We start from the raw sequence: 144,179 nt of genomic DNA, 5'->3' as shown, positions 1-144,179 counted from the left end.
CTATGCTCTTGTCTTTGTTCTTTAAGTCCTGTTCCCGAGCAAGTCAGATTTCCGTTGGTAAAGTTATATTTTTATAACCGAGTCCCGGTGAGTCCCGCTTTGCCGCTACACGCAGCTGCAGTCTGCCCTGCTTTGCTCTGGATTTTGGATTTTTGTGGACTACAACGCCCAGCAGGCTTTGTGCTGGTCCCTGTTGGAGGCGGGCCTACATAAGCCTCGAGCCGCGCGCACCGCGCGCGCGCACCCGAGCGAGTCCCGGTGAGTCCCGCTTTGCCGCTACACGCTGCTGCAGTCTGCCCTGCTTTGCTCTGGATTTTGGATTTTTGTGGACTACAACGCCCAGCAGGTGAAATCGACTTCCAAGAAAGCCCATTTCTGTGTGTTTTCTTTTACTTTATACACAAGGTGGACTATATATTACTCATACCTTGTTTATATTTATCTAGGCTTTGTGCTGGTCCCTGTTGGAGGCGGGCCTACATAAGCCTCAAGCCGCTCGCACCGCGCGCGCGCACCCGAGCGAGTCCCGGTGAGTCCCGCTTTGCCGCTACACGCTGCTGCAGTCTGCCCTGCTTTGCTCTGGATTTTGGATTTTTGTGGACTACAACGCCCAGCAGGTGAAATCGACTTCCAAAAAAGCCCATTTCTGTGTGTTTTCTTTTACTTTATACACAAGGTGGACTATATATTACTCATACCTTGTTTATATTTATCTAGGCTTTGTGCTGGTCCCTGTTGGAGGCGGGCCTACATAAACCTCGAGCCGCGCGCACCGCGCGCGCGCACCCGAGCGAGTCCCGGTGAGTCCCGCTTTGCCGCTTCGCCGCGGCGCCGCTCGGGGCTCACCGTAGAACTCAGCGTTTTGTTTACTATTGTTGCTGTGTTCACTCACTCAGCTATTTCGTAACTACTGATCTGCTAGTTATTACTTTAGTTGAAAAATGACTCAGCCACTTTACTCACTACGGACTGGAATGCCAGTAAAATCTGCAACAGATGAATTCAACCCCTTGAAATCGAAGGAACGGACTAAATCTTTAAAATGCTTTTTTTCTCAAAATTGCTCCACTCCCAAACAGTTGGCCTCGTGTCCGCCTCCAGCGAAACCATCAAAGGATTTAACTACGGCGGACACTCGTAACTGTTTCTTGGGCCACTCAACAAGAGGGATGAACCTGTTGTGCCCTGCTAATCAGGTGGGGAAATGTCATGTCGTTGAAGGAGTTGTTTGCCCAAATGCAGTAGAGTTAACTGATTTGTCTTTACAATCGCCTGAGTGTGAAATGCTGTATTTGGCCACTTCAAATAATATAACCTCAAATGATATAATTACAATACCAATAAGTGGTCAGACTCTTCAACACAAAAACCCCAATAAAGACAAAACGGACATAGTGGTAATTGATTTAGACTCCATGCATACTAGTTACTCAGCACAAACCATTTCAGAAAAATTATCATTCTCCCCAAAAATGTTTTCTAATGTTAGTATCGAAGAGTCTAACTCTTCCTCATCATTTCTTGACCCCACCCCAAGGCACACATTAAACAGAGAATCTCAAATCAGGGAAATTATTCCTAGAGACTCGCAGTCCTCTCAGATGGGTAACAGAATTGTGGTCTAGCACTAGAAGCTATGAACACAACTATGAACACACTAGTGAAATTGTTCGAATCACTTAATGAAAAGCTAAATACACAAAGTGCACAGATTGCATCTATTATGGCATGGCAAGCCGCTGTTCAATTGCCTAATCCAAAAGATATTCATTCGGTTGAATCTAAATCCACTTCTCCCATTAGAATCAAGCACTATGACAAGGCATCATCTCCTTTTAATGCTGGTCACAATCGAGAAGAGTCTCTCTCCAACGTGGAGATTCATGATGTTTCTTATGTAGTGCCCTTTTTTCAAAAAATTATTTTTGACCCAATGGCTTCTGTGACTGGAGAATTGAATTCTCCGCCACCTAGTGTAGAGCTAAGCAATAAGCCAATTTACACAATTTTTGCTAAACCTGCTAAGAGCGGAACGCCCGCTACAAAACCTATAAATCAAGACCTAGGTAAACTATACCAAAAACAATTGTAGCTCCGGAAAAAAAGAAATCCAAAAACATAAAAACTAGAAAAGGGGACGTTTCAAACTCTGCAAAACAGTTTATTAATGCACTTACCACCCCAAGTCAAAAATATAACAAGATGTCTACTGCCATTACAAAAAAATATGTACTTTTGAATCAAAAGCGGAGAGCGAGAGGAGGAAATGTAAATTCTCTGTCTAACCCTTTACCTCACTCGCCTTTAGATGGTCTAGTGGAAGCTATTGAGAGTCAGCACTCTTCGATACCCATTGAACCAGTGATTCCCCCTACGATCGATATTGTCCCTTCCAGTGAGTCTACTAGCTCAACTGCCCCTAAGGAGCAAGCCTCTAGACAAGCAGAAATTAAAAGGGCGGTTGAAGCCTACATGGCCAATTTTGTGCCAGTTCCCATATTGGGAGCCAAGCAAATAGTCCCTGTACCACATGTGACCTCTGAAACCATTCCTAATGACCGCGACCCACCCCCACTGAATGATTGCTATAAGGCTTGCTCTAATGTCCTCAAAGCAATTCACTCTGGTGAGGAAGTTAGAAGAGGTGGCAATCCAATTCAAAAAAACAAATTTGAGGATGCTTCATCGGAGAGTTATGGGCTAGAAATAGCCGAAATGGTGCGAGCACTATTACCAAAAACTCAACCGAAGATTACAGCGCAACCAATAGTCAAATTCCAACAAGTACCTGTCCCAGAGAAAAAGCAATCTAAACCTCTGGCAAGGGATAACAACTTGAATTCACTGATTATTGGATGTCGCCCAGCTCCTCATCCACAATTCCTCTTAAACAGAAAAAGTATTCTTGAGATCTTTTCTGATATAGATGAGCTTGAGGATGTGAGTTCAGCCGACATTGAACAAGTAGAATTTATTGAAAAAAACATTCTAACAATCAGTTGCATTAAATTGCGATCTCGTTTAGTTCGCAATATTATATGGTCTGCTAAAAACCAACTTTTTGATATGGGTTTTTTGATTACCCCTGGCTCGTCATTGACGAATGAACCCCACAGGGACCTTTCACAGGAGGCTGCTGCAGTGGTTAACTCGGGAAATGGAGAGTGTGTATCTGAATGCAATTGTAAATGCAACTGTGTATCAAATAGTTAACTAAGCCAACAATCACCTGCCAAGTTAATACTCCTTGCCTCCTGGAACTCTTGTGGTCACTCCCATTTGTTTAACAACTATAGTACAGACCTTAATCAGTTTGACATAATTATGTTGCAGGAAACCATGCTTACCAACTCTCCAATTTGGCAAGAACATACTATACACTTTACTCCTGCCGTACGCGGCGAAAAAGGTCGGCCGATGTCTGGTCTTCTAACTGCCATCAAAATTAGTCCTACCACTGAACTTATGTCAACCTATTCTTCAAACGCATTCATGCAACTAACCATTATTTCTGTTTGCTCAATGTCATATGCTTTAATTAATATCTATTGGAACCATGTTAACATTACTGATGAACTCTTTTTTAAGGAAATGATTTGTATGTTGGACTTTATTGTGATGTCTCCAGAAATCGTACATACTATAATTGCTGGAGACCTTAATGTGCATCTTTTCTCCGCACGAGTCCCATCGGAAAATTCTAGACTAATCCAATGGGAAGCCTTGATGTCTTCACGGGGTTTTTGTATGTTAAATGGAGCTTGTGAAGGAGATGTTCCACCAAGTCACACGTGGCAAAGGGGTGTGCGAAGAGCTACTATTGATTACATATATGTCGACTCAAAGTTGTTCATGAGTGGAGTAACTTTTAAGGTCTTGCCTCGAAGTGACAGTGATCATTTGCTTCTAACTAGTCACTGGACAACTTCCTTGGCAACACCACTAAAGCATGCAGCTACTTACTCTGAAGTGCTTAGTGCAAACTCTCAGCTAAATCGAATTAAATGGTATGACACAACAATACAATGTTACACTAGTTCACTAGTGGCAGCATTTACCCACTCATGACTAAGCAGCTCTCATCCAAACGTTTGCTATTATGACCTTATGCAGGACTTTGTCCCAAGGAGTCAAGACCCCAAACGACAAACAGCTTTGAGAAATCATGTATTTGATATATTGGTAAAAAAGAAAAAAACTGAGTTTCGTACACAAAAGCGAAAAGCTAACCTTCTTCTTCTCAAATATAGAATCCCAGTTTTGACTCGTATTAAAACAAAATATCGAAACTGGATGCGCTATTACCGAGCAAACCTCTATCAAAAAGATGGAGAGAACATGTTATCCATGACTCGGAATCAAAATACAGCTCAGATGTGGTCCACACTAAATTTAGTTTCATCTAATCCTCAAACACTGATACAGTCGCATAATGTATCCGAAAAAAGTTGGATTGCACATTTTACCAGAATATATGCGCGACCTATAACATCCCCTGCGGGGCCTCACTCTGGTAAGATTATGCCATTTCACCTCAATTTCACTAAAGGTGATATATTGCATATTATTTCAACACTGAGTGAATCCAAGGCTCCAGGATTAGATGGGCTTTCGAACAAAACATTCAAGAGTAATCCGAATTTATGGGCAGAGGCCTTATTTCAGATCTTTCAAAATATTATTGTTACACAAACTATTCCTGCTACCTGGAGACATTCTATAATTATACCACTGTTTAAGAAAGGCGATTGTCAGCAGCCTCAAAGTTACCGTCCGATTGCTATACTAGATGCTCCAGGCAAATTGTTTTGTCGGATTATTTTGTGAGAGTTCAATGATTGGACGCAGCAGAAATTCAAAAGGGACCCTTTCCAGTCTGGGTTCATTAAAGGAATTGGCACTGCTCCAAACATGCTCGCACTTAATCTGATCAAACAAAAATATGTTAATGAAAATCGCAATCTTTATGTTGCCTTTGTTGACTTCAGTATTGCATTCGATTCAATTGATCGGCATCTACTATTTCAAAAACTCCATCAACACGGGTGTCCCTCCTCAATTCTCACATTAATAAAACTCTTGCATTCCCACACCTCTTTGCAGGTGAGTTTATCTTTAGAGGGGCTCCTTACAGCTATTATTCCAACTGAGCGAGGCTTAAAGCAAGGGTGTATCCTTGCGGCTACATTATTCAATTTTTTCCTGTTAGACATTGGTATGAAACTTGAGAATACAATCTCCGATTCACCTAAGCTAGGCATTCAGAAAGTTACATGGCTGCTTTACGCCGATGACCTGGTATTACTGTCATGTTCACCCTATGGCCTTCAAAACCTTCTAAATAAATTGCAGGAGTATGTTCTTGAGAACAATTTAACTATTAACCTTGAAAAAACTCAAATTGTTGTGTGTCACAAATCAGCAATCAAAAAAACTTGTAGATTTACCTGGTCTTTGCATAATCAAGAGTTACTCGTAGTGCCTTACTACAAGTACCTAGGTCTTCCATTTTCAGAAGTATTGAACGATGATATATATCGTGTCACACTTGATGCAAAAAATCGCTCGCTAATATCGCAAGCCAAAATTTTACTGTTTAAATACGGCAAATTCACACTAACTCACGTAATTGCCTTTTTCCAGCAAAAAGTAACTCCCATTCTAATCTATGGAGCAGAGACTGTAGCTCCAAAGCCAAGAACTTTTTGGGACCGTCTTGAATCTCAATTTTGGAAAGGTTTGTTGAGATTGCCGCAATCGACCCCAATCCCAATGATTCGTTATGAACTGGGACTAATCTCCATATTTTGTCAAGTTTTATGGAAATTTTGCTCATTTTATCGGAAATGTTTAATTGGTGCACCGTCTCACAATATTCTGGGTGTGCTGGCTAACCATTTGATAACCTCCAAATTGAAATTCCTGGAGAAATGGTCTGAATGTGTATTAGACATACTAGTTAAGGCTGACATCTCAATAGAATTATTGTTGATGAATCCAGCTAAGGCAAAATTAAAACTGCACCACCATGACTGGATAAACACGCGCCAACAATGCTTAGAATATGTAGATTGCGACTTGGTAAAGTATTCGCACAAAAAAATGCGTAGTCCAGAGTCATATCTAATTAAATGTCCTTCAAGCTATATGAGAACCCAGTTGATGCGCATTCGGCTAAATTTGTGTTTAACAAGACAGATCTTGGGAAGGAGACATCTGGTGCCCCAAGATCAAACCTTTTGTAGATACTGCCTTAACTACCAAACAATTGAGACTTTATGTCACTTAGTGGTTGAGTCTGAAATATGTGAGGTACAAATTTTTTCATGCAAAATGTAATTTCTACATAGAATATTCTATTGAAAAAATTTGGAATTACTTACTGACTAGCACGAATTCCTCTGTTCAAATTGCGTTAGTTCAATTTGTTAATCATGTTATCCCTGATCAATCGAGCTAAGAATGAAAGACTTTGTAAAACTATATATTTGTACATTTTAATTTTACCTTTTTGTATCAAATTAATTTTATTCAGATTTACAATGTATGAAACTATTGTTGATGTAAATTTCTCTGTTTGAAAGGTTGAATTATTCAGCCAAATCAATAAAAAAAAAAAAAAAAAAAAAGTTATATTTTGGATGAAGGATCACCTTACATTTGATTTCTGCCTCAATGCTGTAGATAGTTTTTTTGATTTCTTTAGAAGCTTTCCTCTATCACAAGGCCCTCTTTGTAATTTTACAGAGTTCTGCTTCATCCCTGATGTAGACGTTGGTATCGATCTCAACACTTCATGCTCTAACTGTGGTTTCATTAAGATTTTGCATATTTTCTGAGGGAGCTTGTTTTGACTCTCTGGGAGTACGTTTCTCCTAACAGTTGAAGCTTCCTGGGTTACAATTTGACTTCCTCTTCCAAAATCACAGGTAGCTGTGCGTTATCCTTGGATGTATCCTTTTGTTCAGTTATATCTCCCTTCATTTGTGTCCCTCCCTGATAGCCATTCACTTTGGCTGAATCTTTATGAGATATATTTGTCTTGTCTGCTGCCATATCCATGCGACTTTGGGTTATTTTCATAGACTCTGTGTTCACAAGTGGAGAGTTAGTTCCCACAAAGTCAGCTAAGTCAAAAGTTCTGGATGCTCTCCTATGTTCTTTTTCCTTAATAATTGGATCCAGGATGTCATGTAACAATTTGGATACCCTCGCTGTGCTGTTGTCGAGGTTGTTCTGATCCCTGTAACAAACCCCTCAACAAACAGCATCTTTGAGTGCAACATCACTAACATAGTTGTTTGATCTTTAATTCGGTCTGCCATATTCTCATATAGTTTCATAAATGGCACCATTGTCGCTTATAGAGTGAAAGTAGTCCACAAGTTGATTTCTCTGCAGTTCCCCGTGGGCAACCTTGTCTGGTCATCATGTCCCTGTTCTTGATCCATTTGGGTAGATGCTGCTATGGTGATCGGACCCCTAACAGGCCTCTGTTGTTTGTTATATAAGATGTAATCATCTACCTGGAAAATTTGTGGCTGTTGCCAACTCCTCCTGATGCGGGGCTCCTCTTGAGGAACTAACCATCCCCAGGTGTCAAGAGTTTTGGACTTCTGATATGACTCCATAACCCGTATTGACAGGCCAGAGGCTTCCTCTGCCCCATAGCCCTGTGGTTTCTTTGAGTCTTTGATTTAAAAAAATGTTTTAGACTCTGTTGTTTCCTCAGAAGATGGTTGGTCATTCTGCACAGCTCGATACTAAGCTCTTATGAACGTATCAAACCCCCTTTCAATCACCATAAAAGTTTCTAAGAGCAATTGATCAGGTATTTCCTCCTGAGAGTGGGGTCTTTCTCGTGTCAACGAGTGTACTATGGCTGGAGTTCTGAGTGGAGCATCTGCTGGGTCCCGATAAAAGAAACAACGGGCTGACAGCTGATCTGATAATGCGACTCCTATCGGCTTGCAGATGTTTCTTTCTGTTCGCTGACCTAGACTTTGTCTTGCCATGATAAAGGTAGGTTTTGAGCCAACATACCTCCCTTTTGAACCAGGGCCAAACCCTTTGTCCAAGTGCCGGCCCCCTTTGTTAACGTCTAAAGGTTCTCAACCTTCTGAAATTGACAATGCAGGGGATTGGTGATATTTGGCCCAAACCATGGTCTTTGATAGGAACATTCCTTCCTTACACAACTGGGGAGTTATGATTCCGATTTCGAGTCATAGAACACTTCATGCGGGATCCCCCCCTTCCTTATCCTCTTGGTCAATGAGGTTACTTAAATCATCTGGGTGGGGTCTGGGGGCATTAATGGCGATACCAGCTAACTTAGGCTTTCCTGGAGATTTATCCGCTGTTCCTGGGCCTGCCCCTAATGGAGTTTCTCCGTTCCACTTACTAAGTGTCGTCTTTTGTGGTTGTAACTCCTCACCCAAGCTTTTGTCGCTCCATTCTAAGGCCTTATGATCTGTATCAGAGATACGCAGCCCTTCTTTCTCAGAGCAAACTTCACTTAGTTCATGGTCTTGTTGTTCTCATAGTTCATGTTCTTCACTAGACGGGGTAGGGGAGCAGATGTTGACTCTGCTTGCATGCTATCTATAAGCATGGCCGTACTCACTCCATTGATGTTGAACAGGCAAGGTCTTAGTCCCAAAATGTCCTGAGTCAGCCCCCCCCTCCATTAGTAAACTCACCATCTTGGAGACTGGGGGTACTACTGAGGGTAACACAGGCATGCCAGGTATGGCAGGAATCGCATTCTCATCCTGGTGTTTACCTTGTAAAACAAGGAAATATCGAGACTGAGTACCACAAAAGGAAATACACCAATCACAGGCTAGAAAGATTCACAGATCTTTATTCTGTACAGTTACAAAGAAACACAGATAGCTATCTCTCTCTCTCAACACCCTGCAATGAGTACCAGCCCGTCAAAGAGAGGATAGAGAGTGCTGGACATCTACACATTTGTGCTTTTATACAATTTTCAGAAATTGTCCAGCCCCTCTACATCTGCAGTCTAGAGTTTGTGCCTAGTTCACATACAGCTTATACAATTATATGCAGAAGGATTACATGAGTTTGCATTTCCATCAATGTTACAATGGTGATGTATTTTCTCGGATCCGCGGTAAGCCTTAGTCTATATCCCTTCACAATGTAGTTTGGCCTGTGTCCACGCTTGAGATTTACTCTGCATTGTCCCAACATTTACACAGGGATGACTCTTATGTGCGCAGACAATGTTAGGACAACAGTTCATGTAGAGTACAAGGTCTCATTACCTAGTCTAAACAGTCAGCCCTTGGATAGTCTAACCATTAACAGAAGGTCGGGAGGCTTGGTTGCAAGTTGAAAACACAGTCCACCATTTTAGAACAGAGAATGTACAAACAGAAATCAAAATGGCAGCTGATTCTAAAATGGCGGTGAAGTCGATCCAAAATCGGAACTTTGCAACGCGGTTTTCCCCATAGAGCGACTAGGCTTAGGCCAATATAATTCTAAAGGAGGCACTATATGATTTCCCGTTTAACAAACCCTCCTTTTGGCCTAAGCCAAGTGATAAACTAAAAACTAGTCGATTTACGAGTAACTCCACGTCTCAATGTCCATACACCCTGAATCACATTCATCAGATATATCAATCGCCATAAGATCTGCGGCGGAAATTTCCTTCACCACAAATCCGTTGACCATTCTTTCCGGCGCGTGTACCTTTGGCCCTAACGTTCCCCTAGTCTGTGCACAACATCCCCCTAACATTGAACATATGGCAGGAAGGCATTGTATACAGCAACACCAGAACAACAGAATACCCAGAATTATCAATAAGACCGAGAGAAACTTCAATACAAGATCGTAAGGATTCCCAGAGCCAGGTACTAAGGTCCCAATTCCCCTCGGCAACGTGTACTTCAGAACTCAGGACGTGCACATTTTATATTGCCTTAAAGATAGTCGGGGAGGAATCTGGTTCGAAAACGCAGCAAGCGGACCCTACTAATTTGCATAATCCACCACGCTCAGGCAAGATGACGTCTAATACCATCCGATTTTGTAGCGCCACTAATCTGATTGCCTTTTGCTCTAAAGTCATGTTATAGAGTATGTCAGTGGTCCGGTTGATGGTTTTCTCCAGTACTCTTGCTAGTCTCCTAATATCCTCGGAATTCCTAATCTGCCCCCAAAAAGGTACAAAGGATTTTGCTACATCGCCCAGAACTTGTGACGAAGTATCACCATTCTCGTCCCGCCTGGGACGAGCCCTAGAGATTTCAGTGGTACTGGCTACATATACCTACCCCAGGTAGCAGAATTCCCAAATAACAAGTTCCCTGCCAATCTCTAGGTAGCCATGGATAAGTTGCATTACTGCAAACGAAGTAGACAGGTTTGCCTGTTCTCACTGGTCAAGTTTGCAACACTAGTGCAACCCTTGAAATTGCCCATTGACTGAGTACCATTCCTTTGTATGCAGAAAAAAACTGAGTTGGGGCTATGGTTAACAGTGTAGGAAGGTGGCATGGCATCCCTGTTACCTACAGGAGTCATCTTAAAAGAAATCAAAGATTGAAAGGTCGGGACAATCTGTCAGAAGGCCTAATAGAAGCGACATTGAGCTTGCTCCTGTTTGCGAAGAGTGAGCATCCCAGAGGCGTTAGGACTCACCTTTCAAATTCGTTCAAATTTGTCCCATCAAAGTTCCCTGAGATGCTATCATTCCATTGGCCAAAGAATAGTGCCCGTAGAGAAGCATAACATGCAGTAGTTAAGGGCAAAGGATGAATATACCAGCCCAACACTTTTTCCCCATGTTGCGGTAAATGGGAGCCAATCCAGCAGTTTGTTCTGTTCAAAATGGCATGAGTTGCGTTCATTATTAGCACTAGTGTATTATTATGGTAGCTCTGTCTATGTTGAGAGCCTCTAGGAGATAGAGTGTGCAGGTGCACAAAAGGTGTAGATACAGTAGGAACATTCTCAGTAGGCAAAGATGTTTCAAGTGGGTGTACTTCTTCCATGTACCAAAATCCTAAGGCAGCTAATACTATTAAACTGGTTAACACAATTACAAGAAGACAACACGTTTTGAAGGACCATGTATTTGATCGTCCATTGTCATTGTTGGCCACACACGTGACTGTTTTTACCGCACGAATAGGGTCGATAACAGGCATTGTTCCTTAAAGCTCTTCTACGCTAAGTTCCTGCGAAAATCTCCGTAGTCCGTTTGCTGGTGATCTCCTGATCACGCGTTTTCTTAGTCTTTCCCAATCCCCAGCCACCTACTTTCCTTCAGTGCAGAAAGTGGCAAAGGACAAGCTCTGTAATTATTTTCCTGTGGACACAGTGTTATCCATGCAGTGTGACTAGTGCCGCGAATGCAGATTGTACCTTGTGAATTCTGGTACCGTATGATCTGCAAACAGTTTGTCGTTGATTCCTGATGGAAGTGATGAATTTGCAGCATAATCAGACAAGGATGCAAAAGGATCTGCAGAAGAGTGTGGAGATGAAACAGCCATTTCCCCAGGCCCTGCGGGCTCAGGGAGTTTCTCCGAAGCACCCTCAGTGCTGCTCAATGCTGAATGATCGCTGATAACAGAGCAAATAAGTTTCTCCTTATCTTCTTCGTCGTGTGGCAAAGGGAAAGGTATCCTCTTGACATGCGAAGCGTGGATCCAGTGATGCCTCCTTGCTACTCATACAGCAGTCTGTGTGGCCAATAGGACCTGATGGGACCCTCTTCACCGCGGGGCGAGACAGGGTGCTCTCTCAAATGATTTGGTCAGCAGCCAGTCACCAGGTCGGATACTGTGACCTGGCCCCTCGTATTTGGCTGGGAGAGCTTCTCGCACCTGTTGATGAATCAAATACAAATTTTGAGTTAATCGTTCACAATAGTCAGAAAGAAGTATCTGCTGTATATCCCTCAAAGCCCTAGGTTTAGGAAGATTCTAAATGTTAGCTGGCCTCCCCATCACCACCTCGTATAGGGAGAGCCCAGTCCTAGTCTGTGGGGTTGCGCGCATGGAGAGTAACACTATCGGTAAGGCATCCGGCCATTTCAAATTGGTGCCGGCACACGTCTTAGCAAGTTTGTTCTTCAAGATTCCATTGTGTCATTCTACCAATACAGCACTCTGAGCATGTCTGTCCGAATGGAACCATTTATCTATCTGTAATCCTGCACATATTTGTAGAATTACAGCAGCGATAAAATGTGGAGCATTGTCCGACCAGATGACCTTCGGCAAACCAAACCTAGGAAAATATTCCTTAAGCATGGTTTTCGCCATTGTCATTGCTGTGCAACTTTTACAGGGAAGGTTTCAACCCATTTACTAAAAGCACAAATAACAACCAGGACGTATTTCAGATTATTACAATGCTCCATTTCAATAAAGTCAAAGTGAATCACCTCAAAAGGGACAGAAGGCGGACCGAAACTAACCCTTGGTGTTGATGTACCCTTCCCCATATTGTGCTGTAGACAGACCATGCAACTGCGGACAAAACACTCTGCTGTTTTCGGGATGTTAACATTTACCCAGACAGTTTCTAACATTTTGCTAATTTTCCTAGCGCATATGTGAGTGGGACCATGAGCCATTGAAACCATCATAGTGATTTATGCGTCTGGCAGCATCCATTTTCCCTCCAAGTTATCCACCCAACACCCATCATCATCCAACCTCGCCAAGCCCTCAGCCCATTGCTTAGTTTCCTCTAGAGTGCCATCTGCTTGGATATTTTTTATAGAATCAATTCCTTCATTTATAGTACAGACATTTGTGGCTTCCCTTATAGTGTACATATCTGAATAAGGATCAGTAGCAGTTTGTTTGGCTATCTGGTCAGCGAAAGCGGTCCCCTTTCCTACATCATTAGTAATTTTCTGATGTGGCGCTCACTTCATAATTGCTAACTGAGTGGGAAGTGCAAGCACTGAGAGTAGCTGAACTATCAAGGTGCCATATTGGATCTTCGTTCCATGTGAGGTCAAGAAACCTTGTTCTGCCCAAAGTCTACCAACGTTGTGAACTATCCCAAAAGCATACTGGCTATCAGTATATATGTTTACTCTATGCCCTTCGGAAAGTTCACAAGCTCGATTCAATGCAATAATCTCTGCGGCCTGCACAGAGTTATGCAAAATTCTTTTGGTTTCCACAATCGTGCTTAGTGTAGTGATGGCATAGGCAGCAGTGGATGTACCATCCGGAAGTTTGAAAAAAAGGAGCCATCGCAAAACAGCTCCCTTTGTGGATCGTTCAAAGGTGTGTCCCTCAAATCAATCCTGCCTTTAGTTTCTTGCTCTGTGGTATAAAGGCAGTCATGTGACATTTCATCACTGCAAGCAATGTCTTGCGGAAGAGGTAATAATTCAGCCAGATTCAATACACAACATCTCTTAATTTTGATATGCGGTGCAAACAAGATCAATTCGTATCTCGTTAATCATGCGTAAGTGAGATGTTGTGTTTGCGTTCTATTTAATAGAATGTCTGCAGAGTGAGGTACCAACAAGGTTAAAGCATGGCCTAGGACCATACCCTCGCTCTGCTATACAGATGCAGTAGCAGCAGCGACAGCTCTCAGACATCTCGGCAAAGCGCATGCAACAGGATCAAGGGTGGAGGAAAAGTAACCGCACAGCCTATTCTACCCCCATGTTCCTGCGTTAACACAGCCAAAGCACATCCATCACGTTCATGCACATACAACTCAAAGGCCTTTTGTAATTTGGTGTGCCCAAATCCGGTGCTGGACACAATGCGGTCTTGAGCAAATCAAAAGCTTTCTGGTGTTCCAAGTTCCATGGCAATGGCAAAGAAATGCCCTTCTTTGTCAACGGCAACATTGGTTTGATCACTAGTGAAAAGTTTGGGATCCACTGCCTACAGTAAGAAGCCATTCCTATCAAGGCTCTGACTTCCTTCTGTGTATTTGGGACAGACATGCTAGAAATTATTTTAATCCATTCAGGTGTCAATCTTCTTCCCTCCTTTGACAGGAGATAGCCCAAATGGGCAACCTCCTGTCGACAATATTGAAACTTTTTCAGTGAAGCTTTATGTCCATGCTTTGCTAGGTGAATAAGCAACAACGCGGTGCCCTTCTTGCAAGCACCTTCTGAGTTTGCAACTAAAAGAAGGTTGTCGACATATTGAAGCAATGTACAAGTAGCAGGCAACTCAAGTGTATCACGCTGTTCTTTCAAAGCCCTACTGTAGATGCTCGGACTTTCCGTGTAGCCATGTGGCACCCGGGTGAATGTAAACGAGCGTCCCCTCTCGGCTGAACGCGAACCAGTATCTGCCATCCTTGTGTATAGAAATGCTAAAGAAGGCATTCTTAAGATCTACAACACTAAAATGAGTAGCAGAAGCTGGGATCATCGTTAAAGTCGTCGTTACATCAGGTACAATAGGAAATTGTGGAGCGACAATCTTGTTGATATAAAACGAAAAGGAATTGCATTATCTCCTTTATGATACACCAGTAAAATCGGACTATTGCACAATCTACCTGCAATTTCTTCAATTACCCCACAGTGTACAAAATCAGAAACTATACACTTCAAAGCTTGCTCACCATCAACCGAAATCTTATAATCTGAAATATGTGGCAGCTTTACTCCTGATTTCAAAATTATTTTAACAGGCGCAATCTGTAAAACACTGACATCATTGTCATCAATCGCCCATAAACATTCCGGAGCGTCACTAAATTCCGGTGGCAAAGGTCAAGTCAGAAACTGTGAGGCAGAAAATTGCAGTGGTGAAATCGTCAAATGCACTCCATCCGAAGAACAATGAAATACCACATTCAATTCCTTCAACAGATGCAACCCCAACAAATTCTCACCACAGTTTAATTTCAAAAGAAACGGACAGTGATCCGTGAATGGACCCAGTAAAATTGGTACTGGCAAAGAAATCAGACTAACAACTGGTGTACCGGAAAACACTACAGAAACATTAGTTTGCCCTGACAGTGGAATGTCTGGAACCTGTGAATGGTCAATAGAACACTTCTGTGCTCCTGTATCTATCAAAAATAGATGTTTCCTATTTCCCACTATCATTTCAACGTAGGGACCTTTCTGATTAACGGGAATAGGTGTCGGTTCCAAACCCTGCTTCGGGCAATCCTAGCGAAACAATATATCGTCAAAGGGAAGGTCTTCAGAGAGATAAGCAGTAGAAGGATGATCAAAAATGTTTCTATTATCCATACTCACTGGCTTATTGTCTTGTGAAAAAGTCTGAGAATTCTGAGAAAACTGGCTTCTACCAGGACCCCCTGCCTCAGGGCGTCCTCTGGATCGTCTACCCATGATACCAAATGTGTTATTCGACCTCTGCTGGATGATCGGGCATTGTGCTCGCCAGTGACCCTCTTGTCTGCAATAAGCACATTGGTTTGCGTGTACAGGACCCAAAGGCACATTACCTTGTGGAAGATACTGTCCCTGAAACTGTGTACTACCCCCTCTAGGTCCTCTAACAATCTGTTGCAACAACACTTTAGTTTTCAAGTCTCCATTTTTCTTTTCAATCCTTTCCTTCTCATTATTGACTCGGTTTTCATAATACTGAGCTATATGCAACACTTCAGACTGAGACAGTCATAATTTGCGCCTGGATGTCAGGTAACAATCCATGCACAAATTTGTCTACAAATAATCGTTTTCCAGACTGTGCTTAAATCTTGTCCACTAAAATCTGAAAATACTTGTTCAAACCGATTAAAGAATTCGGTAGCACCCTCATATTTTCCTTGGATACAAGCAGTAACTTTGTCCCATACAATCCTTCTCTCAGGAATTAAAGCTTTCAGTTTTGTCACTATTCTATCAGGCAAAGTCAGTATCTGTTACGCTCACCTGACTCCCACGGAGGCGCTGGCCTGGTTCGTGCTGCTGTGACCTCTTCTAAGGTGATGCGCAGGGTTTGGAAGACGGACTGGACCGGGCACCCAAATCTGGCTTGTCTGGCTCGCAGAAGTATCCTTCTGTAGGCGAAAATAGGGGATTAACTGTCTGTGGGGTAATGCAATCAGCCTCCCACTTTCCCCTCTCACCCTCCTTGAAACCCTTCTGTGATTTCTCGTAGCGTCTCACCTTAGGGTCTGGAAGGGCGAGCTCTCCATCCTGCTTCTGATGCAGGGGCGCGTTGGTGTCCAGTTACTTCACTGGATTTTCAGATTGGTGAGAACCAAACTTGCTTGGCTTCCAGATAAGTTTTTTGATAAGAGGTTCCCCTTGTGTCCATGCATTAATGTACTAATGCTAGTGTCTTTTTCCCCATAGGGGCCGGGGTACGGAATGTCGGGGAACAGGCACCGACCCGAGATGAGAGGTGAAATCTTTGTAGAAATCAGGTAAGTCTTTAATGAACGTTTTTTGGTAATGTCTTTTCATTCGCTCATTAACGCTGATGTCTCTTTTTCCCCTTAGGGGCCGGGGTCCGGAAATGCCAGGATGTGGCGTGGACCCGAAATGAAGAGGGAATGAATCAACAGGTAAGTCTTAACATGGAGATTTAGCTTTCCTTATTCCCTTCCCTCTCTCACCTTTTGTTATGGTCATTTTCTCCCTAGGCGCTGGGGCGTGACTGCGAATCCGGATGATCGCTGCTGAACATGGAGGCGCTCTGTAAAGGTGAGTGGAATGCGGCGCTGCAGCGATCGATGCGATGAGCTTTTAAATTAAAGTCTTCCTTTTCAGGATTGTCGGCGAGATGTCTCCGGGATGCGGTTTTTGCAGGTAAGGACTTTTCCTTCTTCTGTTCTCTTCTTCTCTTCCTTTGCAGGTGATCCAGGATGCTGGCAGGCATGGCAGAGTCAGGATGCAGGAGCAGACACGGTGAGCATCCAGCTGCTAGATGCAGAACAAACCGAAGCACGTGTGGCTGTTCGGGTGGGGTTTAAATAGCCTTGGAAGAAGTTCCAGGTATGTATCCTTCCTCCAATCAGGTATGTATCCTTCCCCGACCACGCCCGGATGGTAAATTAGTCCCACAGGTAAAGTAGTTCCTTTCAGGCCTCAAGGAGGCCGGGATCCTGCAGCATGGTCTGCATCAGGTAAGTGCACCCAAGCATTCCCATAATGAGCCTGGCTCCTATGGCGCCAGGACTGATGTCTTTTATGAGCCTGATGCCATAGGCGCCAGGACACTGTCCAAAGGGCCCCTATATGGGGTTGCTGGGTCCTTCCTTGGGGACTGGATGTCCGCTTTCGGGGACGCCGGGCTTGAACCAGCTCCCCGGGAGCGGGCATCATGACAGCACTCCCCCCCAAGGCCCCTCCCAAGGTTGTTCCGTCCGGGGGTTTTGGTTTGTCTGGGAAGAGTCGGTGGAATTTCCTGACTAATCGAGGTGCATGCACATGATCGCTGGGTTCCCACAACCTCTCCTGAGGTCCGTACCCCTTCCAATTAATTAGGTAGAACAGTTTTGACCTAAACATGTTTTAGTCTAAAATGTTCTTCACTTCGAATTCGGGCTCCCCATCTATTAGAATAGGTTCTGGAGGTTTGAGTAGTCGGATTCCGGGTACCACTGGTTTCAGAAGTGACACATGAAAAACAGGGTGAATTTGCATACTAGCTGGTAAATCAAGTTTAACAGCCACTGGGTTAATTATTGCCGTAATAGAAAAAGGTCCCAGATATTTTGGGTTAAAAGTTCGAGGCCCTTTGAGTGGTAAATTTCTGGTAGCTAAACACACTTGATCCCCAATCTGATACAGAGGTGCTTCACTCCGATGTAGATCAGCATTCTCCTTGTACTTTCTCTTGGCTTGTTGTAAATGCGTAGTTGCCTCTTTGAAGGCTTGGGTAATTGTAGAATGCAGATGTTCTACTGCAGGCATTCCGAGGTTCTGAGGTGAGTCAAGGTTTGAGGTTCGAGGGTGATGCCCAAACAAAGTATAAAAAGGACTGTGGCCAGTTCCAGAGTGCACCGAATTATTATATGCGTATTCGGCTATCCAAAGAATGTCTTTCCAGTTGCTTTCCGATTGCTGTAACATACACCGTAAGTACTATTCAAGGGTCTGATTTGTCCTCGCGGTCTGACCATTGGTCTGAGGGTGGTGACTGGTCGATAATCTTACGTCGATCTGCGCCATTTGACAACATTTGCGCCAGAAGTGGGAAATTAATTGGCTTCCCCGGTCAGAGATTAGTATAGATGGGAATCCATGTAGCCGAACAATATTTTCGAGGAATTCTTTGGCTAGGACAGAAGCTGAAGGTAAACCTTTCAAAGTAATAAAGTGGGCCATTTTGGAAAACAAATCCACAATTACCAGAATAGTATTGTACCCCGAACAAGGAGGCAGGTCCGTAATAAAATCCATTGATAGGGTGTGCCAGGGTGCTGGTGGTATGTCTAGAGGTTGAAGGAGACCGGCTGGTCTTTTCTTTTGACTTTTATTTTGGGTGCAAACACCACAGGACATCACAAAAGATTTAACATCTTTTCGCCAAGAGGGCCACCAAAATTGTCGTTTAACCTTTTCCTCTGCCTTGGCAATACCGGGGTGTCCCTCTATTAATGTATCATGATAACCGGAAATAACTAGTTTGTGTAATTCCTTATGTGGCAGGAATAAGCGTCCTTGGAAATAAGGTAAACCTTTATCTATGGTAAAGTATGATCCCTTTTGTATCCATTCCTGTAAGGTTGTAGGGTCCAGGAGTTGTTTCACTCTGGCTTGAATGTCTTCAAGCGTCTGTAACGAAGTCATGCCTAGAATCCTCTGTTCGGGAATTATTGGTACTGGTTCTGAGCTTGTATCATATTCTCCCATTCCAATTCGGGATAAGGCGTCTGCTTTGCCATTCTTGCAGCCAGGTCGATAGGCAATCACGAAATCAAATTCAGCGAAAAACAAAGCCCATCGGAGCTGCTGTGATGACTGAGCCTTGGCGGTTTTCAAATACTGTAAATTCCGGTGATCAGTGATCACTGTGATGGTATGTCGAGCGCCAAGCAGATAATGCCGCCAGGCTTTAAAAGCGGACTTAATGGCTAACAGTTCTTTGTCCGTGATTGCATAATTAACCTCGGGTGCCGAGAATTTTCGGAACCAAAATGCTACTGGATGCAGTTGGTTGGTTTCGGGATCTCTTTGGGACATGACAGCTCCCATGGCTAGGCTGGATGCGTCAATCTCGATGACATAAGGGAGATCTGGACGCAGGTGTTTCAATATAGGTGCGGAGGTAAACTTAGCTTTTAAATCCTGAAAGGCCTGCTCGGCTTCTTCAGACCATTCAAAACGTTTATTTTTCCTCAAGAGTGCAGTAATGGGTTGTACCACGCGTGAAAATTCCGGGATAAACCTGCGATAGAAATTGGCAAAGCCGAGCATGCTTTGAACCCCTTTTACAGAGCTAGGTGATGGCCATTTGAAAATGGCATCCACTTTTCTTGAGTCCATTCGGACTCCTTTGGGTGTCAGGATGAAACCTAGAAACTCGACTTCTGTGGTATGGAAAACACATTTCTCCAATTTAGCAAATAGTTTGTGTTGGCGCAGTTTTTGAAGTACTGCCCTGACGTGTTTTCTGTGATCAGATTCCGAAGAGGAGTACACCAGAATGTCATCGATATATACGACAACACAAACATCGATGAGTTCCCGAAGGACATCATTCATGAAGTATTGGAAGGCAGCCGGCGCGTTACACAATCCGAAAGGCATCACCTGGTACTCGAATAATCCGTATTTAGTACGGAAGGCAGTTTTCCATTCGTCGCCTTCTTTAACTCGTACCAGATGATAAGCCGCCCGGAGATCTAACTTGGTGTATATGCAAGCGTCCTTCACCTGGTTAAGGAGTTCAGGGATCAGAGGCAGAGGATAACGGTTTTTAACCGTTATCTGGTTCAATGCACGGTAATCGATACAAGTTCTAAGGTCGCCTTCTTTTTTGGGCAGGAAGAACAAAGCCGAGGATGCCGGGGACTTTGACGGGCGAATAAAACCATTAGCTAGGTATTGATCCAAATATTGTCTCAAATGCAGATTCTCAGGTTCGTTAAGGGCATAAATCCTGCTACAAGGGGGTTGTGCACCGGGCACCAGATCGATTTGGCAATCGTACGATCTGTGAGGAGGTAACGTGTTGGCCTGTTCCTTTTGGAAGACGTCCTGAAAGTCTTGGTATTCCGGAGGTAGTTGCATGGAGGCAGAGGTTACAGATGCTAGATTAATCTTCAGGTTTTCTGGGTAGCAGGTTTGTGTACAATCCGGGAAGGTTATTCTCTTAGCTCGCCAATCAATTCGAGGATTATGTGTCTCTAACCAAGGGATTCCAAGAATAACCTGAAACTGTGGAGCCTTGATCACATCAAATACAACACCCTCCCGATGGCCGTCGGGACCAATAAGAGTCACCTTAGTAGTGGAATGTGTTACCGGTCCAGAGGCAATTTCAGTTCCATCGACTGTGGTGATGACATCTTTGCTGGTTTTAGGACGGAGAGGGAGGTTAATCCTAAAGACCAATTCACGATCCACATAGTTTCCAATAGCCCCACTATCGATGTATGCCTTTATTGCATGCAACCGCTTAGGCTGTTCTGGATCTACGAGAACCATTGGCACAATGAAATGCAAGGTCTGAGAGTTAGTTTTCAAGCTCGGCAAGCGGACCCCTACACTTGTCGGGCGGAGTCGTTTCCCGAAACAGAGTCTTCATGGTTTTTATCAGCGGCTCCTACCGCCTTTCGGGGCGGTTTTGCCGGGCAATCTCGTAGAAAGTGTCCAGAATTCCCACAATAAAGACATAATTTTAACTGCCGCCTCCTTTCAAGTTCCTTTTGAGTTAAGGGTCCTTTAACCCCTCCAATTTGCATAGGCTCAGAGACATCAACTCCCTTGGGATTAGCATTAGTCTTGACCAACACCCGGGTCTCAAGCCTGGACCGATCTGCTTTTCTGTTTTGAAGTCTGTGATCCAATTGGACCACTAAGTCTATATACTCTGTGCATTCTTGGGGCGGATTTACAACTTGGGCCAAGACATCTTTAAGTTCTCCGCGAAGGCTTCGATAAAACAACGTGACTCTTTTATCCTCTGGCCATCCCGTTTCCACAATTAGTCTATTAAAGTTTGCAATATAGGATAGGAGGTCCTGATTGCCCTGTCGCAGGGATAGAAGTTCGTCATCCAGAGCCTGCCCCTGAGAGTGTCGAGCAAATAACCTTTCCATGCTTGCTTGAAACCTTTGAAAATCACGGAGAATCGGGTCATCTTGAGTAACCAGTGGAACTGACCAATCGGCAGCGCAGCCGCTGAGATATGACAATACAAAGGCTACCTTGGTCTGATCATTAGGGAAGGCCCCAGGTCTGCATAGGAAGTGCAAACGACACTGATTCATGAATACGGTGAATCGTTTGGGGTCCCCAGCAAAGTGTTCAGGTGGGGCCAGCGGCAAGTTTCCAGGTAGAATCATCTGCACAGGGCTACTGGAAACCACAGGAGCGGGGTTCCCTCCGGAGCCGGGTAGAGGAGTTTGCCCAGCTTGACCTTGCAAAAGCTGTCTGGCCAGGTCATCAGTTCTCTCCTTTGATATTATTAATTCCCTCCTGAGGGCATTAGTCTCTTGACGAGCGGCATGTACTTCGGCCCGTAATTCCCCCAGTAATTGGGCCAACTGATCAGTCTCAGAACTTTCCATAGTGCCTGGGTGGGAATTTGTAGGAAGGCTTCGCGTTCTGTTACGCTCACCTGACTCCCACGGAGGCGCTGGCCTGGTTCGTGCTGCTGTGACCTCTTCTAAGGTGATGCGCAGGGTTCAGAAGATGGACTGGACCGGGCACCCAAATCTGGCTTGTCTGGCTCGCAGAAGTATCCTTCTGTAGGCGAAAATAGGGGATTAACTGTCTGCGGGGTAATGCAATCGGCCTCCCACTTTCCCCTCTCACCCTCCTTGAAACCCTTCTGTGATTTCTCGTAGCGTCTCACCTTAGGGTCTGGAAGGGCGAGCTCTCCATCCTGCTTCTGATGCAGGGGCGCGTTGGTGTCCAGTTACTTCACTGGATTTTCGGATTGGTGAAAACCAAACTTGCTTGGCTTCCAGGTAAGTTTTTTGATAAGAGGTTCCCCTTGTGTCCATGCATTAATGTACTAATGCTAGTGTCTTTTTCCCCATAGGGGCCGGGGTACGGAATGCCGGGGAACAGGCACCGACCCGAGATGAGAGGTGAAATCCTTGTAGAAATCAGGTAAGTCTTTAATGAATGTTTTTTGGTAATGTCTTTTCATTTGCTCATTAACGCTGATGTCTCTTTTTCCCCTTAGGCGCCGGGGTCCGGAAATGCCAGGATGCGGCGTGGACCCGAAATGAAGAGGGAATGAATCAACAGGTAAGTCTTAACATGGAGATTTAGCTTTTCTTATTCCCTTCCCTCTCTCACCTTTTGTTATGGTCTTTTTCTCCCTAGGCGCTGGGTGTTAAGACGGATTTCTGAACTCTGTCCTGGTGGCGCAGAAGTTCAGAAGGCCAACCTAATTACTTGGAACAGGGTAACCTCTGGACGAGCCAGACCAATCAAAGTAGCGATCGCGTCGGTCAAGACTAGGTCTCAAGAGGGGTGAGGGTGACTGAAAGCCCGCAATGAGCACACAAAGCAAGAACACTTACAAACTACTCCAAACAGTAGTTATATTAAAAATATGTACACATTTATTTCAAGGCCTTTAAAACAATGATCGTAGCGAGAAAATCACAATATAACGATAGTAAACCAACACATACCATATCAACACAATATATATATACAAATACAACAAGTCTCAAGCGTTATATGCACGAAAGGTGTAGTCCACCTAAAAGGGAGGGAAAACAGGCAGTGCGCAATAATGCTTAGACCCAGTTCGCCTTCAGAGGCACCTAACTAGATGGAAGTACGAGCCCTGCGAAGAGTGGAGCCTTGTGCTCAAAAGTACCTGCACGCGCTGGTGCCAACGGGCAAAAGGAGAAGCTCTTCGAGGGAAATCAGGCAGTTCAGTTTAGTGCACAAAAGAAGAAGAACAAGTTCCGCGACTCAAGCGCAGCCTCCACAGTGGGCAGCAGCAGAGCGCGAGTATGGAAAGGGGTGCTGTTTGATACAGCAGGGAAAAGCAATGGGCTCCTGCAGGAGGGCGACCAGATCCTAGCTATGCTACTCACCGGTCCCCGATGCAAGCAGACCCAGGCTTCTCCGCGTCAGTTTCAGCAGCTGGCAGGTTCAGAAGAGCAGGGAACGCCTCGTCGTCGTGTTGAGTAAAAGACGTCCCAATCGAAGAAACCCGCACAGTTTGTTACCACAGCAGGGCAACAGAGCGGCCGTGAGTATCTGAGCCAAATGTACACTACTCACTTCAGACCTGGGAACGCCAAGTGTACGAAGCATGTGAGAGTGACAAGGACTCGAAATACTACACAACCTGGCGGCGGTTACAGAGCAAGACTCCCGTGTAAGCTGGTCAGTCAGCTGGATGGCCCAGAGACGCTTCCGAAGGCTTACTGGCAGGAGATGGTGAAGATGCCGAGAATAGCTGTTCCCGCTATTCCAAGGGTCGAAGTACCAGTACAGGCCTTCTGGTTCAATCAAAGGTGAAAAGGGTTTCACAAGGCGACAGCAGTGCAGAGGAGAAGTCCTTCAGCGGGTCACCAGCGATTCCTCGGTCCAGCCTCTTGGTTGCAGGATACTTGGCTCCTGTATTCCTTCGTTCGTGAGAACTCAGGAGATCGACATGGTAGTGGTGTTTCCAGCCCCCTCTTATCCACGGTTCCCTTCGCGCCAAAACGGAGGGGACCCAATGGGAGATCCGCTCATCAACACTCACACCATTCGTGGACCAATCACGGACCACGGTGGTCCCAAGCATTCACACCACCCTAGACTCTCTGGCACCCAGGATGTGTATTGGGACCAGACATCCCAACCCACATCCTGGAGGCACACAAAAGACATGTAGAAGCCTGCGAAAGCATCCGTGTTTCGCGGGAAAGTACATGCCCTAATAAGGAAGGCCCCGGGTCGGCTCGACCTGGGGAAGGTGAAGGGAGCAAGACGGTCAGCGGACAGGACAAAGGAGCCTCGTGGTCTGACCATTTTGGGAGCCAGTCCACCATTTTGGGTTAAGCGCGAGAAACACGCTTAGAACGCCAAAAGGAGCTCAAAACACAAGAAACGATCGCTGCCACCATTCCCGTCCCTGAATCACTTGCACCGATCAGATACAATCCTATACGAGTATCTAGGGCCTGTAGAAGGCTAGAGACCCAAGAGAGCTGTAACTTAGCTTACAGTGCCCTCTTGTGTCATGTTGCACGAAAGCCGCAACATGATAAAAGAAACTACGGGAAACAGCGTTCCCCGGTAGTGACTGTCTTAAGGGCAGGTCAGTTTCCCCGTAAGAAAGGAGCAAAAGCCCAGAGGAGTGCGGCAGAAGGCTGCACTTCTCTGGCAAAGTCAAGAACAAGGTGAAAAACAACAGCAAAAAGTTTAGGGGTTGCCACATGGAAGGAAAATTACCTACAATTATGAAATCTTTCCTAACACTGGGGCGTGACTGCAAATCCGGATGATGGCTGCTGAACATGGAGGCGCTCTGTAAAGGTGAGTTGAATGCGGCGCTGCAGCGATCGATGTGATGAGCTTTTAAATTAAAGTCTTCCTTTTCAGTATTGTCGGCGCGATGTCTCCGGGATGCGGTTTTTGCAGGTAAGGACTTTTCCTTCTTCTGTTCTCTTCTTCTCTTCCTTTGCAGGTGATCCAGGATGCTGGCAGGCGTGGCAGAAGTCAGGATGCAGGAGCAGACACGGTGAGCGTCCAGCTGCTAGATGCAGAACAACGCGAAGCACGTGTGGCTGTTCGGGTGGGGTTTAAATAGCCTTGGAAGAAGTTCCAGGTATGTATCCTTCCTCCAATCAGGTATGTATCCTTCCCCGACCACGCCCAGATGGTAAATTAGTCCCACAGGTAAAGTAGTTCCTTTCAGGCCTCAAGGAGGCCGGGATCCTGCAGCATGGTCTGCATCAGGTAAGTGCACCCAAGCATTCCCATAATGAGCCTGGCTCCTATGGCGCCAGGACTGATGTCTTTTATGAGCCTGATGCCGTAGGCGCCAGGACACTGTCCAAAGGGCCCCTATATGGGGTTGCTGGGTCCTTCCTTGGGGACTGGATGTCCGCTTTCGGGGACGCCGGGCTTGAACCGGCTCCCCGGGAGCGGGCATCATGACAGCACTCCCCCCCAAGGCCCCTCCCAAGGTTTTTCCCTCCGGGGGTTTTGGTTTGTCTGAGAAGAGTCGGTGGAATTTCCTGACTAATCGAGGTGCATGCACATGGTCGCTGGGTTCCCACAACCTCTCCTGAGGTCCGTACCCCTTCCAATCAACTAGGTAGAACAGTTTTGACCTAAACATTTTTGAGTCTAAAATGTTCTTCACTTTGAATTCGGGCTCCCCATCTATTAGAATAGGTTCTGGAGGTTTGAGTAGTCGGGTTCCGGGTACCACTGGTTTCAGAAGTGACACATGAAAAACAGGGTGAATTCGCATACTAGCTGGTAAATCAAGTTTAACAGCCACTGGGTTAATTATTGCCGTAATAGAATAAGGTCCCAGATATTTTGGGTTAAAGGTTCGAGGCCCTTTGAGTGGTAAATGTCTGGTAGCTAACCACACTTGATCCCCAATCTGATACAGAGGTGCTTCACTCCGATGTAGATCAGCATTCTCCTTGTACTTTCTCTTGGCTTGTTGTAAATGCGTAGTTGCCTCTTTGAAGGCTTGGGTAATTGTAGAATGCAGATGTTCTACTGCAGGCATTCCGAGGTTCTGAGGTGAGTCAAGGTTTGAGGTTCGAGGGTGATGCCCAAACAAAGTATAAAAAGGACTGTGGCCAGTTCCAGAGTGTACCGAATTATTATATGCGTTTTCGGCTATCCAAAGAATGTCTTTCCAGTTGCTTTCCGATTGCTGTAACCTACACCGTAAGTACTGTTCAAGGGTCTGATTTGTCCTCTCGGTCTGACCATCGGTCTGAGGGTGGTGACTGGTCGATAATCTTACGTCGATCTGCGCCATTTGACAACATTTGCGCCAGAAGTGGGAAATTAATTGGCTTCCCCGGTCAGAGATTAGTATAGATGGGAATCCATGTAGCCGAACAATATTTTCGAGGAATTCTTTGGCTAGGACAGAAGCTGAAGGTAAACCTTTCAAAGGAATAAAGTGGGCCATTTTGGAAAACAAATCCACAATTACCAGAATAGTATTGTACCCCGAACAAGGAGGCAGGTCCGTAATAAAATCCATTGATAGGGTGTGCCAGGGTGCTGGTGGTATGTCTAGAGGTTGAAGGAGACCAGCTGGTCTTTTCTTTTGACTTTTATTTTGGGCGCAAACACCACAGGATATCACAAAGGATTTAACATCTTTTCGCCAAGAGGGCCACCAAAATTGTCGTTTAACCTTTTCCTCTGCCTTGGCAATACCGGGGTGTCCCTCTATTAATGTATCATGATAACCGGAAATAACTAGTTCGTGTAATTCCTTATGTGGCAGGAATAAGCGTCCTTGGAAATAAGGTAAACCTTTATCTATGGTAAAGTCTGATCCCTTTTGTTTCCATTCCTGTAAGGTTGTAGGGTCCAGGAGTTGTTTCACTCTGGCTTGAATGTCTTCAAGCGTCTGTAACGAAGTCATGCCTAGAATCCTCTGTTCGGGAATTATTGGTACTGGTTCTGAGCTTGTATCAGATTCTCCCATTCCAATTCGGGATAAGGCGTCTGCTTTGCCATTCTTGCAGCCAGGTCGATAGGTAATCACGAAATCAAATTCAGAGAAAAACAAAGACCATCGGAGCTGCCGTGACGACTGAGCCTTGGCGGTTTTCAAATACTGTAAATTCCGGTGATCAGTGATCACTGTGATGGTATGTCGAGCTCCAAGCAGATAATGCCGCCAGGCTTTAAAAGCAGACTTAATGGCTAACAGTTCTTTGTCCGTGATTTCATAATTAACCTCGGGTGCCGAGAATTTTCTGTACCAAAATGGTACTGGATGCAGTTGGTTGGTTTCGGGATCTCTTTGGGATATGACAGCTCCCATGGCTAGGCTGGATGCGTCAGTCTCGACGACATAAGGGAGATCTGGACGCGGGTGTTTCAATATAGGTGTGGAGGTAAACTTAGCTTTTAAATCCTGAAAGGCCTGCTCGGCTTCTTCAGACCATTCAAAATGTTTATTTTTCCTCAAGAGTGCAGTAATGGGTTGTACCACGGGTGAAAATTCCGGGATAAACCTGCGATAGAAATTGGCAAAGCCGAGCATGCTTTGAACCCCTTTTACAGAGCTAGGTGATGGCCATTTGAGGATGGCATCCACTTTTCTTGAGTCCATTCGGACTCCTTTGGGTGTCAGGATGAAACCTAGAAACTCGACTTCTGTGGTATGGAAAACACATTTCTCCAATTTAGCAAATAGTTTTGTTGGCGCAGTTTTTCAAGTACTGCCCTGACGTGTTTTCTGTGATCAGATTCCGAAGAGAAGTAAACCAGAATGTCATCGATATATACGACAACACAAACATCGATGAGTTCCCGAAGGACATCATTCATGAAGTATTGGAAGGCAGCCGGCGCGTTACACAATCCGAAAGGCATCACCTGGTACTCGAATAATCTGTATTTAGTACGGAAGGCAGTTTTCCATTCGTCGCCTTCTTTAACTCGTACCAGATGATAAGCCGCCCGGAGATCTAACTTGGTGTATATGCAAGCGTCCTTCACCTGGTCAAGGAGTTCAGGGATCAGAGGCAGAGGATAACGGTTTTTAACCGTTATCTGGTTCAATGCACGGTAATCGATACAAGTTCTAAGGTCGCCTTCTTTTTTGGGCACGAAGAACAAAGCCGAGGATGCCGGGGACTTTGACGGGCGAATAAAACCATTAGCTAGGTATTGATCCAAATATTGTCTCAAATGCAGATTCTCAGGTTTGGTAAGGGCATAAATCCTGCTACAAGGGGGTTGTGCACCGGGCACCAGATCGTTTTGGCAATGGTACGATCTGTGAGGAGGTAACGTGTTGGCCTGTTCCTTTTGGAAGACGTCCTGAAAGTCTTGGTATTCCGGAGGTAGTTGCATGGAGGCAGAGGTTACAGATGCTAGATTAATCTTCAGGTTTTCTGGGTAGCAGGTTTGTGTACAATCCGGGAAGGTTATTCTCTTAGCTCGCCAATCAATTCGAGGATTATGTGTCTCTAACCAAGGGATTCCAAGAATAACCTGAAACTGTGGAGCCTTGATTACATCAAATACAACACCCTCCCGATGGCCGTCGGGACCAATAAGAGTCACCTCAGTAGTGGAATGTGTTACCGTTCCAGAGGCAATTTCAGTTCCATCGACTGTGGTGATGACATCTTTGCTGGTTTTAGGACGGAGAGGGAGGTTAATCCTAGAGACCAATTCACGATCCACATAGTTTCCAATAGCCCCTCTATCGATGTATGCCTTTATTGCATGCAACCGCTTAGGCTGTTCTGGATCTACGAGAACCATTGGCACAATGAAATGCAAGGTCTGAGAGTTAGTTTTCAAGCTCGGCAAGCGGACCCCTACACTTGTCGGGCGGAGTCGTTTCCCGAAACAGAGTCTTCATGGTTTTTATCAGCGGCTCCTACCGCCTTTCGGGGCGGTTTTGTCGGGCAATCTCGTAGAAAGTGTCCAGAATTCCCACAATAAAGACATAATTTTAACTGCCGCCTCCTTTCACGTTCCTTTTGAGTTAAGGGTCCTTTAACCCCTCCAATTTGCATAGGCTCAGAGACATCAACTCCCTTGGGATTAGCATTAGTCTTGACCAACACCCGGGTCTCAAACCTGGACCGATCTGCTTTTCTGTTTTGAAGTCTGTGATCCAATTGGACCACTAAGTCTATATACTCTGTGCATTCTTGGGGCGGCTTTACAACTTGGGCCAAGACATCTTTAAGTTCTCCGCGAAGGCTTCGATAAAACAACGTGACTCTTTTATCCTCTGGCCATCCCGTTTCCACAATTAGTCTATTAAAGGTTGCAATATAGGATAGGAGGTCCTGATTGCCCTGTCGCAGGGATAGAAGTTCGTCATCCAGAGCCTGCCCCTGAGAGTGTCGAGCAAATAACCTTTCCATGCTTGCTTGAAACCTTTGAAAATCACGGAGAATCGGGTCATCTTGAGTAACCAGTGGAACTGACCAATCGGCAGCGCAGCCGCTGAGATATGACAATACAAAGGCTACCTTGGTCTGATCATTAGGGAAGGCCCCAGGTCTGCATAGGAAGTGCAAACGACACTGATTCATGAATACGGTGAATCGTTTGGGGTCCCCAGCAAAGTGTTCGGGTGGGGCCAGCGGCAAGTTTCCAGGTAGAATCATCTGCACAGGGCTACTGGAAACCACAGGAGCGGGGTTCCCTCCGGAACTGGGTAGAGGAGTTTGCCCAGCTTGACCTTGCAAAAGCTGTCTGGCCAGGTCATCAGTTCTCTCCTTTGATATTATTAATTCCCTCCTGAGGGCATTAGTCTCTTGACGAGCGGCATGTACTTCGGCCCGTAATTCCCCCAGTAATTGGGCCAACTGATCAGTCTCAGAACTTTCCATAGCGCCTGGGTGGGAATTTGTAGGAAGGCTTTGCATTCTGTTACGCTCACCTGACTCCCACGGAGGCGCTGGCCTGGTTTGTGCTGCTGTGACCTCTTCTAAGGTGATGCACAGGGTTCGGAAGACGGACTGGACCGGGCACCCAAATCTGGCTTGTCTGGCTCGCAGAAGTATCCTTCTGTAGGCGAAAATAGGGGATTAACTGTCTGCGGGGTAATGCAATCGGCCTCCCACTTTCCCCTCTCACCCTCCTTGAAACCCTTCTGTGATTTCTCGTAGCGTCTCACCTTAGGGTCTGGAAGAGCGAGCTCTCCATCCTGCTTCTGATGCAGCGGCGCGTTGGTGTCCAGTTACTTCACTGGATTTTCGGATTGGTGAGAACCAAACTTGCTTGGCTTCCAGGTAAGTTTTTTGATAAGAGGCTCCCCTTGTGTCCATGCGTTAATGTACTAATGCTAGTGTCTTTTTCCCCATAGGGGCCGGGGTACGGAATGCTGGGGAACAGGCACCGACCCGAGATGAGAGGTGAAATCCTTGTAGAAATCAGGTAAGTCTTTTATGAGCGTTTTTTGGTAATGTCTTTTCATTCGCTCATTAACTCTGATGTCTCTTTTTCCCCTTAGGGGCCGGGGTCCGGAAATGCCAGGATGCGGCGTGGACCCGAAATGAAGAGGGAATGAATCAACAGGTAAGTCTTAACATGGAGATTTAGCTTTCCTTATTCCCTTCCCTCTCTCACCTTTTGTTATGGTCTTTTTCTCCCTAGGCGCTGGGGCGTGACTGCGAATCCGGATGATCGCTGCTGAACATGGAGGCGCTCTGTAAAGGTGAATGGAATGCGGCGCTGCAGCGATCGACGCGATGAGCTTTTAAATTAAAGTCTTCCTTTTCAGGATTGTCGGCGAGATGTCTCCGGGATGCGGCATTAGCAGGTAAGGACTTTTCCTTCTTCTGTTCTCTTCTTCTCTTCCTTTGCAGGTGATCCAGGATGCTGGCAGGCGTGGCAGAAGTCTGGATGCAGGAGCAGACACCGTGAGCATCCAGCTGCTAGATGCAGAACAACGCGAAGCACGTGTGGCTGTTCGGGTGTGGTTTAAATAGCCTTGGAAGAAGTTCCAGGTATGTATCCTTCCTCCAATCAGGTATGTATCCTTCCCCGACCACGCCCGGATGGTAAATTAGTCCCACAGGTAAAGTAGTTCCTTTCAAGCCTCAAGGAGGCCGGGATCCTGCAGCATGGTCTGCATCAGGTAAGTGCACCCAAGCATTCCCATAATGAGCCTGGCGCCTATGGCGCCAGGACTGATGTCTTTTATGAGCCTGACGCCATAGGCGCCAGGACACTGTCCAAAGGGCCCCTATATGGGGTTGCTGGGTCCTTCCTTGGGGACTGGATGTCCGCTTTCGGGGACGCCGGGCTTGAACCGGCTCCCCGGGAGCGGGCATCATGACAGTATCATCTGTGGTGGTCTCTCACCAGCTTTCCTTTCTCTCTCTTGCCTAGCCAAATTATCCCATGTGTCCCCTAACCCTGGTACATCGTCTACTGTCCTGATCTGTTTCCACAAATCAGCAGGTAGAAGCACAGGAAATAACAAGTCTATATCACGCAGATTGAAACTAACGACTGCAAGATGGATTCCATTTCTTTATAAAACCCTGTCAGATTCTTCCTAATATCTGGGATAGATTGTCTAATGGTATTCACCTCCTGTCTTGAGAACCTGACGTGAACAAACTATGATACATAATGTGCATCAATGTCATAGGCGGCTACACCCGCTGCGGCATTAGCAGGAACCTCAACTTTAGGGACAAATGTCAGAGGAATCTCTCTCATAGGCAACTGAGAAGTAGGCAACTCTGAACGCTTACTGAGCAACACAGCCAAATCGAGCGCTAAAGCAGCTGAAGGAGTGTCAGACGAAAGTGCTCTCTTATAGACATTCAATAATTCTGCGGGACAATACATCTTTCTTTTTATACATTCATCCTTCAGGTATTTTACCATAACCTGTATCACTTTCCTCTGCATTTCTGGCGTATACTTACTGTATGTGTCACATACTTCTACGGGAGATATCGACATGTCTGAAATCCATCAAAGTGCATCTCTTGTGCAAATTTGTGTTTCTTCACTCATCGATTTACAAAAAGGAAGGAACCATTTCTGTACAAACATAGCGCTCAAACTATCACCATCTCTTACATCATTCTGTAACCTTTCCAACTCCCTTCTATACTCAAAAACCCTCTCGACGTGCTCATATACCTTCTCTGCAGTATCTCTTGAATATGCTAAAACATTCAGATCCCTCAACCCTTGTGGGATATCTTCATCATTCAGTTTGTTCCACATTACAGATAAATGAATTCCCAGTCCTTCAATAAAAACAGTTTTCTCAGGAAAGCCTTCTAGATTAGAGAGTGTAGCAAAAACATCAGATTGTTCACCTTTCTCCATGCAATGTCTAGCCCATGCATTCAGATCTCGCTTTCTTTCTTTAGAAACTGTATTACGAGTTACAATTTTTGATCCTGCTCCTTTATCAACTGTAAGCGGAACAGAAATACTTGGAGGAGAAAGAGTAGACACATCTTGTACAATAGGTAACAAAGGTGCTATCACTGGTGTAAAAGACAAATCTACCAGACCCATGGCAGCAGGAAAAGGTGGAGGTACAGGTGGAGGAGCAACAATAGGAAGAGGATCAATAGCTAGTGGCGGAGGAGTAATAAGAGGTGCAGGAATTACTACGGGAGGAGGAACAGCAGCACGAAGAGGTAAAGCAACAGGAATAGGTACATAAGGAGGTGGCGCAGTAGCACCAGGCCTTCGTTCATTTAAAAGTTTGTCAATCAGTTCATCTGATGCATGAAAATCTTTAGACGGGTATAGTTTCTGGATGTCAAGTTGAAAAGCCCTATCCATGTTTCTAGCAGACTCTGACTGTTTTTGTTGATCATACAATAACGCTTTCTCTGCGTTCGATATATGTCGGCACTCATGTTTCCCTCTACTTTTAAGCTGCTGCATAGCTTCTTTTTTCCAATTTTGTAATACATCGAATGCTGCAGGTCTAGCTTTTTTCTTTAACAATATAGATTCTAAATATTATATGCGAGAAATCTCAAAGCTACCATTGATTGGCCACCGAAGTTCGGAAGCATGTCTAGTTTGTCTGTGCCAAATATCATTAAACATTATACTGCCAATGCCGTACTTACAGTAGTACATGCCGACGACCCCTCCTGTGGTGCCGGATGGCCAAATTCCAAAGATTGTCTGTCTCTGCGGAATAATGCCCTGAAACAGGTAGACAATTTATCAGGCATATCAGATTTCTGGTGTTACCTGGCAGTAATTGTACTCGCAAGGACAATTCGCCAAATCAAATATCAGGATACTTAGGAATCGGGGCACGACTCACCTGATCAAAGGACTAAGGGAGGTCCAATCGGATTACTAAGAACAACAAAGGACTCTCGTGGTTGGTGATTTCAGCGAAACAGCCCGCCTCGATATATGGACCCTCGTCAAGATGCTGTCTCGGATCGCGTGCTCACCGTTCAGGGATCGGGCCGTGCAGTACTGTTGAGGTGTCACGTTTCATCCAAGAAGGGGCCCCCTTTCTCAACATCCGATCCCGGTCCGATAGCCGCGTCAACACTTCAACTTCAGGCGCCATCTGTAAAACAAGGAAATATCGAGGCTGAGTACCGCAAAAGGAAATACACCAATCACGGGCTAGAAAGATTCACAGATCTTTTTTATGTACAGTTACAAAGAAACACAGATAGCTATCTGTCTCTCAACACCCTGCAATGAATACCAGCCCGTCACAGAGAGAAGAGAGTGTGCTGGACATCTAAACATTTGTGCTTTTATACAATTTTCAAAAATTGTCCAGCCCCTCTACATGTTGATAAACTGCGGTCTAGAGTTTGTGCCTAGTTCACATACAGCTTAAACAATAATATGCAGAAGGATTACATGAGTTTGCATTTCCATCAATGTTACAATGGTGATGTATATTCTCGGATCCGCAGTAAGCCTTAGTCTATATCCCTTCACAATGTAGTTCGGCCTGTGTCCACGCTTGAGATTTACTCTGCATTATCCCAACGTTTACACAGGGATGACTCTTATGTGCGCAGACAATGTTAGGACAACAGTTCATGCCTTGCCTTGCTTTGAAGCGCTTTGAAACACATTGTGTATAGGCGCTATATAAATAAACAATCATATCATATCATATCATATAATGCATAGTACAAGGTCTCATTACCTAGTCTAAACAGTCAGCCCTTGGACAGTCTAACCATTAACAGAACTCAAAGGTCAGGAGGCTTGGTTGCAAGTTGAAAACACAGTCCACCATTTTAGAACAGAGAATGTACAAACAGAAATCAAAATGGCAGATGATTCTAAAATGGCTACGAAGTCGATCCAAAATCGAAACTTTGCAACGCAGTTTTCCCCATAGAGCGACTAGGCTTAGGCCAATATAAATCTAAAGGAGGCACTATATGATTTCCCTTAGTTTTACAAAGGTAGCGGGCGCCCCTCTCTCGCAAGAACAGACATGATAACCTGTTCAGTGGTTATTAACCACTTGAGAGTTCGCAGCCACTGCTTTTACTCACTGTGCCTTTCACAGATGGGAAATATCCATTTGCATATCAGTCTTTGTCCTGCCCAGGGGCAGTCCAGCACCGAAATACAATGGCAATTCCAATCTGAACGAGAGTACCACCAGCAACCCCATACACGTGTTTCACCCTTGTTGGGGATCATCAGTGAGGTGAAGCTGATGCCTCTCTAAGCACAGTGAGAGGGAGACCACGTCTGGTTGCCCCCAGGAGACCTAGGGTTACCAATCCCAGGTTCCTTAACAAATAGTTTTACAAAGGTAGCGGGCGCCCCTCTCTCGCAAGAAAAACTATATGATTTCCCGTTTAACAACCTCTGCCTTGGCCGTTGAGCACTTTTTATCATTCCCCACACGGGGCTCCAGACCAGGCTCCATTTTATCCAATGTGGGTGCCCAGACTGCCACACCTCTGCAAACAGCTCGGTACCAGCCGTATGCTTTGGATATTTAATAATATTTGGGAGTATTAACAATCCCAAACAAATGATGAGCTCCAACAGCTTCCTTAAATAATTGCTTCACAAAAAAAACAAATTAAAGTAATTTAAAATAGGCGTATGCGTTGACGTAGGCGTGCGCTAAGCAAAAGTTTCACTGAAAAGGCTCCGGACGTAGCCCACCATGATATACTCATGCCTCCGGCAGCATCCGGTCGCCTGCACAGACAGTCATAGGGCCATGCTCCATGCTACAGGTTCGAGGTCACCAAAAGGCTCCTAGTGGTCCTAGTAGTCACCTCCTTCGGGCAAACACAGGAGCTCAAGACTACAGGACATGAGGGTTTGTCAGGCAGCGCTGCTCCGGTACTCCATCATAGGAAAGGACCTTGCTTTGTGAGCATACAAACGTGAGTCAAGCCGCACCTACCAAAACAAACGTCACAGATGCCGCTTCCTACACACATCTGACATTAGCAAATCTAGGTGGTATTTATCTTTGACCGATATCCTATTGGGCCCTGTGTAGTCCAGACAAGGATTTGTTTTCATTTTTAAAACATAGTACATTTGCCAGTCCTCTCTTGGGTAAATGAGGCAACCACGAGATTTCTTTCTAGTAAATACCCACTGATCAGGATGTTTTGAAATATACATTCACGGACCTGATTGATAAAAAAAATGACCCTGCGAAAAGTTATAGCTAGCACTTACGGTTTACAAAAAGTAAAGCTTAAAATGCAAGTAAAAATTTGAGGCACTCTTTAGGGAATGCCAGAGCAGATGATAACAAATAAAGGGAGGTTAAATGCTTTCAGAAAATTGAATACAAAAAAAAATATCTGGTGCATTACATGCACAAAGAGGGAGGGGACACAGAGCCACCATATGAGATCAAAACTTGTACAGAAAATGAGCAGAAATGAAACGACATCACACTTTCTTCTGTTTTCCCCACGTTTTTTCTTCAGAGTGCGTAATTTAATGACAGCATCTATGCAATATTGATAGGGTATTTGAAGATGGGAAGTTTGCTGTATGAAAAGATCAGCGATCCTAAGGTAAAAAGTTGAGAACAAAGAACTTCATTCAATGCAAAATTAAGACACATTGAACGAAGAGTCCTAAGTGAGTTTGTGAGTCCTGTTTTTTCCGTTGTATAGAGGAATGTGATATGAGATTGAGTTGTTGACTAACATATGTTTTTGTTGATTGCAAGAGCTGTCAAAGGAAACAAGAAGGGCCTACCCAACCATGCCAAGACACAATATTTTCTCTGTGTCCTGATGAAGGTCTAAAGAAAATGAAGGGGTGCTCGTTTAACAGAGCAGACTCCAATTTTAACGAAATGCACCGTTGTTGACATTTTTCATTTTTTCTAAAACACAGTGCAGTATTAAGTAAATGCAAGTCTGAGACAGGAAACACAAAGCCAACTATTGAATTTTCTCAATTTCTGTGTGTGCCAACTAGGTTTGGCTGATGCAGATGATTTAAGTGACTATATTTAACTGGAATGGCCAGTCATGATGCATATGGCATGTAGCCCAGACAACCTGCAGTGTTAAATGTAGTGAAATATCACCAAAGGAAAAAAAAGTATTCAATTAGAAAGAAATGTAGATGCTCTTTACTAACCCCATCACAATAATCTTTGATCAAGCTATTGACTCTTGTAAAAATTCAATTTCAGGTGGAAAATATATTGTATTTTTTACATAATGTTGCCATATTTTTGTATATGAGCATTTGGGTTGCTCCTGAAAGGAAAATATGGTATGAATGAACAGAAAATCTAGCTATGAGAAGGATGTTAGAGGAATAGCGAGCCAAACTGGGTTCTGAAGTGTCTCCATTGGGTGCTTTGTTTTGTGTCCAGACAAGGATGTAATTCTTTGGTGTTTTTCCTAGGAACGAAAAACAAGGATGCACCTTTGACAGAGCTATGAGTTTGCTCTTGAGGTTCTTATTGAGATACCCCCTTAAGGCATCCTTTTCGGATTTGGAAAGGATATACATTCGACCGAATGGTAGAGTGGTTTCAGGCAACAGATCTATGGATAAGTCTTCAGGTCGATGAGGAGGTCATTCAGCCTTTGGGGTCTCCATGAATACTTCACAAAATCCATGTATTTGGAGAGAATGGATATGATATTGGCAACAGTAAAGTTGCCCTTAGTTTTTACTGGCTCTTTAACAAGAACAGGTAGATTTTGAGGGTATCTTGTGGTACAACCACTCCATCCTGCTCAATTGTCTCAGCAACAACCGGGACATCTCTGGTCAGACCCTTGCCTGGTTGACCTCCTTTCTCACTGATCGACCCTCCCAGGCCCAACTTGGGTCTTTCCTCTCTTCTATCTCTCTCTCTACTTGTGGTGTTCCCCAGGGGTCTAACCTCTCTCCCAGGCTCTTTAACCACTGCCTGGCACCTCTGGCCCACCACATCCCTACTTTCTGCTCTCAGTTACAATGCTATGTAGATGACACCCAGCCTTTCTTCAGGCTCCCTACAACCTCTTCTGCTCCTTCTCTAATACCAGACTGTCTGTCCGCAATTCAGGAATGGTGTGCCTCCAACGATCTCTGCCTTAATGCCAGTAAGACTGAGGTCCTCGTCATTGGGACACCTGCTCCCACCTTCCCTCTCTTACTCTGGCCGCCTACCCTGGGCCCTCTACCTGCTCCTTCTTGTGAGGCTAAGAACCTTGGGGTCATCTTCGATTCCACCCTCTCCTTCTCTCCTAACACCTCAGACGTCTCTAAGAAGTCAAACTATCAACTGCACCTCCTCACAGGTATTCTTCCTTTTCTCACTTTCCTCGAGAAGCCCACTGTATCCAGAGCCCTGTCCTCTCTAGGCCGGATTACTGCAACAGCCTCTTTCTAGTTTCAACTCATCCAGAACAGGACTGAGAGACTTGTCCTTGGCCTCAAGCCCGGGGACCGTATCTTTCCAGCTCTGAAATCACTCCACTGTCTCTGTGTGGCTTCAAGGATCAAGTTCAAGACCCTCTGCATTGTCCACAAGGCTTTCTGGGGCCAGGGACCACACTACATCCAACTTTCTCTTACTAAATATTTTTCTTCTCGAGTCCTCTGCTCATCCACTTCCAACTCTCTGAGGGTCAGACGCTTCTCCAGGCAGAGAGTGGGTGGGGGGGTAGATCTCTCTCTCTCTTCGGCTGGAGCCTCCCTCTGGAACAGCCTCCCTGTCTCTCTAAAACTTGTGCAGGACCATCTAAGGTTACAGAAGCAACTAAAGACCTTCCTTTTCGCTTCTGATTAATCCCTCCCGCTCCCTTGCTGATGTCCCTGTCTGCTGCACACTCTGGTTACCTGGCCACCCACTGAACTTACGGGACCAGGCTAATACACAACCAGTTTCCCTTGCACTGCCTCCGGGCCCCCCAACCATTTAGGCACTGTATCTTCAACCCTACAGTCCATGACTCTCTGCACTTATGAGATGCCTACCAAAGCACTTACAAGCTACTTGCACTCTCCTCACCCCCTACCTCCCCTGGTACTTCTACCCCTCCCTTCCGCCTGGACTTGTGTGATCTGAAAGACACAATCCCTAGTAAGATTGTTGTTTTGTCCTCCTCTGTCCCCCCTTCCTTGTCTTGTCACGCCTAGAAATACTTGTGTACAAGCGCATTATAAATTACCTATTATATTGTATCATACTCAAGGACAATCTTCTCACCCTCCAATCTATGAAGAGATTATGGGCCTCATTACACGGATGGCGGTAAGGATTTACCGGTACCGGTAAAATACCGGTACCGGTAAATCCTTACCGCCTTACTACGAGGTCCCTTTGCGGGTTGGGGGATTCAACGCCTGCTTTTTGCAGGCGTTAAAAACCAATCCGCAAAGGGACCCAGGGAGCTAATTACGGTACCGCAATTTGCGGTACCGTAATTAGCGCCTTCCCCATTCCCATTGAGCCCTATGGGGCAAAAATGGGAATGGGGAAGGGCAATGGTGGAAGGGGGAATTACCACCCCGCCAACCTTGGAATGGGGCGGTAATTCCCCTTTCTGCCAAGGCGGTGCCGGTATTTTACCGGCATGAACCATGGCGCTAATAGCGCCATGGTTCTCCGCCATCCGTGTAATGAGGCCCTATGTCTCTTTAGAACGGGCATCTCTAGAATAACTGGAAATTGGATTGTCTGTATGAAATCAAAGGTTATGTTTTCTACATGATGTCCGATCTTCCCAATATTTGCCATGGACTGTTCCGTTACTGTGCCAGAACTTAAGGGTTGTCCATCCACCCAGACTGTCTGGACCTGCCTCTTGGGTTCTTTGGGTAGATGGTTCTGAGCTGTCCATTGTAGATACATAAACAGCCCTTCAGCTCCACAGTCAACTAGCGCATGAATTTCCAGGACCTCATTCTCACAAATCTTTAGTAAGATATTCATTACTAACAACGTGGTTTCTGCTTCAGTGTCATATTGTGGTGTTTTGGGACCTTCCATATTCTCCTGAACCAGGGTCCCATTTAGGAATGGGGGAGAGAGTTTTCCCACCCTCTTCCATGTGCTCTAGGAGACTCCTTAAAGAGGTGTCCTTGTGCTCCACAATACATACACAAAACCTGTGTCCTTCGCCATCATCTTTCTTCTTCAGAAAGGGGGTTCAAGCTATGCTTATTTGCATAGGTTCAGGAGTGTCCATTCCTGCCAGGGGCACAGGCAGAAGGGCATCAGAAGTATTTCCTGGTCATCTGCGTTCGGCTTCTCTCTCTTGCAGTCTATAGTCCAGTTATGGAATCGAGGTTACGAGTTCCAAAGAAGAAGCAGGGTGTGAAACTCGGGCCAATGTGTCCTTTAAGTCATTCGACAACCCTCTTCTGAACAATATAAATCTTGTATGCTCATGCCCCCTGTCTCTTCAGTGAGCTGACCGAACTTGGTCTCATATGATAAGGCGTCAAGATTTCCCGTGTTGAAAGTCCATTAGGTTTTCTTGGGCTGCGCATGCAGTCTCGGGATGATGAAACATTGTTCTTAGAGTATTAACAAAGGCAGAGTAGCTGTCTAACACTGGTTTACCTGACATGACCAGAGGGGTAACCCAAGATAAGGCATTCCCTATCACATTCGTGACCATGTAAGGCACCCATGAACGGTCCAAAGGGAACTTGTGGAGATGAAAGGGAGAATTGTATGGTAAAATGGTCAAGAAATTCTAGCTTCTTTGGTGAAGCATCATACTTTACCCCAGTAGAAGCTATCCCTGGGATTTCATGCAGTAGGTTCTTCCTACCCATTACCACCTGCCGAAGTGTGGTACTTTCCATAAGTAGTTCATGGACCTCATTAGTCAGCTTCTGTACTGCATCCATCATGGCCTGCATAGGTTCCATGTCTGGTCACAGGTAAATCCCGAACAGAACCACAGTAAAAAACACACTGACCATTCAGTAGTCTTTTCTAACATCAAATGTCATTTTTTTATTTTTGCAAATAAGTTCATAGTCAAGACATACCGTGAAAACATATATAGTGAACCATCCACATTCAAAACTAAGAAACAAGAAGTTATTACCATAGGTGCATTTTTCCATCTTCTGGTGATTTTCTACATATACATCCTTGTCTTCTTAAACAAGGTTACAATGAAACAATACAATGAAACAAGCAATGTTTTCTGCCACTTTGGCATCCAAAGACAAACAAGAGTCAACACAATAATGTTGCTGTATTACCTCCCATGGACTACAAAGATAGGGATTTACATTTTAATACCACCACTTGTAATCCTGTGTTAATGCCACAGGACTGAGCGGAAGTTACAGTAAATGAGTTTGGTGGTAAATTGGCAGATTTACTGCCAATTTACCTCAAAACACGTGGCAAGGTCCACACATTTATAAGGGAAAGAGAATGTGTGCCCACAACTCATATGATCGAATCAAATTGAATGAAAACAATTGTTATTGTTTTCAAATTGTTATTTTGTTAGAGAATGTGTACCTTTTCAAACTACTACATTTTTAGAAAATATGCACGTTTATAACTTTTCAAATTGGTTTATTTTTGTTAAAAAAACTTTTTGGAGAGGGTGTCATTTTATGGTGGAAATAAGTGACTTGGAGCTTGGCAGCAAAGCAAATTTAATATAAAAATACAGTAATTGAGGTTCCAAAAATGCTCCACAATTCGCAATAATTAATTATAAAACAAGTGACACTGCTCTTATAAAATTCTCACGTGTACTTCTTGTATTGTAGACATATTTTCCAATACATCATAAATTGCTCAGCAATACTGCACTTCACGCCAGGATTGGATAATACATTGTGTGAATTTGAGAAACAGACATCCTTATTTATACAGACATTTAAAAACAAACTGTGATGAATTAAAAAAGGCTCCATTCACAATTGTTTCAATGTTAAGAATGCCGATTCTTTATGTCCATAGGATTTCCTTCCAAAGTCCTTAGCTCCTTCCTACATCTTCTTGAGGACCACTTTGGTTACCTCTTAAATATTTCTAATCTATAACCAAAATGATAATCTCTTAATTCTTATGTAGTGCAAAATTATAAATACACAAAATAGATTGCACAATGTTATACTAGCGTTTTGGTTATGCAGGTTCATTTCCAATTCGATGAACAGTGAATATTTGAAGTAATCTCTCTTGGGTTTACTGTATGCTCCTCTGCCTGACAATATTGACAGAAGGGAAATCAACCATCCACATCTTGCCGATTTATATCCAGTCATCATAAGCACTTTTCCCTTAAACTACACTGCCTCTATGAGTGACAAGCCTCAACAAATGACGATTGATGCTTGCTGGTCTATGTCAGTCTGCTCCAAAATACCAGTGGCTCTGTCAAAGTGAATTTCACGGTCTAGTCTCATTTGTCTAGTAACACATTTAAGATGAGCCAGGGTTACAACTAGACCTGGAAGATGTAGCTATAAGCTATATTCTCCAGTCACACATATTTCAGGTGATTCACCTGGGTCAAATTTTGGAAGAAAGTTCCACTGCATAGTTTACACAGGAGGAGCATGTGGTTGTATAGATGCAGAACACAGATTAGTGCACATAGCACAGACATTCCTAAAATTAACAGGATTACGGAATATACAAGTGCGCAAACATGGATACAGAAAACTCACATACCATCACATATATTGAGTACACAGATAAGAAAGTGCCCGCAAGGTGCAACTATCCGAACACAGACGGAAATTGGAAGTGGGACCTAGTTTTCGAGTGGTATTGGTATGAGTGAGCTATGAAACACATAACTTTGTGGTGTCAAACTATACCAATGGTCGTTCTTAGCATATGTGAAGCAACACTAACCATTTAAGCCATTAGGTGGGGTGTGGGGTAAGAGTAAAAGTTAGGGTAGGGAGGGGCAAGGTGGGCTTTGGGGGTTTTTTCGCCGCATTATGAAAAACAAAAACTTTAAAAATTTAATTTCGATTTTCGGTAAAATAGATTCAGTCACTTATCCTTTAGGTACAATATTTGTGATAAAACCCACCCCATCCATCAACAACAGTGTTCCCGTAAGCACAGTTCCTCAGCAGCACATTAGACAACAGCAAGATGTGTTATTTATATTTTGTAACACAATGTGCACTGACTTCTTTCCATCATGCAGCCAGATGGATGCCCATCCTAGAGTAGGGCCTGTGGTATGTGCCCCTTTTGGCCTCCAATTAAAGTGTCTTTGGGACCAAGAAGTGAGCAGGGCCTTGTATAGATCCTCAACTCTCCTTTAGGAGACTTGCAGTTCTAAAAAAGTTGAGAATCAAAATTTAACCTGGGGATTCACCTCGACCAAAACCTGGGGTAAACTCGCGAAATAGGTCATATCTCCCCAAAAAGATTTGAGGGTCTTGTCAGTCCGATTTCAGGGAGTTCACTGATGTAAAGTTACAGTCATCAAAAAAGGTGTCCTTACTGATCTACGCGTTTCTCTCCCAATTATCAGATCTGGAGTCTTAGCAATCTGAATTTTGTTGTGTCATTTGCGCAGTAACTTTAAAGGAACTAGAAAGAAATGAAACGATGAAAGAGAGGGCATTTTTGGGGCGTGCACGTGAGCATTTCAGCTGCATCATTGGTCTAAATTATCATTTGTGCATAATTTCAGCAGTCTTCAGAACTCCCACAATGCAAGGTACAATAAAGCATACTCTGAATATGTTGATGGGTCAATTCAAAGCACAATGAGTACGACAAATGCCATAATACAGCAGGTCATGTTTGTCATGTGACCATTAGATCAAACTATGACATTCCTTAACAATCTTTTTGAATATATTGTATGATGCGATGGGAGGCAGAGGTACTTTACTCAATAGGATTAAGTCCTCACACTGAGACCACAGTGAGAACATCTGGCATCCACATCCAGGGGACAGTAACATAAATCCATGAGGGCCATCCTCCGGGTCACTCCTACTGTTTAACACATACAGGTTCCTACTGGCACAGCTGATACAACAACAATCTCTCCATCTGAAAATGCTGTGTGTGAAAGTAGTGAAAGCAGTAAATGTGAATTGCCTGTTGTGGAAGAACCGATGGGCTAAACACCCTTCACTCACTCGGGCATTGCAATGATTGATCTAATAGCTATGTCCAACTTGCCAGCCATATATCAAGACAAAGGGGCCCGGAAAAAGTAAAAAAGTACCTCCCTCAACTGGGATATAATGGACACAATACATTCAATCATATCTCAACTGGGATATAATGGACACAATACACAGCACCAAACTGGGAGTACTGCTTGAATTACTAGTAAAACTCCTTTTCATCCTTGAACACCCCATGCACACAGCGATATGTATCTAAAATATTTTAAACAATGTATTTATTATTGTTATTTATTGTCACAATTCATACATATTTTTTCCAGTCATGGAAAATTCTTTGATATGTTAAAGTACACAAAACCATTATCAATCATTAATAAAAACATAGGATTTGTGCAGCAGTTAGTAAACAAGTGACATAAAACACTAAGCCCTCTTTACATGTCTGAGCTATCATATTCACCCTTCTACAGGTTAGGATCTAATGTGCTTGTTAGACACATTGGCAACTACCATACAGTTACTCATGACAATCCATCTTGAATGACAGTCTGTTAAGTGCAGAATCACAAATGCACACCTCCACAAGTATGTTGCAATTGTGAAAATCTCAAACCCTTAGTTGAATACTTAAGCTAAATGTACAAGGAAATAATAAACATGTGTTTCGGCCTATACACCACAAAGTCTGACCCAAAAGATCATGCCCATTAGTTCTCCATTAGGCCTTCATCAGGACAGAGAGCTGTTACACCCCTATACAATGGCATCCACTTAAATCCAATCTTTGAGTGACAAATTCAATTGGGGCCTCATACTGACACCATACTCTGAACCTTATTCAGTTAACTTGCTTCACGGCTATCGCATTTTCTTTGTATGTGCTTCAGGGTTCTATCCAATCCAGCATTCATATTTGATTTAGAAAAATCTGTGCTTGTGATGTTAAACTAGCACCAAAATGTAATGCGTATCAGTAGTACTAATTTCTTCACTGCTTCTATTTTCTTAAATTAAAACAGCATCTCATTCAAAGTATTGCTCCTTACACAGCGTCTCAGAAACCGAGTGACTGTTTGTGAGATGAGGGATGAGTTTTAACTTCCTTTGGGATCGCAATTGACAAAATCCCTGTTTTCACCCAACCTATCAGAAAATCGACCAACTCCTGGTATTCACAGGTACTCAAGATGCTCAAACAACCGTACAGAAAAAGCAAAAGCTATGGCAAAAAACTAGACACCATCTTGATCTTCGGTGCACTTCATTCATGTAAACAAGCCATTCTGAAGGATTTACACCTGTAATAACTCAGCCCTTAACAGGCCTTCAATAATCTTTTCAATAGTAGATCATTTCACTAACTTCCCTTGGACCAGGCAACAACTTTTAACTACTGCTGATCTGGCTGATGATTTCAACAAATTCTTTCTTATTAAGATTGACATGAACTGTAATGTCTGATCAAACTATTGATTCATCCATTTCTCCCTGGAAGAAACCTGAAGGTGTCTCCTTACCGAGTCTCAGGGGATCTGTCGTCCAGTTCGCCAGGACATGGCCATCGCAATTGGATCCAGTTCTTGGGGGTGGACCAATGAGGAAGGATTGCCTGGATGGGGTGTCCTTCGGGAGTGGGAGTGGGACACTGACTGGTGAGATGCGATATTCCCCTTCTTTTGCCACCTTTTCCCCATTCTACCACATAGGATATTCCAAAACACCCCCACCACTTTTCCCACACAAACACTTTCGCTCAACATGGAAGACAAAAGACTAACACCAGAGCCATTTACCTGACATGCCCTAATACAAGGATAAGGAAATAGCAGGAAATTGACCAGAATCACACACACCCGACAGCCCTTTCTCATCTCCACAGGGACAAAAGGTGGAGCACAAGAGCACAGGATGAGCAAGGCAGACCGCACGACGTAAGAGCTAACTCAGCACAGCCTTCAAGAGGAGGAGAAAGAGGGCACAGACCGAGAGGGTGACAAGGAGAGAGTCGACCTTGCCTTTCTGACCAAGGCCCATGAAACCTCTGCAGAGGGAATGATTATTTTGCGAACAATAGCCAGCGTGTAATGCACCAGATGTCAACGTACACGAGACCTTCCTCCACTGATTGCCAAGCCGGGGAGAGTTACTTTTCTCTGTGGTACCAACCTTGACTCCGAGGTGAAAGACAGCCAAACAGTTCATCACAGCCACTTAGTTGAGGGCTGTGTCGATAAGAAACCGAACTGTGTTGAATGAAAACTAGCCAAAGGCCAATTTGAACTTTGAAATGCAGAAGAATAACTATTAACAAAGGAGGGGGAAACCAGATACAGAGGAATCCAGCACCACATGGGTGCTCACGCAGAAAACTCTGGGTGATTACCCAACGGTGAAGACTACCATAACCAGAAGGCCTTGGGAAGAGGCAAAGAACCATCAAAGTGGTCATACAGGGGTCTTGTAAAATTCTCTGTACCATCGAAAGTCAGAGAATTGTGAAAGCTAAGGGAAGTGAATCCTGCTTGGTGAAAAGAACGCATGAACAATGTGTTACAAAGTTTGGCAAGAGTGAACCCAATCGAGGGAAGTTCACGCTTCATTGCTTGAAAAGACACTAATATACGAGAAAGCCAGAAGTATTGTGAGACAAGGGGAAGGGAAGTGTCCCCCTTGTCATTTGGGGTCCAACCCTGGCCGAGGGAGATCCACAGGTGGAAAGTCATCACCCAAAGTTCATTGAGAAAGGAACTGTGTAGTTGATTTATTGGATACGACTTGTGAGGGGTCTGCACCCAGAAGAGGGGGACCAGGGGTGAAGCCATCACCCAAAGTATTTGTGGAACAGAACTTTGTGTTTGTTTGCTAAGAATATCAGGCCCTCAAAGGCAAGAGACTTTTATTGAAAAGAGACTTAACCATCGAAGAGCATCGTAGCTGATACAGAACTGTTGGCTTGTTCAGAGAAGGCTTGGGTTTGTGCTGTGCTCCAAAATCCCACCTTCTCCTGTGCTAAAAACGTGAGAAAAGGACCTCAAGGCAATCACAACCTGGCTTATTATTTGTAAACACCTTTTTCTTTATTTGAAATCCCTATCCCACACTCTTTCTCTATTTAGTTGTAAGGATTGGCAATATTTGTTTTTAGTATAGGCCCTTTTATTTTACAAGAGGCCACTAGGTTTTCCTTATTTTTCATGTGATGGTCGACGCTTGCTCCCATCTTAGATTTTGGTTTAGCTTAGGTGTTTTCCCACCCTGCACTTACAGTTTAATAAACACTGTTGAATTGTGATCACTTGTGTCTCTCTTTACTGTTGTCACCATGAGTTCCTTATATATGGTGTGTGAAGTGGGATATGACTCAATTGAAACTAATTGGGGAACCTTACAATTTCAAAACTTAGTCATTGAGCCTTTCTTTTACCTTCAATGAAATCTCTAAAAATGACATCCTACCAATTCTTGTTAAGCTTAAACCCACATGCTCTCAAATTGATATATTGGGCCTCATTCCGAGGTTGGCGGTAAGGGGTTAACGGCGGCAGTAAGGGTGCCGGTGCCGTTAACACCTTACGGCTGCATTACGAGGTCCTCTAGCGGGTCCCGCTAAGGACAGCTGGTTTTACCAGGCGCCCTTAGTGGGAGCCGCTAAAGTACCAGGGAGCTAACAACGGGCCCGTTATTATGAGGCCCGTTGTTAGCTCCCTCCCCATACCCATTGAGCCCTATGGGGGCTCGAATGGGAATGGGGATGGGTTCCCTGAATGGGAAAATACCGGGTCCTCCAAGGTTGGAATGGCCCGGTATTTCCCCATTCAGGGAACACGGACCCGGTAAGCGGTATGGGGGTAGCCATAATAATAATTTGGCATTTATATAGCGTTACGAACCCTCAAGTATCTGAGCGCTGCTTATAATTACTCACGGTGTGTGGTGATCATTTATCGACCTCGGAAGGATGAAAGGCTGAGTTTGGCCCTGCTGGGATTCAAACCTGCGTTAGCAGACTCTGCACCGATGTCAAAGCGAGCACTCTACTCGCTGTGCCACTTGACCGACTTATGCCAATAGCACCATGGCTACCTCCATACTCGTAATGACCCCCATTGCCTGTGTTCGTGACCCAAGCCAAAGCACCGACTCTCTTTGATTGCATCACTGAATGTATGAACCTTTTCTTACAAGAGGGGTTTTTCCTCATAGTCTTAAAAAGCCCTCATCACTCCCTTACTGAAAAAACCCAACCTAATCTCATAGTCCTCAACAAATACCATTGAATAGCAGGCCTACCATGGATGGATAAAATCATTGAGACAGTAGTGACCCAACAACTGGCGCTCTTTGTTGAGGGCAACCGTATTTTCGATGCCCAAGCTGCTCTGGTTCCAGTCTGGAAGCCCTTTTTATATCACACTAACCAAGGCCACATGTCCCTAATAATCATGCTGGACTTGTCCAACACTTTCACCATGGTGGACTGTTCCATCCTCTTATCTAAATGTACCAATTTCATTTGTATTCAAGGTGTGGCACTACCGTGATTTCACAGTTTTCTTGTTGCCAGAACACAGACTGTTACATTGGGATGTATTGTTCCTCTTCAACCACTATCACCTGTGGTTTTCCTCAAGGTTCCTCTCTTTCGCCCCTTCTTTTCAATGTATATATTCTTCCTTTACTGTCCATAATCCAATGTTTCTATGTTCAATTCCATTCCTATGCAGATGATATCCACATTTATACTAATGCCTCAGTACTGAAAGACACACATTTAGCCAACTCCAGCTGTGTATTATCAAGATAAAATCTTGGCTTGCTGGGAACGATCTTCAACTTATTCCATTAAAACCAAAAGTGATGTGCCGAGGCCCAAAACACCTTCTACTTCCACCAATTCTGTTTGGCTTCCCAACACCTTCAGTCACAAAGGTTAAGAATCTCATGGTCGTTTTGGACTCTGACATGGCCTTATCTAAAAAATATATAAAAGCGTCAGATCTGTCTTTTTGGATATTTGACTTATTCGGTACACTCTGCCATATCTCCCACAGTCAGACCACGCTCCAGGGATTAGAGCCCTGGCTAATTCCAGGCTTGATTATGCAAATGATCTTCATGCAGACCTCCCTAACTTCTTGGTTCATTGTCTGCAGCTTCCCCAAAATGCAGCAATACGATTAATTCTCAAATTACACAGAGATTCTCCCATCTCCCGTGCAGGGCATAGCCTTCATTAGCTCCCTATACAATCGCAAATTCAATTCCAGATCTTTTGCCTTGTTTTTAAATGACTGCATGGACCAATGCTTTCAATTGCACCAACCGTCTATCCTGCTTTGATCTTCCAATGCTTTTTTTTACTTACCGTCCCCTCCAGCCGCACACTTCAAGCGTTTTTCCATACTTGGCCAAATATTTGGAACAACCTTCCTTTTTCACTAACATCAATAGACATTCTTGCACCTTTTCGGAAACATCTCACAACTCTCCTTTTCTCTTAACTAGTAGTTCATCAGCACAATGGATTCCATTCACATCGCAAGAACACCCTGATTTATTTCACCAGTGACCAGATGCAGTTGAGTCTTCCTTTGCTATGTGCACTATACATTATTAAACATAAACATAAACATTGGAAAATAAATTATATCAGGACAGAAAATATTTTGTGGTGGGTTCATAGACACAGAAGCATGTGTCATTTATGGTCAAATTATTGAAGCGCATTATAATAAAAGAAATGAACAACAATAAAGAAAGAGAAAATGGTACACATATTTGCAGACAGTGCAGTATGAATTGGGTAGAACAGCAAACAAATTCGTAGAAGTGGGTCTTTGGTGAGATCCAAATACAAACCCTCTGTAGGCAGCTCTATTGCAGAAATTAAAATCTCACAGGGACATGTTTTTAGGCACAAGAGAATTGCTGCATTGATTGTAAGTGCCATGATGAACTAAAGAAAGAGATTCTACATTATATCTATCCTGAGACATACAAACACAGACATCTGCTTCCTACAATAGACCAAGCTATGGGGGGGAAGACATGTCCTGCTTCTTCAAACATAACTGAATACATGATTTGGTTGTATTTGTGCAGAATTCTATTGCTGCCAAAATCAAGCATTGTTTTTATTAATAAAAAGACGATCAGATGGGAAGATGGCTCCTGGGTACAGTATTGATGGGGCAACAAAGGAAGGCAATAGAGAACTTTTATTGCCAAATGCTGATGATTACTCAGCCTCGCTTCATCATCTCAGTACCTTTCTCAGAAAGGACTAAGATCAAACACAAGCAAGACAGACAAGTTACATACCAAGCAAAGCAAATGGATTCGCTGTGTGTTCTTGGACACACAGGAAGGGTGACTTGTCCAGACTCAAAAGGGACGTTTTTCTTTTTCAAGTTTCATAAGCAAGCAGGAACAAAAAAGGAACTTTTTTTGGAGGGGTTAAAGACAAGGAACGGGAAACAAACAGAAATGATGGCACGAGGCCTAGTATTAGAAACAAAGCCAACTGGACTAGGAATACAAAAGGAAACATTTCCAAAACCTTATGAGATGAAGCATAGGTCAAAGGTCAGGGAAATGTTTATTATAAGTGAAATATTGGGTGAACAGGTTGCCTAACAAACAGACAAAAAGTTTGCAAATAGGCATCTAAAGCAGTACAATCTAAATAACTGGCAAAAAGGATCACAAAGCTCCACCCCAAAACCCCCCAAATTATTTTAAAAAAGAAATGGTTGCCTTGCTCTTACAGCTTAACAAAAACCACAATGAAAAAGTGAAAGTGAGCTGGTCTTGCATACGTCTCACAAACTCCATAATGCACACCAAATCTCAGTGGCAGAGTCAATGGGTCTCATTAGAAATGTGGCAGTGTGGTAAAAAATGGTGGTAATGTGGCAGTAATTCCGCTATTGACGTTTGCCGCAACACCATACGACAGGTGTGGCGGTGAGGTGGAGGATTTTCCTCTAGCAAAATTCTGGAGGAGAATCCGCCACCCTACTGCCAAAAAATCAGCAAAATCTGTGCAAATACTATGGCCTCCAAAAATGGAGATTTACGCCACCTACCACCACTTGTAATCCAGCGATAAATCCCTTGGACCAATTGCCGGTAATGATAATTCCGTTTGCCGGTGTTCCGGTGGATTAACTGCTGGAATCCTGCCAACGTTGTAATAACGCCTAGTGACTCGGGTGGGACTGCCAAAGAGAACTAAGTTCTCCTGCACCCAGGACACAGCTTTTGCTACCATTATTGGTTGCCAGCGAGTTCCAAGGGATGCCATGGGAACACCAAATACAGAGAGTTGTATTCGGTTTGTGCTGCAGCAAGCCTTAGTGCATCACATTCTTCCTTTCATTTTTCACCTGAAAATAGGAGGACATTATGCCTTGGTGCAGAAAATCCACTATTGTCAGCACTGCTTGAGTTTTGTGATTTGCTGCAATTCATTTTGAACATGTCTTTTTTTAGATTTCATGTGAGAATCATTGGCAAAACCTTTTCCCCCCTTTCTAATGGGTACAATGGTGTGTCATGCATTTCAAAAACATTTTTAATGGAGTGTAGCAAGGGCATTTGAATAGTTCTATGTTCATTCATTGACAGTGTTATTTCAATGTTGGTTTTTCTGAAAAAATGTCTTCTCAAAAAAAGAATTAAAAATGTGTAGATTTATTTTTGGGCCCCCCAACATCACTCTTCCCTATTAATTTTGCACTGTTCCCGATCCCACCACCCCTTATGGGCACTTACCCTCAACCACCTATATTTTTCAATTCGTTTTTTTAGAGAAAAAAGTATCGGCAAAAAACCCATTAAAAAATACTGTTGATGAATGAATGTCATACCATATGAACTAAAATGGGAAAATATATATCATGTTGAGAAGAGTTTATATATCATGTGGCAAGAATACAATTCTGATCATGAATATGTTGATATAATTCGAACACCACATATACCAGTGAGTGGCCACTGAATTAACCGAAGCAATGTTGCTGGAGGTCCAGCCAGGTGGAGGGGCCCTCTTCTAATCGATTGCATATCCAAGGTTTCACACAAATCCAGAGTTTACAACCTAACCCCCACATATGGGAGTTACCTTTTGGACCTTGTGTCCATGAAATCCTGCAATACACGAGTATACTGGGATCACAGAACTTAGGTTGCGAAAATAAAATATATATATATATATATGCTTTCTTGACACTGATTTCTGATCAGGCAAATCGAGTTGCACTCTTCACGGTGATCATGATAAAGATCTGGATACAAGTTTCTTAAAAATACCATCTTCCTTTATTAGTGTTTCCAAGAGAAACAAACACAGCAAACAAAAAATGATTTAAAAACCATCAGAGTGTGGCACTCCCATAGTGCAGCAAGAATTACTTGGGCTATATATATATATATATATATATATATTTATATATATTCAGTACAAAAACGTTGTTAAAGGGACGTTATGGTTAAGTTGCGCTACTAAAAACATAGGAAATTCACTAAAAAACTTTCTTAAAGGGACGTTATGGTTCCAAGTAAAACCGAAAACCCCCTGAAATTCGCTAGTTATGGTAAGCTAAGCAACCATAACTCGCGCCACCACCGTGCATTGATAAGACTAACACCCAGGACATCAGAGATGACATCACAAATGTCATTGATGACATGCACGGTGGTGGCGCGAGTTATGGTTGCTTAGCTTACCATAACTAGCGAATTTCGGTTTTACTTGGAACCATAACATCCCTTTAAGGAAGTTTTTTTTGTGAATTTCATAGGTTTTTAGTAGCGTAACTTAACCATAACGTCCCTTTAACAACGTTTTTTTACTGAATTTCATAGGTTTTTAATAGCGCAACTTAACCACAACCTCCCTTTATCAAAGGTTTTTTTACTGAATATACATATACATAGTGTGGATTTGATAGATGTTTACTAGGATTCCCTTACTTTATATACATGTAACATAGAATATACTGAAACCCTTGCTAGTGATTTTGAAGTCCGCGGACGGACGCGGACAACATCAACACTACCCAAAAACTCAGAGGGTATCTTAGATTGTTCTATCATGCCATATAAACACTGAACACGTTAAAAAAGCAGCACATAAACACATTATATGTAATAATAAATAAGAAATGGAACCTATACATGTAACACATCCATTTAAATAGCACATGTACTAAAATGGAATATACCAAAACAAAAAAGATATGCCGCCAACATAATTACCTCACAGAAACTGCACAGAAAGAAGCAACAGTAGACCTACACAACATTAACAACAAAACTTACCAGAAACTAGTAAGTAAACTTCATTTTTCTTATACATTTCTAAACTTTCTGTATTCGGTACACTAAAAGTAATATATTTTTTTATACACAGAAATGTCCAGTACTTTGGAATGGCTTGAAGAAAATTTCCCACGTGAGAAATTGACTGAAGACAGTGATACTAATGGTAGACACTTCTCTATATAAGCAAATTAATAATCATTACTTTATGTGTACTTAACATTATTATTTTTTTTTAACAGACCATACAAACATTGAAAATAATATAGCAAAAGAGACATTAGAAAATGCTCTGCAGTGCATGGAACAAAAACTGGATATTCTTATGGAAAATTTCAATCTTTTAAAACATTTTGTGAAGGACCACATACGAGAAAAAATTAAATATCATTGTCCCACATGCACCTGTTCCCCCTCTCCATGTCCCAGTCAACTATCCCCAAACCCTCAGTACCTAGAAAAATGTTATGATGAGACTTCATCCCTTCATCCCCTCCCATCCATCCTCTCCAAACCCCTAATTCCCCTGTGTTTGTGTCAGTTTCTGCTTCCCCCTCTCTTTCATACATTTTATATTTGTATATAATAAAAAAAAATATTATGTGTGTTTTAATTCAGTCCTTTGTGTCTTATTTTTTAAAAAAAGGCAGTTGGGGGGTCCGTGGACAGTGCGGGTGTCTGTCATGTCACGCGGGAGACTGGGGTCTGCCGCTCCCATTTCCTCCTGGCGAGTCTACCCGCGCGTTCGCGTCTGGGGACTCGCCGGGAGGGGAGCAACGGATTACAGGGCCGGCGGCCTTCGGCGCATGCGCGGAGGTCCTCTCTCTCGGTTCCGCGCATGCGCCGTGGGGGCTTGCCTTCCAAGCCTCGTTCTGGGTTCGCCGGCGCCCGGAAACGGAACGGTTTGCGTTCCAGGCCTCTCGGGCGCCGGCGGCCCATAAAAGAGGCCGCTAGTCAAAGCTGCCCGCGTCTCAACGCGGTTTGCTTCGCTTTCCTCGTTGTTCCTGCCCAGCCTTACCTGTGGCCTGTCCTGGGCCTACCTGCCTCCAGCCTTACCTGTGGCCTGTCCTGGGCCTACCTGCCTCCAGCCTTACCTGTGGCCTGTCCTGGGCCTACCTGCCTCCAGCCTTACCTGTGGCCTGTCCTGGGCCTACCTGCCTCCAGCCTTACCTGTGGCCTGTCCTGGGCCTACCTGCCTCCAGCCTTACCTGTGGCCTGTCCTGGGCCTACCTGCCTCCAGCCTTACCTGTGGCCTGTCCTGGGCCTACCTGCCTCCAGCCTTACCTGTGGCCTGTCCTGGGCCTACCTGCCTCCAGCCTTACCTGTGGCCTGTCCTGGGCCTACCTGCCTCCAGCCTTACCTGTGGCCTGTCCTGGGCCTACCTGCCTCCAGCCTTACCTGTGGCCTGTCCTGGGCCTACCTGCTTGCCTCCAGCCTTACCTGTGGCCTGTCCTGGGCCTGCCTGCCTCCAGCCTTACCTGTGGCCTGTCCTGGGCCTGCCTGCCTCCAGCCTTACCTGTGGCCTGTCCTGGGCCTGCCTGCCTCCAGTCCTTACCTGTGGCCTGCCCTGGGCCAGCCTGACTCCAGTTCTTATCCGGGTCCTGTCCTGGGCCTGCCTGCCTTCAATCCTCACCTGGGTTCGGCCCTGGGCCAGCCAGCCTCCAGCTACTACCTAGGTTTTGCCCTGGGTCAGTCTTCCCTCAGCCCATTCCGGAGTTCTGTCCTGAGTCATCATTGTGTAGAGGGGACTTATCCCACACTAGCCTGCATTCCCCCTGTTCCATCTTGGGCACGTTCCTACAGTTCTCTAATTGGCCAGACAACTAGTTCTAACTGTCCTCACTCTTTCCTGTCTTGCCTGACTCCGAATCTCATCCTGTGTACCATTGGAACTATCTGCACCAGCCAAGCTCCTTTGCCTACTACGAATACCTTTCTGCTACACTGGTCTATCTATCAACTGTCGCTGCACTGAGGTTCTTGGAAGATTCATGGTCTGGACAACAAGCTCTACCTGGACTATGGTTCCCTCCATCTGAGCCTACATCCTCTTGTCACGCTTACCTGGGAGAGTGCCTTTGTGACATTGGGGGTTGGTCCATCCTTCACCCAGTTCCTCATTTGGGTGGTGGAGAGGCTGATTCCTCGTGCCGCTATCTCATCAGTTCCTGGACTCCAGACTGGCGACCTCTGCGAGACCAACCACCAAGACTACAGGTACGCGGTCCTCTCGGGCCAATCAGCTTGACAGATTGAGACGCCTTCCTCCTGATTCAGAGATGGATGAATCGCAGGACATGAGGAACGAGTTGCTAGCGCTCAGGGCCGAGATGACCGCCCTGCGTCAGGAGAATCAAACATTACGACAAATGATAACGCAAGGAGCACCTAGTACCTCTCAAGGAGAGGGATCATTGGCTCATACAACACCCATCAAATTCGACGGAGACCCTAGACGGGTGGCGGAGTTTTGTAACCACTGCAGAATACACTTTCTCTTCAGGTCTACCTACTTCAACACTGATAGGGCCAAGATTGGTTACATCTTGGGGAACCTAACTGGGAACGCATTAGCTTGGGCAACTCCGTTTGTGGTTACGAACAGTCCTATTTTGAATGACTTTGCTGCCTTTGAAAAGGCCTTTCTTGAGGTATTTCAGACGCCGAACCTGGCCTCCGTTGCACAGAATCAATTGATGGACTACAAACAGGGAAGCAATGACGTCATCACCTACATCAGCCGTTTCCGACTTTTGGCTACTGACTCCCAGTGGCCCGAAATTACACAGAAGACACTGTTTCGTCGAGGCCTGAGAGAGGAGTACAAGGATGAGTTACTTCACATCCCTGAACCAGAGAGCCTTCAACTCTTGATCGATCAAGTACTCCGTATTGACCAAAGGCTAGCCGAACGAAAGGCTGAGAGACGTCGGCTTGACAGAAGCGGTCCCCGGACAACCAACACACCTGCTGGTTCGTTTGGGTCGACCGAGTCCGGACCTGAGCCCATGCAAGTAGGAGCCATGAGGGGACCTTTGACGGAAGAAGAGAAGAAACGAAGGAGGTCTTTGCGTTTGTGTCTTTACTGTGGAGCAGCTGGACATTATTTGGGTACGTGTCCTTTGCGTCCGCAGAAGAAGAAGTCGGGAAACTAGGAGACCTGTCGTATACAGGAAGGGCAACGACAGGTCCCATTCCTTCCTCAGACCCTTCTGTTATTTGTTCTATACGTCTGCCCATGCAACCAGCGGTACTACAGACCCTGAAGGTCCGAATTAAACTACCAGACAAGAACCTGGAAGTATCCGGTCTACTGGACTGTGGGGCTTCCGGCAATTACATCGACGAAACGTTCGTCACCAGACATAAGATACCACTCGTTTCCAGACACACGCCTCTGTCGGTGGAGCTTATTGATGGTACTCCCTTGTCTTCTGGACCCGTTAGTCAGTTCACAGTTGGACTGGCCCTTCTGATTGCTGATCATTACGAGGAACTAGCCTTTGATGTTATCAAGTCACCGAACTACAAGATGGTTTTGGGATTACCTTGGTTGCAACACCACAATCCTTTGATAGACTGGAGAACCCAGACCTTGACCTTTTCATCCGAACGGTGTGCTCAAGAATGCAAGCTACCCGTTCCCACCAGGACCGTCTCGACTTCTCTAATAACGGACAGCAATGGGGTTCATCTATGTTCCACGTCTCTGGTCCCACAGGAATATTCCGAATTCAAACATGTGTTTTCTGAACCTGGCAACATACCCCTTCCTCCACACCGTTCTTTTGATTGCTCCATTGACCTGCTACCGGACCACGTTATTCCCCATGGGAAACTATATGCTTTGACACGTGACGAGAAGCTAGTTCTTCAGGAGTATTTGTCGGAGAGTCTAGAAAAGGGGTACATTGTGCCATCGAAATCGCCTGCAGGATTCCCCCTGTTTTTTGTAAAGAAAAAAGAAGGTACATTGAGACCCTGTGTCGACTACCGGCAGTTGAATGACATAACAGCCAAGGACCGGTATCCTTTACCCTTAATTCGCAGCATCCTTGAAACCCTGCATACTGCGCGAATCTTCTCCAAATTGGACCTCCGCGGAGCTTATCATTTGGTGCGCATCAGGAGTGGGGACGAGTGGAAGACAGCTTTCAAGACATCTTTTGGGCATTTTGAATACAGGGTTATGCCTTTCGGCCTATGTAATGCTCCCGCTGTTTTTCAACGATTCATGGACTACATCTTTGGTGACCTGTTAGGGTTATCCGTTTGGGTTTATCTGGACGACATATTGATATTCTCTAAATCCTTAGACGAGCATGTGGAACATGTTCGTGAGGTCCTTCATCGGCTGTCCGTCAATAACCTGTTCGCCAAAGCGGAGAAATGTAGCTTTCACCAACCCAGCATTGAATTCTTGGGATTTGTTATCAATCAAGAAGGCATTGGGATGGATCCCAAGAAGGTGCGAGCCATACAAGAATGGAGACATCCACACGATATCAAGGCTCTCCAACGCTTCCTGGGATTCGCAAACTTTTACAGGCGCTTTATCCCACAGTTCTCACAGATCTCGGCGCCCCTCACCAGGCTAACCAGCAGCAAGATCACGTTCGAATGGGATCTCGTGGCTTCCCGGGCTTTCGACGTATTGAAGTCGGCCTTTATGGCTGCCCCGATCCTGCGCCATCCCCAGGAAGAGTTGCCTTACATAGTGGAGGCCGATGCTTCCAGCTTTGCTGTAGGGGCAGTCCTTCTTCAGAAAGATCCTATCACGTTGGTAGAACATCCAGTAGCCTATTATTCTCGCAAGTTGAGTCCCAGCGAACGAAACTACGCGGTGATTGAAAGGGAACTGTTAGCCATCAAGACCGCATTCGAGGAATGGAGACATTTTCTCCTCGGAGCACGCTTTTCTGTGGAGGTGCGGACAGACCATCGCAATCTGCAATATCTTCGCTCTCTGCAATGTCGGACTCCTCGTCAAGCCCGGTGGGCCTTCTTCTTCTCTCCGTTTGAGTTCCATGTTACTTATATCCCGGGAACCTCCAATACGAAAGCGGATGCGCTTTCCAGGTCCCTGGAAAACGTAGATGGGACGCCCTGTCCAGAACAGCCACTGATTTCTCCTCGCCATTTTCTGCTGGCCTTGTCCTCTCACCTTAAGTCCATCGCGGAAGCCACTCGGTCGGATCCAGAAAGAACGTCCCTTCTTAGTCGGCAACTAGTATCAGAACGAGACGGACTGTTGTTTTTTCAAAGAAGACTCTACATACCCAGAGGAGCCATTAGAAGGGGCATTCTACACGGATTCCATGATTCACCCATAGGAGGACATCGCGGGGTCAGAGCCACTCGAGAGTTGATATCCCGACAGTTCTGGTGGCCTGGTTGGGCGACCGAGGTCCAGAAGTACATTGACAGCTGTCCAATATGTGCCCAGTGCAAGGTTCCCAGAAGACGACCATTGGGTTTGTTAATGCCCACCGAAGTGGCTCCCTATCCATGGCATACCATCGCCACCGATTTCATTGTGGATTTGCCTCCATCTGAAGGGTACACCTGTATAATGGTGGTTGTGGACAGCTTCACCAAACTGGCCCATTTCATCCCATTCCGGAAAATCCCTACAGCTACTCAAATGGCTTCAGCGTTTCTGCACGACATCTACCGGTTGCACGGCCTACCGGAGAAAATCATATCGGATAGAGGTACCCAGTTCCTTTCATCATTTTGGAGACAGGTGTGTGGTCATCTGGGAATACATAGAGCTCTAAGCTCAGGCTATCACCCACAGACAAATGGGCTAACCGAGAGGACCAATCAGACTTTGGAGGGGTACCTCCGCTGTTTTGCCAATGCCACACAGTCTAATTGGAAAGGTGGGCTAGATCTGGCCGAAGTATCCTACAACAACACTGTTCATGCCTCCATTGGAGTCAGCCCATTCTTCTGTTCCACTGGTCTACATCCTCGGTTAATGCCTTTTCAACCAGTTCCATCTAGTACTGTTCCCTCTGCTGATGGTCTGGTCTTACACATCCGGGAACAGCAAGAACTTGCACACAAGATCTTAAGTGAAGCCAAGGATCGGATGAAGAGACAGGCAGACAGGAAGAGGAGTGCAGAACCTAATTTCCAGGAGGGCGACAAGGTGTGGTTGTCCTCAAAGAACCTGCCTCTCCGCAATCTGCCCGTCAAACTGGCCCCTCGATATTTGGGACCCTTTGTTATCACCAAACGGTTGTCCTCTGTAGCCTTCCGTCTTCACCTACCCTCTTCCTGGCGTGTACATCCCGTTTTTCACGTGTCCCTGTTAAAACCCTATGTGGTCGATGATTATGGCCGCACCTCTCCTCGTCCGGCCTCTGTTTTGGTACAGGGGGGCCCTGAGTTTGAGGTACACGAGATCTGTGATGCCCGGTACCGTAGAGGGGTGCTCCACTATTTGGTTGACTGGAAGGGGTACCCGGCCTGTGATCGTACCTGGGAACCGCGCCAGCACGTGCATGCTCCCCGGCTGATACGTGAGTTCTACGTACGGTTTCCCTGGAAGCCTGGGGCCCCGGGTCTTCCTGGGAGGGGGCATAGTGTCATGTCACGCGGGAGACTGGGGTCTGCCGCTCCCATTTCCTCCTGGCGAGTCTACCCGCGCGTTCGCGTCTGGGGACTCGCCGGGAGGGGAGCAACGGATTACAGGGCCGGCGGCCTTCGGCGCATGCGCGGAGGTCCTCTCTCTCGGTTCCGCGCATGCGCCGTGGGGGCTTGCCTTCCAAGCCTCGTTCTGGGTTCGCCGGCGCCCGGAAACGGAACGGTTTGCGTTCCAGGCCTCTCGGGCGCCGGCGGCCCATAAAAGAGGCCGCTAGTCAAAGCTGCCCGCGTCTCAACGCGGTTTGCTTCGCTTTCCTCGTTGTTCCTGCCCAGCCTTACCTGTGGCCTGTCCTGGGCCTACCTGCCTCCAGCCTTACCTGTGGCCTGTCCTGGGCCTACCTGCCTCCAGCCTTACCTGTGGCCTGTCCTGGGCCTACCTGCCTCCAGCCTTACCTGTGGCCTGTCCTGGGCCTACCTGCCTCCAGCCTTACCTGTGGCCTGTCCTGGGCCTACCTGCCTCCAGCCTTACCTGTGGCCTGTCCTGGGCCTACCTGCCTCCAGCCTTACCTGTGGCCTGTCCTGGGCCTACCTGCCTCCAGCCTTACCTGTGGCCTGTCCTGGGCCTACCTGCCTCCAGCCTTACCTGTGGCCTGTCCTGGGCCTACCTGCCTCCAGCCTTACCTGTGGCCTGTCCTGGGCCTACCTGCCTCCAGCCTTACCTGTGGCCTGTCCTGGGCCTACCTGCTTGCCTCCAGCCTTACCTGTGGCCTGTCCTGGGCCTGCCTGCCTCCAGCCTTACCTGTGGCCTGTCCTGGGCCTGCCTGCCTCCAGCCTTACCTGTGGCCTGTCCTGGGCCTGCCTGCCTCCAGTCCTTACCTGTGGCCTGCCCTGGGCCAGCCTGACTCCAGTTCTTATCCGGGTCCTGTCCTGGGCCTGCCTGCCTTCAATCCTCACCTGGGTTCGGCCCTGGGCCAGCCAGCCTCCAGCTACTACCTAGGTTTTGCCCTGGGTCAGTCTTCCCTCAGCCCATTCCGGAGTTCTGTCCTGAGTCATCATTGTGTAGAGGGGACTTATCCCACACTAGCCTGCATTCCCCCTGTTCCATCTTGGGCACGTTCCTACAGTTCTCTAATTGGCCAGACAACTAGTTCTAACTGTCCTCACTCTTTCCTGTCTTGCCTGACTCCGAATCTCATCCTGTGTACCATTGGAACTATCTGCACCAGCCAAGCTCCTTTGCCTACTACGAATACCTTTCTGCTACACTGGTCTATCTATCAACTGTCGCTGCACTGAGGTTCTTGGAAGATTCATGGTCTGGACAACAAGCTCTACCTGGACTATGGTTCCCTCCATCTGAGCCTACATCCTCTTGTCACGCTTACCTGGGAGAGTGCCTTTGTGACATTGGGGGTTGGTCCATCCTTCACCCAGTTCCTCATTTGGGTGGTGGAGAGGCTGATTCCTCGTGCCGCTATCTCATCAGTTCCTGGACTCCAGACTGGCGACCTCTGCGAGACCAACCACCAAGACTACAGGTACGCGGTCCTCTCGGGCCAATCAGCTTGACAGTGTCCGGAATTAACCAAAATGGGGGTCTCCTAAGGACACTATACCTGTCCGTACTGTCCGCAAGCAAGATGGAACTGTTCTTAGAACACACTTGGTGTCTGGAATGTCCGCAATTAACCAAAATGGAGGTGTCCTAAGGCCATTACATCTGTCTGTACTGTCCGCAAGCAAGATGGAACTGTTCTTAGAACACACTCAGTGTCTGCAATGTCCGTAATTAACCAAAATGGAGGTGTCCTAAGGACACTATACCTGTCTGTACTGTCCGTAGAACATCTATGCAGATGCGCACCACACCCATAGGTCCTACGAATATCCCGCCTGTCTGTAACTGTCCATCTCATGTGTCTCGCACTTTTAATTAGTTTGAGGACCCGAACACTGTCCGTAGAACACCCGCACGCATGCGCACAATGGTTCTTGCGCATTTGGTGTCCTGCAGACACCCTTTCCATTCGCGGACGTGTTTGCGGCGTCATCATGTGACTGCACCCACGCTGAGCTTGTGTCCTGATTTGCGGACACTGTCCGGGTCCCCGTACATTTTAAAAATACTTTTCTGGACAATCCAAAGTATTTTACAGTAAAAATTCACAATTGCACATGTCCCAGACAATGTCTGTCGCGTTCTACATACTTTTTTAGCTTTTTTGGGGTGTTCGATCTGTCTGCGGACTGCGCGGCTGTCCACGGAGCACACACCTGCACCCCTGTAAAAGGCCATACCCCAGAGCTCATCCTCATTCTGTCTTTCTACTACTGCAGATTGACTTGCTTTTTCTGCTTCTGCTGCTCTTGCTGTTTTTCCATCATCTAACCTGATGGCATCCATGGTTGCTGCTGTTCCAGCTGGTGCTACTTCCGCCTCAGCACCATCCCCACCCCCTCCACCACCACCATCTCCCCAAGGGCCTGCACAGGGGAACAGGCATGAGGATGTAGAGGAGGAGTATGAAGAGGATGAAGAGGATGAGGTAGTGGAAGTCCCTACTACCAGCACTCGCCGTGAGTCTTGGGTGTGGCGGTTGTTTACCACTTTTGGTGGAGTGCCAAAAGCATGTGCGAATAAGGTCACCTGCAATCAGTGCCACATGGTGCTGAGTCGTGGGAGGCCTTGTTCATACAGCTTTGGTACAACATCAATGAAGCGACATCTAAAGTCGTTCCACGGTGGGTCTATTCGCAAGGTTGTACCTTGTGATAAACGTAGTAGGTTCAGTTCCTCTACAACATCCTCTGTTTCCGCTCCTGTCACCACAAGAGACACTCCTGTGGGACAGCTCATCCCTCTAGTTGCCTCACAGGCCATTCATGAGGCTGTTGACCCTTACCTTTCGAGGGTCACAATATTGTGTATGTACTGCGACGCAGTACTCTGCAGGGGGGAGAATCTTCGGAGTGCTTTCGAGACTGCGCTCACGGAGCATGAAAAGGTCTGCTACCTACCTAAATAAGGCCTACCCTACATCTTCCTCTCTCTACCTGCCCTTTCTTATCCCTGTGGTTGGTGTCCCTTCCTTACCCTCCTTTCCCCTCCTTTCCTTGAGTGTCATATAAAAAAAAAACAAAAAAATATAAAACAACAAAAAAAAGTCTCTTTTCAGAGCCGCCTTTCACAGTTTAAAAATAGAAGTGACAAATAAATGGAGCAGGGCCCTGTGCATTTTTTAGAAGTCCGCGGACAGTTCGCAGACATATAACATTTTGGGGTGCTGCCCTATCAAAACCATTGCACTTTTCTCTGGGAGGAAGTGGTGGCTCTGAAAAGAGCATTTTGGTGGTGTGTTTTTGTGTTGAAAAACTTCAAATGGTGAACACCTACTGCAAAATGGATTGCTGTAATTCCAAAAAAGGCTGCAATGCATTTTGTACATTTCTCAGAAAAATCTGATTGCCAGCATAAGTAAGATGGACTTCATCTCTGCGAAAAATGTATGTGCTACGAATTTGTCTCTGCGCAATACGAGAAAACTTTACTTGGGAATTTGAAAACATGTCCATGACCTTCCCAAGTCCTTATTTCATTGCAAATTGCAAAGAAATTCCAGACACATGTCCGAAACTGTTCCCTCCACAATGAATTATAATTATGTCTGGATGATGCTGAGTCTCCAAAGTAGCATAGAGAGGTACCAAGCCCAGCCACTTCATTCCACGCACTCCATGCCAGTGCACTTCCACAAGAGAGAATCCAAGATCTGCAGCTACTCCACAGTGTTCTGCATGCACCTCCAACCAATGTATCAATGAGTCTCCCAAAATCCAGATAATCTTTTTTTATGAAACTGTCACACCGCTTCCTACTCAGCCAAAGACACGCCTCTCCGCTTCTACCGCTATCAGCGCTTCCCGACACACACGCTCCGATTCCTGCACAACATTTCCCACTCACGTTCCACACGGCAGGGCACGGCGTGGCATATTTGGCGGTACAGGCATTTATCGCCCTTCACTGCGGTGGCAAACCGAGTGGAGACTTTTGCAATCCAGGAACTCGCATCTTCCGCAGAGATCAGTGCTGCCCGGCGCGTCACGGACTATGTGACCCTGGTTTCCTAGCAACGCGGCAACGCTTTCGGTTCGCTTCCACGTGACGTTGTCACGTGTGTCCTTTCCCGGGATAAAAAGAGTTCGGAAACCGAAGGCGTTGCTTCACAGCTGTTTCAATCAGGATCACGTGACTCACTCTCTTCGTTCTACAGACCTGTTTTCATTGTCAACCTACGCCTGCTCCACGGATTGTCTCTGCTTAGCCCTTCTCTGACTCTGGAACTTTGGAACTTTGGATTGCCTATCATCGACCTACGCCTGCTCCACGGATTGTCTCTGCTTAGCCCTTCTCTGACTCTGGAACTTTGGAACATTGGATTGCCTGTTGCCGACCTACGCCTAGTACACGGATTGTTTTTGCTTCACCCTTCACTGACGCTGGAACAGTTGATCATCAAGATTCTGACCTCGGATTTCCACGTGTTTCCAGTTGGACCTCGGTCCTACAATAGGTGGTTGCCTGCCATACCATACAGCCTTGTCCTGCCACAGTCTGGAGGTTTACACCTCTTCCAAGTCCTCACAGGTATTTTAGCATCTGCTATTTACATACAAGTAATTGTGTCTTGCTTTCATACTTACATAACCATTGTTCCTTGCCTTACAGCGCTCAAGGGATTCTTCCGGCTGTCCCGCGTCCTGGTTTGGGGACTTCCACCTGTGGCCTTAATAATCACGCTGACAGTATTTTAGGTGTTGTCAGGGTGTTTCTTGGGGACAGAGGGGTAGTTCATACTCTACACGACCAACGGACTTCGTAACAGACTGTGAAGCCTTTTTGGTCGTCCGGAGTATGAATCCTTCCGCCGGGGATCCAGTGACCGCCTTGTTGCAGGCAGTGGCGGCCCTTAGGACCGACATGGTTACCGCCACGACGGCCATACATCACCGCCTGGACGCCTTACAGAGCACGCGTTTCCCATTACCCGCAGATGCCGATTTCGGGGACCCAGTACCCCCAGTCCAGCCAACACCTGTCACGGCCCCTGCACCCACTCCTGTATGGTTTCCTACACCCGTCCCTCTTGCTGCACCAGAACGCTACCAGGGGGATCCCCGGAAATATCGTACATTTGTTAACCAATGCAAATTACATTTTTTGTGCCGGCCCTTAGCGTTTCCTGATTCTGTTACAAAAGCCGCGTTTCTTCTGTCCCATTTGTTTGGGGTTGCGGCCACTTGGGCGAATCCAATGATGGAAAGCGATCATCCCGCTCTGTATGATTTCGATCTTCTTGTATCAGAAATGGCCAAAGTCTTTGATACGCGCTATAAGGCCCAATCAAGGGATCTCGAACTCCTGGATCTTACACAAGGTAAACATTCATTGATAGAATACATTACTAGGTATAATCAACTCGCTGCTGAAACATCCTGGCCAGAGGAGAAGAAAGCAATCGTATTCTATCGCGGCCTATGCAACACCATGAAGGATGCCCTTTCAGTGGTTCCTGCCCTTCCCTCAGTATTTTCGGATCTGGTGGATCTCGCTTTACAGGTTGACGCAAGGAGATCCGAGAGAAGGGCCGAAACTACGTTCTCTAGTCTATCTGGGCCTTCCGTTCTTACCACCCCTGCTGAACCCATGCAAGTAGGCGGTATCCGTAGTCCGATAACATCATCCGAACGAGAACGGCGAAGAAACAATAACGCCTGTTTTTATTGCGGGTTAAACGGACACTTTGTAAGGGAATGCCCCCGACGCCCCAAGAACAAAACTTCGGGTTTTCAGAAGGCTCGCCCATGATACAGGGGGTACCGGCGAGCCTGTCTATGACCCCCTCTGAACCCTTCTTCGGGCCTATCAGACCAGTGGTACTTCATGCTCTACTAAAACCCACGAGGGAGATCGCTCACACAGTTCATATTGTAGTTGATTCTGGGGCCACTGGTTGTTTCATCGATATTCCCTTGGCCCATCGTCTCAATCTGCCCCTGGTCAGGAAAAAGCATCCAGAGCCGGTAAACGCCGTGGATGGCACTTCCCTGTCCTCCGGCCCAATCAGGTTCCAGACTGCGCCAATGGAAGTAGTGATACAAAACATCCATAGAGAAACCATGTCGTTTGACCTCATCGATACACCACAGTTCGGCATCATATTGGGAATTCCCTGGTTAAGGCAACACAACCCATTGATCAACTGGGGAAACGGACAAGTCACGTTTGAATCCGAGGTGTGTCAACAGTTTTGTCTCATCGAAGCTGATCCGCTGTCCACTCCTGCCGCAATCCTTGGTGCCATGGCTGCCACTCATATCGACAACATCGTTCCTAATCCTTCGTCGTCGCACACGGTGGGGGCCGTTACAGCTAACATACCCGCTGCCTATCATGATTTCCAAATGGTGTTTGACAAAGTCACCGCTGAGGGTTTACCCCCGCATAGACCATATGATTGTCCGATTGATCTGGTTCCGGAGGCTCCCATTCCCAGAGGTAGGGTTTATTCATTGTCACAGTCGGAGGAACAAGCTCTTAAAAAATACATACAACAGGCTTTGCAGTTGGGTCACATACGGCCCTCTTGTTCTCCAGCTGCCAGTCCAATCTTCTTTGTGCCAAAGAAGGAGGGCGATCTACGTCCATGTGTGGATTACAGACGGTTGAATTCCATCACCATAAAAAACAGGTACCCACTTCCGCTCATTTCCACGCTGTTGGACAGGTTGACTAAGGCTTCTATCTTCACTAAGTTGGACCTAAGAGGGGCGTACAACCTGATTCGTATCCGGCTTGGGGGCCAGTGGAAGACAGCGTTCTGCTCCCGACAGGGATTATTCGAATACACAGTAATGCCCTTTGGGCTTTGTAATGCTCCTGCGACGTTCCAACGATTCATCAACGACGTATTCTCGGACATCCTGGATACGTTCGTGGTGGTATATCTGGATGATATTTTGATCTACTCATCCTCCCTGGAGGAACATGTCGGGCATGTCAGAGAAGTACTCTCTCGCCTCAAGGCAAACGCCTTGTTTGCTAAACCGGAAAAGTGTCTATTCCACTCAAGGGAAGTGGAGTTTCTGGGTTTTCACATCTCCCCTGGAGGCTTGTCCATGAATCTGTCTAAAGTTCGTGCTGTCACTGAATGGCCAACTCCCGTCACCGTCAAACAACTCCAGTCCTTTCTCGGCTTTGCTAATTTTTACCGGCGATTCATCGCCGGTTTCTCTTCTATCGTTTCTCCTCTGACCGCTTTGACCAGTCCTCTTGTCCCATTCTCTTGGACCCCTACACATCAGAAGGCCTTCGAAGCACTCAAGGCCAGGTTCGTCTCTGCCCCGGTATTGCAACACCCCGATCCCGACCTTCCTTATGTTCTGGAAGCAGACGCCTCCTCGTTTGCCCTAGGAGCAGTACTGTCCCAGCCTTGCCCAACCACGGGTTGTTTGCATCCAGTGGCCTATCACTCACGCAAGTTCTCGGCAGCCGAATCCCACTATACTGTAACCGAGAAAGAGTTATTGGCCATCAAGGACGCTCTGCAAACGTGGAGACATCATCTAATGGGGGCAAAACACCAGACGGTGGTATATACAGACCACAAAAATTTACAAGACTTAGCCTCCCTAAAATGTGCAAACAGCAGGCAGGTGCGTTGGCATTTGTTTTTTGCCGCCTTTGATTTTGTAGTCAAACACAGACCGGGTCGCATCCATGGTAAGGCTGATGCGTTATCCCGTTCTCCTGGCGGGGAGTCGTTACCTCTGTTCCCTGACACACTACTGGGAAAAGGCAATGTTATCTGTATGTGTACGCCGTCTCCCACCATGCTTACCGACATCAAACAATGGGTTTCCCAAAATCCCCATGCACTCACCGAATGGGACGTTGTCCTTCACGAAGGGTTACCATTCATCCAGGGCAAATTGTTCCTCCCTACATGCGACATACGCAACCAGGCACTCGCTTGGTCACATGATGCGGCAATAAACGGCCATCCAGGGCAACAACGCACATTAGACTTGTTACAACGCTGGTGCTGGTGGCCCTCCATGAGAAAAGACATTGAACATTACGTCAACACGTGCTCCATATGTGCCCAATGCAAAACACGCAGGGGACGGCCTTTAGGGCTACTCTTACCGTTACCGGTACCTCCCAGGCCTTGGCACACCATCTCTATGGATCTCATCACTGACTTGCCCCGCAGACAAGGCTACGATACAATATGGGTTATCATCGATTCATATACAAAAATGGCCCGCTTTATTCCCTGCACAGGTATACCGTCTGCCCCAACCCTGGCTCGCTTGTTCTTTAGGGCTGTCTTCTGTCTCTTTGGCTTGCCACAGGTCATCATCTCTGATCGTGGATCACAGTTCACGTCCTGTTTCTGGCGCTCTCTCACTAAACTCCTGGGTATAGATGCCCGCTTCTCTTCGGCCTATCACCCTGAAAGCGACGGGCAGACCGAGAGGGTGAATCAGGCTTTAGAGCAGTACTTGCGGTGCCTGTCCCTTCAGTTCCAAGACTCCTGGTCCAAATTATTGTATATCGCTGAATTCGCGTACAACAACTCCCGCCATTCCGCCACTGGTTTCTCCCCCTTTTATGCTCTGTATGGGCAGCATCCTCGCACCCTGCCGCTACCTGACTTCCCCTCTGCCACTCCTGCTGCTAATGCCTGTGTGCGCGATCTTGCAGCTGTGCATACTCAGACATTGGTTCATCTCCGTGAAGCTCAAGCGGTGATGAAGGCCAAGGCTGACCGTAAGCGGGCGAAGGCTCCGGAATATCAGGTGGGCGATCGGGTATGGCTGTCGACCAGACATTTGCGGATCCCTGGTTGCCGCAAAATGTTGCCCCGTTTCGTGGGCCCTTACCGGATTACCAGAATCTTGAATCCCGTGGCTCTCAGGCTCTCTGTTCCCCTTTCCTAGCGGATCCACCCGGTGTTCCATACCTCTCTCCTCAAACCGTACCTTGCTCCCACTCGTGTCCTTGTCCCGCCTGCCCCGGTCTCTGTCTCTTCCCAGGATGTATTTGAGGTTAGTGCTATCCTTGGCTCCCGTTACTATCGGGGTCGCCTTCAATATCTGGTGGATTGGCTGGGCTATGGTCCTGAGGATCGCTCCTGGGTTCCCTCTCGGGATGTCCGGGCCCCGCTTTTGGTGTCGCGGTTTCATAGGGACAATCCTGCTAGCCCACGTGGTCGTGGGCCCTCGAGGGGGGATTCTGTCACACCGCTTCCTACTCAGCCAAAGACACGCCTCTCCGCTTCTACCGCTATCAGCGCTTCCCGACACACACGCTCCGATTCCTGCACAACATTTCCCACTCACGTTCCACACAGCAGGGCACGGCGTGGCATATTTGGCGGTACAGGCATTTATCGCCCTTCACTGCGGTGGCAAACCGAGTGGAGACTTTTGCAATCCAGGAACTCGCATCTTCCGCGGAGATCAGTGCTGCCCGGCGCGTCACGGACTATGTGACCCTGGTTTCCTAGCAACGCGGCAACGCTTTCGGTTCGCTTCCACGTGACGTTGTCACGTGTGTCCTTTCCCGGGATAAAAAGAGTTCGGAAACCGAAGGCGTTGCTTCACAGCTGTTTCAATCAGGATCACGTGACTCACTCTCTTCGTTCTACAGACCTGTTTTCATTGTCAACCTACGCCTGCTCCACGGATTGTCTCTGCTTAGCCCTTCTCTGACTCTGGAACTTTGGAACTTTGGATTGCCTATCATCGACCTACGCCTAGTACACGGATTGTTTTTGCTTCACCCTTCACTGACGCTGGAACAGTTGATCATCAAGATTCTGACCTCGGATTTCCACGTGTTTCCAGTTGGACCTCGGTCCTACAATAGGTGGTTGCCTGCCATACCTTACAGCCTTGTCCTGCCACAGTCTGGAGGTTTACACCTCTTCCAAGTCCTCACAGGTATTTTAGCATCTGCTATTTACATACAAGTAATTGTGTCTTGCTTTCATACTTACATAACCATTGTACCTTGCCTTACAGCGCTCAAGGGATTCTTCCGGCTGTCCCGCGTCCTGGTTTGGGGACTTCCACCTGTGGCCTTAATAATCACGCTGACAGTATTTTAGGTGTTGTCAGGGTGTTTCTTGGGGACAGAGGGGTAGTTCATACTCTACACGACCAACGGACTTCGTAACAGAAACACACAGCCATAGCTTTCTGTTCTTCTCTCAGGAAAAAGACTTTCTGACAAACTCTCTCCTTACACAACACACCCACTAAACTTTATTGACCAATCCCTTGCTCTACTCATTCTCATTTGCATGCCTCTCCACCCCAAAATTCCTGTATGTAATACGCGGCGTCTGCGGATAAACCGCCATGTCTGCGGACATATCAAAAATCTTGTGCTTAATGAATTTAAATTTAAATAGGGTGCCCCATTTCCCCTTTGAGGTTGGCTCTGAAAAGAGCTGTTTATTTTGTTTTTTTTTGCAAATGCTTGACCTGTTAGTTTGTATTTTCTTTGTTTTTTTCTTCTTACTTTACTCCTAAAATCTTCACGTAAGCTTCTCCAAAGCAACCCTTACATTCCAAAACAGCATGGCATTTCCCATAAAACATAAAGAAATGCCATCTTCTTTAAAATAAACAGCATTACTGGAATCAATATTCTCATTATTACAGAAGAACATACCAGCTCTAAGCATGAAAGCAAACATGCCTCGGTTGATTGCACACCTAGCAATGTTTTGCTGAGGACAAAAAACAGAACTATTGTCCAATATTGCCCTAGGTATTAAACCAGAAAAAAAATACTTTGGCATTCGTAAGGATATTCATTACTGCTGGAATCAAGTATTCCAAATCTGCCAACAAAGTAGGGGCACTGACATACCCCAAATACAAAGCACCACAGTGCAAAACTACCACATGGGGACTGTTCATCCTACCCATATCTTCAGAAACTTGTACAATTCCCTGTACACTGAAATCAGGCACAGTGCTCCACACCACCTCCACTCCTTTAACATCAAAATTGTTCGCCACAATCCTGCATTGAGCATACTGCTGTAAACCATGCACAAACATATCTCCAACACCCTGACTTTCTCCACCTCTGCCATCTTCACTACACACAGCCTCTTTCAACACAAATCCACAACCTCAACACATGATTGGCTAATCACTACAGTCCCCTTTCCATGCTGGATTTGCTAGAAAACCCTGGATGTGGCACGCCCTGTCCGCGGACAGCCCCGGGTGTCCGCGGACCGCGTAACTCTTAGACAACCCTTCTACCCTTTCCACTTCACTCTCTGTGTCATTCCCTCATTGGATAGAGCTAAGCAATCACACAACCATCCACCAATCACATCCAAGACCTCTACATCTAACTCCATCATCAGAGTTCAGCCCTTCGAATGTACTGTTGATCACTCTGAGTACAAGTCTCATATCATTGGAAGGCGCCTACTACAAAAACTACTTTACAAGTCTCCAAAATGTTTTACTTGCAGCTGCATGCATATCCACATGCATGAATACAAACTACAGGTATGCATATTTTATGCAGAGCACATGTACCACTCTTATAAATGCATATAAACAGAGTAACTGCCATTTAGCCTGTATAACCTATAAAATTAACTTACTATTATTTTTCCCATCTGCTATAATCAACTGTCACTTCCAAACCTGTCTGCTATCTAAATATTTCTTTTTACACACACTGCTATCTTAAAAATTACAATATTAAAAGATGGGAGAAATAACAGTATAATTGTAGAAAAACACTTACAGGCCGATTCATGAAATTAATGTGCACTGAAAATTCCCGCGCAAGCAAGTGCAAAAATCGCAGCGAAACCCGCGCACATCGATTCATGGAAGTCTGCGCGCGTGTAAATCCATGGATGTGCGCTGAAATCCTGCGTGGCGCAACGCGTGCGCACACTTCACCAAACAGTGTGCGCTACGCGCACAGTGAAAGCGCACATAGCGCGGCGCACACAACAAAAGTAGGCTGAACACAGGGCGTAACACACGGAAAGGGGGAACAACATGTGAAAATGTGGGTGTTATGGGGGAAGTACAGGAGGCAAATGTGCGTAACACCCACACGTGCGCCTACAACATGTATTCATGGAATCAAACAGGGCTAACGCGTGCATCAAAAAAGACGCGCTAATCCGGAAAAACGTTACGCCAGCAGGAAGCAGGCGTACGCGGACCCGCACAGCATAAAAGTGTGTGCTAACAACAAACAAGCTCAGACGCTACGATGAATATACCGTTCCTCGCAGCAGTGGTCGTGGGATACCGCAGGAGGAGGAGGAGGATCGTCAGGGCCAGAATTCTTACAACAAGGACCAGCCTTTTTGGGATGCCTGATGACCAGGTGGATGGGAGGTACAGGTTTCCACCTCACATAATGCTCGACCTGGTGAGTGGGAGGCTGACCTCACATCACCCACCCTGTGCTCCCAAGCACTGAGCCCCTTGGAAAAGGTGCTCAATGTACTGTACTTCTTGGCTACTGGGTCATTTCAGAGGACAAGTGCCATAGTGGGGGGGGTGTCACAGGCCACGCAGTCACGCTACCTACACCAGGTCTTGGCCATCATGACTGCACGGCCATCAGTCCGCAGGCACATATACCTGCCCAGAACACCTGCAGAGAGGCAGGCTGTTGTCCAGGATTTTTACGGGGTGGCACACTTCCCCAAAGTGCTAGGTGCCATTGATTGCACCCATGTGGCTCTACGTCCTCCCAGGGCGTCAGAGCACATCTATAGAAACCGCAAGCACTAGCCTTCCATCAACGTGCAGGTAGTATGTGATGCCAAGGGAATCATCACCTCAGTATATGCCGACTAACCAGGGTCCACCCATGACAGTTTCATATACAGAATTTCAACCCTAAACCGGGACCTAGAAGCTGGGCGGCATTGCGAGACATGGCTGCTTGGTGAGTATAAATGCCACTGCACATGCATGCATGTCAGATACTGATTAATGTCACAACCCCACTAATGATACCCATCATTACCTCCCCAGGGGACAGTGCCTACCCTCTGAGCACCCACATGATGACGCCAATTCGGAACCCCACTACACCTCCCGAGGTAAGATACAACACAGCCCATATTGCAACCCGGGGCATAGTGGAGCGCACATTCGGAGTGCTCAAGTCACGCTTTCGCTCCCTTGACCGTTCTGGTGGGCAGCTGCTATACGCTCCTCCAGTAGTGTGCAGGATCATAGTGGCAGCATGTGTCCTGCACAACGTTGCAACACGCCGGGGCTTGCCGGTGGGCATGGTGGTGCCCCCACATCCCCAACCACATGCACGGCCGCTGTGCATGGGAGGGGAAAGGGCACGTGGTGAGGCAGCTTGTACGCAGCTGGTGGCTAATTACTTCACCTAAAATCACACCCCTGTGGAGTGCACACAGCCCTGGCACATACCAGCTGACAATCAATGATGATGACATAAGGGACAGTCAACTGTCACAACCATACCAGCCTGAGATTGGTCACCTGGAAGTGTTACATTGTGTGCATCCCTACCTACCGAAAGACAACCAATGTGTGTGTCATTAAAAGACATACATTCATGCTGCATGAATGACTACCCCCTATCAAAATACAACATGAAAATAGCGCCATATCACCCAACCCCTCCTCATCTCTGCCACCCAACACACCATGGCATGTCATGCAATGTGAAAGCAAACAAAGCAATGCACAAGACCTGACACAAGTGTCACAAAGTGCACTGTCCTAAATGGAAACAGCCCACAGACAATATGCTCCCAGTAATCAATAACAAACAGACCACATGACCAAATACTTACCACCAACACAATACAGCAACACAGCATGAAACATTGCAAAAACATGACCGTACAAAGTGAAAGTAGTGGTACCGCTTGGTCGCCTCCCAACCATGGCACTGATGTTGTTGTGCGTATGGGAGTAGCAGTAAACTATTGTCCTGGGCAATTGGGGGTGTAAGGGGTAGGGTACTAGATGGAATTCGTACCCTAGTGCTCTACCAAGACTGCCTCTGACCCCTGGGTGAAGATGACGGGTCACGCCATACACAGGCCCCCCGAAAACAAAAATGAACATGCACGCAACCCCTCATAGACCACGTGCGTGGAAAAATGAACCCGCACTACGCTGTGGCACCCAGAAACACAAAAATAAGCGTACGCGTAATACACGCAGCCTACAATGACCTCTGAAGGGGTAGGCGACACACGAAGCAAGCACAGTTGGTAAATACGTGCGTGACTCACTGTATGCCTGGAAAAAGAATGTGAAAAAGACGCACGTGTGCGCATTGGCAACACCCCCGCCAAAAGAAGAATTGTACGCTGTCTGAGGAAACAGGACAAAAGAAGAAGTGAACGCTGTTTGAGGAAACAGGCCCAACAGAAAAATTAAACGCTCTCAGAGGTAACAGGGAGTACGAACTTGAAACGCTGTGAAGTAATCGCGTGTGAACCGACAAGAAGTACAAAATTCACCCACTTGCTCTCCACGAAAAGCACGTACAAGTAAATGACGTTCTACATGTACCTTTTAAACTGGCCCACACGTACAACGTCACTTATGCGTGTACGCGCTAAGGCCCTTTCCTCCAATTACACGAGCTGACACTCGGACGTGCAGTTTTTGCACGTGTACGATGAACATGCACCCGTGTTGAGGGAAACGTCCTTGCGCGTCACGTCACAGATGCGCTTACGCTCTAAAGGGCCTTTGGTTCAATGAATTTGCGTACGTGCGGTGTATTCACGTGCTGATTCACTATGCACCCGTCATGAGGGAAACACCTGCGCACGTAACGTCACAGACGTGCTTACGCGCTAAGGCCCTTTCCTCGAATTACATGCTGACGTGCAATTTATTTATGTGCCAAATCACTCCGTATCAAGCTGGCCACGCGACACCACACGGAAGACCATGCTCCTGCCCAGAAGGCCGAATTACTGTCCCCAAGAGCCCCGAGCACACTCCCACCTGCCATCTGCTGCTGCCTGCCTGCTGGCCACGTGCCCTGCTATTTGCTGCCTGCACGTCAGCCAGGGGTGAAGTTGCTGTGACCACCCCTGCTGGAACTGAAGACTCCCGACTAGGATACCATTGCTCCCCAGCCCCAGGACCCAGTTGCCCACCCACACCTGCTTCTGGGGTTGCCATGTCGGGCACAACACCATCTGGCACCACTGGCAACCCCCAGCCAGAGAGGCAGAGGGCCACCAGCTTCAGTGCCAGGGAATTTGGTGTCTTGGTGGAGCAAGTCCTGGGGCAGTATGATGCCCTCTTTGGACGTTCGCGCGCCGACTATGAAGGGCGGACCAGGATCTGGATGGACATCGTGACTGCCATCAACGAGGAGGGGGTGGCAGTCCGCGACATCAAACATGTCAAGAAGCGCTGGGAGAACTTCAGGTCCAGGACCCTCGACAAGGCCCAGCGCCTCTTGAAGGCAGCGGATGCCAAGGGGCGCCGGGGCCACCTGTCCGACCACCAAATGAGGGTCCTGGAGCGCATAAGCCCAGCGCTCCACATCCAGGTCCTTGAGAGGCAGACCCGCCCAGAGTCGAGCGGTAAGTGTACATGCATACTGGTTGGATGCTGTGCGTGTCGTGGTGTGCCAGTAGTGTGCAGGTTGCACATGTGTTTCTGTAGGGCCATGTATGGATGTGTATGTACAGGGGCGTGAGGCTGACACATGCGAGTCCTCTCATGTGTGAGACACATGGATGGTGTATGTGTGGATAAGCATGCAGGCCAAATGCAGATGTGGGAGCACACATGTTTGAATTACTGTGTATGTACGTTGGCATGGTTGTGGTGTCACACATGGATGTTGGTTCCAGCTGCATGTATCTGCACTGTGTACATGTGCATGTGTGTGTATTTGACAAGTGTGCAACTGTGATGCAACATGGATGCATGTGGCACTGACATAGTAGAAGGCTGAATGCCAGATGTGACATGGATGGCGATCTCATCACTCTGACAGTTGGTGGACATGTACACAAGTATGTAAGTGTGTTGGTGTTTGTGCATGTGTTGTGTACTCCCCGTGTTTCATGTGACGTCAGGCTCACCTTCGGATGCTGATGCTGTTGTATGTGTATGGATGATGCTGCCTGGTGCAATATTGCTGTGGAATTGCTCATGTGTGAGTAGAAATGACATGTGTGTTAGGGAGTGTGATGCCATGTCTGAAGTTTGACACTGCCACTCATGTGCAACTGTCATGTGTGTATCTGTCCATTGTACAGTGCCCTGATGCTCTATCTCTCCCTGTCTGCAGCATCAATTGATGAAGAGGGTGGAGAGGGTGCTGTGGAGCAAAGCGGCAGGGATCGCACCACCAGCCGGAGACGCAAGGCCCGGCTCCCCTCCCATATTGTCATCTCTTCGTGGAGTGAGGAGTCTGGTGCGACATCCCAGGCCACAGCTGACGAGGGTAGGTCCAAGAGGCGGAGTTTGGAGATGGACTCCTCTGCAGCAGAAGGGGCAGCTGAGACCCCACAGGGTCCGACGGAGGAAGATGGCATGGAGTCATCCAGGTTGGTGGGGGGTTTGGAGGAGGAGGAGGCCGTGGAAGGGACACACACGGGGTCTGGAGGTGGGGATTCCACTGGTGCCAGTGGTGCAGTGCAGGGACAGGAGGCAGCACAGGCTGCCGCAGAGGTGCCTGTGTGTAATCCTGTCCCTGATCCTGTGATTGCATCATCCGGCACCAGCAGGGATGCCTACGTCCAGACCCGTTTTCAGAGAGGGAATGGGCGCACAACAACTGGCCTTCCTCTCCCTGCGGACGTTGCTATCCGGGACCAGGTTGAGTCTGTCCTGGCTGGAATAGCGTTGCGTCAACGGGGCATGCGAGGTGACCTGCAGTGTTTTCGTGAAGACACTGCACGTCATCTCAGATGCCTCTTTGACGGTGTTGACCTACTGGGATGGGTCCCCAGTGCTGGATTCCTCCGTGTGCTGGACCTTCTTGCGACCCCCTCCTCACCTTAACCCCCTACGCACCAGTTGTCCTCCATGCCATCTTCCCACCCATGTATCACCTGGGTACCCTGTGGAGCTGCCTCTGACCCAGCGGCCAGGCTGGTGGAGGACACATCCCTGCCACAGTCGGGAGTCGGACGTCCAGCAGGGGTGGCCACCACGACAACTGCACCCCAGCCGGAGGAGGAAGTGCATGCAGCAAGAGCCAGGGTGCAGGTACAGGCATAGAAGCAGCAGCAACATGGTGGGAGCAATGATGGCTCGGGGCCTTCAACATCGGAGGGACAGGCATTGGCCAGAGGGCAGGAGGACCCAGGATTGCAGGTGTCTTCCGTGTGGCAGCGGTTGGGCCACGCCATTGATGCGGAGCGGCAGCGGGCGGAAGAGGCACGGCTCACAATAGTCAGGGCGGAGAACTCCATGCGGAGGGCACTGAGGCGGGCCGAGTGCCTCGAGGCAATTCGCAGGGAGTTGGAGGTCAACATGTCATCGTCCCTGCGAACCCTCTGGGTCATGGAAGAGGACTGCCTCCAGGGCATTGAGCGGGAGTTCAATGATGCCCTGGCCAGGGACATCAAAAAGTGAGCCGTCGGACTAGCCCGCTGCCATTGTAAATAGTTAGTTAGTTAGTGTTAGGTTTCATTTTGGTTTTCATTTTTGTTTGGGTGTTCTTGGACAATACTCCACATTTTTGTATATAGTTCTTCATTAGTTAGTGTATTTTTGTAGGTTTAATTTGGACAGTTGATTGATTGATTGATTGATTTATTTATTTATAAAGCGCTTTACACCAAGGCGTTGTACAATGGAACAACAAAATACAGAGTAATAACAACAACAAATAACAGTGTGAGCATAGTGGCAACTTGAATCATTCAACAACAAAACAGTGCAAAGAGCAATTTACTAAGAGGGGAGAAGTGGAGTGTGAACAGGGGAGTGAAGGGAGGGGCAGGGAAGGATTGAGTGAGAGTAGAAGGAAGGGAGAGAGAGTGTAAAATAGAAAAGGGGAAGGTGGAAAGGGAGGGGAGGGATTAGAAGAGGGGAAAGACGGGGGGAGTAGAGAGGGCAGGGGGGGCTTCAAGGTGGGGAATGGAGGAGGAAGGATTTAAGGGAAGTGCGAAATGAGATGAGGGTAGTGGAAGAGCGTATTGAGAGGGGAGAGAGTTCCAATGCAGAGGAGCAAGAAGTTGGAAAGAGCGGAACCGGGAGGAAGCGCAAGGGGAAGGAGGTACAGAGAGCAGGAAGTGGTCAGCAGACCGAGGGAGTGAGAGGGGGAGTAGAAGGAGAGAAGGGAGGAGAGATAAGGGGGGCAAGACCGTGAAGGGATTTGAAAACAAGGCAAAGAAAGTGGAATTTTAGTTGTAGGTGTAAAGGTAGCCAGCCTAGTCGAGAGAGCGAAGAGGAAATGGAGTCGCGAGAGGTAAGAAGACAGAGAGTTTGAATGGCAGAGTGGTATATAGATTTAAGAGGGGCAAGCTGAGATGAGGGAAGACTGAAAATTATAGAGGAGCAGTAGAAGAGGCGGGAAAAGATGAGTGAGGAGATTAGGAGCTTGGTAGCATGGAATGTGAGGGAGGGACGGATTTTGCGAATATTGTAAAGGTGGTATCTGCAGGAGCGGGAGGTGAACGAAATGTGTTGCGAGAAGGTGAGAGAAGAGTCAAAAAGAACACCTAGGTTGCGAGCATGAGTGGAGATAGGGAGATTGGAAGGAGGAAAGTGGATGAATGGGGGAGGAGAGGAAGGTGGAAGAGAGTTAGCGGGGAAGAAAAGGACTTCAGTTTTATCCGTGTTAAGTGAGAGAAAGCGTGAGGACATCCAGTTCTTGATGGCTGTGAGATAAGAGGAGATTTTAAGGTGGAGGTCAGGTGTGAAGGAGGAGAAAGAGAGAAAGAGTTGGGTGTCATCCGCATAGAAATGATGGGAGATGTCAAAGGAGGAGATGACAGGGGCAATGAGGGAGGTATAGAGAGAGAAGAGGAAAGGGCCAAGTACAGAGCCTTGAGGAACACTGTAAATCAGAGGGAAGGAAGGAGAGGCCTGGCCTCCCCATGAAACAACAAAGGAACGAGAGGAAAGGTAAGAGGAGAGCCATTTCAGAACAGGGCCTTTGAACCCGAAGAAGGAGAGAGTGTGGAGCAGGAGAGGATGATCAACAGTGTCAAAAGCGGCAGAGAGATCAAGCAGAATAAGTATGGAGGATTGCTTCGCATGGCGAGCAGAGAGGAGCGAGTTGAGAATCGAGGTGAGAGCAGTTTCAGTGGAATGTTTGGGATGGAAGCCAGATTGGAAAGGAGGAAGGAGAGAGGAAGACGAGACAAAGGAAGAGAGTTGAGAGTAGGCAAGGCGTTCAAGGAGTTTAGAAAGGAAAGGCAGAAGAGAGATAGGTCTGTAGCTGGCAGTGAGCAGTGGATCAGCAGAGGGTTTCTTAAGAATAGGAATGATCGTTGCATGTTTGAAAGCAGAGGGAAAGATAGAAGATGAGAGGCAGGAGTTGAAGAAAGTGGTAAGGTAAGGGATAAGAAGAGGGCAGATTTTTGGGATGAGAACGGAAGGGAGAGGGTCAGAGGGGGCGGCTGTGGGGTGGGCTTTGGATAGAAGGGAGGATACATCGGAAGGGGAAACAGATGAGAAAACAGACATGCTGGAAGAAGGAGGAGAGGGGGAGGAGAAGAGAGTGAGTCAGAGAGGGAGTTAATTTTTTGTCTGAGTGTGATGATTTTAGAGGAAAAGTAGTTGGTGAAGTCAGAGGGAGAAAGTGTGGAATTAGATGAGGGGTCAGGAGAGGGAGGAGAGAGGAGGCGGGAAAGAGTTTGAAAAATTCGACGAGGTTGTGAGGCTTGAGACTGAAGAAGGTTAGAGTAGTAGGTGGATTTGGCGTAGCAAGGCAAGAGTTGTAAAGTGCATGGTAGGAGAAGTAGGAGGTTTGATTAGAGAGCGAGGGAGTTTTGAGCCAAAGTCTTTCAAGGCGCCTGAGAAGGCGCCGCATAGAACGAAGATGGGAGGTAAGCCAGGGTTGAGGAGGTTTCTGAGTGGGGCGGAAGAGAGAAAGGGGATAGAGATGGTCAGGGGCAGTGGAGATGGAAGATGAGAGGGAAGAGAGAGCATCATCAGGAGAGAGTAGTGCAAAGTCATGGTGAGATGGAAGAGACGAAGTGCAGGTGTCAGAGAAGAGGGTAGTGTCGAAATCACGCAGGTCACGACGTGAGTACATTGGACCTGAGGGATTATTATTAGTGGAAGAAGAGCGAGGAGAAAGGGAGAACGAGAGTAATGCGTGGTCAGAGAGATAGACAGGGAGAGAGGAGACGGGGAGGAGGGATAGGAGGAGTTGAAGATGAGGTCAAGAGTGGAACCAGAGGAGTGAGTAGGGGAAGAAGGAAGGGGGGAGAGGAGGTAGGAATCAAGGATAGAGAGGAGGGGAGAAGATTGAGGGGGAGAAGGAAGATGGATGTTAAAGTCGCCAAGCACAGTTAGAGGGGAGGTGGAGGGAGAATTAAGTGAGAGGAGGTGATCTAGGTCTTCGAAGAAGGAGGAGAGAGGGCCAGGGGGATGATAGATGATCAGGAAGGAAATAGGGTGGGGAGAGGAGAATGATTTGTAGAGGAATTCAAAGGAAGGGAAGGAGGGAAGAGATGGGGATGAGGAGGAGGAGGTGTATTTGGGGTTATACAGGAGAGCGACACCTCCACCGCGGCCAGAGGGGCATGGAGTATGGAGGAAAGAGGAGGAAGACGTCGTTAGGGAAGCTGGGACAGAGATATTATGAGGGGGAATCCAGGTTTCAGTTAGGCAGAGGAAATGAAGGTTAAGACGAAAGAATAGATCAAGTGTCGCCGCGGTTTTATTACAGATAGATCTGGAGTTCCAGAGAGCAGTATTGATGTGGGTAGCATGTTTGGTAGTGGGAGGATAGAGAAGGTGAGGGCGGTGAGAAAGAGAAGGAGGGTGGCTAGGAGAGCGGGGAGAGGATAGTGGAGGGGGCTAGGCATCAGGAGGAACGATGAGAGGAGAAGGGAGAGGAGTAGAGGGCAAGGGGGCAAGGGGGAGAGGCGGAAGGAAGAAATGACGGATCGCATAGGGTCAGTGGGAGTAGGTAATGGGTAAACAAGTTGGGGAGTCCAAGTGAAGATGGCACAAAGGTGGACTCAAGTCAGTGGAGTGAGACAGCGGGGAAGGGCTAAAGGAGTCAGAAGGTGCAAGATCGCTTGACTGAGATTGGAGGAGACCAGGTGATTGAGGCAGGAAGATGGGGAGGAAGATCTGAATTGTAGCAGGAGGTCACGGGTCTAGTGCTGAGAGTTTACCGGCAGGACCCAATTTGGTCAAAAGGAGTAAGCACTCAAGGGCGTGGTTGAAGAACTGCTGTCTGCGGCGAGAAGGAAAGTAGCAGTTTAGGGCTGCTTTTATAGAGTATGAGCCAACAGGTTATAAGGTGGAAAAAAGGCTGATGCAGAGAGAAGTCCAGCCAACGCCCAGAGATATATAGGAGTAGGAATGTGAGGTGATGATAGGGGAACACCAGCAGACTGTGGTGGGTGGTATGAGAGCAGAATGAAGGAGGTTACCACAATGCCGGGCCGCAGTTCATTCCACCACTCAGGAGGACCTGAGTTGGGCTCATGGACCCAGGATTTCATCCTTGTAAATAGTTGGAGTGTGGATTTGTCGGCATTTTCTTTTTTGATTTTCCATGGAGCAATGGATTTTACTTTTTCATTTCTGTTTCGATTTGCTTTGTTGGAAGGAGACTTTGGAGTCATTTTTGATTTCATATATTTTGGATTCTGATTTCTTTTTTTAATCATTATGTGACATTCTGCATTGTTTTCCTTATGTACATTGTTTGGTCTTTGAATTTCTTTCACCACATTTTTTGTTCAATACATTTGTTCCCGTACTTCAATGTGTGGTATTCTCTCATTTGTTTCATGCATGTCACGATGTGGGTTTTCACATTCACTGGCACCCATTGTGTGTGTGTGACGGCCATGTGTTGATGTACATAAATGCCATTTGGGTTGTTTCATGTAATGGGCATTTCAATGTGGGGTGTATGTTATGCTTGGTTGGTTATTTGCGAAGGGGTGGCGTGCCATGGGATTTTGGTGGCCATGAGGGCCATGATTGTGGGTCATGTTGACATGTTGGGGGGGACATGAGTGGGGGCCTGCTGGCAGGTGCCCCTCACTTCTGGGGGGTGGGGGTGCAGGGGGACCTGAGTGGGGGCCTGCTGGCAGGTGCCCCTCACTGCTGGGGTGTGGGGGTGCTGGGGGACATGAGTGGGACATGAGTGGGGGCCTGCTGGCAGGTTCCCCTCATTGCTGGGGGGTGGGGGTACAGGGGGACATGAGTGGGGACCTGCTGTCAGGTACCCCTCACTGCTGGGGTGTGAGGTGTTGGGGGACATGAGTGGGACATGAGTGGGGGCCTGCCGGCAGCTGCCCCTCACTGCTGGTGGGTGGGGGTGCTGGGGGACATGAGTGGGACATGAGTGGGGGCCTGCCGGCAGGTGCCCCTCACTACTGGGGGGTGGGGGTGCTGGGGGACATGAGTGGGACATGAGTGGGGGCCTGCCGGCAGGTGCCCCTCACTACTGGGGGCTGGGGGTGCTGGGGGACATGAGTTGGTGATCATATTGCAAGGTGACATGTGGCTTGGCTGGGGGGCATGCCCATGGTGGATGGGCTGCCTGAGGGACATGACCAGGGGTGGAGGGTATTCCCCTGTGGTGTGGGCTGCCTGCAGGGGCCGTGGAGGGGGTAGAGGGGACACCTGGGAGGACCCACACTGCCAATTCACGTGTGGGACTCCCCGCGCACCCCACTGGATACACGTACCCCGCTCTGACAGCAAAATCACGTGTGAAACTTCACGCGCACCCCCGAAATACACGTACCCCGCTCTGACAGCAAAATCGTGTGTGAAACTTCCCACGAACCACAGTAATACACGTACACCGCTCGCACAGGGCCAATCACGTGTGAAACTCCCCGCACACCCCAGTAATACACGTACCCCACTCGCACAGGGCCAATCGCATGTGAAACTTCCCACGCACCCCCAAAATACATGTACCCCACTCGCACAGGGCCAATCGTGTGTGAAACTTCCCACGCACCCCCAAAATACACTTACCCCGCTCGCACAGGGCCAATTGTGTGTGAAACTTCCCACGCACCCCGGAAATACACGTACCCCGCTCGCACAGGGCCAATCGTGTCTGAAACTTCCCGCGCCCCCCCGAAATACACGTACCCCACTTGAACAGGGCCAATCAAGTGTGAAACTTCCTGCACAACCCCAAAATACATGTACCCCGCAGGCACAGGGCCAATCGCGTGTGAAACTTCCCGCGCACCCCCAAAATACACGTACCCCGCTCGCACAGGGCCAATCGCATCTGAAACTTCCCGCGCACCACCGAAATGCACGTACCCCGCTCGCACAGGGCCAATCGCGTGTGAAACTTCACGCGCACCCCCGAAATACACGTACCCCGCTCGCACAGGGCCAATTGCATTTGATACTCCCCGCGAGCCCCAGTAATACACGTACCCCTATCGCACAGGGCCAATCGCATGTGAAACTCCCCACGGCGGGGTGTACATGTATTCGGAGGGGTGTGCAGGGAGTTTTACAGGCGTTTTCGTGGTTGGGGGGGCTGTATGCTGGTCTAATGGCCTGTGCGCCATGTACGGGATTTTTGCGCTGTGCATGGCGCACGGGGAGGGGTTGGGGGTGTAAATGGCGCTGCTGCAGGGTCGCTGCGCCACTCTGCGCCACGGCTGGTTTTGGATGTTGAAATCCATGAATACGCTGTGCGCGGAAATGGATTTTAGCGCACACTGTCGCACGTGCACACTGTGCGCCAGCCGCGTGCGCCACTTGTATGCTGGATTCTATGAAGGACCCCGTTAGTAGTGTACTATTAAATTACACACAGCCACGATAAGTTCATGCATCTTTATACACTCACACAGACACTATCATTGAAAAGCTCCCAGCTGAAATAACACCACTGCCTGTACATCACATCCTTCTGCTTTATTACCCACACCTTCACAAATGCATATATTCTATGCTTTTCTATACAGTTTCTGCCATTTACCTTATAAAAATTGCAACATAAGTATATCATTATGTGTTCTATCTCCTAACATCCAATAACACAGCCTTCAGAAACCAAGTGATTTTCATACACTTAGTATTCTACTTATTTGCAAAGCATGTTGAACTAAAATATTGTAAGTAAAATATAAAGGCTGCACATAGTCAAAGGAAACTGTAGGCACACACTATGTTCAGTTATCAAACAACAATACTACTACAAAAAAATAAAAATCAACGTCTAAATTGACATCAGTGTTATAAACACACAAAATTACTAACTTCTTTCTTTTACAATTGCGGTGAAGACCACTCTGCTGAAAAGCAGCAGCATCTGAAGTACAAACAACAACTCAGAAGAAACCTGCTCATTACAAACAGAAAAAGTAAGTACAATACTACCAAAATATTCTTACTGTTACTCAAACACACTGTGCGGTTGCTTAATGGAATTTGTGCGCCGAAAAACAGGGATTTGTGCACCATTCTGCACACAAATCCCCATTTGTTAAAACAGGGATTTGCAGGCAGAATAGCGCACAAATCCCTGTTTTTCAGCGCACAAATTCCATAAATCAGCCCCTAGAATGTTACTGTCAGGAATGGCACTACGTCAAGAGTGGCACAGGGTACCCAGGTAGGTTTTGGGTGGTTGTGTTGAAGTAAGGTAGCAGATAAGCACACAGAGCAGGAAGTTCAAAAGAAAGAAGAGTAGGAAACTGTAGCTGTGAACCAAAAGGGGCAAAAGATACAAAGGTACAAACAAACTGTATTCCCTCTTGGGGTGTATGCTGAAATGGGAAAGAGTGTTCCACGAACCTTAGGAAACTCCAGCCTTCTGCACAGATTGCTATAACAGAGGCCCACGCTGTATGCTCATGGCTGGGAACAACAGCAGTGGGTGTCTGTAACACTGAAAATGCGACAAGGGAAGGGGCAGAGGTTGCCTGCCGGAAACCAACAGGCAAGCTCTGTACAAAGGAATTACATAAGACACATGAGAAGACAAGAACAGATATATCCAGCGAAAAGGAAGTCAATGAGCTATCTGGCAGAAGGGAATGAAGGAAAGGCAGTTAGACTGAAGTAGATAACCTAAGGTGGAGTACAGAGGACTCAAGGAAGAGAACAAGGGAGCAGCAGTCAGGAAAACAGAAGGGCTGTAAAGTAGGAAGCAGGTCTGCAGTCAAGAGTGGGACTAGGTGCAGGCAAACTGTAGTGAACTGCGGAAGACTGTAGTAGGCTGCAAGGCAGGGAGTCCAGAAGAACAGGACAGAGAGAGATTAGTAGGAGGCGCCAGACAGAGAGCCCAAAAGAATAGGGCCGCGAGGTAGGGAGCCCAGAGGAGCAGGGCTGTAGGCAGCAGAGGAAACAGGCTGCAAGGAAGGAGCCCAGAGGACAAGGCTGTAGGCAGCGAAGAGGTGCAGGCTGCAAGGTAGGGAGCCCGGAGGACAAGGGCTTGGAGACAGCCGAGGGTTGCAAGCTGCAAGGTAGGAGCCCAGAGGACAAGGGCTGTAGGCAGCCGGAGTGAGACAGGCTGCAGGGCAGGGAGCCCAGAGGACAAGGACTGTAGGCAGCCGGAGTGAGGCAGGCTGCATAGCAGGGAGCCCAGAGGACAAGGACCGTAGGCAGCCGGAGTGAGGCAGGCTGCAGGGCAGGGAGCCCAGAGAACAAGGACCGTAGGCAGCCGGAGTGAGGCAGGCTGCAGGGCAGGGAGCCCAGAGGACAAGGACCTTAGGCAGCCGGAGTGAGGCAGGCTGCAAGGCAAGGAGCCCAGAAGACCAGGGCAGCAAGGAGTGAGCCCAGAGGAGCAGGCCGCTGACTATAGAGGGCTGCAGAGGACTGTGATAGGCTGCAAGGCAGGAAGCCCAGAGGACAAGGGCTGTAGGTAGAAGGCAGCGGAGCGTGTTCGGTTGCAAGGCAGGGAGCCCGGAAAGGGCACTGGATCAAAACAGGATAATGCAGCAACAGGAACAGCATACAAAGTAAAGGGTCAAGGCAAACAAGAGCGGGGAGATCTCAAGATGCAAGACACCGTGCTCCTGCAGGAAGCTGCTTATAAACAGCCCTGTCCTGTTCTGAGGCAGGCTAATTGACAGCACCTGGAGCAGCACACCTGAAGACAATCTGCCTCCTCCCTCTCTGGTCCTGAGCAGGTGGAAGCAGCACTGGCTGCCAGGGCTTCTGGGGATTGTGGTCCCAATAACGATGAATGAGAATAGCCAGGAATTGAGGACTGCAGCCAGGTGCATTATGGTAAATGTAGTTAATTGAATAAAATAAGAAAGAACCAAAGTTGAGCAAATGGAAATAAAAGACCAAGGCGTGAAAAGGAGTTGTTCAAGGAGTATTAGGAGGATAAATGAGTACCAAGTAGTCCATGATGGTTGCCAATGCGTGCGCCAGCGGCACGGGCATGACAGTTACTATTGCAGAACAAAGAACTGTTTTAATTCTATACCATTTGATTTAGTATTAGTGCTTCTCCTCACCACTAGCTTACTTTCTACTGTCACCTTAACCCCAGTATAGTAACACACAAATACAAGAATAGCCTTCCCAACTAGTTGTAGCTGCCGAATGCACAATAACACACCACCACATACATCCTTACCATCATACTCAGACACTCATGCACACAGCACACATACATTGCAGAACAGCCCAACCCATACCTTCTTTTTTTTTCAACAGACCCCAAAGAATGCCTACCAAAAAGCAAGTCCGTAGAAAACAACGCAGAAGTAGTGCAAATGAAAATAAAAGTGTCCAAAATAAGCATCCATCTCTAGCAGAATTTGTATAAAAAGTGCAAACAAAAGATCTAATAGAGTCATTAAGCGAAACAAAACAAGCTTCAAGTACAAAAACTTTGACTCCTCTTTCAAAATGTAAAACGAAACAGAAAGTGATTGACAAGAATACAGCTTAACCCTTAAAACCTACCGTAGAAAATACATCTTAGAAGCTCTCATGGACAGTGCAATCCTTCTCAAAAGGAAGTTATATATTTTAGTGTTAAACAGAATGAAACCACTAACAAAACTAACTACTAAATTACAAAAAAGACTTCTCAATAAATGGAATGTCAACAAAAATAACTTCTTAAATATCTGTGGAGGTGAATGGAGTCACACCACGAGCACAGAACCATATGTCAATGAAGAAGGATACAAATAAAAGCAAACAAACACAATTGCCATACATAGCAGTGGACAAGGGTATGAAAAACGTAATAATACCATAATGAAACAAGAAACGCTGTTTACTAAAATATCCCCAGAAAACTCAGTATCACCTCTCCATCAGACGGAAACAAAACGTCCACTGTACAAATGGCCGTGCACGTCAATGTGTAACATTGACAAAAAATCTTTCAAATCTTTACGCCTGTTCCTCAATCAATATGTAAAAGGCAAGGACAAATTCAAAATGAAACTTCTACAAAATATGGATACCTGTCCAGTGTGCAAACACACAGGACTAAAAGGACATTCATTAGCCTGCATTTCAGGACCTAATTGCATAAGCACCTTCCATCCTATCAAAATGATATCAACTCATCATTCAACTATAAGAAATCTAGTCCATAAACTGTACTATGCTAAAAGTCCAGCTTTAGCATTAGGCAATTTAAATAACAATCTTCTACATGGTACAGTCAAAGACGTACTCGAAGAAATAGAGCATATCCAGAACAAATATTTTGGAAGTGAAAGTCACATACAAAATGCAATAGCTTGACAACAGACTAGGAACAATTCTACAAATGGCAACCTTCTACTACACACATACAAAAAAGAAATACTAAAATTTAAAAGTACATCTGCTGAAGTACCAAACCATGTGTGTGTGTGTTGCCGCCAAACCTTTTATTAAAGTAGCACAAAAACTGTAGACATAACATACAAAATAGAACACAATGAAGATTCCAAATGGTTTGAATTAGCTCTCTACCTTATAGCAGAAAACAAATACAAAATAAATGACCAATTAATACTTTGCAGTTACTGCACTGCAAAACTTGACAACAACCAAACCCCTTCACATGATATCACAAATAACTTGGAATTATTCCCACTACCAAAACCCTTGCAACAACTCAATTTATATGAGAGCATCCTAATTCAAGCAGTGCATCCATTTCAAGCAATAATACGCCTTCAACCAAAAACAGCAAAATTACCTCCCTCAGAATTAGTGAAAGGCATTTGTGGCAAAGTAGTTTATTTACCATTAGATCTGAAATAAAATGTATACACTCTAGGAGTGCAACTTCCAATAGAGCAATCTTTAATTGTCATAGTAAATGGTGTACCAACAAAAGACAAAATAATTTGGCAACAACTCGTAGACTTACATAAAGTTAGACAAGCCTTGCAATGTCTAAAAGACAATAATGAATACTACAAAGAAATTAATATTGAAGAAAACCACTGAAATAATTCAAGAGTGACCAGAAACTGGTCAATTTGAACTTCTAGATCTTTCTACAGTATTCAGTATTTTAGACCATTATGCAATTCATCCATTACACTCTAAAGACACCATGGATGATGCACTAGAAACATACCAAATGTGACAAACCAAAGGATCATCAATCAGCATATGGGAAAAAAGTATAGAAGCACGTGCTTTTCCTCTACTCTTTCCTCCTGGGAATGGAGGAAGGCACGATGATAGACCCACTCAGATAACAGCATCAGAATACCACTCGTTGCGAATGTATTCTGAAGATCCCAGATTTAGACAAAATGTGGAATACATATTCCACCTACTCTTTGAAAGTGAACTAGCAACTCTATGCTACGGATTTGCACACACATTGAAATCAGGTACCCATTTTCAAAATATGTCAGCTATGCAATTACTACAAAAAGTGCAAGAAAAAGATGAGGTTTTACAATCAGGCATTACAAATCTGTTAGCAAACATGCATGGTATAACTTTTTAAGCCATGGAGAAAAGAAGAAGAGTTACTAGATATCTATGACTCCTATGAAGACGCTTTCAAAGCAAATGAAAGCACTGTAACCAATGTAAACTTTACACAGTACAAAACAATGTTGCACTATGAACAGCAACATGAAGAAGAACTTCAGGCCCAACTAGATAAGGACACTCCTGACAGTAGTCAACCTTCTGTAACAGGAAGCCAAGAACCACTGGGACAGCCACTAATAGCAAATGAGGCAGAATTAGCTATGACAGAAGTAGAAAACACCATGTGTCACTATGAAGAAGATACAGAAGACTTAACTGTACTGCAATCAAAACTGAACAATGAGCAGCATAGAATGTTTCAAGAAGTAACAAAAGAAATTGCACATGGTGTACAACATGAAAATAAAGAATGTATCTGCCAAAATTACAAACCTATACTACTATGTGTCAGTGGTCAAGCTGGTTCAGGCAAAACCTTCTTAATCAAAATCATCAGCAAGTTCCTTCAACAATTGACAAACAACAAACTATCAGATGTTGTAACTGCCCCCACAGGTTTAGCTGCCTACAACATAGGCGGTGTCACTTTACACTGATTACTACTCCTTCCAGTAGAACTCCAAAACAAATTAGAATATTACAAACTTTCTATAGAAGCTGCAATGGAACTACGCAGAGTGCTAAAACAAATGAAAATGCTACTAATAGATGAAGTGATCATGGTCTCCAACCTAATGTTGGCTTTGATTCACCTCAGATTACAAGAAGTACTCAAAACAAACTACGAAGAGCCTTTGGGGGAAAACACATTATTGTTTTCGGAGATATTCTTCAATTGACACCAGTGAAAGGTGAACCTATTTTCAAAACCTTAGTCAACAAACTTTGCCGTAAAACTGTTGGCAGCATAGGAAATGTCAACCTTTGGCAACATTTCCAATACAGAGAATTAACAGAAAACATGCGCTACTCTGCAGACCTCAAATACTCCAACATTTTAAAAAGTATAAGAGTTGGTGTACTACCTCAAGAAGCACAATCAATATTAAAAACCCAGCACATCCATGCACTGTATGGCCATAACTCATGTGCTACTGATGTCATGGAAAAATTAGCACACAAAAATGTCAATTATATGTCCTTGATGCCAACTCTTGCAAGCTGTTCTAAATTCAATGAAACAATGTTGAAAAAAGAAATGCAACTAATAATTGAAATTTGCTCCACAAACTGGACGTATATGGTATGACACTACCCATGTGTCAACAAGCCACAACAAGACTAACTGCCTTATTCATGGAATTATTTGCACAGCTGGTTTGGAGAAAATATTAAAATTATCTTTAAACTGTAGAGTAATGCTTAAAGGTAACCTTGATGTGGAGCAAGGACCAGTTAGTGGAGCACTTGGTACAGTTGTTGGATTTTATACATACCCACGTGACAACAACATTCAGTTTGTCAATATTCTCTTTGACAAACTATCAGAAGTAAAAAGGATAGGACGCTCAACAGCTCGATTCCTTCTTTTCAAAGACATGTATGTACGCAGAGAGCAATTTTCTCTAACTCTAGCATATGCAGTCACCATTCACAAATCACAAGGTCTTACCCTAGATAAAGCATTGATAGATATTGGGAACATAGTCTTTAAAGAAGGCATTAGCTACGTAGCACTATCACACTTGCGTACACTTGACGGTCTATTTCTAATCAACTTTGATGCAAGTAAAGTAAACACTGATATTCCTTGCATTTTAGAATCCAATAGACTATTTTCACTGTACACCCCATCTAAAAACCTATCCTGTTCCACAAAAAGCAAAACGTTGTGAAAGAAAACTACTTCAAACCGAACTGCAACAGGATCTCACTGCAAATCCTCTGAAGAGAGTAAAAGAAGCTAATGCTTCATCAATGACTACACCCAAAGAAGAATCTACTACTCAAAGTAACTCAGGTACTTCTTCAAAGAAGCAACACACACTACAAAGACGTGACTTGGACACAGAACTATCTGGTCCGTTCAAATTTTTAAATATAACTGGTGTAAATTGCTACGCAAATGTAGCAATAAATATTCTATTCCAATTGCCACCAATTGTTGACAACATTTACTTACACAATACAGACCAATTGTGTTTGAAAATGTTAGTCATTCATAGAAATGCAAGCAACAATCCTGACAACACATACAGTGTTCATGGAATAAGACAAGAATTGGACTACTGTGCTGGAATGGTGAAATTCAGTATAAAATCACAAGAAGATCCACAAGATTTTCTAATGTACTTACTATAAGTACTGGAAAACAAAAACATACCTATAAATGAAATCTTCCAGATTTCATACATGTGGAAATATACATGCACTCTCTGCAACAATGTGGCACAGTAACAAATCCCTAATTAACTCTTCGTGTATGTATCCATACTTAACTGTGAATCCGTTCCATTTCAGCAACTTGTACAAAATGCAAACCATGGCAGATTATGTACTACCTGAAATTCAGATAATCGCTCCACCTTACAAATACAAACACATAGTAAATACGTAATACTAATGCTTCTATGTTACAATGCAGATGTTACCAAAAACAACTGCAAGCTGACTGGATTCACACATGGTCAAGTATCACTTGGTAAGAAAATCTTCAAGAAAATAGGTTTAATCTACCACACAGGAGCCACAACCAATGCAGGTCACTACACTGCATATATAAAAAAAATTGTGGATGGTTCGAATTTAATGATAGTACCATTACTCTAAAGCAGAGATTACCAGCTAATCTTATAAACACTTATTTAATATTCTTAAAACCAAAATGTAATAACTAATCTGTGCATAAACATTAATGAAACTTCAATTAGAAAACTATAAACAGTTAGAATACGCCAACAGGCATCTAACTGCCCCAAGATTCTGCAACAACCAAACAGATAAATAAATACCACTAAATTATAAGAAGAAATAAACAGTTAGAATACGCCAACAGGTATCTAACTGCCCCAAGATTTTGCAACAACCAAACAGATGAATCAATACCACTAAAATGTAAGAAGAAATAAATAGTTAGAATACGCCAACAGGTATGTAACTGTCCCAGAAATCTGCAACAACCCAACAGATAGATGAGTAACTTGAAAATATAAATAAAAAACTATAATCAGTTAGAATACGCCAACAGGTATCTAACTGCCCCAAGATTCTGCAACAACCAAACAGATAAATCAATACAACTAAAATATAAGAAGAAATAAACAGTTAGAATACACCAAGAGGTATCTAACTGCCCCAAAAATCTGCAACAACCCAACAGATAGTTGAGCAACTTGAAAATATAAATAAAACACTATAACCAGTTAGAATACTCCAACAGGTATCTAACAATCTGCAACAAGCCAACAGATAGAACATTAGCCAGAAGCAACAAATAAACACTGAAAACAAAGAAAGAAATGTATTGTAACATAGCAAAAAAGTTTTTTTTAATCCAGCATGGATTTCCACAGACCCAATGATTTAAGAAACAAATACAGACACTAAGCCAATTGCACAGTACACTGGTTTGTAAACTACTAAATATGAAGGTCGAAACAATGCAGAAATGTCTATTATGCAATGCAATAACTCATTATGAACTGCCTACACTAACATGATCTTTTCTTTTATCACAGAAATTGAAAAAGAATATCTGCTCCAGTTACCCAAGTCATGAAAAAAAATATCCAATCACAAAAAAATTAAACAGTAAGTATATAATAATTTAACTCACAAATAATGCTCCATAACACAACCATTGAAGCAAACATCTAACCATGCACCACAATCCAAAATGTTTACTTCCATGGATATGTTATACTAAAGTGCTTGTGACCAAACTCTACAATCTTACTTACATGACATAGCCAAAACTTCACATACAAACTATACAAACTGTAGATTTGTGGATATTTGATGGATGTTTGCACCCAAGACTCTAGGTCCTGGCCACAACCACCGCAGCATAACACACCCAAAGAATGAAACATTTTAACTGTGCTATATGGGCTACTTATACAGGATATTAATTACAATCAACGCTGTACTAACAACCCAAAACCAATATCATAGTAAAGTAAAATAGCCAGAAGTGCATTTTTTATGTCTGCGGACAGCCGCGCCGACCGCAGACATGACGAACACATCAGGGGCGCCTGCCACCTAAACAAATACAGCATTTGACTCATCTCTTACTACCCCACCCTCCCCAAGCACTCTTACACACCAACACACTCCCCAAAGTTGTATTTTCACCCGTTCGTCACCTCGCTGTCCAAGATGGCGGGCGCATCAAAACAATACAACGCGCCTCATGCTTCATCCCAGCCAATCAGCAAACACATAGTATGTCCGCAGACATGAAGCAAGCCGATTAGACAAGCGAACAGGGAAATGTGTCCGCGGAGCGGACATAGATATCACAAATTTTTTTAGACCTACTTTTTGGTCATTTTAAAAAAAAACTACTGGATGGATTTCCACTAAAGAATGCTGTTGGGACCAAGCCGCTGCTCCTGCCGCATATTTAGTGCAAATCCGTCCAGCGGTTTGAGATGTAGGCGTGAGCAAAGTTTTTTCCCATTCACTCTATGGGAAAAAAATACATTTTGGGACTTCCTTATAACTTTGCCCCCCCCCCCTGCATCAAACCTCACTAAAGATTCAGAGTGGGCCATATACTTTTATTGCAAAGTTTGGTGAGGAGCCACCCAAAAAGTGCTCTTCCTATGGGATTAGCAATTTAACTATAACTGCACGGCCACTACCATGGGCCGTGTAATATATATATATATACATTACTATGTGTATATATATATATTCACTAAAACGTTATGGTTAAGTTGCATAGCAAAAACCTATGAAATTCAATGGAAAAACGTTCTTACAGGGACGTTATGGTTACAGGTCAAACCGAAACACCCCACAAATTCGCCAGTTATGGTAAGCTAAGCAACCATAACTCTCGCCGCCAGTGTGCACTGCAAGGACTAACACCCATTACATCATAGATGCCATCACAAATCTCTTTGATAAATGGAAGGAACCGTGGTACTATGTATAACACTGCAGTGGAAACAGGTAGAAATGGGTGGCTGTTGAAACAGATGGTTGTGCATGTTGCAGTGGGTTTTCAAGAGCGCAAGTATGCAACAGCAAGCACAAACATTATTTCTATACTTCCAAAAAGGGCAGCAAGGCAATGTGTGTAGAGCGTGCAGAATTCGGAAATGCAGTAAAATCAACAAAGCTATTTATGGGGAAAACTGTTTGTGCTGTGAAACGATAGATTAAAAAAAATGGATCCAAGGTGGGCACTACTGGTAATTCCAATGCAGCCAGTCTAGGCATTTCTTATTGTGGTATGACATTTTTTATTGGGCATCTTCGATAAAGCAAGCATAATAAGTGTTATTATGTAGCTCGATTGGCATTTTAGTACAGCCAGTTTGGACACGTTATCATACTTTGGCATGCATTTTTAATGGTAAAGACAACCGGAGTATGTTCCTACATGGGGATACTGCCATATATTAGCAGAACAAACATGGACATGTTTTCTTATGGTACCATTACTGGTATTATGCACACAGCAAACATGCGTATGGGGATAATAGAGTATAATGGTGCAGTGAACATGGAAAGAGGGCAGAGCCAGTGTGAAAATGTTTCATACTGGCACATATTGTGGGTAAAGGCATCATGCAAATGTGTTGGAGAAATGCTCCTGTGCACTGTTGGTGACTTGCATCTATTGGATTTTTTCATGAGGTACCCTACAAAACCCAATTGCAAACTGTTTGGCTTTTTACTAACTTTTTCTAAAAGGTGTGCTCTAAAATGTACCATGTCCAACCATTATTTAAAGCAATTTCGTGGGGGAGAACCCCCGGACCCCAGCATGAGTTAAATGGTTTATTGGACGTATAAAATAAAATGCAATAGTAATGAGTTTTGCTATGCTTCGAATGTAATTTTAGAGGAATATTGCAGTTCAGAAGTTGATGGCCCTTATCCTACAAAGAGTCATGCCTGTAAAAATAAAAATATTATTGTTCATGATTGCCATGATAGTTGCACAGGAAGCATACAAGTGGGCCCTGCGAATGAGTGAAGAGCCCAAAACTGATTAAAATATATATAACACATATAATTATATCATAATGGGGATGAAAGTGTACATGTTTTGGGAACGGGCTGGTATGGGAAGGACTTCCTTTACAAATGAAAACAACAGGAACGTTTATTTTGTACACTTTGCCATTGTCCCACCCTCCAGCCCCTAGTATTTATAATTTTCCTTTAAATCTTAGCAGATTTTGTTTAAGGCACCCCCATTCCTATTGGCATCAGGTAAGCTAGTTGCCACCATTTTGGACTGCGCATATGCACTGAAAGTGCTGACTTTGGACATTTGTCAAGCCTCAGGATACTGGGGCAAGGCCATCAACTCAATGCCAATGAATCTCACTGGTCTGAACTGGTTCTTACAATAGACCGTTCATCTGCGGCTGTAATTGGTACAGGGGTGGAGACCTATGCCCCTTGCCTTAGGAAGATGTCATCAGAAAGACGCCAGCACTGCCATATTTCACCCAGAACAGGTTAGTCTTGTGATATCCTATAGACATGGACATAAATGATTGGACAATCCCTGGAGCCAAAGTAATCTATTGTTCAACATAAGTGTCATGACCTACAGAACGCGCCCCTTTTGGACTTGCTGGTCCTTGTCTCAACGGGGCTTGCACTCCCTGGTACTCCGAACATGGCCGCGTCCAGCGCGAAACACCTTCCTCGCTCTACACGTTGGACATAGTGTGTTCTATTAATAGACCACTCTCCCCGCAGCTCCGCACATCTCAATGCTATTGCGAAGTAGCGACCAGACGTGTGCTCCATAGCTCGCGGTATTGCTTCCCTGATTCTGTCCCTACTAACTCCATTCCTAGTCCCTCTCCTTTCTTCTTACTTCCTGGACTTGTGTGCTGAGTAGTGCACTTTCTTAATTTCCCGGATTCCTGGATCATTGCATCCCAGAACTTTGAACGCACGCTGGAGTCGGAAGAGACTTGTGCAGCCTTATTCAAGACCCGATTCGTCCGCAAGAAGGCATCGACCAAGAAATCCAGCAAAGATCGGACTCAGGTGAGAAGGGGGGAGCTCCTTGACAATAAGGGGAATTATCCACTGCTTCCTACCTTCTTTTTGGCTAAAATGCACACACACATTCTAAAAATATTCCTTTCAATTCTCATACCTCAGACTTCGGTCCTTCAAGGGCGTTCACCCCAGAGCTCTTTGAGGCCATACCATTGGCATTAGGTGCTATACAAATGCCTTATAATCCAACATAACATAAGGCAAGAACAGTGTACCGCAATGCCTGGTAATTGCCTTTCAAAATTATAGTGTTAGTGGCTTGGGAATGGGTTAATGCTATGATGCTTCATGTTTGACTTGCAAGTCTAACTGTAATGAACTATTTGGCCCATCTTATTGCTGGAAATTAAGACAATTCTTGTTGACATTGGCAGGGGCTGCTCCATATGCCCCTTCTATCCTGGTGGAGGCATTTCAGAGATAATCACACTCTGACAGGACTTTAACGCCCAGAAGGAGTCATTACTGACTGGTCCAGCGGACAGTAAATATTCTGTAATGAATCCCGTAATGTGGTGTTATTTGCTGCATTCTCCATTGCACATTTTTGCTTCAAATTGTAATGCTATTGACAGCACCATTCCCTTAATTCGAGCCACAGGCATACGATTTTCTAACATATTATGGATTATATTTGAGAGTATTTTCATTCACCTTCTACCTAAGCCATCACTGGAAAACCTTTCAATGTTCTTGATTCCTTGATCTTTGGTTCCGGCAGTGTGCCACAAAATGGCATCAAACCATTGCCTTGCAAACAATTCTATTATGCAACTACATATTAATGGGATGGATATCTTGGAAAATAGCAATTGTGCCATAACCACCTGTGTCGAAGATTGTGGCACTAATGGCACTGGACCAGGGCTATTGAGCTCGGCTGGCGAACAGCATGTAATATCCAGTGCAGGAAGTGTATGCATAAGAAGATGCACAAGGAAAGTGACAGAAGGCATGCAAAGTGATGTGTGGACCACGTCTGGCTTGAAAACAGCAGCACCGGATGCAGAAATAGAGAAGCTCAGCAGCACTTGTTATCAATCCTTCCATTATGTCTAAACAGCACTGGGTCATAGGGCCTCCTCTCCGTTTCACCAGAGAAGGATGTGAGCTGTACAAAGGCCTGAGGCAGTGACATAGAATCCTCTTGGAGACAGGAAGCCAGTAGTCCCTTGAAGGCCAAAGACATGTCTCCGAGTATCTCTGATCCCAAAGGACATAATCCATACAGAGTTTAAAATGGCTGCCAAGGCTAGGGCTATGTGGTGCTCATATAGGGTGCTTGCACTGCAAATCTCTGGATTAAATATCTGCAAATTCCCTTAAAGGGATCAAATATCTGTATTGCCAGAGATGATGTGCAAAGTGTAGGCTCTGGTAAAAGTTAAGTGAGCAGCTAGATCTCCGAATTCTTGGTATAATATGGGTCGGATAATCCTTTAAGAATGTGTCTGGAGCCATGCAGAGGGTCTCAATGGAGGCATGTCACAATCCCTACGCTTGAGCATCTGGGAATGTACAGTGTCTAAGTTTTAGAAGCTTTAATTTCCACAAGGAACCCCCTATTGAAGCACAGCACACTGTCATAAAGATTAAACACTCAGTAAACATCCCCTTGCCATGTGTGTCATCTGAATGACAAAAATGATTGTCTTAATGTTCAACGAATAAGCAAAAGGATTTGTTAGGTCTGTTTACTAGACGAATGGACAGCATGCTAGCCTTAACCCATTCCCAACAACCAGCACTCCACACCCTCCAGGCACGTTCTTTTTATGTATTCTGAGATGCTCGACCCCTGAAATTTAAAGAGACTTTTTTGGCACGCTATTCCTGCCTCCCGCTTGAACAAAGATTCCCATTGTCCCCAGGTACTGGACCATCCTCACTCTCTTTATTCATAAGACGTCGCACGGTGATATGCTTCGGGGAAAGATGGCAACTCACATGTACTTCTGGTCACCTCCTCCTCAGGAAAGGGGCATAGGGCCGCCACTCCCATGATGCTTTCCTGTGTCTGTGCGAAGTCCATTGTCAGGTCGTGTTCAAACCGGCGTGATCCACTGCAACCATGCACCAGTAACCTGAGGCAGTCCAAATGGCCATGCACAGCAATATATGCACACATGCATTGGGCCTCATCACAAGTCTGGCGGTAACCCTTAAATCTGGCGGTAGCTCTGAGCTGGGGGGAAATCTGTCGAAAATTTGCGCTCATACCGCCGGCGGGAAATCCGCCTGCGGTATGAGCGTGAAATTTCCCCATTGAGGCCAATGGGGAATGGCATTCCAAATCCGCCAAACCTGTGATCGGGCGCTAATAGCGCCGGTGGGTTTGGCGGTAGGGCAGATAGCGCCATCGCTATTAGCACTGGCGTTACCGCCCAACTCGTGATGAGGCCCATAGTCTAAATTATAGCATCAAGCAATACCTGGAGCCAATAGGGACAGAGGGTTAACCTACCCAAAGTCTGCTGCGATTTAAAAGAAAATAATAAACTCTAGGTTTAAAGGTACGACTATAGTACCAAGATGGGTTAAAAATATATTTTATGTTTTATAATCTGAACATGTAAGTGCTTTCCCCATTCCTGGTGATCATTACATTATTTATTTTTTTTATGTTTCATTAACTTGGGGGTGCACATTACAACAGTCCGCTACCAGCCAAACAAAGGAAAACAAATCAGGGCCCAACATAACATAGAAGGTATTTGAGCACTGCAAGCTGGTAAAATACATTTCACTTGGGATTTAAAATGGTACACAGACCTACACCCACTGCATACCTTCCCTGCACAACCATCACATGCATTGGAAAGCATGTGGTAGGCTATGGCGACACATTGGAAGAAAGGTACTAGCGCTTCCTGATACTCGCCAATGCACCATTAGATGGCCATATGACGACGTATGACTTTACAACTTATCGACTACTCCCAACCCTAGCGCCGCAGTCACCACTACATTTCCAGTATGAGATTTTGAGAGGCCAACCTGTATACCCTAGAGGGCGGAGGCAGGTGGGTATATGGAAATAGCTTTCCCCACCTGGGTCAAGCAGAGGGTGATTGGAGCCTTCAGAGTTAGTAAACACCCAGCTGTGTTCTGGCACTAGTCAGACCATTCCAACGGCAGACTAGCATTTAGGAGACACTTAAGGAAAGAATACAATAGAGCTACTAATGAGCAATGAAACACCCACAAGGCCTTCGCTGCTGCTGGAATACATTAGACATGTGCATATCAAAAGGACAGGGCCTTGTCGTCGCCTAACAGTAGTTTTCAACCAATCAGTCAATTAACAGGTAGCAGCACTGCCATAGTTACTGCCATGGACACGTTTTGTACATTATGACACACAGCACCATGCAATATGGGAACATAAATAAATGAAGGTGCATGAAGACCAGCCCTCTAATACATAGATGTCCACCTGATAGAGAAATGGAAACAGAAGAATCGTTCACTCCACTCACCTGAACCCACAACTCTTAAAAGTAGTTCCCTCTTCACCGCCAATGATTCCAGAAGTCATGGGGAACTGGAAAACTGGAGTGAGAGGCAGTGGAAACTGCCGAAGGTAACACAAAATAAACACACGGCAGTACAGTATCTGCATGCAAGACGGTTGTTTTACAGTTGCACCCAGCACGAGGGGACCCTGAGTAAAATAAATTGATCACAGAGCAGAACACAGGCCATCTTTGGCATGGTATTGAATAAGGTCCCAGATATTGATGTCATGTGTTGTCAGGTGATGAACAGCCTTGACGTTAAGCCTATGTAAATAATAGGAAAGTACTAGAAGGATGTGTTGTTGAAAGGCACACCTGAGAGTGTTGGGTACGCTTGGTCATTAGGATGCACGCTGATTGTGGTCTCCTTTGCTGAGCAGGTGCTGGACAGAAGCATGCTATGCAATCAGGATTTCCCGCTACTGTCTGGATCTGGGAGGGTTGGTATCTCTCAATTCAGCTCTTTGCTGTCCCCTCTGGAATAGGTTTTAACATTACACGTAGTTAGAAACACCAAACTGATCTAGACAACAACTTGCAACCTTATCCTCTTTCCTAAAATCTGGTACCAACGGTGAAATACTTTCATCTGCCCCAGCCAGCATAGTTCTTCAGCTCGTCTCACCAGAAACTTAGCGCGGGTTGGGTCAGCGATGGTTTTGCTTTCATCTGTGGGTAGATTGAGGGTCTAGGGTTTCAGACACAGCCTGACTAAGAATACTTTAATGTTGGCATATGAGGGGCCACAGATGACTTCTTGATGAGGATTAGATGAAATGTGGCCTTTTAAGTCCGGTGAAAACAGGGCTCTGGTGACAGGTGCTAAATGAGGTTCAGATGAGCAGAGATGAGGGGGATCACGAAGAGCTATGGTCTCACTCTGAGGTACTGAGGTCCAGTTCCCCAAGGTATTGGGCGCTGCTTAACTGTCAGGAGGGTCTTGCATGTCCTTATTTTAACGAATAACGAATACAAAACAGAGAATGACTTTAATAACGAAACAATAACAACAAAAAAATATAGAATATTTGTAAAAAATATATATATGGGGTGGGGTAAGGGGTTAAAACGGGCGGGGAGGCGTCTGTGGCGGGTTTAACCGCATAGTAAAACAGGAGGTTTGGGGCCTCCAAATTAAAAAAAAATCGATATTTTTTTAATTATAAAGGTTTTATTGTAAAATCATTCTCTGTAATTTAATTCAGTAAAATCACATAGAACCATCCTATAGAAGTGTTGCATGGGCCACCGGGTCGTGCAGGTTGTACATCCGCTTTCATACTATTCTAGGAACCGGAGTAGATCCTTCATATGTAAGGGGATGGGGGGCAGGGGTAAATGCCCCCCATCTCATTCAGAGCGTTTAATTCAATCACATCTCCTTAAAGCCCCCTATTTAGTTGTAGTCCCCCATGCATGCATTGTAGGTTTCTTCCCAGGTAGTTCCTCACGATATGGATGCATGCAGACACGAGCTATCCCAGTTGCGCAGGCCAGATCTGTGCCCGACCTTCACTCTGGACCTGCCTTGCCTCTCGAAATCCCAAGAGTGCAAGTCATGGCCACACACTCCCCCGCCCTTGCCACACTCACAATGTCTATCGAGAAGTCCGCCCCACTGAATTTTAAGAGTAAATCTGTGAGCTATCCCCTCTTATAATGCCATGATGTCCTCTCTGAAAAGGACTTAGAGAACCTCCAACAGTGTGGTTACTCATCCATACAATAAGGGAGTGCATGGTCTAATTCACGGCAGCAGGGTCTATTATTCTATGGCTACAACTCTGAACTAGATCATACATGATCTGCAGACCATAGGACACATCACAGCGATCTGAAAAACATAATGGATCCATGATGCAAAATCGAAACAAAACGCCTGGCTGCATTTAGAACTTGAAGGGCCTGAATCACAAAAGCACGTTCCAGTGTGAACATCCCATTGGAAAACGCTTTGTAAATCAAGCCCCTATCTCACACGAGTCTTGCCAGCTTTGAATGTCCTGAAACTGGCTTTGACAAATGGTGTGACTACTTGTGACATGTAAGAACGCATATTATGTTGAACCATCTGGCAACAGAAATTGGAGGTCCATTGGCAAATGTCTATGAGCCATATAGATACCCTGGTGGCAGTAAGGGACAATGATACAATGCATTCACTTGAGTATTTAGTCAGTTTAGATCATGGCTGGACTAAGTTAAACTATTACCATTTGAACTATATGTATTTCGAATTACATACTTCTTCCCACCACTTCAAAGCGAGAGGGGCAAGAAAACAATGCATGCTGTAGAGATAATAGCGAGTGTGTTGCATGTTGAAAGGCTGTTATGGTTACAGTGACTTTCCATCTGCCCACATGTTGAACATGCCTCGAATGCACAGCTCATGTGATTGATTTTTTTCCATTATGTATTAAATATACATAATAATAATTTTATAGCCCGAGGGCTCCAAAACTTATTAAGAAAAGAGCAGACCCTGTCTCACCTCTAAGCGAGCTATCAACCTAAACCAGACATCTTCTGAGCCCCTTGAGGAACGTTTCTCCCCGTTTGCTTTCCTTTGGTAATCCGCTGTGTTCAGCATCTGGCAATCATCTTCTGCGCTCTGAAGACCAATGAGTATATCATGAGTTGCAGATCCGAGAAGAGGTTAGCGAAGGCCTAATAGGCTATTGTGTTAATAATGTACAGCTCTATACAGCTGGGGAACTTGTACTGTGAGCTCTTTAATCATTTTCACATGGTGCAATATGCGGCTTATAATCCAGTAGGACTGTTTCAGTTGGATTCAGACTGTGGCGCGCAACATACACCAAAAGGTGGCACCCGCGACAGTATAGTAGACAAAGTCAAATAATCATATTTCAAATATAGTTGATGGAACAAGAATTCTAATTTTAAGCCACGGAAATAAAAGCTGACACGAATGTAAGAAAGGTGTTGTTACATGTAGGATCCAGACCAAACCTTGGACACAATCTTTAAGGCCAGGGTCTGGAACCTGCAGCTCGCCAAATGTGTTGGACTAGGACTGTCATGGTCCCCCACCATTGCTGCTTTAAGGTAACAAACCCAAGAATGCATTAGCCGTGGAAGATGACTGCGCCCAGGGCTCCTCAGTGCTTCCGATAGGCGCTACACCTCAGAACCGGCCACCTTTGTGCTCTACACATCCAAGGATCCTTACGGGATTCAGAAGACTATTAGTACACTACCCTATGGGGATCCTTTGCCTGATCAAACACGGACGTGCTTGTAGCAAAGCTTGATGGAGCTATGGATTGCCTCAAGTCAGTCCTTTTCTGACATGTCCTGAGCGATTATTGCATTGTTCTCTTTATGGAGGCGACGTGTGAGTGGGTAGCTTGTTCCCCTGCAGAGCAGTCACTCAGCATAGTCGGTTCAGATGACATATTTTCCTTTCCAAAACATTTGGATTCATAACTAATTCTGAGTTGTTGAGGATGGTGTTTTTTTGGCGTTAGAATGTGTGTTTTATGCTTTTGTTTTAATAAGTCACTTAGGCACTAGGAAATACATGTGTGGGGAAATGCAGTTGCAAAGGATGTTTGTTTTGTATCAGTGCACTGTGTCTTAATTTAAAGGAGGGATTGTTTGTATCAGTGGTTAGAACTCTACATTGGTATCTGAATAGGAGTTATTCCTGGGCTCTGGATGAAGTCCCATCCAACATGGTTTTCAAATGAAAGTCAAACCCATGTGCAACTTTACTCTTGGAGGATACAAGTAATGGCTTCTGTCTTCTCTGATCCTCCTCATGGTGCCCCAAGGAGAAAATAAAGGAAGGAAGGAAGAAAGGAAGGAAGGAAGGAAGGAAGGAAGGAAGGAAGGAAGGAAGGAAGGAAGGAAGGAAGGAAGGAAGGAAGGAAGGAAGGAAGGAAGGAAGGAAGGAAGGAAGGAAGGAAGGAAGGAAGGAAGGAAGGAAGGAAGGAAGGAAGGAAGGAAGGAAGGAAGGAAGGAAGGAAGGAAGGAAGGAAGGAAGGAAGGAAGGAAGGAAGGAAGGAAGGAAGGAAGGAAGGAAGGAAGGAAGGAAGGAAGGAAGGAAGGAAGAAAGAAAGAAAGAATACAAGGGGGTGTAAGAAGGGAAAATATAGATTAATGATGCAAAGAAGGCAAGAACAGTCAAGATTGAAGGAAAGGAAAGGCAAGCACTAGTTTGGGACCTGTGTTAAGAATGTTGTATTGTCTCCATTTACACGACTGGTCTGCACCCTTTTGCTCACCAGATCTTTTGAACAACAACTCTCATCAGTTCGGGCAACTATAGTCAATGGTGAGGGATTGTGGGAATCAAAGTCCAAAATATCTGAAGAGCCGTAGGTGACAGACCTCTGTTGTATACACTGCACAAATGACCCTGTTTGGGGAATGATTAACCATCCCCACCTCCTTAATCGCATTTAAACAAAAAGGAAGTAAGGTACTGCCTACAGTTATGTAAAAGGAAGCACTTTACATGACCCAGACTGGTGCTCATCAATAGAACAAGTTTGTGCTAAACAACATGTGCTTGTATACTTTATCGATATATAGCTGCTAGCCTTTGAGGAAGAGGTAGACAGACACCCCTTTAATCTCTTGCTTCTTCAAACCAAATGAGAGCAGTGAGTGATGGTTTCACTCCGAATGGAAGTTTCTAAGAACACGCTCTATGCAGCAGAGGATCAAGGGACCATAAGTGGGCTGGTGAAGTGGCCAGTAGCTAGGCTATGATTATGGACACTAAAGATACGTACCTACCCTGACCAGGAGCCTGCAAGGCGACCCAGTTCCCTGCCTCTTCACTACAACATTGTTGTTTCAGAAAATACATGGTTAAGGAAATAGAATTTTTATTTTGTGTTTATTTTATTTATCATTGTTTTGTAAGATGCGAATTGAAATGGAGATGCTTTGAAAAGGGAGGAGTAGAGGGACGAAAGGAGTAGGGAGGAGGGATTGAGTTCTGAACCTTTACATCCTTGGAACATTCAGGAACGGACATGTGCCCAAGGAGGGGGAGGAGGTCAGTGAAATACACGCAATTAGCAGGCAGATAGAGATCATTATTGACCTCCGCTCAGCCAATCAGAATGTTTCGAGTGCAGACAATAACTTGTGGTATTGACTGCATTTGAACATGCTGTCTTCAAAAGCGAACAGGCGAACAACAATGTAATTTCCAGGCACATTCTTTTCAACAAGACACTTCCTCTCTAGGAGGACCTTTGTTTCGGCTGCAACATACTATTATTAACACGAAAGAGAAAGCTAAACATTGGAAAATGCTTTCACTTTCTTATAGAGTAACCGTTTACTTTTACATTACACCCAGTGCATGCGCATGTAAAACCTGTTCCAGATCAAATAAGTTTCAAGTAAAATGCCTAACTTAGGAAGACAACCAAGTTATTTAAATACTACAAAATAAAACCACATTTAATTCGCTAACTCAGTTTTGTCCATTTACTTTACTCCACACCAAAACTCCAAAACATGTATTGCTGCTACCATCATGTGTTATTAACCTTACAGACCCCGGCAGGGGTCAGTATCGCTTAGGATAATGACCGTTCCCAGACTTATGCCTAGCTGGTGGCGGGTCATTATCCCACATTAACGACCCCTCCCTCAGTCTATAGGGCTATATTAACATTACCTAACAAGAGAAGTGCTAGATACCAATAAGTAAAGACACAAACAAGAATAAACATGTTCTTCAAGACAAATGCTGAATACCAGTAAATATAGGCAAAAACAAGTTACAGCCTCCTGCAGGTGGTCTTTATAAGTGCAGAAGGGGAAAAGCTGGGCTCCTGGAGTCAAGGAAGTCTGAATCAGAGGAGAATGAGAGCCTGGAGAGCTTTGAGTAGCTTGCACAGCCAAGGAAGGTTTATATGAAAGGCTGTGTCCACTGTGCTAAGAAAATTAACACTGATCTTCTTTTTCCTGGTGCGTTTCTTGAGAAACCCGGCGCGAACGAGCCGGCGCGGACGGGTTTAGCCAGTCTGTGTCAGTCTGTGTCGGACGACGGACTGGGCTGGAAGTAACCCTTTACCCTTCTCTGATACAACGTTGGCGCCGACTTCGTGCACCATGGGCCTGCAAGAAGTCCTCAGAATAATGGAGGCAGAAAAACAGAAAAGCCTGGCGCGCGAATGCCATGGTATGTCACTCATAAAGAATGCGGGTAGGTCAACCGAGTTAGTCATTTCCACACAGGTGACTACGCGCTCTCCGGAGACCACCCAGGGCTCAACACAGGGGGACCAGGGATCCCACAATAGAGATCATGATTTTATGCCCAAACCCTGCAAAAATCTTATCGACAATACGCCGCAGGTGGTTGGGGAAGTTCCACTTACCATACAACTAGACATGTCTAACACTATTATGCATAATGACCCTACCACAGGTCTGTTAGCAAGCAGTGCTGATCACGGGGATCGAGAGGGGAGCCAGTTGTCCTGTCTCCTTCTCAATACTAGATCTCTTATAAAACACTACAGAACTAGTAGCGCATATCGAAGAACAGGACATCAATATTTGCGCCCTTACAGAAACATGGGCACATAGCGCCGCGGGTCCCTCTCTTAACTTGGCGATTCCTGAGGGTTACTCCATGTTGAGAGCAGACAGGGATGTAGGGAGGGGAGGGGGCGTGGCGCTGATCTTTAAAAAACACATCACCATCTGGGGGAATTCCATTAATATACTGGAAGGTATAGAATCCCTACAGGTGAAAATAGGCATTAATGCAGAGACCACCATCAACCTATTACTGTTATATAGACCCCCCCTCTCACTCTGAGGATTTTGTCTCTGCCCTATCCAACTGTCTTAAACCCCACACTAGCTTCATTTTATTGGGAGATTTAAACTACTGGCTTGGCCATCAAGACGATCAAAAGGGAGCTGACCTCGAGGCCACCTTGGGCTCACACCAGGGACGTCATTTCACCAAAATGCCAGGGGTAGCGGAAGTGGCATCACACGACCCTTGACCCCTGATGACATGACAGGAAGTGATGTCATTTGACCCCACGCTGAAGTGATATCGCGGGAAGCAATGGAACACAACCTTTTACCCGTTGACAAAACAGGAAGTGACATCACATAGCATTGTACACTACGAAAAATATGGTTACGATATCACTATAATGTGATGTACATTTCATGCAAGAATGGATTGCCATATGTACCGTTAAGATAAGTGTGTATAGGCCCATATTATCAAATTACTGTGAATGCAAGCAGGCGTCCATGACCAAATGATAATGATATGTTATTATATAGCACTTATGCTTAAGCGCTTTATATAGAAAAAATATACACCCGATATCATCCAACCTGTGTTTTATTCATTTATACTCATTTATCGACCTCAGAAGGATGAAAGGCTGTGTTGAGGCATTTAAGAACAGACTAAAACAGGGACTCACCCCCTGAAGTGTGCCTGAAATAAACCTTTAATGAGTCTAGCAATTATGTATAGAATTCCAGAAAGGCACATTTATTTGGTTTCCTATTCTTTCTTATTTAGGGTCAGTGCTGAAAGTGTTAGACTTGTGGCACTCCTGTTCTTATTGTTCTTATTTTTTTTTTAAAGGGCCTGTACAAGAAAGCCAGCCACTCCAGGAGCTTGCATTACAAAAAACGAAAAAAAAAATATATATATATATTTATTTTTTTACAGAGGTCGCAAGGGAGACCTCAGAGGTTGCAGTTGCGACCTCTGACGACCACAAAATGACGTCCCTGGCTCGCACGGTTTCGCCCAATTTAATCGTGAACCTTCTCATCAACTAGGACACACTCTGGACTGGCTTGCAGCAAACCATGTATCCATCACTGACCTAACCACTTTGGCCTGCCCATGGTCAGATCATTACTTTGTTAACTTTGCAATTCGAATGCCCTTTCCCGCCAAACCAAAAAGCAAAATCTCCCCGCCAACAAAGGGACGTAACTCCAAATTGCTCACTTTGGAACACATCTTCCCACTAGTTAAACATCTGACTAACAATTTACTCCCAGAAACATCCCAGGAACCCTCCACCATACTCATGGAAACCTTTCATGACATTACCAACTGTCTAGCCCCAGAGAAAGTGAAAAAACACAAGCTTGTCACCCCCAATAAATCCTGGTTTAACCCAGTGCTACGCACTCTAAAAGTGGCTATGCGTAAACTGTATTTTAAATGGAAAATTAATTATTCTGATGACTTGCGTGTGGCCTACAAAGAGGCAGCGAGATTGTATCAAGTGGCCATCCTAGATGCAAAGAAGAATTTCTTTAACAATAGGATTATGGAAGCATGATCAGAGGCCAAGGAATTGTTTAAAATTCTCAAGGAGCAGGAATCGACGCCTGTCCTCGAGGTCAATGAAGTCATAAAAGACAAGAAATGGTGCCAGGCTATCCGGGATGCCATGGCCTCGAAACTACAGGGAATCAAAGCCAATATCAGCCTAAAAAAGGCAAACGCCCGGAATGAAGGTAACACCCCAGAACCTCAGGAGCACATTAGAAGCCCATTAATTCCAGAATTTTCCTTCTCAGCAATTAAGCTGGAAGAGCTGACGGAGGTGGTCAAACACCTGAAAACAACCAGTTGCAGGGGTGATCCCTTCTCAGCCATTATAATTAAAGCATGTCCCCCTTTTTTGTTGGAAGCCATCCTGCAATTTTGTTAATGCCTCCTTTAAAGAGAGTGCCGTACCAGACGAACTGAAACGTTCCTGGGTCACTCCATTGCTCAAAAAACCGGGCCTCGCCAAAGATGACCCCTTGAACTATAAGCCTATTACCAACTCGGCCTTCTTGATGAAGATTCTGGACCGAGTTTTTTATATACAAATAGCTAAACATATAGAAAGCTACCCAATTCTTAACTGTCGGCAATCAGGCTTCAGAGCGGGTCCTAGCACTGAAACGGCCCTCCTGGAACTAAAATCCAGGCTGCTTTCCAACACAGACAAGGGAGTATCCACCATGCTCATGCTGCTGGACCTTTCAGCCGCGTTCGACCTGGTTGACCACACGTTGTTGGTCACCAGGCTCGAACAAGTGGCAGCTTTTTCCACCAAAGCCTCTCAGTGGGTGGCTTCTTTTCTCAAAAACAGGGTCAGTTGTGTATGCTGAGACATAGCTGAAGTAGACACAACCCCGATTGAGTATGGAGTCCCACAAGGAGCAAGTCTTTTGCCCTGTTTTTATAATATCTTTACTGTCCCCTTCTTCTCTATGTTGGTGCATGAAAATATCGGGTTCACTAACTTCGCATATGATACCCAATGGGAGACCACACGGGAGACCACACACAAAGTCTACACCTGTATCGAGAATTGGATGGTACAAAATAGACTGGTGCTTAACAGAACTGAAACAGAGCTGATGGTTGTGGGATCCCCTAATCGGATTTTAAAACTTGACCCCAGGTATAGCAAAATTCAGCTTGGCGAAGTCAAACTAGACACACTTAAAAAAGTTAAGTCGCTAGGGGTGATTCTTGATCAACACCTCTCTATGAATGCTCATGTGGGAATTGTTGTATCTGGGGCAGCCTACTACCTTAAACTCTTCACTCACCTCACACCTATGATTTCTCAAGCCAACACCGAAACACTGGCGAGTGCAAAAGTAGGCGCAAAAATGGATTACTGTTGCAGTCTGCTGACTGGTCAAAAGGGAGATTAATCGGCTGCAAGTTATCCAAAATGGTGCTGTGAGGGTGGTCACTGGCCTCGCCAGGCGGGACCATGTTACACCAGCTAGAAGAGCTCTACAATGGCTACATGTAGAGGCTAGAATCAAGTATCGCCTTATGCTCCTAACATTCAAGAGCCTTCTGGGCATTATTCCCCGTTACATCAACAAACTTATTCTGCCCAAGTGTTCTCCTCGTGTTCTCAGGTCTCAAGATACTGACATGCTCTTAATTCCTAAAAGCAAATCTTTGAAAGTGGAAAGGGGTGCATTTGCCACAGCTGCCCCTATTGCCTGGAATCGCATTCCCCTAGACCTCAGATCGGAACCGACCCTCGAGGCCTTCAAAAGAAAGTTAAAAACATGGCTCTTTGAATAAAGCCCAGTTGAATCCTCGTTTCTCTCCCCCAGCTCTTTCTGCGCATATATGTTTCTTGCTGTCTAGTGTCGTCCGCGCCATCATGCCCATGGGTTCATTGGTGCGCAGTATAAATGCAATAAAGTAAAGTAAACTAAAGTAAAGTGCGGGTGAGAGGGAGAATGAAAACATGAATCTTAAGGCTCCCGCGACGTAGCATTTGGTTTGGTGATTCTCTATTGGAGATACGTAGGAGCTACTCGCAATCCTAGTACACCTGTGGATAGTGCAGAATGTTTTGAATGCAATTGGTTTGTTAAAAAGAAGCCAGTGCAGTGAGATGAGGCTGGCAGTGATAGGGTCTCTTGGTTGCAGGCCCACGATCCGTCTGGCAGCCTTATTTTGAAGTAGCTGGTCTATCTGACCTTTGTGAGGCCCAGGCACAGGGTATTTCAGAAAACCCGGTAGGAGACCACAAGGAACAAAGTAGCCTGAACTTTGTGTGACATATTTAGGTATCGGACAATGCATTAAGCTATGTATAGGTGACAGTGGCCTCATTACGAGTCCGGCAGTAACCCTGCAGGGGCTTCCAGCGGGTTGCTGCTGGACTCGAAACATTTTACCGGCACCTGACTTCCCGGTGCCACCAGGACATTACAAGTCCAGTGGCTGGGAAGTCAGGCGCCGGTGAAATGCTAGCCCCCATTCCCATGAGTCCCATAGGACCCCACGGGAGTGGGGACTCAGAAGTGCTGGCACCGTTGCTAACGGTGCCAGCTCTTCCTTGAAGAGTCTGCCCACCACGGCCGCTGCGCCCGGCAGGGTCAGACCGGTGCCGGTGATCTTACCAGCACCCTTGTTTCTGGACCGGCAATCTTGTAATGAGGCCCAGTGTGACTTCTTTGTGATGCTCCGAACATGGAGGGTAAAGGAGAACATTCCATAGATGATTTAATATGGGATTATGATTGATAGACTTACAATTGTTTTCTGAATATGTTCTGTCAATTTAAAATTAAATAATCATACAATGACATACACCTTGTGTGATTTAATGGCTTAACATGCGTACTGCTTCAGAGCCAGTGTTTCAAACATACGGGACTAAGGGCCTGATTTACAAAGATGTTTTCACATGGGAAAGTCCCATTGAAAACATTGTTGTAAATCAAGCCCTAGGAATGTGGCAGTGCTACCAAACATGTGCAAGGCAACTGCTCACCTGCGTCTTGTTCTTATAGAAATCAGCTGTTTCATTGAGCAGACAGTACTGGAATTCTGATCCTGGTTTTAAGGGCTGCATGCAACATTATATAGAGAAATAATAAAGCACCCATGTAACTTACTTAATAATTGGAATACTTAAATAACTTGTTTTAACTTATTCAGATACAGTTAAGGAGAGTACAGAAAATCGGTTATGTTTTCACTTTTGCATTAAAAACACAAACTTTTTTTTTAAAAAAGCATCTATTGGATAGTCTTAACATTCTAACTAGCGGTCACTAATTTTTACAGCATTTTGAAAACATTTCATAAAGTGTTGGGAAGATCCTCGTTTTCAAAATGAAATACATGAAAGCTAATGCTAAGGAACAGGAAAAGTAAAAAAGCATCCAGCATAAAGGGTCATCACAGGGGTCACTCTAATGGGCAAAGTGAGAAACGAGGCAGGATTCTGCAGCTCTCATCTCATCTCTTTTTCAGAAATAGGGACTCATGTCAATATAGCGCTGCATTAGTCGCTCAGTCTTCACTGCGGTGCAGGTACAAGGGGCAATGTCTAGCTCCCGATTTCTTCCTTTCACTTTGGGTCTCCGGTGCTCCCATGGCGGAGCACCGGAGACCCAAAGTGATAGCCACGGCAGGCAGAAACACAACGTGGTTGTGTTTGAAAACACTGCAGTTTTTCTTTCTGAGTTTCTCAGGCTCCTCCGAGCCGGAGGAGCCGTTTTCAAACACAATAACGTTGTATTCATGTTTGCGGTCGCTTCAAAAGCGACCGCAAACATAAATACAACGTTTTTAAAGCTGCGGTTTTATTTTTAAGTTTTCCGGGCTGGAGGAGCCAAAAAAAAACGTAGCTAGTGTTTATTTTTATTAAAAAAATAGCACTTACCGAGATGCAGCTGCAGCTTTTCTGCCTGTAGTCTCCGGTCCCGTCCTCCGCGTACAGCACCAATGAAGGAAAAGCCACCCAGTGGTAGCTTTTGTTTACTACAGCTGGCTGGCTTTCCTTCATTAGTGCCGCAAAAGACAAAGCGAGCACAGCGGCGGGCATCCATTTCACAAAATGGATGCCCCCATGTGCTATCTTTGAGCTTGAATTGCTCAAAATTTTACATAGGGACTTCGAAAAAAAAAACGCCAATCGTTTTTTTTTATGTTGCCTATCTATTTTTGAAATAAACATTTTTGGGCGAACCATTCCTTTAACAACATGGACATCTTTGTTGAGGCAGCGATGAAGAAAGTGTCTTCTGATACACATCTATCCTCCTCATTGAAGGTGGAAAGGGTGCCCTGATCTCTAGCCTGAAGGTCTATGGAAGAGATATAGCCATGTCTAATAACTGCCAGAATTTTTTTACTATTGTAATAGAAACGCTATCATCTGGCCAGCCCAGGAAATGGGGTAACACAGCTGCAAGATGTGTATAATATAATTCTCTCAAATGTGGTGGAGGCCAAGTGCAAACCGCTCATTGAGACCAACAAGAAATTGCATTCTGAAGAGATCCAGTATGCCATGATGTTGACAGAGCTGTCTCTAGCAGTAGGGCACCCCTCCACACATAGATGCAAGTATCAAGCACCTTCTTAGAGAGGTCATGTAAGACTGACACTGGGCACACCATGTACACATTTTCTGATTTGCCCAGTTCTTTGATTTCGGTATATGAGTAAGTTTGGTTGTGGGTATATAATGTCACAGACAAGTGGGCTTTATCAATGGAGATACAGGAGGAGTTTTGGAAATTGATAGTGGTTGCCATTATCAGTTGGTTGTTAGGTTTAAAAGGTTGTTCAACTGAATAGGTGATATGGCTGGTGGCAAAAGTTGCAGATTTTGAATTTGCTGGTCGGACATGATGGCGATCAGAGACCAATTGCGGTTGGCATGCTGCCAAGAAACATCAGATGCCTCATGCCTGAATCATCCAAGAAAAGCAAGGGAAATAATGCTATGTTCATTGAGGTGCAGGAACAATGCTGCAAGGTTTCAGAACACATGGTTTGCCACTTCCAACCCTCCATGGACTCGTGATGAATAGTTTACCTCCTTGTACATCTACACGCCCAGGGGGCACTATCCTCATGCCCATCATCCTACGCAAGTCATTAAAGATGTTTACATTCATGAAGTCTTCCACAATGATGCAACTAGGGAATTGGTAGGCACTGGACCCATGTGTAGGCACAATGTTAAGCCAATGAATGTTAACTTTATGACCATTGACACAGCCGAATTGTATGATTTGGTAGCAGAGCACTGATCACCGGTATCATAGGGCTTTGGAAAGGCCTCTGGTTTAGCTTTATTTCTTGTAGGCTTACGGGTTTCCTGCCTCTCAGCGCCGAGATGCCCTTGGGCCTTGGTTTGCGCTCCATAAGTACCATAAACAAATAAATAAATAAATAAAAGCAACTGATTGATGATGCCAATGCAACAATCATCTGGGGTGGGGAATTTAGCACCCTCTCAAGCGTGGACATTGACAGAATAGGTAGCCCGGCAAGTGTCATATCAAAAACGGCCCAGGGGCTAGTGTTAATTGCATATTTTTATGGTTTGCTAGATATGTGGAGATCCTGAAATAAATATGGAAAAGGCTTGCCATTCTATCAACCAGTACACGTTGCAACATCGTGAATAACAAATGTCTCCTTGCAGGGAGGATGGCCCACTGGGTTGCTGATTGCATCAAATGTCCCAGGACATGATCAACCCACACTCTGGTGCTCATGGATGCATCAGTCTTGATTATAACATGCACTACTGGGGAGAAGGAGCAAGGGGAACAGGCTTAAAGACTTGGGGCCTGATTCAGAGCCGCATTTTATAAAGTCGCAATCGCATAGGAAAACGTTCGGTGAATCAAACCCCTGGTCTATGGAACTATGAAGCAGTAATACATCTTTAACTCTTTGTCAGAAATGGGGTCTATGTATTCCCGGAGGATGATACTGCAGGAAAGCGTTGAGGCATGTATCACACCCGTTTTTATGGTGAATGCGGATGGGATGTTAAAGTTCATTAGGGGTAGGTTCTGAAGAATGGAGGATAGTAGTAAGGAGCTGGAGTTGGCCACCACTTACTACATTGACTGAGCCCTTCTCGTTGATAAAGCATATACCTCTCAAGATGATCAGTATATGTGATGTTCCTTGGTAGAGGTGTTATGGCATGTTGAAATGATGATCATGAGAGACAAGACACATACGTAGATTACCTCATACCAAGACCAAATTGACCAGGGTTGAACAACAGAAGGAGCCAGGAAGCCCTGGATGAACCTTTGACTGCAAAGAAGATCCATGCAGCCATTGGTGATTTAGCAGGATTCAAGGCCATTAGTCCCAACGTACATTCCATCTAACTCTGCACAGCCTTTTCCAACCTGCTTCTATTACTCCTCATGTCTATGTATAAGGGTGAGGTTGCTGAGTGTTCATCGCCAGATTCGGCGCAAGAGGTACTCATAAACCAGATAGCAGAAAAAGGTTCCTTGCAACACTCTATATCAATGATACAATCAGATACCAAAATGATGACAATAGTAATTGCCAATAGACAACCCCCTTTCATACAATTCCTGGTGACTTCAGAAGACTCAAGGTTTATACCAGGCGAGCCCCATTGCACAAATTAAGGTATTTATTTTTCCTACTTTGCCACGAAGAACCAATCCTGGGCACAGTGGTAGTGAAGTTGGATATTGAAAAGCATTTGACTGTTAGATGGGCATTCTTGCTTGTGGTTCTGAAGTGGCCTGGGGTGGGCATGATTTTGTTTTCCAGGTCACTTCATTATACAGGTGGTCAGTAGCTAGTGCTTGTACTAATGATTGAGTCTCTGAAGCAGTGCCAAAAGAGAGGGACACTGAACAGGGTTGCATGCTCTGGTCATCAATGTTTCCCCAATTCTACCCCTACCAAATTGCATTGCCTAACCCCCCACCCAATGGCATATCCTATGTCCCTTGAGCCCCCTCCAAAGTGCATGTCTCACCACCCACCACTAAACAGCATGCCACGTGTCCCCTGCCAAACTGCATGCCCAACCACCCCCAACCAATGCCATGGCCCTGGTGCCTCATATGATCCCAACCACACGCATGGCCCTGGTCCCCCCTATTCCCTCCCACCTAACACTGCTGGCATGGCCCTAATCGCCCATATCCATCTCAAACCCCACCAATGGGATGGCCCCCCAACAATGATATGTCTGTAGACCCCCTAAAACCACCACCCCCACCAATTGCATAGCCCTGGTCTCCGCACACCCTAGAAATGGCATGGTCCTGGACCTCCCCCCTAAGACTGCCACCCTGCAACCAAACACTATGCCTCATGACCAATGTTCCCTCTAATTTGTTTGGGTTGTGTGCGCCAAAGAATAGTTGTGTGCGGGCTGTTTTTCAGTCATGTGCGCAACTGAGTGATGCGCTGCCAGACCGGTGGTGGTCAGCAGCGGCGCGGCGGCGCGGAGCGGCGGCGCGGCGGCGCAGCGCCCCACCAGTGAGCAAGGCTTAGTGATCAGATTCCACAGTGTGCAAGCGAGGAATGCGAATTTGCAGCACAAAAAGCTCTACTTCAAGGGTCATTTGGGTGCTCTATTCTCCTCCCAAGACTTTAGCTCATCTGAAATTGTGTCCCTTTACTTCTCTAAACATTAGCAAGATCTTTCGTTTTATGATGGGTTGGTACAAGAACAGAGGGGTTCTTGTAGTGGAACACAGATTCTGCCTCACAAATTCACTAAATGTATGGAATATAAAGAAATGCTTTCTATTGGTTTAATGAAATAAACAGTACATGAACATGATTAATGACAAAGAAGACTTAATAGAAGGGGGGGTATGAATGGACATTGGACTCTGACAGTTAAATAAAAAGCGCTGAATCATGTAATCATGTAATCTCAGATGATTGTCCTGGAACTAGTTAACCCGACAGTCTCAGAGTCTTCAAATAAAAGGGTGCCTGCCTGCCTATACGACTACTAGTACAGCATCAAAGAGGACTGTCTGCCAAATCAGAGGTCCAGCAAGAGGCAACACTCTAACAAGGAAGGGTTTATATTATGTTTACTATTTTATTCAACATGAACAATACATTTAAAGATGAAGGAACTGGGGGATCGGATTCATGGGGGACTCTGGGACCGGTACAGTGCACTAGCAGCCAGGTAGCACATAACAAAATAAATTGTTTTACAATCAATAAAGAAAATAAATTAAACTATTATATAAATAACACAGAAAACAAATGTCATCATCACAACAGGACAGAGAGCACCACCAGTTTTGCCATATATTGTAAGCTGATGACATGTTAATACAAGAAAAAATACAAATCTAAACATTTTCATTTAAATGAAGGGATATGTGAATGGCATACATACCAATTGCTGTTCGTTAAAGTTGGAACATTTCAACAGCATAAACAAGTTTCCATTGAAAGCTTCTTTCTAATATGCTTTTGTTTTTAAATGTCAAAGTTCTCTCTGGTGAGCAAAGCATCAATAAGCTCTAAAAGCCACAAAGTGAGAAGCAAGTCAGGCCAAACAAAGTGTCAGCATTGGCAATGGCATTGATGAGAAGTTGACGGTGTCTGTATCTACACTTCAGTGGTGCTACCACTCGCCAATGGCAGTGCACTGCCCGCCGTAGCAGCACTACTGAAACTTGAGTCTTTTGAGCTCCTGTCAGACTCCCCCTGATTCACATGCTTCTCTCTTCTGTCTTTGCCGCTCTTCCAGTGCTGATACACATCATCAAGATTTACTTCATTGTGTAATAGGTACACCTTTGTTCGCATGAGCATGTCAAGGTGACTTTCTTCCAGTCGATTCCTTGATTTGGTCTTAATGCTGTTCATAAGACTGAACCCTCGCTCACACTCTGCGCTTGAGGCTTGAAATGTGGCGCAGATGTCCATGAGCTGTGCCACTACATTGTACTCCATGGCATGTTGAAGTGTGAAATTCACCATGTCTTGAAAACATTTTAAAGAACCACACTTGTTCCTCTCTGCTACCACGTACTTTAAGGCATTATACTGTGTAACGATGGAATCCACCGCAAGCATGGTAGGGTCTGATTCTAAACAGTCCACCTCCTTACAATCTAAAATGTCTTTGTATTTTTCAACAAGATGCTTAACATTTTCTATTCCAAAGTCAAAGCTGCATTGTTGAGTGGCTAGTGAATCAAAATCAAAACTGGCCCAGTCCTTCAGTTCGTTTTCAGGAAACCTTTTCTCCATATGCTCACACACTAAGCCAATAAAGCTCAGAATAGATACAGGACTGAAGTCCTTCTCATTGTCAGAGTATGTTGAGATCAGATCTCTAACTGTGCTGCTCCAGAACACTTCCTGACCAAGGTACTGTCCCCTGATCTGATTGATCTTGCCGTGTGCAAACTGCATGGCTTCAATTGGGGTAAGACTGCTTTTTTGGAGTAACTTGGACAAGTCCGCTAGATCGCGAAGAATATCATTTAACACTGCCAAAGAAATGTGATAAGTGGGGTCAGACAGTTTCTTGAAACAGTATTTCGCTATAGGATCATTTTCCTCCTTCATTTCCTGATCAAAGTATTTTAGCAACACCTCATAATTGCGCATTAATGCATTCACTGCAAAATGCCTTGATAACCACCTCACTTCATTGAGGGGTCGAAATGACAAAGCATCACATTCAATGACGGATGCCATTTCTTCAAATTTAGATTTTCTCAATGGAGATCTGCAAAACACAGAATAAACAGTCCTTAGCAAGGTTTCTACTTCCCTAATCATTGGCACCTTCTTCCAAGCATCCCCGATGCCCAATTCTTCACGGTGAGCTACACAGTGTTGCTCAATTAAATGTGGAACAGATTGTTTAAGCCTTGTAGCAACACCGTTGTTTTTGCCAAGCATAACGGATGCACCATCTGATGTGAACATCACCATGTTCTGCAGACTCAGACCATTGGCAGAGTAAAATTCAGTAATTGCTGAAGTGACAGCTTCTGCATTGCAAGATGTTAACTTGACAATCCCACCGAACACAGTTTTGTACATTGAATGTGGTGTTGTTGGTGCAAGAGATCTGATTTTAAAGTAAATAACTAGCATTTTGCTGACTGAAATGTCAGTGCTTTCATCAACAATCAGAGTGTGAAATGGAGCATTGCGAACCTCTGCCAAGATTTCTGATTTTATTACGCTGCTGATGGACTCCAGGAATTCAAACGCATAATTTTTACTTCTCCAGCTATCTGGTATTTTGGTGTACTGCGCTATGTGATTGTGGATTTCTTGCACAGATAGCATGGAAGTGTTTAATTTTACAGCTAGCAAAACATTGTGCAGTAGAACTTTCACCTCTTCAGGCTTGGACCGTTGTCGCTCCACCATGGCCAATCTATTACCTCTCTCAGTTGACGTTTGTGCCAGCATACTACGCAATCCAAACCCCAGTTTCTCTGCTGAATTCTTGCGCCTGAGAGCCTGTACAGCAGAGCCATGAACTTTTCCAACTAAATGGCGTTTCATGTAGTCCAATTTCCAACCATCGGCCCATTTCTTTCCTGTAGAAAATTCTCCAGTAACTTTAGCTTCCGCACATACTATGCAAATCAGGCCCACATCAGCATTGTACTGAAAAATCTCTCCAAGTCGCACATGTACCTTATCTTGTGATTTCTGGGACTCTGTTTCGACTATTTCCTTTAACCAATCTTCTTTGAAAGCAGCGCAACATTTCTTCTTAGGTGGTGCTGGTGCAGCAGTTGCTGCAGCGCTCCCTTCCCCTTCCTTTGATGAAGAAGACTTGGATCTTCTGAAGTTGAAGAGTTTATCCATTATCTGGTTAAAAAAGAAATAGCATTTATTTGCACTGAAACAAAGTACTGTGCTTCTGCTGTCTATGTGCACGTGGAGAACTTGTATTCATCACACCCCAGGCCAAGGGCAGATGCTTTTATGCCTGGCTATTCGCTTGCATCTTGAATTGTTTACCCACAGGCAGCCACACAAGTACAAGTAGCCAAATGCTTATCTAATATGAGCTACAGAACACTTGATGACTAAATGAGCACCTTACACCTCTCAGTTGGACTTGACTGACTGCCCATAACAACCTGGTCTAGGGAAGCACTGTGTGGACAAGGCTGGCTAGAACTGCATTACCACTGCCTGTTGCGCTTGAAAATGTCTAATGTTGGTTGTCCTCTCAGACCACCATCAGTCCACCACCACACCCATGTCAAGTGGCCAGGTTGAGAGTCAGCCCTCCCCCTCCCTCACCCCCTGAAATGTTGGGTTATGGATTGGTGAGTCGGAGTCTGTTGACATTACCTTTCTGACGTACACTACAGATCATTTGGCAGGCAGGGCACGGACGAAAAACCGTGCTCTCTCCGCAGCTGCACAGTTAACAAAGGCTCTGCAATTCCTAATGTAAAGGGTTTCATTGTTAGCAACCCCATTCATATGCATGCGTTTTTAGGCAATTGATGGGGTTAGTGTCAGGGCAGGGACTGGGTGGGAGTGATTAGAAGGGTACTAAGGGGCAGGAGACAGCTCATTCTCACAGCACTCCTTTACTCTGTGGTTTCAGATGTGAAGGAGAGAGTTAACTGCTAGTAACATTGAAGCTGCACTAGAATAGTCTCATTATAATGTGTGAAGAAGATGGAGGACCCCACACAAGTAAGTTTGCTCTGACCCCACAATCTATGAAGTTGGCACCTCTCCCACATTTAAAGGGTTAGACCTCCTCCCCCCAACATTTTGACTTAGGTACACCCATGCCTCCTTGTAGATCGCTATATGCAATGAAGAGGATATACACAATCGGATAGACACAACAAGTCATGTTGAGATAATAATCAGCAAAGCATAAAGGTGTGGGCAGCCATTATTCCTCTGTATAGAAACACACAACAGTGGTTCACTAAGGGTGACGCGGCTGCGAAGAATCTCCTCCAATCACGCAGTAGCGATTACTTTGTCAATTTTTTTTTTTACCAATCATCACAGGATTAAGATTTAGAGTAATATAATCGTGTATTCCCTTCCCTATTTTGTTTCCGTGTACATTCGACCTATTACACAGTGTCTCAACATTCATGTAAACTTAAAATGTTAGGTGTAGGAAAACATATCCTTGTACAATGGAGGAGAGCGCCTCCCATGGACTATAGATCGATTTACATTTCATTGAAAAAGATACGGCCAGAAGAAGTAGTCTACCCATTACCAGATTATGAGAGTCTATTATTGCCGGATTTTAGGGGAATGAAGGCATTATTCTTGCTCTGTTCTTAATGTCCTCTGTGATGGCCCTGTTGGGCCCAGGGACAGTCAGGGACTAAGACTAACATGGCTGTGCATTGGTGTAAGTCCCATGCCTTTCCCACAACTTGACATAGACACGTTTATCTTGTTGCACCACTCGTATAATGGCATAATAGTGCAACATCCAGCCTACACCATTTTGCATGGCACTTGCCTGGCAAGGCAAGCACTAACGAAAAAGAAAAACTACCTCCATTCCTGTGTCCGAGAATCGTATCTTTCTTTTTTCAACAACATGAAAACTATCTGATGCTGAAGTCAAGTGCCACTATAATGTAAACACGAATCCAGCTGTGCAGACTGGAGACTTTTCGTCCATTCCGTCCCTCTCCACCCGCTGTGTTTTATTTACCAATCTTAAAACTTGCCCTGAAATGGACAGGGCAAGAGGGGAACATGTGCCATATTAAAACTACGTCTACGTTTATGCGTTGAGCAATTGTTCATTCAGTCTGGGCGCTCGACTGGGAGTCGGACCTCGGGTATCCTGATTCCTGACCTGCACCCAGAGACCACGTTACTCCTATGCCCTCACCTGCACATACATGCAAGACTCGGCGCGCGCACACAATCACACCTTTCTTTGCTAGGCAAATTAGACAAATACTGCAGTGCCAAATGTAAGTACGCAGGAACATAAAATATGACATGTTCTCTCCAGCAGTGATCACATTGGTCAGGTCACAGTGTACAACGTTTTTTTGTGAAAGTTCACAGAGCTCGCAAGTTTCTCCCTGCCGTGAAAGAGAACGCCAGCCATGCATGTTTTTACTCGCTTTGACTTCTAGTTTAAAATGGCAAAGAAAAAAAATTCAAGAATCAAAATTTCATGAAAATACAGGACTGGATCACTCCCTGGATTACATGGAGTAAGATGCCAGCTGCCACAGTTAATATTGCTTTATGCACTATGCATTCTTTGGTGACATGCCTGCGCCTTCTTTGGCGACATGCCTGCACCTTCTTTGGTGACACTCTCATGCCTTCTTTGGGGAAACTCCTGTGCCTTCTTTGGGGACACGCCTGCGCCTTCTTTGGGGACACCCTGTGCCTTCTTTGCTGAAGCATGGGCCTATCTTTCTCTTAATTCTGGTGTACGTCCCTTTATGGTGCAGAGATGCTCTCGCCCCGTGTTACTTCCTTACTCTCGCAGAAAAAGGGGAAATAAGCAGCCCGTGGCCGTGGGACAGAACGGATGCGGACCGGACGGAGGGAAAGAAAGAACGGGGTCACGTGCGTCACAGTAAGTACCCGAAGGGGGAAGCGGCCTGCAGGACAGAACGGAGGCGGACCGGACAGAGGGAAAGAAAGAACGGGGTCACTCACGTCACAGTAAGTACCTGAAGGGGGAAGCGGCCTGCAGGACAGAACGGAGGCGGACCGGACAGAGGGAAAGAAAGAACGGGGTCACTCACGTCACAGTAAGTACCCGAAGGGGGAAGCAGCCTGCAGGACAGAACGGAGGCGGACCGGACAGAGGGAAAGAAAGAACAGGGTCACTCACGTCACAGTAAGTACCCGAAGGGGGAAGCGGCCTGCAGGACAGAACGGAGGCGGACAGGGGGAAAGAAAGAACGGGAGGGAAGAAGAAAAACAATATAGCGGTCCTGTGTGGGGGGGGGGGCTGCTCAGTGCTCACTCACCTTTTAAAATCCTTGGCACAGCACTGGCAACAGGATTTTTAATGGTGCCCGTCCCGAATGGAGTGCTGCTCAACTGTCTCTGACACTGTCAGTGAGGTGGTTTCACGTGCCTTCGCGAATTCTGGAATGTTCCAGTGAGCCCGGGAAAACTCCACCTCCTCAAGCTGCAAACCCCACCTCCTACAAGCATGGTGAAGCAGCCCAGCCCACGCGGGGCCCAGGCAAACTCCACCTCCCAGGCCCTGGCAAACTCCACCTCCTCCAGCAGGCCCCTTCCTGAAGCCCTAGATACCGAAGCAGACTCATGCCGAGTGCTGAGTGCTGCTGTGCTGACAGGGCCATCCTCCCGTCCTAGTTCGGCAAGGGCCATCCTCCTAGTTCAGCACATTACCAGCCCAGCCAACGGGTCCCCAAAAACGAAATTTGTTTTATAAAAAAAAAAAAAAAAAAAATGTTTTCATGATTTGCAGCAAAATGAGCATGTGCGCGGTAAAATATGCAATATGCGCGGCTCCCAAATCAAAGGTGCGCGGCCGCACAGGCGCGCACCTTACAGGGAACGTTGCTCATGACCCCCACCCTGCAACCAAACACTATGCCCAATGACCCCCACTCCCCAACCAAACACCATGCCCAATGATCCCCACCGCTCAACCAAACACTATGCCCCATCACCCCAACCCCCAACCAAACACTGTGCCCCATAATCCCCAACGAAGCATTATGACCAATGACCCTCAACTAAACACAATTCCCATGACCCCCCACACCCTTACAAAAGGACATCCCCCAACAAGAGGCCATCCCCATGACCCTCCTACCCCAAACAAAATGCCACCCTATAACCCCCACCACCAACAAAATGCAAAAACCCATGCCTCCTCACCCAATACCCAATAAAATGCCATCCCCATGCCTCTTCAACAACCCACCCACAAAACACCATGGCCCATCACACCCTAACTTGAATGCACTTACCTGAGGATGTCTGTGATTATTTCGATACCGAACATTTTGAATCAGAAAATTACGAATTCAACATTTTCGAAATGACAATAATCACGAACATCACCCTGCAGCAAAATGCAACTCTGTGATCCTGCTCCCTCTACCCCCTTACATACCTTTTTGCAGTACACTTTGCTGTTTGCGCCGAATCCCTGCATGCAATGAGCCACAGTCAGTATTTTTCCCCACGTAGCAAGGTAAACAAAGACTTTCCTAATGGAGGGTGGCCATTGCTGCATATGGGCCACCTTTCATTAGGAACGTCTTTAACCCTGGCGGCCGGGAAAACCAACATGCCAGGCCACACTTGTCCCGCGGGCCGTATGTTGTCAGGGGTGAAGTCCTAAACATTCAAGTGGGGGTACTCTTCAACAAACGCAATCGGATGTGACGTTGTCAGAAATTAGCATACCAAGGTGAAATATGCACATTTCATTATATTGGCTTAGCATAACCACCCAAATTGAACATTACGAAAATCAACACACACACACAAAACCAAGACAGGATATTTTCTTCTAATAGTGATTTTGAAAACGTTAAAAGGTGTGCATGTTTTAAACTCCAAGAACCAATACAAATGTTTTCCCTTGGACTTGCAGTACCGAAATGGGATATTTCACCTTTAGTTATTTTTGATCAGGTTATATAGTGCAAACCTGACGACTGCGGTTTGATCCCTGAGGTCTTTATAAATTCAAAGAGGACATCCATGTTTCTCTTTTAGCTGGGGCGAACTGAGTCCACCCTCTGAATAAAGTGGGGGGACTCCGTCCCCCCGCGTGTAACCTCGACATGAGCCCTGTATGTTGTGCACCCATGCACTAATACATTCAACTTGTGTACCCAAGCCAGACATAACCCAGGCATGCAAGATACCCCACATCTCCCTTCCTAAACTATCACAAAACAAAGCCTAACACTCACACTCGAACCAGTATAATCCATCCAACACATGACAGGATCACTCACATTCTAAAATTGAACACCCCAGGACTTCAGGCCTGCCACCTGAGTAACAAGCTACCCATTTTTAAGAGCAACACATCATCTACACTTGCAACCATCCCGAAAATGTAAACTATTTTTGTCTGGGTCTGCCACACCCAGACCTCAGGCCTGCCACACCCAAGCACAGACTCGCTCTACAATACAAAGCAACCACTCTAACAAACTGAAATCCTGTCACATCTCCAAACAAAACAGGAAATCTGCCTAATGTCAACACTTGGACCACGTGACCAACATCAAATATCTCACTTAAGAAAAAATAAAAGGATGAAATCAATAGAAAAAAGACAAACAAAACCAAGATCACATTTATGAATGCAACACAAGAGAGCAGTGCGTTATGTAGCACACGAACACGGGTTAATTACTCCACATGTTTGCGTGGAAATCTGTAAGGCAATTTTAAGTTGATAAAATGTAAGTATGCATACTATTTGCTAGCTTTCTACTTGTGCGCAAAATCATGAATCCACTATGCTACACATGAACCCATTCACAAAAGTGTTTCATCACTCCATGACCTACACACTACTACTCGTGACACAGAACTCCTACACACGGACCTGAGCACAAATGCTTCATTTCTCCATGACATAAAACTACTTCTTGTGGCACAAATTCCTGCACATCAAGTGCTTCATTATACAATGACATAAAGCTACTTCTTGTGGCACATAGCTCCTACACATCAAGTGCTTCATTATACAATGACATAAAGCTACTTCTTGTGGCACAAACTCCTGCACATCAAGTGCTTCATTATACAATGACATAAAGCTACTTCTTGTGGCACATAGCTCCTACACACCACGTGCTTCATTATACAATGACATAAAGCTACTTCTTGTGGCACAAACTCCTGCACATCAAGTGCTTCATTATACAATGACATAAAGCTACTTCTTGTGGCACATATCTCCTACACATCAAGTGCTTCATTATATAATGACATAAAGCTACTTCTTGTGGCACAAACTCCTGCACATCAAGTGCTTCATTATACAATGACATAAAGCTACTTCTTGTGGCACATATCTCCTACACATCAAGTGCTTCATTATACAATGACATAAAGCTACTTCTTGTGGCACAAACTCCTGCACATCAAGTGCTTCATTATACAATGACATAAAGCTACTTCTTGTGGCACATAGCTCCTACACATCAAGTGCTTCATTATACAATGACATTAAGCTACTTCTTGTGGCACAAACTCCTGCACATCAAGTGCTTCATTATACAATGACATAAAGCTACTTCTTGTGGCACATATCTCCTACACATCAAGTGCTTCATTATATAATGACATAAAGCTACTTCTTGTGGCACAAACTCCTGCACATCAAGTGCTTCATTATACAATGACATAAAGCTACTTCTTGTGGCACATATCTCCTACACATCAAGTGCTTCATTATATAATGACATAAAGCTACTTCTTGTGGCACAAACTCCTGCACATCAAGTGCTTCATTATACAATGACATAAAGCTACTTCTTGTGGCACAAACTCCTGCACATCAAGTGCTTCATTATACAATGACATAAAGCTACTTCTTGTGGCACATAGCTCCTACACACCACGTGCTTCATTATACAATGACATAAAGCTACTTCTTGTGGCACAAACTCCTGCACATCAAGTGCTTCATTATACAATGACATAAAGCTACTTCTTGTGGCACATATCTCCTACACATCAAGTGCTTCATTATACAATGACATAAAGCTACTTCTTGTGGCACATAGCTCCTACACATCAAGTGCTTCATTATACAATGACATTAAGCTACTTCTTGTGGCACAAACTCCTGCACATCAAGTGCTTCATTATACAATGACATAAAGCTACTTCTTGTGGCACATAGCTCCTACACATCAAGTGCTTCATTATACAATGACATTAAGCTACTTCTTGTGGCACAAACTCCTGCACATCAAGTGCTTCATTACACAATGACATAAAGCTACTTCGTGTGGCACATAGCTCCTACACATCAAGTGCTTCATTATACAATGACATAAAGCTACTTCTTGTCGCACAAACTCCTGCACATCAAGTGCTTCATTATACAATGACATAAAGCTACTTCTTCTGGCACAAACTTCTGCACATCAAGTGCTTCATTACACAATGACATAAAGCTACTTCTTGTGGCACATAGCTCCTACACATCACATCAAGTGCTTCATTATACAATGACATAAAGCCACTTCTTGTGGCACAAACTCCTGCACATCAAGTGCCTCATTACCCAATGACACAAACACTACTTCTTTGGGCACACACTCCTGTACATTTTAGCTGCTACAAAACATAGCTTCGAACACGTATTGCTCCATATAATCAAAGTTGCACAAAACATGCACACTTGAACAAATCCTCTGTACACTCTAGCGGCAAACATATAACATGAACTTCAACAACTCCATCTACGCATGTTCCATGGCTCTCAAAACCTTTAACTCACTCACACAACAGTGCTAATAATTCAATGTAAAGACAGGCTACTACAATTCACAACATTTCACATCAAGTGAGGATTGCAACAACAAACTCTTCAAATGCAATGGTGATCAGACACTGCCTTGTTGAAGTCTATATAAACGTACAACCATCCTCTTGAAAGGTCTCACGCTGTCATGTATGTTATGTTTAAACTACAGCATACAGCTAAATAGCTATAGTAAACTCAAATCACTCAATGCACAATATTGATAAAATCACGTCTAATCATCACATTTTTTCACAATCGTATTATAGCACTTAACATATTTATAGCAATAACAATAGTCTCACACTCGCCAATGTTTCATCATAAACCTACATTCGACAATATTTGAACTAATCACAATGCCAGTAACATCTCTTGTGATATTGGCACAATCGCCGTCATGCTCCAACATGTCCTTTGGGGATGCTCTCCATGGGGCCCCTGACATCTCCCGCTCCTCTCAATCTGCGGCACCGCCGGTATCCATGCATCCAGTGCAGTGGGGGCAGTCTTCTTGTAGCCCTCCACCTGGTCACAACTTCACACCGTCCCATGACAGCAGACACAACCTTCAGCATCTCTTTGTCCTACTCTTGGACGTCCTGTCTCTCCCCAGGTGCCTTCCACCTTCCTGGCTCTTCTCCACCTGCAGACACATGGCTCCTCAAGTCTCTGTGGTCTTCATCTCCTCATGGTTTCATATTTCAGCATCCTCGCCATCAGAATATGTTGTATCCTGGGTACCTGGAGGGACAGGAAGCTAGCAGTAACAAAGCAGGGCTCAGGATTATATGAAAGGAAAGTAGTTTATAGTTGCATATTGCAAGATAGGTGGTTATGCAGGAGAGTATGGTATAGCTTCCACCACGCATCAACTCCCTTTGTAAATCCCCACAACCGTCACTCCTGGAATCTAGAGAGCCCCCGATTCCATGTTCCATTAGGCACTCCACTAATACATTCAATTCATGCACCCAAGGTAGACATAACCCAGGCAGGCACACTGGGTATCACACTCCCATTATCGATTAGCAGTAGGCACTGCATAATAAAGGCTAGATTTCTTTATAAGGTCTCTGAAGTCACTAGCGATATTTGTTTAATGTACGACAGGCGGTACATTATTCCTTCTAACACATGGCCACACCATTGTCTCACTTTGTGAGGAATTGGACCATCTGCATGGTGGGTGTGCGCTCGCCTGGGCTTTTTGAAATGTTCAATTAAATGGAATGACGGTAGACCAGCCTCAGTAAAATGTATGGGGCTAACACACACACATTTAACTTTGCTCACACCATGACAAATGCATAGACCCATGTACTCTGGGTGGACACAGCCTACAGGCACACCCTGTCATATTTAGTTGGAATGTGACATCCAGGAGTGCTCCAGGAAGTGGGAGAGCCAACCTTTCCCCCTGCCATGGCCAGCATGATTAACAAAGGCGCTATGGATCCGCCCTGCTACTTTGTTTGGTCATGCAGCGGGTGGCAGTGATTAACATATTGATAGAATGTACTTCAAACAGACCCACATGGGGCATGGCTGCAGAGGTTAACAAAGGAGACAGGAAACCCAACAACCTTTCATAAGTAACTGTGTCAACCTGCAGCCAGCTCCTGCCCTCAGCATCAATGACAGTGAACTGTAATGTCTGAGGCTAGTGTTTACAGTATGCAATCCCGGTAGGGGGACCCCAATCACAAGGTATGAGAATGTGGTCTGCAGGAGCCGGAGAATCTGGTCTTGCCACAGATTCAAGGAGACCTTTAATCAGGAACCACAGAGAGATCCATTAACCAGAGAGACTCTTTGATCAACAATAGACAGGAAGATGGGTGGGACTTAGTATCTCAAGTTTTCACCCCTTTATCTTTCCTGTTGCAAAGCACTTGGGTTATAACTGCACGTATACAGGAGATTGGTGGTAGGGACCCCAGGATTGGTTGATTAAGGTAGGCTTAGCCTACACCAATCAATGTGGTCCACTTGGCTTTAAAAAGGGCCTGAGCCCCTCCTTTGGCAGATCATCTGAAGACTTCACTTGAAGTAACCAAGAAGAACTCAACCTTGGACCCTCAATGAAGGTAAAGCCTGCCTTAGATCTTCTGCCATTGAAGGAAGGTCATGGTATCCAAAGAGGGAAGCAAGATCCCTCCCCTAAACTTCTCCCAGGGAACAGAGGGAGAAACAGAACTGAGAGGACCCTCCAGCAGGTCCAGAACCAGTACCAAGCCAGCACACAGCGGGCCATGCTAGGCTCTGCAGCAAGCTTGCTGGTTAGGAAGTGCCAGAAGGTCTTTGAACCTACAACCAAGGACATAGTCCTCCGCTTTGGGCTGTCCTCATTAAAGGACCACACAAGCCAATTGAAGAAGCTGGGAGAAGTGCCTTGACAAGCATCTACCGCTGTCTGCCTTAAAGAACATTTTCAAGCCCGTCGAGTTCCTCGATACGCAACCCACTGCAACACTGACCATAGTCAAGCTGCATTCACTGAAAAAAACCGAGATGTCTCGACCAGTGATTCAGAACCGCCGATTAGCACTGAGACAACGATTCCTAACCCCATGCCACCGTGTAGGCCAGCCTGCAGCCGTTTGTCCAGCTTCGCTCGCCCAACAGTCTTGATACTCGCAGCTGACTCCCTTCTCGAACTCTGTACCATAAGCCTGCAAAGCGCCCTCTAGTGGCTCGACCCAATCAAGCACCAAGAACACCTACAGCACAAGGGACATTGTGTTTTTGCCCCCCTGGTCCTTCAAAGACCCATTTTTCCCTGTGTGCTGAAGCCAAGTAAACTTAAGCTGTTGTCGTTATCAAATATCGACTATTCTGCTGTCAATATCCAGAGTGAATCCCTTTTCTTACTTTGAAACTGTCTGTCCTTTGCATTCCTTTATAGGGTGGGCTGTATTTTGTAGTGTTGGTAGAACTGTTTATTGTGATAATAAAGTAGACATTTTTAATACAACCTTGACTGGACACTCCTTTTACCATTGGGTAATAATTGTATTGTTGCTGTGCTGCAACTAACCAATGATCCACAACCTTTCCGAGATAAGCCTGCCGTTCTATCCTCGCTACCAAAATTGGACAAGGAGGTTTATAATTTGCTTGTTATTCCAATCCGTTCGGATCCCTACTGTTGTATTAGAGGTCTGGGTCTGATTGATGGTTTAGAAACCGATATTCACCCCTGATACCCTGGTACCGCGGAAGTTGATTTGTCACACCTTTAAGATTGGATCTCTTAGTGGAACCCCGGAAATTGATTCGTCACACCTTCGATCTCTTGACTTCTTGAAATTACAGTGTAATGCTTTGCTCCAACAGTTTACACAAATCTGACAACTGCAATGGCTATGTGTTCTGCACAGCACTCTGCACAGGCACTAACGCATTGTGTTCAGGAGAAGAGCAACAGGTCAGAAGAGTCGCAGTGCTGCGGTGCAAAGCTAGGGCATTGTCACGGAAGAGCGCAGTTGTGAGTCAACTCCACGACTGCTAAATGGTAAATGGTAAAAGGGATGGGCACTGTGCTGTTTATACAGCGGGCTAACCCTTATCGTCCTTTCCACAGTGAATGCATTAGGGCACATTACTGTTCTATCATGAGGTAAGCAGCCTAAACAGTGAAACTCAGAGGCCTCCGCAGCCCAATTCCAACTCAGCCCTTTTATTGTCTTAATTGGAACGCGGCTTTAAATGCTCTTAGCGAGCTGTTACTGTCCTTACTGTGTAATGCCACATGGGCAGCTAAAGCCTTCTAATAACCCTGTAATTTATTGTGTCTATAGTTAAAGCATTAAGCTACAAGCCACCTAATACTTGCAAACACTGTGCACTCCAATTACAGCTCCACTAATGATCCCTCTGTCAACTGGGCGAAAATGCCAGAACGATAAGGCTAAGAACTAAACCACACAGTGAAGCCTGCTCGATAGGAGCGCCTTTACGGCAGCAAACTGCCTCATAAATTATACCTGCGCACTTGTGCTTACAACCTGAAGTGAGGCAAAAGAACGGAGCTTCACGGGATTTCTTCGTCACAACAATACAAAGTGAATGTATCTTTGCTTGAGGGTTGGTCGCTAATTATAAAGAATTAAATCAGTCAACAAGATCAAGGCATTCAGTGTCTTCTGTGCACCAATGCGATGTAGTGCTTTTGGGGGGACTGCTCTTTTTATTTTCAAAACAGTCTCTGTATAGGGAGACAATGCTACCTCTGTTGGCGACGTATAAGAGCTGGTCAAGAGCTGGTCAAATATTTGCCTCCCAAGCCATTTCACTGACCATTCTAGTTATTAAACTTGTCAAATGGCACCCGGTACAACATGATCCCTCTCTTCTGACCCACTTAGACTCAAATGCATTTAGAGTTGAGGCACAGAGGTCTCTCACAGCGTGTTCCAGGAGTATTGTAGACAAATGGAGCAACACCAACTACACCCAGGGCCTGATTTACAAGCACATCTATGCACGCCCTATTACTAAACCAGGCTTAATTATTCTATATTTTGGAGTCAAACTTCAAGCAGCCCTAGGCAGCATATTCTGGGGTGAAGCGTGAAGGATCGTGAGAATTGCAGTCCAAAACCTCAGGCGAGCCAAAGGTTGCAGACCGCTGCAGGCAATGCTAACAATAAGAAGTTTGCCTAGGGAACTACCTTCAGGGGGAAGCTAAGTGCCACAAATGAACCCCTCCCTACTGCCAAGGAAGAGGGTAGCAAAAGGCCACTTTACTTAGGGTGGTAAAAATCCCGACACGACCCATGCAGCACTCAAATTCAGCTTTATTACAGGTGTGTGTAAATTAGACTGCGAGAACGTCTGTGCTTGACCTCTCCATTCACAGTCACATGCTATGACATTGTTGTACTTTATCACACTTTTATACTGCAGTGCCAGCGGTGTAAGGGTGCCTGATAATGGAAAGCACTGCCCTATACCATTCATTAGTCCCCAGTGAGGGTCAATCAGAATGTAACAAGCATTCTGATTGGCCCGCGCCGGGGCATTACCCGGCCGGGAATCCCTCGCACGGACGTCCTTGCCTGCTTTTTATTCCCGGCGGGGGGCGTGCAGCCCCTTAGCCAATGTGGAGGCTCGAAACAGGGCAATCCCCGCTCTGAGCCTTCACAAGGCTGGAGGCTGCCTTTGTCCCACGCTTTTGACTCGGGTATGTTTTTTTTTCTCCCTCCACTGCCCTCCCCTGCAAGCTATCCCCTCTCTGCCCTCCCAACCCCACGTACCTTCTTTTTTCTTCTTTTTCTCGGGAGAGAACGCGCTGGGAACACTTCTGTTAAAAAATATAGGAACAGTGAAACTGAAAAATAAAAAGTATAGGAGCACCGCTCCCGCCCACTTCGACCTCTGGGTCTTGCCTGAAAAACGGGGACCCACACGAAATTCAGACTTGAAACCTGGATCTGCAAGAATGAGAAAACCAGGAAATTGGAATTCTATAACTGCACACCCATTATCACACAATGCATCATCACTGCTAACGGAAAGGAAGACCCACATCTCCAAGACACTGCTAATCAGGGAAGGACACCATGTCACATTCCAGCTCATGAGAACCACCCCTATACCTTAACTCCCCCATTGAATAATCTGGAACCTTCAATCGGTCCCAAAACCGGTGACCCATTGAGGGCTTCCAGCACAACGTAAATGGAAATGCAAATTTCAACGCTACACTCTTAGAGCATGACACTGCCGTGGTCTCTCTGTTAAAACCTCAAACTATTCACTTCATAACTGGTAATTTAGCAGCTACATGCTAGCAGCACTGACGTAGCAGGGGCCCACGCACCCACCGCAGTGAGGAGGGCCCTACCACCACATGTCCTGGGAGGGGGCCCCCACAAACTTAAAAATAAAATGTAATATAATTTTTTTTAAACAAAATTTCGGTTTTAAGTCCTGCAACTGAAATCATTTCTTTATGAAGGCGCAGTGACTCCAAAAATAAACTATCTCTTTTGAAGTCCGAGGGCTCCCACCACCCCATGACATGGAAGCCTCCAGGCTTGAGGCCCCCATGTCATGGGGTGGGGAGAGCCCTATGACTTCAAAAATAAATAGTTTCTTTTTTAATTCACCCTGCCTTCCTAAAGAAATTATTTCCATTATGGTTCGGTTCTTTAACAGAAACAACGTCTTTATGAAGCCAGAGTGACTTCAAAAAGAAACCATTTCTTTTTGAAATAATAGTGATTCCCTCCACCCCATGACATGGAGGCCTCCAGATCCTCTGCACATGATGGCAACACGCGATCCCGGCTGCTGCAGGTGGGCGAAGGCCTCGTTCCCTGGACGAACGGATTAAAAGTAAAGCATTTATTTTCTTGAAATGTGTGTGTGTGCATGTAGTGTGTTTGTGTGTGTGTAGATAGGCACATAATGTAATGTGCATGAATGAGTGAGTGCATGATGTATAGGTGACTGCCTGTGAGAATGAATAGTTTCCTGACCCCTCCCTACCCTTCCAATACCTCCCCTGGCATGTAAGTACTAAACCCACATAACAATTTCAATTGTCTCAAAAATTAAGCATTTTAATGCAGCTACTAACAGTGAAATGCTTTACGTTAGTCATTGCCGGGCCTTTGTTAACAGCGAAACCCAGGCGCTGTTTAACATCAGTGTCTTGTTCTGTTCAGCAACTGCTCTGTAGGTCAGCTAGGTCAAGTCAAAATAGCCCAATGGTGTTGCGCCACTGCTTGTGTTTAATGCCTTGATTACTTATTGGTAATCTTCATTACTCTTAGCCCTATTCTTCCTCTTCCAGTACTTGTGTATGAGGCATTTTGCTTCATACACAACTTCTGGGATGAGGTAGAGAGATATGGAGGTAGTGCCTGGCTTAGTTACCTGTAATCTTCCTTACTCCTGGTCCCACTTTTCCTCGTCCCAGTACTTACCTATGAGACAAGGTGCCTCATACATAAGCACTGGGACAAGGAAGAGGGATGTGGGGGTCATTCTGGGCCGAGGAGCTGATTTTGGTGGTTGGGGCAATGGGTAGGAGGGAGAGATAATTGTGCGATACATTGTAATGGTCATCCATGTCCAGGTTAAGCAGGCATGATATGTGGTATTAGTGGCTAGAGAGGCATTTTGGTGCCACCAGTCTGGTCCTTTCTTAGATTTGCTTGACTTTTTCTGAATAGGCCATCTCTGATAAAGAAGTCCTGCTAAGTGTAATTACCTGGCTAAAGTGGCATTTGGGTGCTGTCATTCTAGCCATTTCGTACTGTGGCAGTGTATATTTTTCTGGGCATATTTGATAAAATAAGCATGATAAGTGTTATTGAAGTGACTGGCGTTTTGGTGCAACCAGTCAAGGTATGTCTAAATTTGGCCTGTCATGCTTTACTGTATTATGTTATTACGTGTCTAGACTGGCCTACGTTGTGCGGCAAGTTGGACATGGTTTCACTGTGGCATGACATTTTTAATAGCAAAGCACAATGTTCCTGTGCACTGTTGGTGGCTTGCATGTAATGGATTTTTGGATTGGTGTTACCCTACAAAACAATTGGAAATGCTCTAGCTTTTAGCCAACTCTTTTCAGAAAGTGTGCTCTATAATGCATTAAAAAGTCAAAACACCTATAATGCATTAAAACACATATGTATATCTTACTCCTAGTGCAGTGTGTGGCGTACCCCTGCAGCAGCACGTTCGTGCGTATTGAACACACGTGCTAATCTACGCCGGCCCAGGGTGTGGCATGGCCCCTGATTTGTTTCTGAGCTGTGGGAGGGCTCAGCATGGCTCGCAGGGGGCCCCACAAATGTTATGATACACCACTGGCTAGCAGTGAGCACAGTGAGCAAGCACCGCCTTAGTATTCAAGTAAATTGGCATCTGTCTTGCTCACCTATTTGAGGCACATGTTAAAGTGGAAAAGGCTAACAGGCTGCGCCAAGCAGGAAGAACTAAGACAGCAAGGCCCAAGTCTCAGAAATTCTGCAACTGTTCAAGCAAAGTTGTGCAACTTGTTTGCACTGCGATAAACAGCGTTTGCACTGCGACAAACAGTTCCCTTGTGTAAATGCATATTGTTTCGATCCATTTCTGTACAAAACCTATTTTAGTCTGAATACATCAATGCACAGTTTCTGGAACATGCACTCAGAAATTACGGAGGTAACTGTTAAGAAAGGAAGAAGGCATACTATGGCAAAAGGGAAAAAGCACGCAGTTGCACTGTGAACAACTCTGAATCTAACAACGTGTATATAATACCCAAGTCTTGTGTATATATGTAAAACCCAGGAACGTCAATAAGGTAAAACAGTATTACCAATCTAGGAAAAGGGATGTGGGGTAAACACTTAGGACCTCCTTATGGCTGAAAGGAAAAGTCGGCAAACTCTTTACCCACTATGCTCTTACAGATACTGACAGCGCTAAACCCACGTAGCGGGCAAGCAAGGACAGATTCTGTGAACTGACAATCTGTAGAATACTGAATAAGGCAATTATAAACAGTACTCACGAGGACCGGAAAGACCACTTGAATGTCAGTGAATTCACGAACCCTGTAGATCAAACAGGGACCCAGAAGGCTGTAAAAGCAAAGGGTTAAAGATAACAAAATACATAAGCCCTAGTAAAAGGCAAGTCTGAATAGTGATAATAAATCGTGAGGAAAACTAAAAGGGGAACACTCTGGAACTTGTAACAACAAACCCACATCTAATAATCAATGGAAAATGAATGCAGAAGTGCAATGGATAAATCGTGAGGAAAACTAAAAGGGGAACACTCTGGAACTTGTAACAACAAACCCACACCTAATAATCAATGGAAAATGAATGCAGAAGTGCAATGGATAAATCGTGAGGAAAACTAAAAGGGGAACACTCTGGAACTTGTAACAACAAACCCACACCTAATAATCAATGGAAAATGAATGCTGAAGTGCAATGGAAAACATGGAGTGGAATCTCAATAAGTTGGATCAGGAGCAGGGAAAATGATATCACAAAAGGAAACCTTTCCCACCCAATCCAAGGAGAAAAGGCAGTAACTAATTCTACGAAAGTAAATAATAATACATCATGCTTTTCAGTAACCAGGGCAGCATAAAGGGACAGAAAACACCGGCAAACTGGGCTGCATCAAATAGTAAAGTACAGAGAAAGGCTGTCTGCAGACAGAGAAAGACAGAAAGGGAAATTCAGAAAGCATAAATCAAATAAGCGCATAAATCCGAAATCCAGGACAGAGGAACAAGATACAGGAACTAGTAACTGGGCACAAAGCTAGGAACAGGAACTAGGTACAAGGCATGGAACTAGGAACAAGGAACTGGAACTAGATACTTGGCACAATATCTATGAACAAGGAACTGGAACTAGGTACAAGGCATAGAAACTAGGAACAAGTAACTGGAAATAGATACTTGGCTCAATACCTATGAACAGGGTACTGGAACTAGGTACAAGGCACAGAAACTAAGTACAGGAAACAGGGACTAGTCACAACAGGAACACTGCTACAATGACCAGCGCCGGACTGAAGCAAACTGAGGCTTTTAAAGCTGCTTAACGAGCACACCCCTCAGGCGTTCCCGCCTGCTGCACCTGCAGCCACAGGTGTTGCCTATCCTCCTCCCAACGTTGTGCTGCAAGGGAGGAGATGATGCAGTGAGCCAGGCATTCTGGGAAGCAGGAGGTGAAGCAGTGAGCCAAGGCATTCTGGGAAACATAGTCATTTGATTTAAATAGCATGCCGGCTGCCAAAAACCAGGAATGGATCCGGAAGGGAAGTAACTGGGAAAATAAGGTTTTAACGCTCCCAATTCATCAGAGCACTGTAGCATAGGGTTCGAAGGAAATGTCCAGTAAGGAATAAACCCCAGAACATGCCCCCAAGTGGCGGGGACGGGAACGAAGGGAGCGAGCCGTGACAGTAACGGGGCATGTAAACCTGGCTGGCGGTTTAAAAAAGAAAAAAAAATACAGTAGCAGTTTTAGAAAATAGGTCGACATTATTAGAAAGTAATACTGACAAACATGGGACGCTTTTTGGAAATGAATAGCTCGCAAACATACATCTTATGTGCATCTTACATTTACTGTTCATTGTACCAGCCGCCATGCATGTACACTTTAACTACACTCGCTCCTCACCTTCTGGTCCTCTTTCCTAGCCCCCTCCTCTCACCACACATTTTAAAATGGGTCATAATAACACAACACAGGTAGGTTACTCCTTTTGTTTAAAATTCTGTACACCGGAAAATGACACTTTCCCTATTAGGCATCTTTTCACTAGAATGGTGGGTGTGTGCAACGCCTGCCTCAAAGCACATAGCATGCGCTCAATCCCTAATTAAATAAGAGAGTTCTATCTTTACTTGTGGTATTATGACGTCAACTTAAATATGAAGCCCAGACAACTACAGAAAACGCCATCTTGTATTTGGCAAACATCGTTTTAGTTAAAAGGAAGTACATGCCGTGTGTCAGCCTTATACATTCTGTGGGAGATTCGTTTTCATTTATTTTTCTGCCCTACGGTCTGTACAGTTCAAACATTGCAACAACACAATATATTCACGCGAACAGTCTCTATAACTAATCTTCCCCAATAAATGTCGACCTGTTTCTGCATATTGTTTTGTTACATCAATCAAGACAAAAAATATTGATTACCAATTCCTCCACAACATGTATGAGCTCTATAGTTCAAGCTAGCATGGTACATTGATATTTTCATTGCTTGTCTTCTCCCCAGCTCGTCTCATTGTTCATGCAGTTTATTTTCTTTGTGCTGCAGCCATTTCTGTTATCATTAACCAACAAGTTACTGTCCATGGGGCAAAGAAAATACACTGCATTTGGACCACCATTCTGCCTGGCCACTATCCTTGAGTGGCCATTTTGGAAGCAGGAAGCTCCCTCATTGGCTCTTCCAAACCTTGTGCATTCAGAAAATCGCTGTCCAGCACCATCCAACGGCCTTGCATCCACAACAAAGGTTGACAGAGACAAGGGCAAGATTTGGTTAGCCCTGTTCGGGTCTAATAAGGCCTAAATCTTCCCCTGCACTGCACACCTCTGTCTTCACCCACACAGCTACACAGAACTGTATTGTAAATTATAATCTACACTTTCTGGTTATTTCCTCCCTATTAAATACCCATTTTCTCTTTTAACTCCATGGCCCTAATGTAGGTCTAAGACCATAAAATGGCTGGATACTTTAAATAATATATTTTGAGCTGTATTTCTTATACATATAAAAGTCGAAATTAGAAATGATATTTTCTTGTACATTTCCTAGATATATCTGTACTTTCATGTCCATTTAAAAAAAAAAAATCTGGCCCTATGTTCCTATATTATTATTTATATTCATCGACCTGCATTTAAAAAATAAATGAATGTGGTCCTTAATGCCCTGTATTATTATTATTGTCTGTCCACATCTGAACTACAGTCTTTAATAAAAAAAAAAAAAGGGATTCTGGCTCCTGGGGTCCTGTACTGCATCTACTCTGCTTTAGAAAACTAAATCTAGCTCTAAGGACCTGATGTATCACTGTCGCCCACCCCCATACACACGCACCCACTGCCAAAACCATCTCAGACACCACCATTGGTTAAAATGGGTAATGATCACCACAAGAACTGTATTTACATAAACTTCCCACCTGCAATGACCTCTAAATATGGATGTAAACACTTCAAAACCGTCTCAACAATAATGCAGGTGCCCCTTAAGGTGACAGCTATAGGGGCCATACCAATAAAGATTGGTGCATTCGCGTTTGCCATTTTTACAAATCACCAACTTTTTCAATTAACCTTTGACACCCCTATAAATGCAAGACTATGCAGACACACAACCATCCCACTGTACATGGACGACAAACTGACAAGAAACACATACAACAATAAAACAATTGTATTCTAAGCTAAAAACTCTACCTTAGTTGCACTTGATGACAGACTGTCCAAAAGTATCAAATTACCCAAGGTCAGTAACATCCTGCAACAGAGCCTTACCCTCTCCCCCCCCAAGAAAAAATGCACCCTACTCCTAATAAACTCAGGAAATCAACCAAAGCCAAAAACCTATGGAAACCCCCATAAAACTGTTCGGAGGAGGATTGTACATGACCTTCGAAAGGTTAAGACCCCACCAACATTCTAGGGTTGCCTTACCTCCTGTACCAGACCCTGCTCCTACTAACAGACTAAACCCCTAGAGGATCACACTGTTTCTCACCTACACAAAAAATCAGAACTGACATATTTAATTTAAACAATGTACGACAATGCATGGAAGAGTTAATTGTGGACTTGCCAGGAATCACAGAAACATGGTTCACGGACAATTGCTAAATAGTCATTGGCCCCATCATAACAGATCACTATAGCCTTATATACTTAGGGAGGGTTCATTATCTCGGGATAATGATTGACATTAGGTCATGGCCCAAGGCTGAGTTCAGGGCCATAAATTGAGGAATGGTTATTATCCCAGGTTATAATGACTATTTACATGGTCTATAAGGCTATTAGCACATAATGGTGGTAGCAATATATGTTTTGTTAAAGTAAAACATTTTAATTTAATAGTGGGTAAAGTAAATGGGAAAGTGAGTTAGAAAATAAATGTGATTTTATATTGTAATATTGAAATAACATAGTTGTCCTAAGGAATTAAGCATTTTTATTCCAACTTGTCTGAACTGAATCAGGTTTGACATGAGCATACTTTTGGTGTAATCTAAAAGTAAACAATTTCTCTAGGAGAAAGTGAAAGCATGTTCCCATGTTTTAGCTTTGTTTATTATGTGCTAATATACAGGAGAAGGAGTAGTACTCACTTACCTGGAGAGACTAAAGATATCCCAGGTGGACACAAATTCCTCTCATAGTGTTGAAAAATTAGTGTGCAAATGCCACATAAACATTAACATCTCTGTGATAGTCATTGTGGTCTACTAACCTCCAGGCTCCAACCCCTGCTACTGCTTAGCAAGCAAGTCATCTAAAAACAAATATTGAAAATTGTGGATATTAACCTGTGGCTCGACCTAGCAGATAACCCAAATTCTAATGTATTCACCAAAACTATGAATAATCTGAGTTTCAAACCCTAGATTAATAAACATACCCATAAAGATGGGCCTGCCCTTGACATGATCTACTCATTTGAGTTAGGCCTCAAACAAACCAAAGGCATGGCACTGTCATGTTCTCATCGCCAATTGTTACCAAATAAATAGAAGATCCATAACGATTACATAGATAATCTAACCAAAAAGGACAACCAAGAACACCACATTTAAATAAGACAAAGGAACACTGTCAACAAATACATGTTTTTAAGACAATTTCACATTGTACAGGAAGGAGAATAATACTGGGACCAACTCACCTCTCTTACTAGAAAACCTGAACACAGCAATCACCAAGGCATTGGGCATCATTTCATCGAAGAAACAAAAGAATCAAAACCATAACCAAAATCAAGAACAAACGGTTTGACGATGAACTGTCATCCCTAAAATGAACAGGCAGCAATATAGAACATACGTAGTGTAAGTCAAATTCACTTATAGACAAACTGATGTGCAAAATTAATAGCAGGGACTAACATAGAACAATTTTAAGAAAGAAAATTCTGTTCCATCAAAACCTTATCACTTCTGCACAATGTACAACTTAAGAATTTTTCAAAATGTGCAGTAAGCTAGTCCATCTACAACAACCTAGTAATCAACCCAAACCCTAATAGGAAATGGCTAATTCTCTTGCTCTCGCTTCTTCATACAACTGAAACACTTCAAGACAACATTGATCACCAGAATCAATTCAACAGGGGAGCCACCATAAACCAGGGTGATAACCCTTCGTTTATGGAATTCAACACCCTAACACCTGATATCACTAAAAAACTAAATTCCTCAGCTGAACAATACAACCCAAACACAGTCACACTGATCAAGGAAAAACATAGCTTACTTTGCGAAATCATTGACTCAATTTTGTAATTAATTATTAACACCAGGTAGTATCCCAACATCCCTAAAGGCTATTGCGATAGCACTCGTGCTTATAAAAAATAGTTCTGACCAACAGATACAGAAATACTACAGACCCATATCAAACATTCCTATCATTGCTAATAGTTTGGGAGAGATAACTACCACGCAACTGGTCCTCCAGTGTGAAGAGAACCTCCTACTTCATAAAAACCAATTTGGTTTTTGATCAAAGAGGAATTCCTAAAAGTACTTCCCCCAATACACTAACAGCCCTACTACTACTTGATCTATTTACACCTATGATAAACTTAACAATCAAACACTAGTACAAATACATATCATCAACAATCAAGCTTATTTTGGATATACATCCATAAAACCATCAAAAACACATTAAATATCACATGCTAAAAAAGTGAAAAATACAATAAAATATCCTAAAAGTAGATTATTAAAAGGAGCACTAATGCATACTTAATGGTTCCATGGTACCTATCAATCAGCATATGAAGTTTTCTTTATTTCCTAGTCTTGAGCAACATCACTTAAAAGCAAAACATTAAAACTAATTTCTTATATAGATCACAGTGATTAATACACTAATTGAAATTAATGCACTGAGTTAATCAAACCACAAAAATAACCCCTTATTTCCCATGTTTTCTGTATGAATGTTCATAGAGTATAGATTATGCAGTATACTTCCATCGCTTTGTGCTCATACAAAGCATCCAATAAGGGCCTTGTATTCCTCATCATAGGTTTTATCCCTATCCTTCCTGGCTGTCCTCATAGAGGAGAAATTAATAATACAAATGGACACCTTCCCCATCCCAAATTAAAAAATAGAGACGATTTGGAACTAACTCAAAACTCAATTTCGCTCTAAAGGCTAATATCGGTACAGTTCCAATGCAAATTTTGATCAATAAACTCTTGACTAATGAGTAGTGGATTTTATCTAAATGTTCTTCAAAGCCCAGATGGTTCTTAACAATAAGATATTTTCAAATTAAACTATAGTTCCTATCCAATGCCAAACGCTCCTTCAACAACCATTCCTCAAAAGCATTTAACATTTTTTTTTAACCTTGTACCATAAAAACGCTAATCTCTCCGCAAAATCTCTATGTAGCCCATGGCCCCAAACGTGCCTGGCTATCTAGGGTCGCATACATGTCCCCTAAGGGAAAAGCTAGGAATAAAGACACAGACATCAGAGTTGTGAATAAACTATTTTATTTTATGTAGTGTATGTTATTGTGTGTAGTTTGTGTTGTTATGTGTATGGGTAATAGATCTTGAAGAGAAAAGAAGAAATAGAAAAACAAAATGACAGAACTCCCCTGCCCAAGGATGCGCTTGGCAGGGGAGAAAATAATCCAAGAGTTTGAAAATAGATAACCATTAGAGAATGATTGGAAAAAGAGGAAAACAAAAGGAGGAAGGAGAGTGAAGAGAGGGAGAAAAGAGAAAAAGAACCTCCCTCGGGGCTGGACATCGAGTGGCCTCTCAGGGCCTGAAGAGCAGCCGCTGCTGGGCCCCATGAGCTGAATTACTCAAGCGTTTGAACCATGGTCCCGGGTTGTGTGCCTGGGTCAGCTGGGCACCCAAGGTTCCATAGCAGCAGTCAAAACACCCGGGAGCCAATCCAGGTGAGCCCATTTACAATGAAGTCCCCTGGCAGTGGGCGTAGGTCTGCCATGGGTGAATATCTTAAGAGCTGCCCAGTTTAAGCAGTGGGTGGGGGAGGCCCAAACAAGACAAATCCAAATAAGTGCCCTATGATAACCGACCCTGGGGCCAGTCAGATCATGTCCAGTGAAGAAAATCCTCTTAGGCTGAATATGCCAGCACGCCTGAGAGGTGAACAGTGAGGAGGAGGTTGTCCACCCTGCCCTCAGGGCCACAAGACAACCAAAAGGATGGATAAGTGGTTGCTGGAAGTGGTGGCAAGGTCGGGTAACACTCCAGGGAAAAGGGTCACAGTGGAGAAAGAATTTGGATGTTTAGTGTCAATGAGCCCGGGACATAGGGCCACCCCAAAGAAACAACTAGGCTGTGAGTCACGGTGGTGAGAATGAGCATACCCCCACCTGGGTAGGGGGCCGCCCAGAGACATTTGCAGTGTGCTGGTGATGTGTCTTGAGATCGGGTGGTAGAAGGGGCAACCCTATAAGAAAAGAATTTGGGGAATAGGCTGCTACCATCGTCAAGGGAAAGACCCCATGCCCAACGCCAGGACAGATGACATAAAGTATTGAGAAGGGGAGTGGCTGGCTGCCTCAGTCATGCCTATTTCATATAATGTATTATATGTGTGTATGTTAGTATTTTTTGTGTGTATATTTATGTATATATATATGTAAGTGTAGAGTAAATGTTATGTAGGTGAAATGTTATGTAGTGGGAGTGTTTCAGGTGGAAATGTAATGTGGGAGTTGTTATGTACGTGTAGGCTTTGTAGGATATTTTGTGTAGATTTGGGGTCTGGCAGTATTTTGTTACCGCCAGAAAAAGAATTGTAATTTAGTGATGAATACTCCTTGCATTTAGATTGGGTTTGGCCTTATTTCCTTTCAGTAATCATACTTTATTACATTATATGGGATAATTTAGTAGTATACACTATTGTTGGTAATTTAGTGGTGCGCATAATTTTCCTGTTTTATTTATGGCCCCAACATACACAAAACTTTCCTTATTCTTATAATGTTCTTGTGATCTATAGAGAGCCTTGGACCTATGTACAGAGACACCATAATTTCACACATAGAGTATTATCAATAACCTGCAGCGTCATCACTGACTTAATTACATCAGTGAACTAATCTATATTTTGTATTAGATTTCACCCAAACACCATGCACTGGGTGAACACACGCATCCAACTATTTATCACTGTTAAGTTTATCTATTCCATCTGCATGGGAAACACGACACATGTATTAGCTAAAAATCTTCCCCGTTTCATAAGGTATTATTCCAAATGCACCAAGAAAAGACAAAAGCAAAAACACTCTTCACGAACTGCATATATATCATTTGTATTATAACAGTTGCATTTCAAAGTAGACATCTTACCATTTGTAATACTGCATTGTCTGTAACAAAAAGAAGAGAAAAAAAAATACAGCAACAGAACAAAATTCACTTTTTAACATTATAACATGACAATTAAATGTAGGGGATTCCCTTTGGCTACTCTGCCTGCCTGATATTTTTAGAAGGTCAATCGTACTACAGCACACAGTAACCTCAATTCACTTTGGATATTTACCAAGTATCTGTATTTCTCCCCCACACACGACCTCACTTCGCTCGCCTCCGGAGAATGGGCCGAGGGTTGCCTTTGTAATCTTGAAGGTTTGAAGTGTACAGCGAGGACATGCAATTCTCAAGCCGTTGCTAAGTGAGACTGGACACGTCTATCTCACAGCCCAGTCTCAGATCCTCCGTCTCGGCAGCTCAGCAAAAGCGATCTGAACTTTTTCTGTCAGACTTTCCCCCAGCAGAACTCTGTTGCTTACGCAGCATATCTGCAGATATACTTCCCTCCAATCATATTAGCAGAAAGCGCATTAGGTTAACACCCCTATGTCACAAACAATGGGAGCTTCATATTATAACTGTTTCTTTTTGATTTCCTGCTGCCTTCCTGTCTTTCCCATTCAGCAAAGCCAGAGAAAATAAGAGAGAAAAACGCACGTTTAAAAGCGAATTTCAAAACATGTACTTCCACCTCATTTTTCACATAGAGATTACATTATAATGTTAATGAGTTAGCACTAGTGATTATTATTTGTTAATTAAGTCAGTCAGTTAGATAGCTAATGTAGTCTCCTGTGTATGAGGCATTTCAAGGAAGAGAAAAGAAAAAAAAATGATGCACGTTTACTCTCTGTAGCTTTATATTGGGCTTTTTGGCTGCAATATGAATTCCATACCTTGCATGCCTCCAGTCATATATTCATCTGTTATGTTGGCAACATAAAATGACTATATGTGTGTGCCACATTATTGCTGGCAATAGAATGCTATCACATTCAGTGAAGCGCTATACTTCAAAGCGCTACACTTCAAAGCACTATAAATTATACTACATTATCCCTCCTTTTCTGACAATTTGGCAGTGGTCCAAGCCACAATTGGAAGAAACCCAACTTGCACTC

Source organism: Ambystoma mexicanum, chromosome 3p (assembly GCF_040938575.1).
Source record: "Ambystoma mexicanum isolate Mex_15411 chromosome 3p, UKY_AmexF1_1, whole genome shotgun sequence".
In the NCBI taxonomy this organism is placed as follows: Eukaryota; Metazoa; Chordata; class Amphibia; order Caudata; family Ambystomatidae; genus Ambystoma; species Ambystoma mexicanum.
Note: the sequence above shows the minus strand (reverse complement) of the source record.